The 144,179-nt window shown below is 39.1% G+C and overlaps 2 protein-coding genes across 2 annotated transcripts; one reads left to right on the top strand and one right to left on the bottom strand.

Annotated features, from left to right (window-relative positions):
- The first annotated feature begins 30,481 nt into the window (after positions 1 to 30,481).
- Positions 30,482 to 58,826, top strand: LOC128643188 (ficolin-1-like). The gene is made up of 9 exons (XM_053696162.1): positions 30,482 to 30,607; positions 33,788 to 33,901; positions 34,175 to 34,228; positions 36,897 to 36,932; positions 38,448 to 38,486; positions 42,891 to 43,018; positions 44,553 to 44,682; positions 56,034 to 56,168; positions 57,762 to 58,826. The coding sequence occupies exons 1-9, from the start codon at positions 30,538 to 30,540 to the stop codon at positions 58,010 to 58,012; spliced, it is 957 nt and encodes a 318-aa protein (XP_053552137.1). The 5' UTR covers positions 30,482 to 30,537; the 3' UTR covers positions 58,013 to 58,826.
- A 26,362-nt stretch (positions 58,827 to 85,188) lies between these two features.
- LOC128642982 (ficolin-1) lies at positions 85,189 to 137,351 on the bottom strand. Its single transcript, XM_053695891.1, has 9 exons — positions 137,215 to 137,351; positions 109,537 to 109,650; positions 109,213 to 109,266; positions 105,453 to 105,488; positions 101,796 to 101,834; positions 97,026 to 97,153; positions 95,636 to 95,765; positions 92,809 to 92,943; positions 85,189 to 85,647 (listed from the first exon to the last, which is right to left on the bottom strand). The coding sequence occupies exons 1-9, from the start codon at positions 137,282 to 137,284 to the stop codon at positions 85,397 to 85,399; spliced, it is 957 nt and encodes a 318-aa protein (XP_053551866.1). The 5' UTR covers positions 137,285 to 137,351; the 3' UTR covers positions 85,189 to 85,396.
- Between the last annotated feature and the right edge of the window lie 6,828 nt (positions 137,352 to 144,179).

Raw genomic sequence — 144,179 nt, 5'->3', positions numbered from 1 at the left:
GTTTGTGTTGTGGGGGCATGGCGGTTTAGTGGTTAATACATTTATTGCTAAGTTGCTATGTGGGGGGGATGGCGGATAGAGGGGTTTTGACGTGTCGGGTTAGATTTCAATGGGAAAAAGGTCTCAAAGAGCACCTTTTTCCTGTTTTACACCTAGTTGAGCTGGGTATAATTGTTGTTACTGTATCGGCAGCCTCCGACAGTGTATTAACGGTTTGCGCTGGCATTGGAAACCTGGTATTATTTAAAGATTAGTAAGTTCTGATACTTTGTATGGGACACAAAAATGTTTTCAGCAGCCGGAGTCCGGTTGCCGAAATTGAGTTATAACGGGCTGTTGGAAGCAGTCGGTGAACGATATTGCTTCCGACAGCTTATTTAACGGTTTGCGAGCGCACACAAACCTAATTACGACTCAATGGAAACGAGCCCTCTGACGGCATCAGAATGAGGCTCCTATTGAAGCCTATGGAAGTGCTCTCTCGTGAGCCCAATGCTTCCCAGCAATTGCTGACAACTTGTTATACCAGCGCATATTAGCACGTGCTGTTATTACACAGTGCAGCGCAAATATCTCTTTCAAGAAAGCAATATTTAGTGCTCCACTTGTAATCTGCACCTATATAAATGCTAGATAGAATGATGAATTCAAAGAAAAGATTAGTCTGAGAATAACATGTAGATATATTTTTTAAAAAGGTCACGGAAGAAGGCGAAAGCTGAAAACGCGTCTGACTAGCATCTTTTCTGCATGTAGATTTTTTTTTAATTTCTGTATGTAGGTGTTTACATGTATGGATTCACATAAAGACTTTTAATTTCACCTGTGCTCCGCTTTTCATTTTTTGTTAGTTTCATATATACACATATTAACACATAAATATATATGTGAATATTCATTTAAAAATGCTGCCATCGCTGCGCTATTCACCCCCTTCGCTGTGACGGCATCAGAACGAGGCTTACATTGGAGCCTATAGAAGCTCTCTCTCGTGAGCACAATGCTTCCCAGCAATGCTGTCAACTAACACACATTAGCATGCACTGGTATTACACAGTAGAGCGCGAATATCACTTTCATAAAAGCGATATTTAGCGCTCTACTTGTAATTTGACCCTAAATACATTTATACATTTAGAATTGAGGTTATTTCCCGCCTCTCTCTAGTGTGCCACCATGTTGAAATTGGTCTTTTGCTACATTCCAATGCTGACCGGTTTGCACTCCTTCAGATACCATGTTTTCCTGGACACTTATGAGTTATACATGCTGCAGGGTGTGCAGGTTTGAACCTGAATTTCAACCCTGGACTGCACAAAATAGTGACAATGAGCTGCACTATTCATGTTCCTCACTGCACACCCTGCATCATGTATAACTCATAAGTGTCCAGGAAAACATGGCCGACATGGCAACCCTAAGTGTTTTAAAAGAAGCTAATAAAGACTGAGTTTTTTTACTGAATCTGGGAGTGCTGCCATTCTTCTTCACTTGCTTCTATTTGTCGGCCTGCTCGGCTTTACCCTTGATTGTCCTGCACTATGCTGCCATAGTGTGACGTCCAGTGACGCGTCTCAAGCTGCCTGATTCAATTCTGTGACTGCTTTGGGATTGTTTGTATGCGCAGTAGAACCTGAAGCTGTGCTACCCCTTCTACCCTTTCAACCCTAAGTGTAACCTAGGTTCCATAATGGCAGCACCAATGATTAGAGGGATGTGCATCAAATGTGTTTAGTGTCTCTTTAAAGGGCCATAATACCTAAATGTTCAAACACTTGAAAGTGATGCAGTATAGCTGTAAAAAGCTGACTAGAAAATATCACCTGAACATCTCTATGTAAAAAAGAAAGATATTTTACCTCAAAAGTTCCTCAGTAGCCACATCCCATTGTAAAGGACTTCTAAGCAGCATGTCTATCCCGGGACAGCAGAAGGGGCGAGCTTACATGCACTCTCATCTTATTTCCCTATTCAGCTTAAGGAAGTTTACAATGAAATCTCATGAGAGTTAAGTGAAATCTCATGAGATCACAGTAAAAGTGTTCATGACCTCAGTACTGTTGATGCTGATTGGCTGCTGTTCATTTTTTTTTACCTGCAGCTGAGCAGCAGCCGAGTATAACTTTTTACACAGAACTTACTCTGCTGAGCTGAGAAAATTGTGAGGTAAAATATCTTCCTTTTTTACATAGAGATGCTCAGGTGATATTTTCCTGTCAGCTTTTTACAGTTATACTGCATAACTTTCAAGTGATTTAGCATCTGAGTATTATGTCCCTTTAAGGGAAGTTATGAGTTTACTTGTATTACTATATTTAAATGAAAAGTAATCTGTTGTAAATACTACATGAAAAATATGAAAAACAATATTGACTTTGGATTATTGTTATAACAAATTAATCCAGGAAGAAAAAAATACAAGGACATGCAAATAAGTGTTGTAAGAACTTGCTGGCAAGAATTTGTGTAACACAATCCATTGCAATTACACAAACATTAGGTAAATATTGATGTGAAATCGTTAAATAAAAGACAAATATCCCATGAGAAATATAGTACACGTGATGAATTCAAAATGATTTACAGTTCTTTCTTCTTTGACTCCTTATTTGCTAAAGAGTATCTGCTATGCTAGGGGTTGAAGGGGCAAAAGACAGTAAAGGGACAGTCTACACCTTAGTCATCTTAAAGTTAGATTAAACTGAAGATATCGTCCTGCACCCCTTTCTATATCATGCAGCAGTAACGGTGAAAAACTAATATAAAAATGAATATTGTTTCTGGCCACTTTGAAATGGCAGCCAAGCTCCGCCCACTGATGACATCACGATCTGGGCTGTATAATAGGTTCACTAGTCACAAAAGGCTCACTAGTTGGATTCAACAGACTATTACTGCTATTCAGCAGAGTGCCTAGATGCCGCACAGATCATGATGTCATCAGTGGGCGGAGCTTGGCAGCCATTTCAAAGTTGCTAGAAACAATATTCATTTTAAAATAACTTCTTTACTTTTCCTGCTGCATGATATAGAAAAGGTGCAGGAGGCTATTTGCATCTTAATATATGATAAGACTATAAGATGACTAAGGTGTAGACTGTCCCTTTAAACACCAAACTGAATTGCATTTGTATGTTGAAAATAAGAATTTTTCCATTACACATGCATCAGTAAATCAGAAGACTATTGTGCAATTTCTCATTTCAGTCAGTAATGATAGTATCGGCTCAAGTTAAAGGGACACTCAAGTCATAATTAAACTTTTATGATTCAGATAAAGCATGGTATTTTAAACAACTTTCCAATTTACTTCCATTAACAAAATGTGCACAGTCTTTTTATATTTATACTTTTTGAGCCACCGGCTTTTACTGAGCATGTGCAAGAATACACAGAATAAACGTATGTAAATGCATTTGTGATTGGATGATGGCTGTCACATGATACAGAGTGAGTGGAAATAGACATAATTGAAATTTGTTTTAAAAAAAAAAATCTACTACTCATTTGAAGTTTAGACTAAGTGCTATTTACATTGTTGATTAAGAAAATCTACTGTATGTACTGATTCTTTAAAAGAAATGTAAATAACGTGCATTAGTTTATTCTGTAGCACTAAAGTAGCTTCATTTATAAAAAGTTGATTCAGCAAAAGAAAGTTAGTCAGTGTGTTAAACGAAGACCAATTTTGTGTGCAAGCTCAGATTGTCAGTCTGAAATATGACCCAGATACTTAGGAGGAATAGTAGAAAAAGACGGAGAGCCCCCGGATATAAGACGAGATCTATCAACAGGATGTAGTTGGTAATGGGAAGTCCCAGAGAGTAATCAGCCAAGTCAAGGTCACACACTGTGGTAAGTCCAGAACACGAAACAAGCAACAGGAAAAGACAGAATCAGGGTCAGTTCAGGCAAGGAATCAGGAACCAGTTATTCTCCATCTGCCATGACCAACAATGAATTAGTAGTTAATGACAAATTGTCCAATTATTGCAATACCTCTATAGTGTGTTTGGCATAAGTGGGTAGTGTATATAAATATTCTCTTAGTCTAAAGTCAATGGGGCCTATCTATCAAGCTCTGAAAGGAGCTTGATGGCCCGTATTTCTGGCGAGTCTGGCAGTTATGAAGCAGCGGTCACAAAGACCGCTGCTCCATAACCCTGTCTGCCTGCTCTGAGCAGGCGGACAGGAATCGCAACAATTCAACCGGATCGAGTACGATCGGGTTGATTGACAGCTCCCTGCTGGCGGCCCATTGGCCGCGAGTCTGCAGGGGGTGGTGTTGCACCAGCAGCTCTTGTGAGTTGCTGGTACAATGTTAAATGCGGAGAGAGTATTGCTCTCCGCATTCAGCGATGTCTTGCGGACCTGATCCGCACTCTCGGATCAGGTCCGCAAGACATTTCTTAAATATGCCTCAATGTATTGACTGGCTTTTTCCATTAGGCCATCATTGCCAAACACTATAGGCCTGCCTGGAGGTTTTTGAATATTTTGGGCTGTTGTTGGGATAAGAAAGATTTCTCTGTTTCACTAATGATCCCATCTTTATAGGCATTGGTATTTATTTTGTTGTAAATTTCTAAATAATTTTCTATGGGGTTGCATAGAAGTTTTTCTTATAGCATTTTTCATTGTTAAAAGTACATTAAACCCTATTTTTTTCTTTCATGTTTCAGATAGAGGGGCCGATTTCTCAAGGTCTGAAAGGCTCACTGGAAACAGCAGTTATGAAGCAGCGGTCTTAAGACCTTAACTGGTCCGCTGCCTCTTAGGCTGCGGACATCAATTCGCCAGATCCTATACGATCGGGTTGACACACACCCTGTTAGTGGCATTGCACAAGCAGTTCACAAGAATGCGTATGCTGTCGGCATTCAGCGATGTCTGTCAGACATGATATGCTACAGCGTATCATGTCGGACAGACATTGATAAATGGGCCCCAATGAGTACAATTTTAAACAACATTCCAATTTACTTCTATTATCTAATTTGCTTTATTCTTAAGATTTCCTTTGTTGAAGAAATAGCAATGTGAGCCAATCACACAAGGCATATTATATATGTGCAGCCACCAATCAGCAATTTTAAACAACTTTCTAATTTTCTTCTATTATCTAATTTGCTTAATTTTCTTGATATCCTTTGCTAAAAAGCTTATCTGGATAGGTCCAGATAAGCTTTTCAGCAAAGGATATCAAGAAAATGAGGGAAATTAGATAATAGAAGAAAATTAGAAAGTTGTTTAAAATTGCAGTCTCTTTTTAAATCATGAAAGCAAATATTTGGGTTTCATGTCCTTTTAAGTTGTCTCTTCATTTCTTCCAAATACATGTCTTTATGCCATAGAACAACATTCCCTCCTTTGTCCTATTGCTTGATGATAGTATCATCCAAAATTTGAATTTCCCTTAGGGCATTTCTTTCCTCCTTGTTTAGATTAGAAGCAGACCATTGTTTGGGTATTTTCTTCAATTTGTTGGCATACTATTTGGTTGAAAACAGTTATTTCAGGTGACAAATTATTAGGTGGTGTCAGGACCAGCTCAAGAAATTTTGCTTCCTGAGTCCGAGTATGCAATGACAACCCCCAGTAATAACATTAATGATTACTACATCAACCCTTAATTAAGCCTAGTAAGTTGGTAATCCATATTGGGCATTGAACTAGAGTTATAAGGTTAATAACAGAATATTCTGGTATTTTATTGTGGTATTTTAATGCGATTCATTGTGGGTAAGGTTAATTTTAAAGGTATATATATATATTTTTTTATGATCTTTGAAAGAATATTATAACAGCATATGTGTATGGTTGATTCATAATCTAGTTTCTATAAATATAATTCAATGTGTTTATAAATTTTAACTAATCTAAAGAATTTAGGAATTTATATTAATTTTAATTGTTTTGTATATACATTTTAATTGGGGGGTTATTTAAAAAAAATAATTATTAAATAAATTGTATTATAACCCTGCTATATACTGACAGTTGCAATCAGGTAGGCAGGCAGGCAGGCTTAGTAAGGTCAGCAGCCAGGCTAGTAGGTTGTATGTATTGGGTACTTGTAAAGCACGGCTAATCACCCGTAAGGGTCTCAAGGAGCTGCTCATTTTATCGACCTTGGAAGGATGAAAGGCTGAGTGGACCTCGCCGGGGATCGAGCCTGCAACCCTTGGGTTGCTACAGAGCTTAGCCACAGTGCCTTAGCATGCTGAGCTATCTGTCCGACTTGGTGTCCCTTGCATTCCTATTGGCTGAAAGGTTCCAATCAGCCAATAGGATTAGAGCTGCTAAAATCCTATTGGTTGTTCCAATCAGCCAATAGGATGAGAGCTCAATCCTATTGGCTGATTGGAACAGCCAATAGGATGAGAGCTGATCAAATCCTATTGGCTGATTGGAACAGCCAATAGGATTTTAGCAGCTCTAATCCTATTAGCTGATTGGAACCTTTCAGCAAATAGGAATGCAAGGGACGCCATCTTGGACGACGTCACTTGCATTCAAGTTCCAGTTTACGGCGGCGACCGTATTGAAGAGAAGCTCCGCGCCAGATGTCTTCAGGATGGACCTGCTCCACGCCGGATGGATGAAGATAGAAGATGCTGTCTGGATGAAGACTTCGCCGGCTAGATGAAGATGGAAGAGGCCGTCCGGATGAAGACTTCTTGCCGGCTGGATGGATCCTTCAAGCGGGACTTCAATAACTGTAAGTGGATCGTCGGGGGTTAGTGTTAGGTTTATTTAAGGGTTTTTTGGGTGGGTTTTATTTTTAGAGTAGGGTCTGGGCAGGTAAAAGAGCTAAATTCCCTTTTAAGGGCAATGCCCATACAAATGCCCTTTTAAGGGCAATGGGGAGCTTAGGTTATTTTAGATAGGGTTTTTATTTTGGGGGGGTTGGTTGGTTGGGTGTTGGGTTTTACTGTTGGGGGGTGTTTGTATTTTTTTTTACAGGTAAAAGAGCTGATTTCCTTGGGGCAATGCCCCACAAAATGCCCTTTTAAGGGTCATTGGTAGTTTATTGTAGGCTAGGGTTTTTTAATTCTACAGGTAAGTTTAAATTTATTAGAAGATAGGCATGTTGTAATTTTAATTTAAAGTTAGCGGGTTGTTAGGTTTAGGGGTTAATAGCTTAATTTAGTTTATGGTGATGTAGGGGGCTGGTGGTTTAGGGGTTAATACGTTTATTTAGTGGCGGCGGGGTCCGGGAGCGGCGGGATAGGGGTTCATAACTTTATTTAGTGGTGGTGGGGTCCGGGAGCGGCGAGATAGGGGTTACTAACTTTATTCAGTGGAGGCTGGGTCCGGGAGCGGCAGGATAGGGGTTAATACTTTTATTTAGGTTGCAGCGGGTCGGGGAGCAGTGGAATAGGGGTTAACAAATGTTATTTGGGTTGCAGCGATGTTGGGGCGGCAGATTAGGGGTGTTTAGACTCGGGGCTTATGTTAGGGTGTTAGGTGTAAACGTTACTGGTTTTCTACCATAAAAATCAATGGGATATCTGGCAGCATTGAACATAAGCTGTCGCTGCTTTCAGACTCCCATTGATTCCTATGGCATCCGCGGCCTCTAGGGTGGCGGATTGAAAACCAGGTACGCTGGGCCGGAATAGCCGCGAGTGTATCTGTTAACTATTTGATAACTTTGAAAAAGTGTCAAATAAAGCTGAATGTGTATTTTAGAACATCTGTAATGACGTAAGCATCGATCTGCGTCGGATTGAGACCGGTGGATTGTATGTTACGTCACAGATTTCAACTTTTGCTGGTTTGTAGGCGTTGATAACTAGGTCGGATAAAGCTTGCAACAATTACGCTGCGGAATTCCAGCTTATTTACGGTTGATGGCTTGATAAATATCCCCCTCTGTTTTATGTCCACGTCACCCTGTATCCATAGATACAGGATGGGTACAGGGTGTGAGTGCCCACTTTGGGAGCAAGTGTGACTCTATAAACCAAGTGGGCATAAAGGACTTAAAGGGACACTGAACCCAATTTTTTTCTTTTGTGATTCAGATAGAGCATGCAATTTTAAGCAACTCTAATTTACTCCTATTATCAAATGTTCTTCATTCTCTTGGTATCTTTATTTGAAATGCAAGAATTTAAGTTTAGATGCCGGCCCATTTTTGGTAAACAACCTGGGTTGTTGTTGCTGATTGGTGGATAAATTCACCCACCAATAAACAAGTGCTGTCCCGAGTACTGAACCAAAATCATAACTTAGATGCCTTCTTTTTCAAATAAAGATAGCAAGAGAACGAAGAAAAATTGATAATAGGAGTAAATTAGAAAGTTGCTTAAAAATTGCCTGCTCTATCTGAATCACGAAATAAAAAATTTGGGTTCAGTGTCCCTTTAATAGTTAATAAGAGCTGTCTTTATATTTTTTAATAAGAGGTGTTTTATTTACGCTTCAGATCTGATTGTGTCTCAGGAGTCTGTCAGGTTAAACTGATTGTGTTCCTGTGTGATTATGTTAAAGGGACATAATACTCATATGCTAAATCACTTGAAACTGATGCAGTATAACTGTAAAAAGCTGACAGGAAAATATCACCTGAGCATCTCTATGTAAAAAAGGAAGATATTTTACATCACAATTTCCTCAGCTCAGCAGAGTTAGTTCTGTGTAAAAATTTATACTCAGCTGCTCCCAGCTGCAGGTAAACAAATTTAAAAAAATGAAGAAATGAACAGCAGCCAATCAGCATTAGCAGTGCTGAGGTCACGAACTCTTACTGTGATCTCATGAGATTTGACTTAACTCTCATGAGATTTCATAGTAAGCTTCCTTTACCTGATTGGTGAAATAATATGAGAGTGCACGATGCTAGTCCCTTCAGATGTCCCAGGACAAACACACTAAAAGGCTGCTTAGAAATCCTTTACAATGGGAGGTGGCTACTGAGGAACTTTTGAGGTAAAATATCTTTCTTTTTTACATAGAGATGTTCAGGTGATATTTTCTAATCAGCTTTTTACAGCTATGCTGCATCACTTTCAAGTGTTTAAACATTTGGGTATTATGGCCCTTTAACTAGACTGCTCAGATTGTCTGAGTAAACGTTCCCCCCAGTTAATTAAGTTGATATAGTAATCTGTTTTCACCTGTGAATAGACAATTGTTTATAGGTGTGATGTATTGTTCATATGTTTGTTTTACTGTTTAACCAATTCCCTCTGTATGCTAAAGCTCTGTGACTCTGGAATGCCAGGGTGTATAAATCTGTGTGCTGCTTTTAAATAAAGTGTTCACTTTGTGTTCTGTCACTTTATTTATATCACTACAATTTATAGCATTTGTGATATTTTCCATACACTAAGTTCATATTTTAGATTTTACACGTCTCCACGTTAATTTCAATCACTTTATATCTGGTAACTCCAGTATTACTGTCCTTGGATTTTATGGACATTTTATTTCACTCTATCTGTATGATGATAGAATCATTAAAGGGACATTAAACACTAAATACATGCTAGATAGAATGATGCATTCAAAGAAAAGATTAGTCCATGACTATCATGTAGATGTATTTTTTAAAGTTTCATTAGTTGTTTAAAAAGGGACAAAATAAGTATAAAGTTTTAGTGTCTATAAAACACTGGGAGCTGCCATGTTGTAACTTGTGTTACCTTCTCTGCTGTGGCCAATTAGAGACAGTTATAAATAGGTCACTAGAGTGTGCAGCCAATGGTTGTGCTGGATTTAACAGTGTTCTGCACTTCCATTTCTAACAGGAACTGAAAAGCTCACAATTTCAGAATGGAATTACAGGCAAAGAGGACAAAATAAATAATGAAAGTATATTTGCAGAGTTGTTTTATTATATACAATTTATCATTTTATATTACCATCTCAAAGTGTTTAATGTCCCTTTAATAATCACTTGTATTTCTTATTCATCATTGCACATAAGTATACATTATACTGGAATCATTTATATTATACTCAATTATTGTATATTATATATTGTTTGTCATTCAAAGTAATTTTACCCGGCAGGTATTCATTTATTAAGATTCTTTGGGGCCGATTTATTAATGTCCGCCGCTCATCGATAAATGCTGACAGCATACTCTGGCCTAGTTTCCATTGAGGTGGTAAAGTTTGAAAACTGGTGATAACATAAAGAGCCTCCATAGACTTTAATGGAGATAGATGTTTTTACCACAAGTTTCCAAACTTTACCACCTCAATGGAAACTAGGCCTCTGTCGGCATTTATCATTGCACAAGCTCTCCTTGTGAAATGCTTGTGCAATGCCGCCCCCTGCAGATTCGTGGCCGCTAGCAGGGGGTGTCAATCAACCCGATCGTATCCGATTGGGCTGATTGCTATCCGCCGCCTTAGAGGTGGCGGACGAGTTAAGGAGCAGCGGTCTTAAGAAAGCTGCATCTTAACTCCTGTTTTCGGCGAACCTGAAGGCTCGTGAGGAAACAGGTGCATACGGGGCATGATAAATCGGCCCCTCTGTCCCTTGGTATATCATATAACCTTACACTATTGGTATGGTTATACCTAAGCAACATTAAAGGGACATAATACTCATATGCTAAATCACTTGAAACTGATGCCGTATAACTGTAAAAAGCTGAGAGGAAAATATCACCTGAGCATCTCTATGTAAAAAAGGAAGATATTTTACCTCACAGTTTCCTCAGCTCAGCAGAGTAAGTTCTGTGTAAAAAGTTATACTTCAGCTGCTGCAGGTAAAAATGAAGAAATGAACAGCAGCCAATCAGCATCAGCAGTGCTGAGGTCATGAACTATTTTACTGTGGTCTCAGGAGATTTCACTTAACTCTCATGAGATTTCATAGTAAACTTCCTTAAACTGAATAGGGAAATAACATGAGTGTTCACAAAGCTCACTCCCTTAGCTGTCCCGGGACAGACATACTGATTTGCTGCTTAGAAGTCCTTTACAATGGGATGTGGCTACTGAGGAACTTTTGAGGTAAAATATCTTTCTTTTTTACATAGATGTTCAGGTGATATTTTCTAGTCAGCTTTTTACAGCTATGCTGCATCACTTTCAAGTGCTTCAACTTTTGGGTATTGTGACAGATCCCTGGCTACCCCGACTGGGTAGATCCACCAAAGGGGTCCTTCTGCTGCCTGGAACAAGATGCTATGTAGCACAGGAAAGTGATTCTAGCAGGAGCCCACCTAAATGACTAGACAGACTAGCATTCAGGTGAAATAAGAACTGACTTTATTGGGACAAACACACATCTTTTAAACACACACTCATCTTGATAAAAAACAGGAGACAATGCCACCGTTTTCCCGCTATTCCCGCCCCTCCAGACTGACCGGCGCCTCCATAGCAACCATAGTCCCACAGAATCCCAGGACACAGTGGTGACGGTTTTGGCAGCTCCCCTCCGGTAATTCCCCCACCTCTTGTCCTCCCTAGGGGCTACTAATCCCCAAAAGAGCGCAGCTCTGGGGCACATGTTTGCTGGAGCCTCCAGGGGTAAAGTTAGCGGGTGTCCTGCTGTCCTGTGGCTGACTGGGAGTTTCAGGAGCCTGGCCAGCCTGAGAGGAGTTAGGCGGGTGTCCATTGTGAGGCGGCTGACTGGGAGTTCCAGGAGCCTGGCCAGCCTAGGAGGGTTTTCCTGGTCATACACAAGCTCTTCACAAAACAAGCAAACAAAAGCTTCCAGAGATTGTGGTTGCTCTGAGGAGCCCAAAACCACTGAGAAACAACAGGGGTGAGGTTGTAGGGGGGTGGGGGGGTAGCCTTAGCTGTCTGGTATCCGTGACATCTCCCCCCCTCCAGTTCGGCAGACCCGGCTAGACCCTTAACGGGTCGGCCTGGGGCTGTCCGACGGTGGCCCTCCACTTCTCGGTTGCTGGGAGAGGTTATACCATCTCTCCAGAGCTTGGGGCATCCTGGGTCCTGGAGGGGTTCCTGCTGGCGTTTATACCCTGGGCGCAGGGATAGTCACATAAGGCAAAGTCCCAAACAAGTTTGCTAAGGCCAGCTCCCAAACAATTGCTGTCCCACAAGTTCCATGAACACACTGCCTCTCTCTGTGACACTCTGTTTAGTACCGGCTGACCCACCCACAAACAAAGCTAGTGCCGGTTTCTCAGCTGTATTCCCACCTCAGACCGGAGGGGGAGGTTGCTCCTTGGTGGGGCAGGTAAAGCTCGGATGCCCACACATGTGGAACCAACTGTATAAGCTTTTATCCTCCTTGCCCAATGCAACGCCTGCCCTCTGTGAGAAATACTCTGGGACAAGAAAAGGGTAGAGACCCTGCCAAGCTACTGAGGGGAGAGTCCGTCTGTCTCTTCTCCTGAGAAGGAGATCTACCACTGGGGAGGGAGGTCTGCTACCTCCGCTCCATGGGAAACTGTGCTGCCGCTGGGGAGGGAGACCGGCTTTCTCCTCTCCCAGGAAGGGGTTCTGCTTACGGGGAGGGAGGACGACTACCTCCGCTCCCAGGGGATGGCTCTGCCGCTGGGGAGAGAGACCGACATCCATCTCTCCCTGCAAGGGGTTCTCTGTAAGGGGAGGGAGGACAACTACCTCCTCTCCTTGGTTTCCTGGGGCTGTTACAGGTGCTGGGCAGAGGCCGGCGGCTCTCTGCCCTGTTTCCAGCACTTCTGCTGGGGTGGCTCCTTTGTCCAGGTCTATAAGCTCGGGCCCAGGCTGCTCATCTGTATCTAGCAGCTCGTCGTCGCTTATGCTCTGTTGCCACTCATCTGAGGCCAACCTCCATGATTCCCAGAGTGCTGCACCACAGTTCCGTGCAGACTTCGTGGCATGCTGCAGAACTCAGTCTAGCAGCCTCTTGTATGCCTTTTCCAGTTCCCATTCTTGGACAATAAGCGATACCATGTCGGATACTAGCCAGGGTACCCCCGAGAGATCCAACAGTTGCTCTCGGGAGAGGCCAATGTTTGTTACTCTCAGTTTCGCCCCGCTCCCAAATTCTGGATCTTCTATCAACTTTTCCAATAGTAACCCAGGGCCGTCGAAGCCAAAGCCCTCTGTGGGGGAGCAATCCTCCAGCCATGGCCGTGCTTGCATAGCGAGCCATCGGAGGTCCCGGTAGCCGTCCTCCACCCACATCTCTGCCCGGACCAGTCGATCTAGTTCCGATAGCCATTCCTCCATGGGCTACTCTCCCAGAAAAAGCACTCGCAAGTCCCACTGGACCCAGTACCTCTCATCATCTGTGGGGAGGACCTTTCCATCACAATCTTTTTCTTGTTGAAGCCTCTCCCTCCATAGTTGCCGGCGGACAATGCTCCTCCAGCTCAGTTGGTCCAGTTCAGAACCAGGACCGTCCAGCTGGGTCAGTGACTTCTGTACTCTCCTTAGGTACTCGGCTTCCATGGTTACTAACAGGAATCGTGTGGAAGACGCAGATCTTCAGTTGGTGGTTTGGACGTTCCAGGTAGACGGAAGCATCCCACTGCTGCCAACCAATGTGACGGATACCCCGGCTACCCCGACTGTGTAGCTCCGCCAAACGGGTCTTGCTTCCTCCCTGCCGACTGCAGCTATGTAGCTGGCCAGTGACCACAGCCTGTAGCCACCCCTGATGCCCGATAGCACCAGTGTTGACGGTTTTGGGGTGATCCTGGGGAGCAGTGGCACTTCCAGATGGTCCCCAGATGCCACAGTCCAAAAAGTGGCTTGATTCGTTATTGGGGACCGGAGATACAGCCCGTTGAAGTTATGGGGGTAGGGGTGTTCAAAACCCCCGGTTCCCAAAGCAGCTCCCCTCCGGTAATTCCCCCACCTCTTGTCCTCCCTAGGGGCTACTAATCCCCAAAAGAGCGGAGCTCTGGGGCGCACATGGTTGCTGGAGCGACCAGGGGTAAAGTTAGCGGGTGTCCTGCTGTCCTGTGGCTGACCGGGAGTTCCAGGAGCCCGGCCAGCCTGAGAGGAGTTAGGCGGGTGTCCATTGTGAGGCGGCCAACCGGGAGTTCCAGGAGCCCGGCTAGCCTAGAAGGGTTTTCCTGGTCATACACCAGCTCTTCACAAAACAAGCAAGCAAAAGCTTCTAGAGATTATGTTTGCTCTGAGGAGCCCAAAACCACTGAGCAACATCAGGGGTGAGGTTGTAGGGGGGTGGGGGGTAGCCATAGCTGTCTGGTATCCGTGACAGGTATCATGTCCCTTTAATTGCAGCAAGCTCCAGTTTTCTCAGCAATACAATTCAATCATGAACACCCGATTATTAACTTCTGTATATACAAGAATATCAGAACATAACTTTTTTAAACGATATGTTTACTCTGTCAAACCAACTGAAAATTATACGAGCCATAATTGAACCTTGCTATAAACATGTGAACATTTTAATATTATTTAAATAAGGAGACAGTGATGAGTCATGCCATCCGATCCATCTATGTGATCCGATTAATTAATGTGTATAGAGTTCAAATGTTATAAATTTATAAAAACCGTTTCAATATTGGCAGTTATGGCTATATCAGTCTGTGGACAATGTCACAGGATCTGGTTATAGTGGATTGATATCTCGGGCAGACCAATGCCCACTCTAGCACAACCATCCTATCGGATCCAAGGGGAGGGAGCCCCGCGCACCCCTTTGAGGAAGCGTAAAGTGAAACGCGACTGCATCAGGGGCTTTTTTGTTATTTTAACCTGCTCTCTACTAAATCATACTTACCTTAAAAAACTTGATACTTGCAAATTATTATTGTCACCACATTCCTGGCACAAAGCCAGGGTGGTGGAGAGTATAGTGATGTGTGCTTAAATACTTTAAGTTAAAATAATAGCGATGTACCCAGAGTCACTAATCTGCACGTTTGTAACAATACTGAAACTTAGAATTGTGATATTGAGGTGCCGCCTATGTGTCCTACATTAAGTTTACATTGGCTCATTGTCAGACAAATAAAGCTTTAGAAGGGATATAATTTGTGCAGCTAAACTGATATCCATAGGCATTTGACATATTGGGGCCTAGTTATCAAGCCGTCAACCTCAAATACGCTGGAATTCCGCAGCGTATTTGTGGCGAGGCTGATTCGCCTTAGTTATCAAAGGCTTCAGACCGGCAAAAGTAGAATTTTGTGACGTAAACTTCGATCCGCCGGACTCCGTCCGACACAGATCGATTCTTACGTCACTCCAGATGTTCCGCACACAAGTGCGGCACAATCTCACTACTTTTGCTAGTTATCAAAAAAACTAGCAGGTACGCTCGGCACTTTTCCGGCCCAGCGTACCTGGTTTTCAAACCGCCAGCCTGGAGGCGGCGGATCCCATAGGAATCAATGGGAGTCTGACCATAGCGAAAGTACAAGTTCGCTGCTGCCAGACATCCCATTCATTCCTATGGGAGCTGTCTACACCTAACACCCTAACATGTACCCCGAGTCTAAACACCACTAATCTGCCCCCCCTACAACGACGCAACTAAATAAATGTATTACCCCCTAAACCGCCGCTCCCGGAGCCCACCGCAAGCTACTCTATACATATTAACCCCTAAACCGCCGCTCCCGGAGCCCACCGCCAACTACATTATACCTAGTAACCCCTATCCTGCCCCCCCTATACCGCCGCCCTCTATAATAAATTTATTAACCCCTATCCTGCCGATCCCGCACCTCGCCGCAACTAAATAAATAGTTTAACCCCTAAACCGCCGCTCCCGGACCCCGCAACCTATAATAAATTTATTAACCCCTATCCTGCCCCCCCCACACCGTCGCCACCTATAATAAATTTATTAACCCCTATCCTGCCCCCCACTACACCGCCGCCACTGTAATAAAATTATTAACCCCTAAACCTAAGTCTAACACTAACCCTAACACCCCCCTAACTTAAATATTAATTAAATAAATCTAAATAATATTTCTATTATGAACTAAATTAATCCTATTTAAAACTAAATACTTACCTTTAAAATAAACCCTAATATAGCTACAATATAAATAATAATTATATTGTAGCTATCTTAGGATTTATTTTTATTTTACAGGTACCTTTCAATTTATTTTAACTAGGTACAATAGCTATTAAATAGTTATTAACTATTTAATAGCTTACCTAGCTAAAATAAAGAGAAATTTACCTGTAAAATAAAAACTAAACCCAAGTTACATTTATACACCTAACACTACACTATACTTTAATAAATTATTCCTATTAAAACTAAATACTTACCTGTAAAATAAAACCCTAAGGATAGCTACAATATACTATTAATAATTACATTGTAGCTATCTTAGGATTTATATTTATTTTACAGGCAACTTTGTATTTATATTTAGCTAGTTAGAATAGTTATTAAATAGTTATTAACTATTTAATAACTACCTAGCTAAAAGAAATACAAAATTACCTGTAAAATAAAGTCCTAACCTAATTTACAATTAAACCTAACACTACACTATCATTAAATAAATTAAATAAACTACCTACAAATAACTACAAATAAATACAATTACATAAACTAACTAAAGTACAAAAAATAAAAAAAATAAGTTACAAACATTTAAAAACATATTACAACAATTTTAAGCTACTTACACCTAATCTAAGCCCCCTAATAAAATAACAAACCCCCCCAAAATAAAAAAATGCCCTACCCTATTCTACATTAAAAAAGTTCAAAGCTCTTTTACCTTACCAGCCCTTAAAAGGGCCTTTTGTGGGGGCATGCCCCAAAGTTCAGCTCTTTTGCCTGTAAAAGAAAAATACAACCCCCCCAACATTAAAACCCACCACCCACATACCCCTAATCTAACCCAAACCCCCCTTAAAATAACCTAACACTAATCCCCTGAAGATCATCCTACCTTTAGTTGTCTTCACTCAGCCGAGCCACCGATGGAACTGAAGAGGACATCCGGACCGGCAGAAGTTATCCTCCAAGGGGCGCTGAAGAAATCTTCCATCCGATGAAGTGATCCTACAAGCGGCGCTGAAGAAATCTTCCATCCGGGCGAGGTCATCTTCCAAGAGGCGCTGAAGAAGTCTTCTATCCGGGCGAGGTCATCGGCAAAGCCGGGTCTTGAATCTTCATCCCGCCGACGCGGAACATCCTCCTTTCCCGACGAACTACCGACGAATGAAGGCTCCTTTAAGGGACGTCATCCAAGATGGCGTCCCTTCAATTCCGATTGGCTGATAGGATTCTATCAGCCAATCGGAATTAAGGTAGGAAAAATCTGATTGGCTGATGAAATCAGCCAATCAGATTCACGTTCAATCCGATTGGCTGATCCAATCAGCCAATCAGATTGAGCTCGCATTAATTCCGATTGGCTGATAGAATCCTATCAGCCAATCGGAATTGAAGGGACGCCATCTTGGATGACGTCCCTTAAAGGAGCCTTCATTCGTCGGTAGTTCGTCGGGAAAGGAGGATGTTCCGCGTCGGCGGGATGAAGATTCAAGACCCGGCTTCGACGATGACCTCGCCCGGATAGAAGACTTCTTCAGCGCCTCTTGGAAGATCACCTCGCCCGGATGGAAGATTTCTTCAGCGCCGCTTGGAGGATCACTTCATCGGATGGAAGATTTCTTCAGCGCCCCTTGGAGGATAACTTCTGCCGGTCCGGATGTCCTCTTCAGTTCCATCGGTGGCTCGGCTGAGTGAAGACGACTAAAGGTAGGATGATCTTCAGGGGATTAGTGTTAGGTTATTTTAAGGGGGGTTTGGGTTAGATTAGGGGTATGTGGGTGGTGGGTTTTAATGTTTGGGGGGTTGTATTTTTCTTTTACAGGCAAAAGAGCTGAACTTTGGGGCATTCCCCCACAAAAGGCCCTTTTAAGGGCTGGTAAGGTAAAAGAGCTTTGAACTTTTTTAATGTAGAATAGGGTAGGGCATTTTTTTATTTTGGGGGGGTTTGTTATTTTATTAGGGGGCTTAGATTAGGTGTAAGTAGCTTAAAAATGTTGTAATATGTTTTTAAATGTTTGTAACTTATTTTTTTTATTTTTTGTAACTTAGCTTTTTTATTTTTTGTACTTTAGTTAGTTTATGTAATTGTATTTAATTGTAGTTATTTGTAGGTAGTTTATTTAATTTATTTAATGATAGTGTAGTGTTAGGTTTAATTGTAAATTAGGTTAGGATTTATTTTACAGGTAATTTTGTATTTCTTTTAGCTAGGTAGTTATTAAATAGTTAATAACTATTTAATAACTATTCTAACTAGCTAAAATAAATACAAAGTTACCTGTAAAATAAATATAAATCCTAAGATAGCTACAATGTAATTATTAATTATATTGTAGCTATCTTAGGGTTTATTTTACAGGTAAGTATTTAGTTTTAAATAGGGATAATTTATTAAAGTATAGTGTAGTGTTAGGTGTAATTGTAACTTAGGTTAGTTTTTATTTTACAGGTAAATTTCTCTTTATTTTAGCTAGGTAAGCTATTAAATAGTTAATAACTATTTAATAGCTATTGTACCTAGTTAAAATAAATTGAAAGGTACCTGTAAAATAAAAATAAATCCTAAGATAGCTAAAATATAATTATTATTTATATTGTAGCTATGTTAGGGTTTATTTTACAGGTAAGTATTTCGTTTTAAATAGGATTAACTTAGTTAATAAGAGAAATATTATTTAGATTTATTTAATTAATATTTAAGTTAGGGGGGTGTTAGGGTTAGTGTTAGACTTAGGTTTAGGGGTTAATAATTTTATTACAGTGGCGGCGGTGTAGTGGGGGGCAGGATAGGGGTTAATAAATTTATTATAGGTGGCGACGGTGTAGGGGGGGCAGGATAGGGGTTAATAAATTTAATATAGGTTGCGGCGGGTTCAGGGAGAGGCGGTTTAGGGGTTAAACTATTTATTTATTTGCGGCGAGGTGCGGGATCAGCAGGATAGGGGTTAATAACTTTATTATAGAGGGCAACGGTATAGGGGGGGCAGGATAGGGGTTACTAGGTATAATGTAGGTGGCAGCGGTGTCCGGGAGCGGCGGTTTAGGGGTTAATACATTTATAAGAGTTGCGGCGGGGTCTAGGAGCGGCGGTTTAGGGGTTAATACATTTATAAGAGTTGTGGTGGGGTCTAGGAGCGGCGGTTTAGGGGTTAGTAACTTTATTTAGTTGCGGGGGGCTCCGGGGGCGCCGGTATAGGGGGTAGAACAGTGTAGTTTAGTGTGGGTGCTTAGTGACAGGCTAGCAAGAAAGCTGTCAAACAGCCAAAGAGCAGCGAGATCGGATGAGTGATAACTCTCACAGTCCGCTGCTCATCGCCCCGCGGCTTTTTGACAGCTTTTTTTGATAACTTAGGCGTATTTTTTCAGGTCCGCGGCGGCGAAGGTAGGCGAGCTTAGGCGGGCGTATTGGGCCGGCGAAGGCAGGAAAGTTGACACGATGATAACTACCCCCCATTGTGTGATTTCAAGTACTAGCATAACAGTGCAGCGCTTTAGCTGTGTAACTAGGGAATGGGTAATAAAGGGATTATTTATCTTTTAAAACAATAACAATTCTGGTGTAGACTGTCCCTTTAAATGTATAAAAATACTAGTACACAGTGTGTACTAGGATTTTTTAAAAATTTAAAGGGACAGTCTACACCAGAATAGTTATTGTTTTAAAAGATAGATAATCCCTTTATTACCCATTTCCTAGTTTTGCATAACCAACACAGTTATATTTAGAAATGTGCATGGCGTAAAAATTCGGTTCGGATCGGATCGATTCAGATTTTTTCGAGGTTCGGATCGATTCGAATTCGGAAAAAATTGAATCAATTCGGTTCGGATTCATTCGGATTCAAATAAATTCGGCTGTATTCGGTTCGGAAATTCGGAATTTCGGTAAGTGTTAGGTGGGATTAGACTAGTATTATGTACTGTATATTAGGTGTAACCCATAGCAGAGTGATATAACCTTATATACTGTACAATACTAGTGTAATCCATGGCCATCCGAATCTACCAAATAAATCCGAATAAATCCGAACTTATTCGGATTTATTCAGTAGATTCTGCACTATTTTAATTCGGAAATTCGAATCGATCCGAATCCCGAATTTTACGAATTCGGCCGAATTTCCGAATCGATCCGAAACGAATCGCACATTTCTAGTTATATTAATACACTTTTTACCTCTGTGATTACCTTGTATCTAAGCTTATGCAGACTGCCCCCTTATTTCAGTTCTTTTGACAGACTTGCATTTTTGTCAATCAGTGCTGACTCCTAGGTAACTCCACGTGCGTGAGCACAGTGTTATCTATATGACACACATGAACTAACACCCTCTAGTGGTAGAAAAACTGTCAAAATGCATTCAGATAAGAGGCGCCCTTCAAGGTCTAAGAAATTAGTATATGAACCTTCTAGGTTTAGATTTCAACTAAGAATACCAAGAGAACAAAGCAAAATTGGTGATAAAAGTAAATGGGAAAGTTGTTTAAAATGACATACCCTATCTGAATCATGAAAGTTAATTTTGGACTATCCCTTTAACCACTTTTCTCTAGTCACCTTATTACAGTATATCGCTACTCACGAGCCAGGTTGATTTTTTCAAGTATCTAATAGAATTTATTTACTCTATTATTGTGGAAATATTGAAGTGTTTTTAATGTCAGTAGGGCAGCGAACTTTGTACCTCTTTGTGCTGTTCTTTTTAGTAAGTAGCAACAATAAAAGTTGTTTCAGACTTTGTTGCCTAGTTAAAAGGACCAGTAAATGCAGTAGATTTGCATAATCAACAAATGCATGCTAAAAAGACAATACAATAGCTCTTAGTCTGAACTTTAAATGAGTAGTAGATTTTTTTCTGACTATTTAAAAGTTATGACTACTTTCACTCCCCCTGTACCATGTGACAGGCATCAGCCAATCACAAATGCATATACACTGTGTGCAGAATTATTAGGCAAATGAGTATTTTGACCACATCATCCTCTTTATGCATGTTGTCTTACTCCAAGCTGTATAGGCTCGAAAGCCTACTACCAATTAAGCATATTAGGTGATGTGCATCTCTGTAATGAGAAGGGGTGTGGTCTAATGACATCAACACCCTATATCAGGTGTGCATAATTATTAGGCAACTTCCTTTCCTTTGGCAAAATGGGTCAAAAGAAGGACTTGACAGGCTCAGAAAAGTCAAAAATAGTGAGATATCTTGCAGAGGGATGCAGCACTCTTAAAATTGCAAAGCTTCTGAAGCGTGATCATCGAACAATCAAGCGTTTCATTCAAAATAGTCAACAGGGTCGCAAGAAGCGTGTGGAAAAACCAAGGCGCAAAATAACTGCCCATGAACTGAGAAAAGTCAAGCGTGCAGCTGCCAAGATGCCACTTGCCACCAGTTTGGCCATTTTTCAGAGCTGCAACATCACTGGAGTGCCCAAAAGCACAAGGTGTGCAATACTCAGAGACATGGCCAAGGTAAGAAAGGCTGAAAGACGACCACCACTGAACAAGACACACAAGCTGAAACGTCAAGACTGGGCCAAGAAATATCTCAAGACTGATTTTTCTAAGGTTTTATGGACTGATGAAATGAGAGTGAGTCTTGATGGGCAAGATGGATGGGCCAGTGGCTGGATTGGTAAAGGGCAGAGAGCTCCATTCCGACTCAGACGCCAGCAAGGTGGAGGTGGAGTACTGGTTTGGGCTGGTATCATCAAAGATGAGCTTGTGGGGCCTTTTCGGGTTGAGGATGGAGTCAAGCTCAACTCCCAGTCCTACTGCCAGTTTCTGGAAGACACCTTCTTCAAGCAGTGGTACAGGAAGAAGTCTGCATCCTTCAAGAAAAACATGATTTTCATGCAGGACAATGCTCCATCACACGCGTCCAAGTACTCCACAGCGTGGCTTTTCAAGAAAGGGTATAAAATAAGAAAATCTAATGACATGGCCTCCTTGTTCACCTGATCTGAACCCCATTGAGAACCTGTGGTCCATCATCAAATGTGAGATTTACAAGGAGGGAAAACAGTACACCTCTCTGAACAGTGTCTGGGAGGCTGTGGTTGCTGCTGCACGCAATGTTGATGGTGAACAGATCAAAACACTGACAGAATCCATGGATGGCAGGCTTTTGAGTGTCCTTGCAAAGAAAGGTGGCTATATTGGTCACTGATTTGTTTTTGTTTTGTTTTTGAATGTCAGAAATGTATATTTGTGAATGTTGAGATGTTATATTGGTTTCACTGGTAAAAATAAATAATTGAAATGGGTATATATTTGTTTTTTGTTAAGTTGCCTAATAATTATGCACAGTAATAGTCACCTGCACACACAGATATCCCCCTAAAATAGCTATAACTAAAAACAAACTAAAAACTACTTCCAAAACTATTCAGCTTTGATATTAATGAGTTTTTTGGGTTCATTGAGAACATGGTTGTTGTTCAGTAATAAAATTAATCCTCAAAAATACAACTTGCCTAATAATTCTGCACTCCCTGTACATTTATTCAGTGAATTCTTGCACATGCTCAGTAGGAGCTGGTGACTCAAAAAAATTTAAATATAAAAAGACTGTGCACATTCTGTTAATGGAAGTAAATTGGAAAGTTGTTTAAAATAGAATGCTCTATCTGAATAATGAAAGTTTAATTTTGACTGCAGTGTCCCTTTAAATTCACTTCTGTTTGTGCAAAGAGGCAGTCTTTCTATATTTATGCCTAAGCACAACTACCTGTTATGACCCATGACATAATAATTTATTTAACAAGATCTACAGTTAGTAAATATTAGTTTATATTGCATAATACAATCTCATTGGGGCCGATTTATTAAAGTGCGGACGGACAAAATACGATGTAGCGTATCATGTCCGCCAAACATCAATAAATGCTGACAGCATACGCTGTCGGCATTTATCATTGCACAAGCAGTTCTTGTGAACTGCTTGTGCAATGCCTCCCCCTGCAGATTCGTGGCCAATCGGCCGCTAGCAGGGGGTGTTAATCAACCCAATTGTATAGGATCTGGGCGGATTGATGTCCCCAGCCTCAGAGCAGATGGACAAGTTATGGAGCAGCGTTCTTTAGACCGCTGCTTCATAACTGCTATTTCCGGGGAGCCTGAAGGCTCGCACAGAAACAGGTGCATGAAGCTCCATTCCGAGCTTAATAATTCGGCCCCTTAAACTTTACAACTTAACACTGTCTATTGGCAGCACTTATTCATTATTGGTTTGGTGAAAAATGGACAGTCAATCTTGACCCCTGCTTCTTAAAGGGACACTGAACCCAAAAAATTTTCTTTTGTGATTCAGATAGAGCATGAAATTTTAAGCAACTTTCTAATTTACTCTTATTATCAAATGTTCTTTATTCTCTTGGTATCTTTATTTGAAATGCAAGAATGTAAGTTTAGATGCCAGCCCATTTTTGGTGAACAACCTAGGTTGTCCTTGCTGATTGGTGGATAAATTCATCCACCAATCAAAAACTGCTGTCCAGAGTCTAAACCAAGAAAGAAACTTAGATGCATTCTTTTTCATATAAAGATAGCAAGAGAAAGAAGAAACATTGATAATAGGAGTAAATTAGAAAGTTGCTTAAATGGCATGCTCTATCTGAATCACAAGAGAAAATTTTTGGGTTCAGTGTCCCTTTAAGGGACATAATACTTACTGGCTTAATCACCTGCTAGGGATGCAGCATCACAGAAAAAAAAACTGACAACAAAAACTATCACCTGAACATCTCTATGTAAAAAAGGAAGATCTTTTACCTTAACATTTCTTAAAGTGAAGGTAAACTTTGGTGAATGAAAGCCGTTTTTTAAAAATACTATTAAAAACAGGGGCACTTTTATTCATCAAAGTTTACAAAAAATTGCCTTTTTTTCTTTTCACAGCTACAGCAGCTTCCCCCTTACCCAGAGATCCTCTATTCACACGTCATTAATGACTAATCCAGCTTCCTCCAATCACAGCAGGGCCTCAGGGAATGACTACCCTGGGGGGAAAGCTGTGATTAGAGGAAGCCGGATTAGTCATTCCTGACGTGTGAATAGAGGATCTCTAGGTGGGGGAAGCTGCTGTAGCAGTGAAAAGAAAAAAAGGTATTTTTTTTAACAAAACGGCTGCTTTGTAAACGTTGATGAATGAAAGTGCCCCTGTTTTTAATAGTATTTTTAAAAAATGGGCTTTCATTCACCAAAGTTTACCTTCACTTTAATCTCACAACAGTAAGTGCTCTGTGAAGTTCTACTTCAGCTACTGCATGTAAAATATATAAAAAAACACAGCCAATCAGCTTCATCAGTGCTAATATCACACTTTGCTTTACTGTGATCTCATGAGATTTCACTGAAGATTTGATAGTAAACTTATTTAAACTTTATAGAGAAATAACATGACTGTGCCTGCACATGCCAGATGCACAATCCCTTACAAGTCCTGGGACTAGCATCCTTATTGGCTGCATAAAGTCCCTTTACAATGGGATGTGACTACCAAGGAAACTTTGAGGTCAAATATCTTTTTTTTTTACATAGAGATATTCGTGTGATATTTTCTAGACAGCATCACCTTCAACTGCTTTAACATTTGCTTATCATGTCCCTTTAACTAGGGGCTAGCAGGCTCACATAAATTAGTCTGTATCACAAGTCCTCCAAAGCTGCCTTTGCAGCTTGATAAATGCAGACTATTGTGTTAAAAAATGTTGCTTAGCAACTTTTTTTTTTAAATCCAAGGATGACAATATTTACATTTCCATGATACTGAAGGAAATGTATCTTTAACCTTTTAACGCCGTTATGCCGTTCTATTCCGTCATATTTACACTGGGCTTTAAAGCCGTTATGACGGAATAGAACGTCATATCAAACGGCTGTCCTGAAGCCTTCTGCGCTTCAAGGACTTGATCGCGGTCTGGAGGGCGTTCCTAGGGTTGTAGGGACGCCCCCCAGATGCGATCCAATAATTGAAATCTCGCGATCGTATGCACGATCGCGTAGTTTCAATTTGTCTACATCGGAACAGGTGTTCCGATGTAGACACTTTAACCCTGTCACGAAAGGGTTAAATCAACGAGTATGTTTTCTGCATAAGCTTAATTGACAAGCAAGAGCATATGCAAATAAAATACTAGACTGGCTCCAAAACTAGCAACTCGTGCATTGTAATTATGTCAATCTCTGAGTTAAATAATAATACTAAACCTCTTTTTCAATGCAATATATATTGCAAAGTTTCTTTACAAACTATGCTAGATCTAGGGCTCGATCACATATGCGGCGTCGCTCACAAAAGCCGGTGTTGGCTATTTTTTTGTCGGAAGTTGCGATCACATATACGGCGTTGCATACAAAAACAAGCTTTTAAACCGCAACAAAGTGACAGCACCTTTTTGGAGAGGTTCACACAGCGCATTGGGATACAGCAAACGAAGGGTTTGGTTCCTGATACCTGGTGTGGGTGAGCTGATACACACTATTACTGGCACATAAGGGTGCTTTTACCAAATGTGAGTAGTACCCATTTGACCTATATATCCATTGAGGTTGCAAATGTTTCTGTTGATCTACACATGAGGCGCCCCTCTATTTGCTTATTATTTCTAGGCACGTATATTTTACCCGTCGGCCGCTGTTTTTACTCCCATAAACTAACAGAACTAGCGTCGCAAGTCGGTATCACATATTCAGCGCAAGGACTTACGCAGCGAAAATGGAGAAATGTTACTCCATTTTCACCTCGCCACACATAGGCAGGCGCAGCAAGCCTTGTGCTGAGTATATGAGCACCGTAACTCCCTAGAAGTATTAACAAACACCTAATGCATGCACAATTTGTACATCTCAACCGCTATCCCCCTTCCGCAATAACTAATAAAATGTATTAACCCCTAATCCGTCAACCCCCAAATGGCAAAATATTTAATAAAGTTATTAACCCCTAATCTGCCATGCACCCACAACGCAAAGTATCTAATTACACTATTAAAGGGCCATGATACCCAAATGTTGAAACACTTGAAAGTGATGCAGCATAGCTGTAAAAAGCTGACTAGAAAATATCACCTGAACATCTCTATGTAAAAAAGAAAGATATTTTACCTCACAAATTCCTCAGTAGCCACATCCCATTGTAAAGGACTTCTAAGCAGCAAATCAGTATGTCTGTCCCGGGACAGCTAAGGGAGTGAGCTTCGTGAACACTCATCTTATTTCCCTATTCAGTTTAAGGAAATTTACTATGAAATCTCATGAGAGTTAAGTCAAATCTCATTGATGCTGATTGGCTGCTGTTCATTTCTTCATTATTTTTTTTACCTGCAGCTGGACAGCAGCTGAGTATAACTTTGTAGACAGCACTTACTCTACTGAACTGAGGAAATTGTGAGGTAAAATATCTTCCTTTTTAAAAATAGAGATTCTCAGGTGATATTTTCCTGTCAACTTTTTACAGTTATACTGCATCAGTTTCAAGTGATTTAGCATATGAGTATTATGTCCCTTTAACCCCTAATCTGCCATCCCCACATCGCAAACTACCTATTAACACTATTAACCCCTAAACTGCCAATCCCTCACAACGCAAACAACCTAATTAACCCCTAATTTGCCAACCCCACAATGCAATCTACCTATTAACCCCTAAACCGCCAACCCCCCACATTGCAGACTACTTATTAAAACTATTAACCCCTAAACCACCATCCCCCCACAACGCAAAGTATTAATCTAGTCACTATGCCCCCTAACCTAACACCCCCTAAATTAACCCCAATTAACTACACTTACATAAAATAAAAAAGACTACCTTAAAAAAATTATAAAAAATTAACAAAATTAAAAAATCCTAATCTAAAAATCCTTACATTACATAAAAAAAACAACCTAAGATTAAATTAAAATACAAAAAAAATAATATTACAAAAAAAATAAAAAAATATAAGATTACTGAAAAAAATAACTGAAATTATCCAAAATAAAGAAAAATCAGCTCTTTTACCTAAAAGAATACAAATTAACCCCTAACAGTAAAACACCCAACCCCCCACCTCTAAAAAAATCTAATCTACCCATTGCCCCTAAAGGGGCATTTGTATGGGCATTGCCCTTAAAAGGGCAATCAGCTCATTTGCTGCCCATTAAAAAATAAAAAAGCCCTAAACAAAAAACCCACCCTTCCCAAAAACCCCCCCCAAAAATCTAACACTAACCCCAAAACATTTACCCACCATTCCTGAAGTCTAGACATCCATCTTCTTCCAGGTGGAACAAAGTCTCCATCCAGGCCGCTAAGATCTTCCAGGGCAGTACTATCTTCCATCTTCGCACTGGTTGTTTTTATAGGGGTATTAGATTAGGTTTAAAAAAAATATTTTGGATAATTTCGTTTATTTTCTGTAATCTTAGATATTTTTATTTTTTGTAATATTAGATTTTTTAATTTAATTTAATCGTAGGTATTTTGTTTTTTTATGTAAACCTAGGTTGTTTTTTTTATGTAAAGATAGGTTGTTTTTTTATGTAAAGATAGGATTTTTTTTGTGGTAATTTGTAATAATTTTTAAAGTTAGTCTTTTTTTATTTTATGTATTTGTAGTTAATTGGGGTTAATTTAGTGTTAGATTATAGGGTTTGTGATTAGATTAATACTTTGTGTTGTGGGGGATGGCGGTTTAGGCGTTAATAGTGTTGTAGGTACTTTGCGTTGTGGGGGGATGGCAGATTAGGGGTTAATACATTTATTCGGTAGATTGCGTTATTGGGGGGATGGTGGGTTAGCGGTTAATAGGTTAATTAGGTACTTTGCGTTCTGGTAGGATGGCGGATTAGGGGTTAATACATCTATTAGGTAGTTTGCGATGTGGGGGGATGGTGGATTAGGGGTTAATACATTTATTAGGTAGTTTGTGTTGTGGGGGGATGGCAGATTAGAGGTGTATAGTGTTGATAGGTACTTTGCGTTGTGGGGTATGGCGGATTAGGGGTTAATACATTTATTAGGTAGTTTTTGAGATGGGGGATGGCAGATTAGGGCTTAATACATTTATTAGGTAGTTTACGTTGTCGGGGGGATGACGGATTAGGGTTTAATACATTTATTAGGTAGATTGTTTTGTGGGGGATGACGGTTTGGGAGTTAATAGGTTAATTAGGTACTTTGCATTGTGGGGTGGGATTAGGGGTTAATACATTTATTAGGTAGTTTGTGATGTAGTAGTTTGTGATGTGGGAGTTGGTGAATTAGGGGTTAATAGTTTAGATAGGTAGATTGCGTTGTGGGGGGATGGCGGTTGAGGTTAATACATTTTATTAGTAGTTGCGATGTGGGGGGATGGCGGATATAGGGGTTTTGACATGTCGGTTCATTTTTGGGAGGCGGGTTAGACTTACCAGCGATTAAACCTTTTTTTATTTTTTATGTAGGCGCCGGAAGTCACTGTTAACTCCAGAAATGTGTATTTCCGCACATTTCTGTACCTCGCCAGTTTATCCGACAGTATATGACAGTATATGATCTGCCGGCACCTTATATGTGATTCACCCGATGTGCGTGGTGTACTTATGAGCGGCATGGGTTTCAGCAGTTGCGCTGAAACCTACGCCGTATATGGAATCTCGCCCCTAGAGAGCATAGTTTGCACTAGGATGTCCCTTTAAAGGGACAGTCTACTTGAAAATGTGTTTATTCCTTTATTTCCTATTCCCCAGTTTTGCATAACCAACAGAGTTATATTATATTATAATAGCGCTGTGGAATCTGTTGGCGCTCTACAAATACGTGATAATAATATACAATGGATATAAAAAGTCTACCCACCCCTGTTAAAATGTCAGGTTTCTGTGATGTAAAACAATGAGACAAGATAAATAATTTCAGAACTTTTTCCACCTTTAATGTGACCTATAAACTGTACAACTCAATTGAAAAACAAACTGAAATCTTTTAGGTAAAGGGAAATAAAAATAAAAAAATAAAATAATATGGTTGCATAAGTGTGAACACCCTTTTATAACTGGGGATGTAGCTGTGTTCAGAATTAAGCAATCACATTCAAAAGCATGGTAAATAGGAGTCAGTACACACCCGTCATCATTTAAAGTGCCTCTGATTAACCCCAAATTAAGTTCAGCTGTTCTAGTAGGTCTTTCCTGACATTTTGTTGGTCGCATCCTACAGCAAAAGCCATGGTCCGCAGAGAGCTTCTAAAGCATCAGAGGGATCTCATTGTTAAAAGGTATCAGTCAGGAGAAGGGTACAAAAGAATTTCCAAGGCATTAGATATACCATGGAACACAGTGAAGACAGGCATCATCAAGTGAAGAAAATATGGTGCAACAGTGACATTACCAAGAACTGGATGTCCCTCCAAAATTGATGAAAAGACGAGAAGGCCAAGAGGCCTACATCAACATTAAAGGAGCTGCAGGAATATCTGGCAAGTACTGGCTGTGTTTTACATGTGACAACAATCGCCCGTATTCTTCCTATATCTGGGCTATGGGGTAGAGTGGCAAGACGGAAGCATTCTCTTACAAAAAAAAAACATCCAAGCCCGGCTAAATTTTGCAATAACACATCTGAAGTTTCCCAAAAGCATGTTGCAAAAGGTGTTCTGGTCTGATGAAACCAAAGTTGAACTTTTTGGCCATAATTCCAAAAGATATGTTTGGCGCAAAAACAACACTGCATATCACCAAAAGAACACCATACCCACAGTGAAACATGGTGGTGGCAGCATCATGCTTTGGGGCTGTTTTTCTTCAGCTAGAACTGGGGCCTTAGTCAAGGTAGAGGGAATAATGAACAGTTCCAAATACCAGACAATATTGGCACAAAACCTTCAGGCTTCTGCTAGAAAGCTGAACATGAAGAGGAACTTCATCTTTCAGCATGACAACGACCCAAAGCATACATCCAAATCAACAAAGGAATGGCTTCACCAGAAGAAGATTAAAGTTTTGGGATGGCCCAGCCAGAGCCCAGACCTGAATCCAATTCAAAATCTGTGGGGTGATCTGAAGAGGGCTTTGCACAGGAGATGCCCTCGCATTCTGACAGATTTAGAGTGTTTTTGCAAAGAAGAGTGGGCAAATCTTGCCAAGTCAAGATGTGCCATGCTGAAAAACTCATACCCAAAAAGACTGAGTGCAGTAATAAAATCAAAAGGTGCTTCAATAAAGTATTAGTTTAAGGGTGTTCACACTTATGCAACCATTTTTTTTATTTTTTATTTCCCTTTACCTAAAAGATTTCAGTTTGTTTTTCAATTGAGTTGTACAGTTTATAGGTCACATTAAAGGTGGAAAAAGTTCTGAAATTATTTATCTTTGTCTCATTTTTTTACATCACAGAAACCTGACATTTTAACAGGGGTGTGTAGACTTTTTATATCCACTGTATATATATATATTATAATGTAGTTAACATACATGCTTATGTAACAGAGAGCTCTTTATGTAAATATAGGGATATAATAGTCAGATAAATACAAGGCATGTGGGAGTTACTTGCCTTTCATATAAAAGCTCCTACAAAGTCTCCTCACACCATAAACAAGAGCTGAAGGACAAGAAAGACTGGGCAGATCACATTATGAAGACTTCAGCGCTACCAGTAATCTGCCTGATCGTCACACTCAGTATCGCTGATGATACCTGCCCAGGTAAGTGGCCGACATGCATAGAGTTTATTGTTTCAAGGATTTGCCCCATAAGCTTCTGTGTTATTTCTGTTCAGAATCTTTGAATCATGTCCAGGTACAATGGCAGATTAAGAGGACAAAAGGTTGTCATTTATTTATATTTAGAATAATAGTCTGACAGTTTAAATATACTGAATAAAATAAAATGTGGACACTGTGTTTTACAATCCTGTTGTTTATCTACACTCCCAGATTTTGGAGATGATTCTCCAATGGGATATTTCTTCCTTATGTTTTCACGTATAACATCTCTACAGCTTCAGCCTTTTAGATAACAAAATACTGTGTAAGTTAGTTCACTTATGAATATATTAATATAATTTGATACCATGGGGTAGATTTACCAAAGGTCGAGCGGACATGATTCGCTGTAGCCCGTATGTATCATTGCACACTCCGATGATGCCCGCCCCTTCATTCGCGCCCGCTCTCTGTGATTTCTTTTCGCCACCTCTGAGGGGGTGAAGAGTGTAAGAAGCATGGATCTAATGACCGCTGCTTCTTACATTGCGGGAAGCAGGCTCGCATGTGTGAACCTGCGGCGCAAGGGCTCCAGGGCAGATTGGTATCACGATTTTAACAGGTAGAAATAATTCGCTGTTGTACTAGACCACTTATAGAAATGAATCATTCTCAATCTATTCTGATTTTATTTAAAGGGACAGAAAGGTCAAAAATCAAGTGTGCATGGGGGAATTTCAATTTGAAATAGAAGCATTTTTGCAATATAATTTCATCAACAAAAATGCTTCTAGTAAAAGTTTTTACTGTTTTTCTGCGGCATACGCACATATGCTGTGAGGGTCTGTGCACCAGAATTCAAACACTATGGGGCATATTTATCAATGTGCGAGCGGACATGATACGAAGTAGCGTATCATGTCCGCCGCACATCGATAAATGCTGACAGCATACACGGTCGGCATTTGTCATTGCACCAGCAGTTCTTGTGAACTGCTTGTGCAATGCCGGCCGGCCCCTGCCGCAAGCAGGGGGTGTCAATCAACTCGATCGTGTTAGATCGGGTTGATTTCTGTCTGCGGCCTCAGAGCAGGCGGACAAGTTATGGAGCAACGCTGCTACATAACTTCTGTTTCCGGCGAGCCTGAAGACTCGCTGGAAACAAGGGGCATCAAGCTTCATACAGAGCTGATAAATATGCCCCTATGCCTGCTCAGAGAGTTAGGGCTAGATTTATTAACGCCCTACGGCTGCGAGTTCTCACAAGAACTTGCTCGCCGTCATTTATCAAGCAGCGGTCACCAGACCGCTGCTTCCCTAGCCTCTTCGCCACCTCTAATGTGGCGAAATTCAATCTCTTCGGTCTAGTTACACCGAGGAGATTGACAGCTCCTGCCCACGCGTGATTGGCTATGCGCGGGCAGGGGGCGGGATTGCACGCGAGCGCAAAATTGCGCTCGTGTGCAATGCCGAATACCTGCGGGTATTTTCGCCCCGCCACAGGCGAGCTGAGGCGTACAGGGGAGCGTATACGCGCCCCTGTACACCTCAGCTTTAATAAATCTAGCCCTTAGTGGTGTTGTGTATGGCTTCTGAAGAAATAATGTGTGTCATACAAGCCCCTGCTGACTCTCTGAGAAGGTGTGGTGTAAAATACTGGTGCATATGCCCTCACAGCATATGTGCGTATGCCATGGAAAAGCATACTTTTCTGGCCACTCAAAACAAATATTAAAGGTACATAAAACACATTTTTTTCTTTGAAGATTCACATAGAGCATTCATTTTTAAACAACTTTCCAATTCACTTCTATTATCAATTTAGCTTTAGTCTTTTGGTATCCTTTACTGAATGAGCAGCAATGAACTTCTGGGAGCTAGCTGAACATATTCATAAGCCAATGACAAGAGGCATATATGTGCAGTCACAAATCAGCAGCTAGCTCCCACCTCCTGAGCCTACTAAGAGAAATTAGATCCTAAAAGTAAATTGAACAGTTTAAAATTGTATAATCAATCTGAATCATTAAATAAAATGTTTGGGTTTTAGGTTCCTTTAAGCTAAAATTAGCTTCTATATTTTTTCCACATTATCATTAAATCAAGTAATGTTAAATTATGCAACTGGTGTGTGCTTTGGATATCTTAATCATCATTTCTAAATAACAGTTATATGTTATAATATTGGAAAGTATTACACTGCCCCCATCAGGCGAATTATGGTAATGAATGTAGCTACAGATCTTATAACGGGATATAAACTTGTATGAATCCTGCAAGGAGCATGCACAGGACTAGCGGATATGTAGTAGGTCATTTAAAAATCAAGTTTTGATTAACCTAGTTTAATGTTAACAATCATACTTACATATGATACTAAGGCACTTTGTTGGCCCTATTTAAAATGAGGCAAAAATAGAAATCAGCACAATAGCCGTATGAAATATAGGTATCCGCTATTCGAAAGCACAAGAAACGGCATTAACAACACTCTGTGTAGTCAGATATGAAACACTTCCCCAAATGCGTAAATAGTTACTCCAAACAACGCAGGCCTCCAATTTCTTTCATCAGATGCTGAGAGTCCACAGTTCATCATGTATGGTAATTCCCCTACTGACCACTAGGAGGAAAATTCCCATACATAGTGACTCATGGACTCTCACCATCATGAAATAAATGAAATTATCAGGTAAGGATACATTTTGTGTTTTTTTCACTCATACATGAGTAATGTGTCAGTTATTTGTTGCACTTTTTTATACCTATGACTATGTGTATGGTTTGACTTATATGGATTCACATTTATGTACACACTCTGTAGACCTTTTTGATGCTAGATGTAAGGTTTTTATGAATTGGTCGAACTAGGTAAGACACAGGCTTTCTTTTTTCCATCCATTCAGTAGAGGTTCTAGTAGATGTCATAATCTCCCATTCATTACTCTAGTATCTCCAAACGTCATTGGTAACAGCAGCCTTAAATTTGTATTTTGGTGCCTTTTCAACAGGTCTTGTACTGTACCCAGAGCACGGAGAAAATAAACAAAAAAGAGAGGAGATTGTAAAAGAATAAGGAGAGGAATAGGTAGTGGATGAGGCTTCCACCTGTTCTCCCAAAAACCCTTTTTAGTTAGCTTTGTGGTCAACTTTTTTGTAATCATTGTTTTCTGTTGACAGATGTGAAGATTGTGGGAATTGGCGATTCAGACAGATTGAGCATCCTCAGAGGATGCCCTGGAACCCCCGGGTCTCTTGGGCAGAAGGGAGAACCAGGATCCCCAGGAGTAAAGGGTGAGTTTGGTTGTTAAAAACAATAAGGTTCTATCAGCTCTTGATGGACCAACAAGCAGGTGTATGATTTTATGCACATTCTCCTCCAATATAAGACATCTGAGCAAAGTATAAATATAAGCGACAGGCAAAGTATCCATAATGTCTTTTAGATGCATGAGGCTGGATATGAAACAATACACTGATATGTGTACCTCTAGTAACCCATAAAACTATGTGAAACCACTGGTACTGCTGTTTTCTTATGCCCTTAAGTTGCGTTATATTTTTCAGGGCAAATCGGATTAACCGGTACTCCAGGGAAAGTTGGACCACCAGGAGAGAAAGGTTGGTAACACTTGTATATAGAGTTCATTCATTTATGATACAGAGTGTTGAGGTCACCCTGAGGTAACACAACCCTCAAGACAATAAAGATGCAGAAGTGCTCATAGTATTTTTAGGTACCATAAACTTTCTTAACCATGAAAGCTCTTCAAAGACACATTGGGCTAGATTACAAGTGAGTCGCGAACGGTTGCGCATGCAATATCGTATTTTCGCGATCCGTTTTAATTGCGCTTATATTACAAGTTGAGCGAAAACTCGATTACGCTACAATTCTTATCGCAATCTCAGATTTGTGGGTAACAGTTTTACGAAACTAAAAAGTTGCACAAAACAATTCAAAAATGCATTACAAAGTACAGTTACACTCATAATAACACCATCTAATGAAAATAATATAAAAAAATTAGCTCAAAAAAAGGGCTGAAAGATATGAGATCTGGGGTGTAAGAAAAAAAAAAGCTGCCAAAGTACTTTAGCTAAAGATGTATTTGTATGTATGTGTGTGTATATATATATATATATATATATATATATACATACAGTATATATGTTTAACTATGTATTTAATGTAAATATTTCACATTCCAATGTTCTGCAGATAAGGGAATATGTTCTTTGTATTTATAAATAGATATTCCTATATATATCTGTATATATCTATACGGATATATAATCATATAGATATATAGGTATAAATATATATTTGTTTAAAAAAACATCAGATTTATGTAGAAATATTTAATTATGAATAAATAGAACATATTCCGTTATGTAAAAAACATTGGAAAATGAAATATTCAGATTTTCATGTCGGGTTAGCGCTATTGAGAATATGTGATGGTGTTTGCACACGAGAGTAGGGTTTTTTTTCCACTTTTTTTCTTCATTGACTTCTATGGGAGAATACGTGAACGCTTGCACGATATCAATTTAGGACAATAATAAGTAAATTGTCTCATCTTTAAGATGGACAATCAGGAAGAATCAACTTGGTATAGAGAGCCTGGTATCAATGCAATAGAGTGGAGTTCAGGATTATAATTATTATACAGATCAGGACTTCCACAAGATTATCTTAAATCGATAGCCCATCAATATAAAATGTATTGCTGTGAAATTATGTAAAATGTAGTATCTAAAAAGATATAAACTCCTGCAATATCAACTCACCAACATTGTTTATTTTAGCAACTCTTAAATAATAGCTTAAAGGGACATGAAACCCACATTTTTTCTTTCATGATTCAGATAGAGAATACAATTTTAAACAACTTTCCAATTTACTTCTATTATTTAATTTGCTTCCTTCTCTTGTTATCCTTTGCTGAAAGGTTTATCTAGTTAAGCCCAGGAGCAGCAGAGAACCTAGGTTGCCCCCCCCTCATTACCATACCCCCCATAGTGTAGCTGCCCCCCTCATTACCATACCCCTCCCCCCTAGATCCCTTTCCTAACATGGATCCCACATAGGATCCCCCCCCTTCCCCCTCACTACGGCTGCGGCTCTGCTCGTAAGTTTTTAAATCTATTTTGCTTCCCTGTAGCGTGGCAAAGCGCTCTCGCCCTCCTCCCACCCTTCTCCAGCGATGGGCTGCCCACCCGCCTCTCTCCTAACCCTCCCATGCCACCAACGATCAGCACCATCGCTGGCCGATGCAGAGAGCGACACAGAGTGGCCCTCTCTGCATTGGTGACTGCCTAAAGGGTATTGCACGATGTCTCAATATCGAGAGAATATACCCTGAGAGAGACTGGAAGCAATTGCGATCACTTCCAGCGCTCAATTTGACTGAGGACGTGCAAGGTATGTCCATGGTCATTAACTGCTGTTTTTTGAAGGACGTACCTGGCACGTCCTCGGTCCGTAAGGGGTTAAAATAATAAAAAAAAAAATTCTAAGTGAAGAACATAGGAATATCAGATTTCTATTCAAAATACATTAAAATGTATTAAAATTGTTTAAAAATTATATTGCTCGTTCCAGGGGATTTTGGGAAGGGCTTCAAAGTATATATATATTTTCATATATGTGTATACATACTTGTGTATATATGTGTTTATATGTGATATGAATATATGTGTTTATATGTGATATGTAGGTATGTGTTTATATGTGATATATATGTATGTATGTGTTTATATGTGATATGTATATATGTGTTTATATGTGATATGTATATATGTGTTTATATGTGATATTTATATATGTGTTTATATGTGATATGTATGTATGTGTTTATATATGATATGTATATATGTGTTTATATGTGATATGTATGTATGTGTTTATATGTGATATGTATATATGTGTTTATATGTGATATGTATATATGTGTTTATATGTGATATGTATATATGTGTTTATATGTGATATGTATGTATGTGTTTATATGTGATATGTATATATGTGTTTATATGTGATATGTATGTGTTTATATGTGATATGTATGTGTTTATATGTGATATGTATATATGTGTTTATATGTGATATGTATGTATGTGTTTATATGTGATATGTATATATGTGTTTATATGTGATATGTATGTATGTGTTTATATGTGATATGTATGTATGTGTTTATATGTGTGCTGCGACATTGAAGCATATAGATCTGCAGATTAAAAAACAGATTATTATATTAATTTGATTTCTGATTTTCATTAGGTGAAGCTGGTGCCACAGGAATTCAAGGTCAAAAAGGTGAAGTATTTTTAGATCTAAAGCATAAAATAATTCTGATATCTTACAGATTTAATACAGGGCCGCCCAAACTTTGGCCAGATGGGCACATGCGACTTTCCAAGTTTTTTTTCTCCATTTTCCGCCCCACTGACCAGACAAACAGACATCATTATCGGGATACTAAACAGTATGAGATTGTAATATAAAATGTTTAATTATTTGTAGTTAAAAATCTTTGTAATATACTTACATGATTTATTTTGTCCCCCTTTCCTGTACTTTATCTATGAAAATTGTTGGATAAAGCAGGTAATAAAATAGACTAATACAAACAGCCTTGTTTACATAAACTCTGCTTTATTGCCTGACTTGTACTGTATATCTTTCCCAAACTGAGATAAATAGAAAACTATATGAATCATTGTGGTGTCCATTACTTTACATTTATATCTTCAATATTTAAATTCAACTAATATAATAGTAAAAATACATCTACATATTATTTTAAAGCTATTTTTTGCTTTGAATAGATCATTATATCTAACATGATGTATTTACTGCTTAATGTCCCTTTAATTTGTTATCAAAAAGCAATTCCACACATCTAATTAGGTAATTAAGAATGTGAATATGTATCAATTTTTATCAATTTGAGTAGTTTATATAGATAAATTAAAGGGACACTGAACCCAATTTCTTTCTTTTGCAATTCAGATAGAGCATGCAATTTTAAGCAACTTTCTAATTCACTCCTATTATCAAATTGTCTTCATTCACTTGGTATCTTTATTTGAAATGCAAGAATGTAAGTTTAGATGCCGGCCCATTTTTGGTGAACAAACTGGGCTGTTCACCCACCAATAAACAAGTGCTTTCCATGGTCCTGAACAAAAAAAAATAGCTTAGATGCTATCTTTTTCAAATAAAGAAAACAAGAGAACTAAGAAAAATTGATTATAGGTGTAAATTAGAAAGTTGCTTAAAATTGCATGCTCTATCTGAATCACGGAAGAAAAAATTTGGGTTCAGTGTCCCTTTAATTAATTGCAACAAATTTCATGGTTATTTGAAACTAAAAATGTGACTACAGGTTTAATTTATCTTTAGCATCAGTGTGAGTATATGGTCAGATTGCACTTCATAGTGCTCAGCCTATTGTGAGTATTCGTCATCCTGTGCATTTTTAAAGGTGTCTAGAAATTCTGCATCATTCGGGCGCCCTCTTCATTTTTGTGTTTTTTAGACTCCCCCCATATTCCTGTGGAGTGGTGGATTTTGAAGAGGAAACAGCCATAAAACTCACTATTTAATTTATATCAGTATCTTCAATCTTCTTTTTGGAAGACTGTTTGGCCTATTCTCTTTTTTGGTAACTGGCGCATCTGGCAATGAACTGATTGTTCTATCAATATAACTGTATTTCCTATGTATAATTCTCAATGTTGTCATCTATTTGTTTAAACCACACAATTAAACGTGCACAATCGTTGTCTGATCAGCAGAATTTACTGATAACCATTTTTTTCTCGATAGGCGAGAAAGGTGAATCCGCCAGATCAGATTCAATCTATGGTGAGTGAAAGTTTGAGTAACGATTACTAAGGTCATTACCTGTCTCTTTTACAATAAATATATAATTAATTAATAATGTTGGTTGGTCCTTGCTCATAATATAGCTGCTAAAATATTGGGGACACATAGATACCCTCTTGCAGGTCTCCCTTTCCTAGAAAAGTCCTGATTGCTAAAGTGAAACCAGGAACCAGGAACTGCTGCAACTCTGTCTCCCACAAAACACCTGCAACTGTGATGACAAAACTCCCCCGCTCAGACTTTACCTCCCAGTCCAAATAAGTGCTGGGAAAATGTTTGAAAATATAAAATACTGCTGCAGTATTACCACAATTAAAGGGACATGAAACCCAAAATATTTCTTTCATGATTCAGATAGAGAATACAATTTTAAACAACATTCCAATTTACTTCTATTATCTAATTTGCTTCATTCTTTAGCTATCCCTTGTTGAAGAAATAGCAATGCACATGGGTGAGCCAATAACAAGAGGCATCTATGTGCAGCCACCAATCAGCAGATGAGTATATCTAGATATGCTTTTCAACCAAGTCTATCACGAGAATGAAGCAAATTAGATAACAGAGTAAATTGGAAAACTGTTTAAAATAGCATGCTCTTTCTAAAGCATGAAAGAACATTTTTGGCTAGAATATCCCTTTAATGTAATTTTGGCATATTAAAGGGATATGAAATGCAAACATTTTCTTTTGTGATTCAGACAGAGCATCACATTTTTTTAAAATTTCCAATTTACTTTTATTATCAAAATTGCTTTGTTCCCACGTTATTCTTTGTTGAAGAAATACCTGCTGCCATTTAGTGTTCTTGCAAAACTGCTGCCTTATAGTGCTTCAGACAAGTGCACGCGCCTAAGCTTTTTTTCAACAAAAGATACCAAGAGAACGAAGAAAATTTGATAATAGAAGTCAATTAGAAATTAGTTTAAAATTACATGGTGTATCTGAATCATGAAAGAGAAATGTGGGTTTCATGTCCCCTTAATGTCAGCACTGATTTGCTACAATCATGAAATCATGTCAACCCATTTGGATACCTGTTAAATACAAGCCCTGTAGTTCCCCTAACCCCTAGACAAAGCCTAACATGTCTTGCTGGTGGTATTGTCACTAAGGTCCCAATGATTGAAAGTTCCATGCGGCGCCGAGATACTCAAAGGGGATCCGTCTCCATGTTGAGAAAGCCAGCAAAATATTCCAAGCGGATTCCTTTTAAATCCATCACTTAATCAAGTAAAAGTACAGAAGCCTCCAAGAATAACTCCTAATTTGCCATAACCATTATCGCTATAAACCCCTACACTATTAACCCCTAAACCAACAAAATACCCCACCACAATAACCCCTAAACTACTTAACTCCTAAACCACCACATCCACCACCCCAATAAACTCCCTACTTTACTTAACCACTAAACTGCCAATACCCCCACAGCAATTACCCCCTACTCATCTTAACCCCTACACTGCCATTATCCCCATCACAAACTATCCCCTAACCTATTAACTCCATGACTGGCTCAACCTCCCATCACAAACTACCCTTACACTACTTAACCCACTAATAGCTAACCTCCCAAGACCCCTAACCTAAGTTACATAAAATAAAAAAACACTACCATTCTAAAAATTTTTTTTTACCAAAAATAAAAAACTACCAGTAAAAACACTATCCTAAAACTTAAGTCCCCTTAAAAAAGCCCCCCCAAAAACACTATAATTAAACCTTCTCTAAAAATTGCCCTAATAAGGGCATTTGTCAGGCAGTGCCCTAGTTGAAGTAATCACAGCTGTTTTGCAACAAAAAAAACCTATACTAAAATGAAAGTATCCCACCACCTCCCCAAAAAGCACCCACCTATTTTTAAAAACCCTACTCTAAAAATTTCCCATGAAAAAGGACATTTGTCGGACATTGCCCTGAAGTAATCACAGTTCTTTTGCACTAAAATAAAAAAGGGCATCAGTGATTTAGCTTTTTAACATTTAAAAAAAAAAAAAAAACTATGTTAAAAAAAATGCCCTGAAAAGGGCATAAATGATAAAGCTGTTTTGCTTGTTTTTTTTTTAAAAAAATCTCTGTACTAAAACTACCCCCCCCCCCCCAAAAAAAGCCTATGGCAAAAAGACAAAAGTTTGTACTTACCAACTTGAATCAGGCTCTGAGGGGGGCAGCAGCGGGTCAATGGTGGCACTTCTCTTAGGTCTTCTTCAAAGGCATTTGTCCTATGGAGCTGAGCTCGTCTTTTCTTCCATCCGATGCTTCTTCATGCTGTCACCGCAGAACACTGAAGCTTGAATGAAAGGTCCCCACTTATATAGGGGTGCCCTTGCATTTCTATTGGCTGATATTCCAATCAAAATTCAAATCAGCCAGTAGAATTAAAGCTTTTTCAAGCCTAAACTGTGGTGAAACTGTGGTACATGCCTAGAGTAACTGCTATCCACTAAATTAAATTAACATAGAATTAACATGTTTTGTACTGCTCTAGTGAGAAGCCCAATTCCTTAAACCTTCCTAGAGAAATTAACACAGAGGTCAGAATATATACATAAAGAGAACCAGGAACAAACAAACTTGTATACGGATATAAAAAATAACATTGCAAGAATTCAATAATGTAATGCTAATTCTTTCTGACACAACTTATCAGGTTACAACTAAAGACTATGGGGCTGATTTATTATCCTGCAGACAGACATGATCCGCTGTAGTGGGTCATGTCCGCCGCACATCAATAAATGCCGAAAGCATATGCTGTCTGCATTTATCATTTCAGTTCATCATCATTCATCAGTTCTGGTGAACTGCTTGTGCAATGCCGCCCCCTGCAGATTTGCCGCCAATTTGCGGCCGCTAGAAAGAGGTGTCAATCAACTCCTGTTTCAGATGCATAAAGATGCATTCGGCCGTTAAAAAATCGGCCCCTTTAACTGAAACAAACATATTGTTCACCCTAAAAATATTATATGCCCTTCAGCAATCTAATCATAATATTAACTGATGGTTTATAGTTTATGTTGTTTATCTTATATTGTGTTTATCTTTATCTGTTGTTAATCTTTATATTTTATGTTGTTTAGTTTTATATTTTATGTTGTTTATCTTTATATTTTATGTTGTTTAGTTTTATATTTTATGTTGTTTATCTTTATATTTTATGTTGTTTATCTTTATATTTTATGTTGTTTAGCTTTATATTTTATTGTGTTTATCTTTATATGTTTATCTTTATATGTTGTTTATCTTTTATTGTTTTTATCTTTATATGTTGTTTATCTTTATATTTTATGTTGTTTATCTTTATATTTTATTGTATTTATCTGTATATGTTGTTTATCTTTATATGTTGTTTATCTTTATATTTTATGTTGTTTATCTTTATCTTTTATTGTGTTTATCTTTATATGTTGTTTATCTTTATATTTTATGTTGTTTAGCTTTATATTTTATGTTGTTTATCTTTATATTTTATGTTGTTTAGCTTTATATTTTATGTTGTTTAGCTTTATATTTTATGCTGTTTAGCTTTATATTTTATGTTGTTTATCTTTATATTTTATGTTGTTTAGCTTTATATTTTATGTTGTTTAGCTTTATATTTTATGTTGTTTATCTTTATATTTTATTGTGTTTAGCTTTATATGTTTATCTTTATATGTTGTTTATCTTTATATGTTGTTTATCTTTTATTGTGTTTATCTTTATATGTTGTTTAGCTTTATATTTTATGTTGTTTATCTTTATATGTTGTTTATCTTTATATGTTGTTTATCTTTATATTTTATGCTGTTTATCTTTATCTTTTATTGTGTTTATCTTTATATGTTGTTTATCTTTATATGTTGTTTATCTTTATATTTTATCTTGTTTAGCTTTATATTTTATGTTGTTTATCTTTATATGTTGTTTATCTTTATATTTTATTGTGTTTATCTTTATCTTTTATTGTGTTTATCTTTATATGTTGTTTATCTTTATATGTTGTTTATCTTTATATTTTATGTTGTTTATCTTTATCTTTTATTGTGTTTATCTTTATATGTTGTTTAGCTTTATATTTTATGTTGTTTATCTTTATATGTTGTTTATCTTTATATTCTATGTTGTTTATCTTTATATGTTGTTTATCTTTTATTGTGTTTATCTTTATATGTTGTTTATCTTTATATTTTATTGTGTTTATCTTTATATGTTGTTTATCTTTATATTTTATGTTGTTTATCTTTATATGTTGCTTATCTTTTATATGTTATTGTGTTTATCTTTATATGTTGTTTATCTTTATATTTTATGTTGTTTAGCTTTATATTTTATGTTGTTAAGCTTTATATTTTATGTTGTTTATCTTTATATTTTATGTTGTTTCCCTGTATATTTTAGTTGCAAGGAACTGTAAGGAGCTGCAGGATCAGGGCACAGTTCTAAGTGACTGGTACACAATCTACCCAGATGGAAAACAACCCTTAAAGGTGCTGTGTGATTTGCACACGGATGGAGGAGGCTGGATTGTGAGTGAGCAACAAGCATGCAAGATGCCCTACTTCCCTATAACCAATTGTATATCATAGCAATTTTAATCATTAAAGAGACATAAAGCTGCAATAAAAACTGCACCAATGCTTAGAGCATGTTCTTAGAGGGCCGGCTCAATTCCGAGAATGAAATGATGCCCCTCCCAGTAGTAACATTACTGATTAGCATATTAACCTACTAGCCTGAAGTATAATAAGTTCATTTAACTTTAATGTCCGATTTAAGTAAAAAAACAACAGCAAAAACAAAAAAACAAACATGTGCTGATTTATATTATTGGCCAATAAACCAAAGCCCTTATTAGAATATGGACTAATCTCAACTTATTGTAGGAGGAACTGTATTTCTTTCTTTTTTTTCTTCAATATTTTCTTTTTTTTTGCAATCAATATTACATAGTCCCCATGTGAATCCATAGAGATCTGCATGTCATTGAACAATACAGAAATGGTTGCATACGTTATTATGCTCGCTTTACAATATTGTGTACATAGCAGGAGAGCATCCAGGTTTAGTATGAATCAGGGGCATATTTTGTCCTAGGCAAACAAGGCACTTGCCTAGGGCGGAAGATTGGAGGGGGGCAGCACATTTTTTGAGGCTATATTTGTAAGAAACTCTTGCAGTTATTTTAGAAATATTATACAGGTATATAATGGGGCATTTTGCCCAAGGAGCTTACATTCAAGGGTGGTATAAAAAGAAAGTGCCCAAGGAGCTTACAGTTTACAGGTAACTTTGAACCCTTCATTTATTCAGCTAGCTATTGTCTTTAATTCTGTTGGCTTTCAGCACTCAGTATTGTGTTTGGGTAAGTATTGTTTCAAGAAATCTGTGTTTGGGGGTTTATATATATATACACAGAGAAAGTCCAGCACTTACTTACAAGCTTTCAGCTAAGATTAAAATAAAAAATGGAAGGGACCTGTCTGGGGTTAACTGCCTATGACTCTGGGGACAGCACAGTTTCCTGTGAGTGCCAATGAGTACCCAGGGCTGAGTATGTTGCAGGGTCATAGGATGTGTACCCGGTCCAGTCTGAGAGTGCAGTCCCCTCCCATGTTTTATATATATATTGCAGTGATAGATAGATATGTGTGTGTGCTTTTTCGGGTACCCCCAACAGGCCAGGTTTTCATTATAGCTGAACCAGTACACAGGTGAAATAATCAGCTGATGGGTGACAGCAAGTTAGTAACCAAGGTTACTGATCAGCTGATTACTTCGCCTGTGCACTGGTTCAGCTATAATGAAAACCTGGCCTGAGTACTTGAGGACTGCAGTTGAGTAACACAGGTCTAAATGATTCCCAGAGAAAATGAAGATCATAAAACATATCTAATCTGCCTGACATAATGTAATATGATCTCTCTATCTTCTGGTACCAATCTAAAAGGGACGGTATTTTAGCAGATTTCCACAGAACAGGTATTAACTGCTCTACACAGTTTATCATCACTTTACATAAAGCAATTACAAGAGGAACTGTATTTCTGTACAATTCTGTAGGTTTTCCAGAGACGTTGGGACGGCTCAGTAGATTTCTTCCGTGACTGGGAATCCTACAAGTGGGGATTTGGCAGCCGTCTGAACGAGTTCTGGCTGGGGAACGATAATCTTCACAAGATAACGTCGATAGGTAAATACTCTCACAGACAGTAAAGGTTTGTCTAACAGTGAATGAATTAAAGGGGCAGTAAACACTGTAATTACAAGACATTTCTGTTGCTTTGCTATAAAATAACATAACAGCCAAACCTTAACATTTTTAAAAGAAATTGACACTCTTTTAACTGCAATTAGTCTTGAGTAGCTACTATTTGCCTTATTTGCAGGAGCCAATCTGGGCTTTAGTCCACGGACAACAAGACCATTGTCATAAAGTTAGTATTAAAGGGACATTCAAGTCAACATTAAACTTTCATGATTCAGATAGAGCAGCAATTTTAAACATTTTTTAAATTGACTTCCATTAACAAAATGTGCACAGTATTTTTATATTTGCACTTTTTGAGTCACCAGCTGCTACTGAGCATACAATTTAAAGTATAGTATATTCTAAACCCACCCAACATGACTAATTACAACCAATCAGAAACATTACTCATGATACTGAGCCCTGTCCTTTTTTAGTTACGCCTAGATTTAGAGTTCTGCGTTAGCCGTCAAAACCAGCGTTAAGGGGTCCTAACGCTGGTTTTTACTGCCCGCTGGTATTTAGAGTCAGTCAGGAAAGGGTCTAACGCTCACTTTCCAGCCGCGACTTTTCCATACCGCAGATCCCCTTACGCCAATTGCCTATCCTATCTTTTCAATGGGATCTTTCTAACGCCGGTATTTAGAGTCTTGGCTGAAGTGATCGTTAGAACTCTAACGACAAAACTCCAGCCGCAGAAAAAAGTCAGGAGTTAAGAGCTTTCTGGGCTAACGCCGGTTCATATAGCTCTTAACTACTGTGCTCTAAAGTACACTAACACCCATAAACTACCTATGTACCCCTAAACCGAGGTCCCCCCACATCGCCGCCACTATAATTAAAATTTTTAACCCCTAATCTGCCGACCGCACACCGCCGCAACCTACATTATCCCTATGTACCCCTAATCTGCTGCCCCTAACATCGCCGACACCTACATAATATTTATTAACCCCTAATCTGCCCCCCCCCAACGTCGCCGCTACCTACCTACAAGTATTAACCCCTAATCTGCCGACCGGACCTCACCGCTACTCTAATAAATGTATTAACCTCTAAAGCTAAGTCTAACCCTAACACCCCCCTAAGTTAAATATAATTTAAATCTAACAAAATAAAATAAATCTTATTAAATAAATTAATCCTATTTAAAGCTAAATACTTACCTGTAAAATAAACCCTAATATAGCTACAATATAACGAATAATTATATTGTAGCTATTTTAGGATTTATATTTATTTTATAGGCAACTTTGTATTTATTTTAACCAGGTACAATAGCTATTAAATAGTTATTAACTATTTAATAGCTACCTAGTTAAAATAATTACAAAATTACCTGTAAAATAAATCCTAACCTAAGTTACAATTAAACCTAACACTACACTATCAATAAATTAATTAAATAAACTACCTACAATTATCTACAATTAAATCAACTAAACTAAATTACAAGAAAAAACAAACTCTAAATTACAAAAAATAAAAAAAGATTACAAGAATTTTAAACTAATTACACCTACTCTAAGCCCCCTAAAAAAATAACAAAGCCCCCCAAAATAAATGCCCTACCCTATTCTAAAATAAAAAGTTAACAGCTCTTTTACCTTACCAGCCCTTAAAAGGGCCTTTTGCGGGGCATGCCCCAAAGTAAACAGCTCTTTTGCATTTAAAAAAAACATACAATACCCCCCCAACATTACAACCCACCACCCACATACCCCTAATCTAACCCAAACTACCCTTAAAAAACCTAACACTAAGCCCCTGAAGATCTCCCTACCTTATCTTCACCATGCCGGGGATCACCAATCCGTCCAGAAGAGGGTCCGAAGTCTTCATCCTATCCGGCAAGAAGAGGTCCAGAAGAGGCTCCGAAGTCTTCATCCTATCCGGCAAGAAGAGGACATCCGGACTGGTAGACATCTTCATCCAGGCGGCGTCTTCTATCTTCATCCATCCGGCGTGGAGCGGGACCATCTTGAAGCAGCCGACGCGGATCCATCCTCTTCTTCCGGCGACTCCCGACGAATGAAGGTTCCTTTAAGGGACGTCATCCAAGATGGCGTCCCTTGAATTCCGATTGGCTGATAGGATTCTATCAGCCAATCGGAATTAAGGTAGGAAAAATCTGATTGGCTGATTGAATCAGCCAATCAGATTCAAGTTCAATCCGATTGGCTGATCCAATCAGCCAATCAGATTGAGCTCGCATTCTATTGGCTGTTCCGATCAGCCAATAGAATGCGAGCTCAATCTGATTGGCTGATTGGATCAGCCAATCGGATTGAACTTGAATCTGATTGGCTGATTCAATCAGCCAATCATATTTTTCCTACCTTAATTACGATTGGCTGATAGAATCCTATCAGCCAATCGGAATTCGAGGGACGCCATCTTGGATGACGTCCCTTAAAGGAACCTTCATTCGTCGGGAGTCGCCGGAAGAAGAGGATGGATCCGCGTCGGCTGCTTCAAGATGGTCCCGCTCCGCGCCGGATAAATGAAGATAGAAGACGCCGCCTGGATGAAGATGTCTACCAGTCCGGATGTCCTCTTCTTGCCGAATAGGATGAAGACTTCGGAGCCTCTTCTGGACCTCTTCTTGCCGGATAGGATGAAGACTTTGGAGCCTCTTCTGGACGGATCGGTGATACCCGGCGTGGTGAAGATAAGGTAGGGAGATCTTCAGGGGCTTAGTGTTAGGTTTTTAAGGGGGGTTTGGGTTAGATTAGGGGTATGTGGGTGGTGGGTTGTAATGTTGGGGGGGGGTATTGTATGTTTTTTTTAAATGCAAAAGAGCTGTTTACTTTGGTGCATGCTCCGCAAAAGGCTCTTTTAAGGGCTGGTAAGGTAAAAGAGCTGTTAACTTTTTATTTTAGAATAGGGTAGGGCATTTTTTTATTTTGGGGGGCTTTGTTATTTTTTTAGGGGGCTTAGAGTAGGTGTAATTAGTTTAAAATTCTTGTAATCTTTTTTTATTTTTTGTAATTTAGTTTAGTTGATTTAATTGTAGATAATTGTAGGTAGTTTATTTAATTAATTTATTGATAGTGTAGTGTTAGGTTTAATTGTAACTTAGGTTAGGATTTATTTTACAGGTAATTTTGTAATTATTTTAACTAGGTAGCTATTTAATAGTTAATAACTATTTAATAGCTATTGTACCTGGTTAAATAAATACAAAGTTGCCTGTAAAATAAATATAAATCCTAAAATAGCTACAATATAATTATTCGTTATATTGTAGCTATATTAGGGTTTATTTTACAGGTAAGTATTTAGCTTTAAATAGGATTAATTTATTTAATAAGATTTATTTTATTTCGTTAGATTTAAATTATATTTAATTTAGGGGGGTGTTAGGGTTAGGGTTAGACTTAGCTTTAGGGGTTAATACATTTATTAGAGTAGCGGTGAGGTCCGGTCGGCAGATTAGGGGTTAATACTTGTAGGTAGGTGTCAGCGATGTTAGGGAGGGCAGATTAGGGCTTAATACTATTTATTATAGGGTTTTTGAGGCGGGAGTGAGGCGGTTTAGGGGTTAATACATTTATTATAGTGGCGGCGAGGTCCGGTCGTCAGATTAGGGGTTAATAAGTGTAGGTAGGTAGCGGCGACATTGGGGGGGCAGATTAGGGGTTAATAAATATAATATAGGGGTCGGCGATGGTAGGGGCAGCAGATTAGGGGTACATAGCTATAATGTAGGTTGCGGCGGTGTACGGAGCGGCAGATTAGGGGTTAATTGTGTAATGCAGGGGTCAGCGATAGCGGGGGCAGCAGATTAGGGGTTAATAAGTGTAAATTTAGGGGTGTTTAGACTCGGGGTACATGTTAGGGTGTTAGGTGCAGACATAGGAAGTGTTTCCCCATAGGAAACAATGGGGCTGCGTTAGGAGCTGAACGCTGCTTTTTTGCAGGTGTTAGGTTTTTTTCCAGCTCAAACTGCCCCATTGTTTCCTATGGGGGAATCGTGCACGAGCACGTTTTTGAAGCTGGCCGCGTCCGTAAGCAACGCTGGTATTTAGAGTTGAAGTGGCGGTAAATTATGCTCTACGCTCCCTTTTTGGAGCCTAACGCAGCCCTTCAGAGAACTTTCAATACCAGCGTTATTTAAAAGGTGCGGGGGGGAAAAAAACACGCGTAGCTAACGCACCCCTTCTAATGCAAAACTCTAAATCTAGCCGCAAGATTGATGGTGATGTTTTTTTTTTTATTCATCATAATTATCATACAATTATAATTATATTCAAGGCAGGTACTTATCCCTTCTAGTAGCTAGTCTAGATTTATCTCTGTTACTCTATTAACCAATTCTCAACCTCCAATTAGATTGTATATGCTATATTTAGTCCCTTTATATATAATTTGTTGAGTTTCCTCATTCATTGTTTTAATATATTGTGCCCATTTATTCACAAAGTGCTGTGTTCTCCCTATAGGGTCGCATTGTGTATCATAATTCTCTATTATTAATTGTTGTCATATTGCTTTCTTAAGTATTGCAATAGATGTAGTTTTTTTTCAAGTCCATAATTTTGTGATAGTCCTTCTTGCTATTAAAATAAATAATTTGTTTTGAGTTTTTTTTTATCTTTGGTATTTGTAATAAAAAGATTGCTTGTTTATTCACCTGGCAATTATCTCTGATTATATTAGATAGCCAAAATGAAATCTGAGCCCAGTATTGGCAGATTTTTGGGCAATCCCAAAAATAGTGAGATAGATTTGGTAGTGTAAAATAACATTTTGGACAAATAAAAGAAGAATCCTTTCTCCATTTACTCCTCTTTATTGTTGTTATATAGTCATTATGTAATAATCTATACTGTGATTCCCTCAACTCACTTGCCATAGTAGTCTGTCTTACTGTTCTTATGCTATAACATAGTTGTTCCTTTGTGATATGTGTTCCTAGTGTCTGTTGCCATTTATTCGTAATCTTCGCAAGGTTTCCCTCTGTTGACCTAGCAATGATTTTATTATATATATTGGTAATCTTAAAATTACCTTTTTCATAACTTTCACACATTTCTACTATTATATTTCTACTACAGATGTTTGGGGACTCTCTAAGCACCTTGTTTTAGATATGATTCAATCTGGTTATGGTAAAAGTAATTTTTTATTTTTACCTTATATTTATTAAAAATCTCTTGAGAAGAATATATACCTTTATTATGTTCTTGATATAGATATCCTATTTTATTTATCCCATATCTATTCCAATTCCGAAAAGGACAATTATTTCCCATTGGAAATTTACAATTCGCCACTATAGGGATATACCGTGAATATTTATGATTTATCTCAAAGAATTTATTCATAAACTTCCATATTAATAGGCAGTGACGAAATACTATATGCGTTTAAATATTTTTTGGGATCTCTGCTGTATCAGCATGAGGTAAATAAGCTATCGATATAGGCATAGTCATTTTTTGTTCCAATTTCATATTGGTATATTGTTCCCTTCCTGTTATCCATTCAAGATTATATCTTGCTAGTGCCGCCCAGTTATAGTATTTTATACTTGGCATACTCCATCCTATTTTATTTGTTGGCATTTGTAATTTAGAGATACTGATCCTTGATTTATTCTGTTTCCAAATAAAATTTCTTATCGCTATGCTCAATAATTTGAGATCTTTATTGGGAATTCTTAGTGGTAACATATGTATGGGGTACAATAGTCTAGGTAAAATAGACATTTTGATGACATGGTCTCTACCAGTCAAATTTAAATTTAAGTTCTGCCATATTTTAAGATCTTTCACTATATTCTTAATTCGCGGTGGGAAGTTAAGATCATATATATTATTAGGGTTATTAGATATTTTTATTCCCAAGTATATCATATACTCTTTTACTTCTTCAAATATATAATTTTTACTCTTTACCTTCTTATATAACCATAGTATTTGAGAGTTTTTCATATTCATCTTATATCATGAGGTATCTAAAATTTTATAAAACTGTTTCTATATATATCTCAGGTTCTGATACAAAAAGGAGTAGATCATCTGCATATAGCGCCATCTGTATATATGTTTTCTCTATCATAATTCCTGGTGAACATTTTTATTAAAGATGTATTAATGGCTCTAATGCTAAGTTGAAGAGAAGCGGAGAGAGGGGACATCCCTGTCGAGTACCTCTATACAATTTAATTGGTGGTGATGTGCACCCAAACCTCTGGTATTTTGTATTATAACCCTGGTGAGTATTAATGTTATGGTGGAAGGTTAAGATGGTAGAGATATATTACTGATGTCTATCAGACAGCACTATGTAAATGTAACCCCTGGTATAAAAAGCATTGTGGGTATTTCTTATTCGTTAGAAAGTGTATTAAAGTGATGATAAACTCTCCCCTTTTTAAAATCAGATCCAGAATGTTAGTGATATTTTAGATGGTGTTCATCAAATTCATCAAATGTAAAAAAGTTGCGCTATAACTTATTATTTTATTTTATTTTTTTAAATCATATTTTTATTAAGGAAAATACTTATACAACATTTGAAGTATTAACAGCTTATTACACAAATCCTTACTTTACAAATTATTACAAAATAGCATTTGGTCTGTGGTAGCAATATTAGCTAGGGGCAGCTCTACACATCAGCCGTCTCCGCTAGAGGAAAATGTTCCAACATAAATTTACATCTGAGGGTTAACATCACAATCAAATAATGGTACCAAAATTGAAAACTGGGCATTTAGGTAGAACAGGTAGAGAATGTAGTTGGGATAAATTGGGCATTTAGGTAGAACAGGTAAAGAATGTAGTTGGGATAAATTGGGCATTTAGGTAGAACAGGTAGAGAATGTAGTTGGGATAAATTGGGCATTTAGGTAGAACAGGTAGAGAATGTAGTTGGGATAAATTGGGCATTTAGGTAGAACAGGTAGAGAATGTAGTTGGGATAAATTGAGCATTTAGGTAGAACAGGTAGAGAATGTAGTTGGGATAAATTGGGCATTTAGGTAGAACAGGTAGAGAATGTAGTTGGGATAAATTGGGCATTTAGATAGAACAGGTAGAGAATGTAGTTGGGATAAATTGGGCATTTAGGTAGAACAGGTAGAGAATGTAGTTGGGATAAATTGGGCATTTAGGTAGAACAGGTAGAGAATGTAGTTGGGATAAATTGAGCATTTAGGTAGAACAGGTAGAGAATGTAGTTGGGATAAATTGGGCATTTAGGTAGAACAGGTAGAGAATGTAGTTGTTATAAATAAATAAATACAGGACCTTGGGTAGAATAGACATTTTAAGAATGGCAATGTGATTATTATGTGTTATTTTTTAATATAGATATGAAATTTAAATACCCAGCGCCCTCCGCCCACCGCCCTCTTCAAAAGTAAATTTTTCTGTGAGCTAAAGGTTTGAACTGTTCTCCAATGAGCTCTCTAGTTTCAACAAACGTGCCATATGGGGAGAACACTGATTGGACAACAATTCAAACTATTAGCTCACAGAAAAATTTACTTTTGAAGCGGGAGGCGAAGAAAAGGTTATTTTAATTTTATATCTGTATTAAAAAGTAAGGTATAGAGCATTTTCATTACAACTGATGAATGAAAATCCATCTAAAATATCACTAACATTCCGGATTTGTTTTTAAAAAGGGAAGAGTTCACCTGTACAGTTTCCATATTCAGTAAAAGTTAATTGAGAAGAAAGTCATTGAAAATATAAAAGGGATTAGAACATATGTTGCTTTTTACCACTTCTAGTTGGAATCTAGAAGCATAAGACAATCTATCACGTATATATGGGTACACTGGTACCGCTTTTATATAGCCACCAGTTTTTACTTACACTATGGTGAGCGTTAATGCCAGTACCCCCTCACAGCTGACTTCAGCCTAATGTTTGAACAGAACATGAGTTGTAGGCATATTTCATATGAAAGAGGTGACCATGTTCATGCTAACAACTCAATGGCTCGTAAAAGTGACATTTTGTTTCATCAATGTACTTAGGTAATTATTTGCATGTACTTTGTGATAATTGCCAAAAAACCTTATAAAAGTAATCACTTAAAAGGGACAGTCTACTCCAGAATTGTTATTGTTTAAAAATATAGATAATCCCTTTATTGCCCATTATCCAGTTTTGCATAACCAACAAAGTTATATTAATATACCTTTTACCTCTGTGATTACCTTGTATCTAAGCCTTTGCAAACTGCCCCTTTATCTAAGTTCTTTTGACAGACTTGCATTTTAGCCAATCAGTGTTGACTTCTAAATAACTCCACGGGATTGAGCACAATGTTATCTATATGACACACATGAACTAGCGCTCTCTATCTGTAAAAAAACGGTCAAAATGCACTGAGATAAGAGGCGGCTTTCAAGGGCTTAGAAATTTGCAAATGAGCCTACCTAGGTTTAGCTTTCGTCAAATAATACCACGAGAGCAAAGCAAATTTGATGATAAAGTAAATTGGAAAGGTGTTTAATTTGCATGTCCTATCTGAATCATAAAACTTTAATGTTGACCAGACTCTTCCTTTAAGTGGATTGTAGTCTGACATTACCTTAAAAAACATTCGCCTAGATTTAGAGTTCTGCGTTAGCCGTCAAAACCAGCGTTAGGGGGTCCTAACGCTGGTTTTTGCCTACCGCTGGTATTTAGAGTCTTGTAGGTAAGGATCTAACGCTCACTTTCCAGCCGTGACTTTTCCATACCGCAGATCCCCTTACGTCAATTGTGTATCCTATCTTTTCAATGGGATCTTTCTAACGCCGGTATTTAGAGTCTTGGCTGAAGTGAGCGTTAGAAATCTAACGACAAGACTCCAGCCGCAGAAAAAAGCCAGGAGTTAAGAGCTTTCTGGGCTAATGCCGGTTCATAAAGCTCTTAACTACTGTGCTCTAAAGTACACTAACACCCATAAACTACCTATGCACCCCTAAACCGAGGCCCCCCCACATCGCCGCCACTCTATTAAATTTTTTTAACCCCTAATCTGCCGACCGCACACCGCCGCAACCAACATTATCCCTATGTACCCCTAATCTGCTGCCCCTAACATCGCCGACCCCTACATAATATTTATTACCCCCTAATCTGCCCCCCCCCCACGTCACCGCTACCTACCTACACTTTTTAACCCCTAATCTGCCGACCGGACCTCGCCGCTACTATAATAAATGTATTAACCCCTAAACCGCCTCACTCCCGCCTCAAAAACCCTATAATAAATTTGATTAACCCCTAATCTGCCCTCCCTAACATCGCTGACACCTAACTTCAAGTATTAACCCCTAATCTGCCGACCGGACCTCGCCACTACTCTAATAAATGTATTAACCCCTAAAGCTAAGTCTAACCCTAACCCTAACACCCCCCTAAGTTAAATATAATTTTTATCTAACGAAATAAAATAAATCTTATTAAATAAATGAATCCTATTTAAAACTAAATACTTACCTGTAAAATAAACCCTAATATAGCTACAATATAACTAATAATTATATTGTAGCTATTTTAGGATTTATATTTATTTTACAGGCAACTTTGTATTTATTTTAACTAGGTACAATAGCTATTAAATAGTTAATAACTATTTAATAGCTACCAAGTTAAAATAATTACAAAATTACCTGTAAAATAAATCCTAACCTAAGTTACAATTAAACCTAATACTACACTATGAATAAATTAATTAAATAAACTATCTACAATTAAATCAACTAAACTAAATTACAAAAAAAACACACTAAATTACAAAAAAATAAAAAAAGATTACATGAATTTTAAACTAATTACACCTACTCTAAGCCCCCTAAAAAAATAACAAAGCCCCCCAAAATAAAAAAATGCCCTACCCTATTCTAAAATAAAAATTTAACAGCTCTTTTACCTTACCAGCCCTTAAAAGGGCCTTTTGCGGGGCATGCCCCAAAGAAAACAGCTCTTTTGCATTTAAATAAACATACAATACCCCCCCAACATTACAACCCACCACCCACATACTCCTAATCTAACCCAAACCCCCCTTAAAAAACCTAACACTAAGCCCCTGAAGATCTTCCTACCTTATCTTCACCACGCCGGGTATCACCGATCCGTCCAGAAGAGGGTCCGAAGTCTTCATCCTATCCGGCAAGAAGAGGTCCAGAAGAGGGTCCGAAGTCTTCATCCTATCCGGCAAGAAGAGGGCATCCGGACCGGTAGACATCTTCATCCAGGCAGCATCTTCTATCTTCTTCCATCCGGCGCGGAGCGGGACCATCTTGAAGCAGCCGACGCGGATCCATCCTCTTCTTCCGGCGACTCCCGACGAATGAAGGTTCCTTTAAGTGACGTCATCCAAGATGGCGTCCCTCGAATTCCGATTGGCTGATAGGATTCTATCAGCCAATCGAAATTAAAGTAGGAAAAATCTGATTGGCTGATTCAATCGGATTGGCTTAGGGGGGTGTTAGTGTTAGGGTTAGACTTAGCTTTAGGGGTTAATACATTTATTAGAGTAGCGGTGAGGTCCGGTCGGCAGATTAGGGGTTAATAATTGTAGGTAGGTGGCGGCGACGTTGTGGGCGGCAGATTAGGGGTTAATAAATATAATATAGGGGTCAGCGGTGTTAGGGGCAGCAGATTAGGGGTACATAGGGATAACGTAGGTTGCGGCGGTGTACGAAGCAGCAGATTAGGTGTTAAAAATAATATGCAGGGGTCAGCGATAGCGGGGGCGGCAGATTAGGGGTTAATAAGTGTAAGGTTAGGGGTGTTTAGACTCGGGGTATATGTTAGGGTGTTAGGTGCAGACTTCCCCATAGGAAACAATGGGGCTGCGTTAGGAGCTGAACGCTGCTTTTTTGCAGGTGTTAGGTTTTTTTCAAGCTCAAACTGCCCCATTGTTTCCTATGGGGGAATCGTGCACGAGCACGTTTTTGAAGCTGGCCGCGTCCGTAAGCAACGCTGGTATTGAGAGTTGCAGTGGCGGTAAATATGCCTGTACGCTCCCTTTTTGGAGCCTAACGCATCCCTTCTGAGAACTCTAAATACCAGCGTTGTTTAAAAGGTGCGGGGGGAAAAAACCATGCGTAGCTAACGCACCCCGTCTAACGCAAAACTCTAAATCTAGGCGAGTATTTTTACAACAAAACCTATATCGTCATTGACTTCCTTAATGTAGCCCTGAGTGATCCAGTTTCAGCCCTGGATAAGATTGATTTAGCACTGTGATATCCTTACGCAATCCTGATGTATAATGATTCAGTTATAAATTCTCTGATTCTCCATAAATAAACGTAATTTCTGCCCTTGCAGGATCCTGGGAACTGCGTGTTGATCTTCAGGATTTCAGCAACACAAAACATTTTGCCAAATACGCATCCTTTCAAGTTCTGGGAGAAGATGAGAAGTACAAACTGTTGCTTGGAGACTTCAGGGGTGGTACAGCAGGTAAGAGATATGGTTCACTCAAGCTTTGTGAATAACGTACTGTAGAAAGTGATGTGAATATTATATGAAAAGCCACTCACTGCTGCACTTGTCACAAATAATAAATGGCGTGAAACAAAACCTACTTTTGCTCAAATATTACAGAAACAGTAGAAATTCTATAAATGTTTAATTAGATTGTTAAACAAGTTATTTGTCCTGGACAGCCACTCAATGTTTTACAAAGTTAAAGGGTCATAAAACAATTTTTTTTCTCTACTGATTTAGACAGAGCATGTAATTTTAAACAGCTTTCCAATTTACTTTGGTTATCACATTGGCTTTGTTCTCTTGGTTTCCTTTGTTAGAAAGAATACGTAGGTAGGCACAGGAGCAGCAATGCAATGCTGGGAAGCCTATGATTATTGGCTCACCCAGTGTGCTCAGGCTCAGCTAGCTCTCAGTAATTTACTGCTGCTCCTTCAACAAAGGATACCAAGAGAATAAAACAAATTTTAAATAGAAGTAAATTAGAAGTTGTTCTATCTGAGTCATGAACTACAAATTTGGGGTTTTATGTGCCTTTTGTATTTAATAGCTGAGATAGAGGACAACCTTGTCAAATATCTTTACTTACAAAAAGGCTTTTCCCCATGTTCCTTATTCATATTTTGAGAGCTGTATAGCTATATTTTGCTCCTTTGAGTGAGCCAGGAGGCCAATTGTGTAAGAAAAGCCCCCAAAATAGGTCTATATAGTGTTATATCGGTGTGGTATATTCCAGCCAATCACATGTTCTGTGTGAAGTGTTTTTCCTGGGAGATCTATGAAACATTTGCAAAAATACCATCTGGAGCAACATAAATCCTGTGTAACTTTTATCACACATGTATAAGTTCATCTATTCATAAGCAAACACATGATGATGACAAAAAATATATATGTAAACCCCAATGTTTAGTGATTCAAACAGCAAATCCTCTAATGGTTCCTAATGACAAGGGGTAAGTCATAACACTGAAGTGGGAATATTTCATTTGTTGTTACTTATATAAAATTGTATCACTTATTAGAGATTTCTGTGCACGGCGAAGAATACGGTTCGGACGAATCTTTCAGGCCGAATATTCCGAAATATTCGTTTTCCGAATATTTGGCTGCTGTGCTATTCGTTTAGTTTTAAACTAAATAAATACTTAACATTTGTGGAACATTTACATTTATTTTAGCTAAATGAATGTAAATGCTACTTTGCTACAGGTGAAGAATTTCACCTATAGCATTATATAATTACCTATAGAACGCTGGAGATCCGCGGTTATCCTGACCCTTCTTCACAGGGTTCTGTGAAGAAGTGTCGGAATTAGCGAGGCTCTCCAGAGCACTATAGTATTTTGATAATAGAAGTAATTTAATCAGTATTTATTTGTTTTCTTTAAATGTTGTGGTGCATTCGTTCGGATATTCGTTTTTGCTGATATTTGTTAATCATTTCATTTCAAGTAAACAAGGCTATTTTCAAAATATTTATATCATTCAATGATGATCTCCAAGCCTACTTATTTTTATATTTATTAAGTTAGACAAAGTTTATCATTTGTTGATCTATTTCAGGGGATTCCATGGCGATACACAACAACATGAAGTTTACCACCAAAGACCAGGACAACGATAATTTGGACACTAACTGTGCAGATTTGTACAAGGGGGGATGGTGGTATTATAGATGCCACCATTCAAATTTGAATGGACTCTATATGCTAGGTCAACATACCGCTTATGCCATTGGCATCAACTGGAGCACTGGTAACGGATGGTACAATTCCTACAAATATTCTGAAATGAAGATTAGACCAGTGATCTAATGGGAAACTGGTGGATAGTTAAGCAAAGTCAGAGTTCTCCTAAGCAAAATATACACAGATAAATATTGTAATTTGAGCACTATTTTTTTTGCAGAATTACTAAAATAAATATTTACTGATATTTTATTGTATAAAAGAAGCTGTGAATGTATTTTTAAATCTTGATTGCTGGACTTCCTTAAAGGGACAGTCAAGTCCAAAATAAACTTTCATAAAAAGGGACACGTGAAAAATACATATGTCAGGGTTTTTTCAGGGCTGTTTAAAGAAATATTTTGTATAAGAACCCTGACATATGTATTTTTCATATGTGTCCCTTTTTAAAGAGGCAATATGGTCACCCTATTCATATAGGGCATGTCATTTTAAACAACTTTCCAATTTACTTTTATCACCAAATTTGCTTTGATCACTTGGTATTCTTAGTTGAAAGCTAAACCTAGGTAGGTTCATATGCTAATTTCTTAGACCTTGAAGGCCGCGTCTTATCTGAATGCATTTTGGAAGTTTTTCACCACTAGAGGGCATTAGTTCATGTGTGTCATATAGATAACATTGAGCTCACACACATGAAGTTACCTAGAAGTCAGCACTGATTGGCTAAAATGCAAGTCTGTCAAAAGAACTGAAATAAGGGGGCAGTTTGCAGATGCTTAGATACAAGTTAATTACAGAGGTAAAAAGTGTATTTATATAACTGTGTTGGTTATGCAAAACTGGGGAATTGGTAATAAAGGGATTATCTATCTTTTTAAACAACAAAAATGCTGGTGTTGACTGTCCCTTGAATGGCATTAAAATCTGCTGAAAATTATGTTATTCCCTAGAAATGTGCATTGTTTTATTATTTGTTGTGAAAATTTATAACTAAGGACTCAATCACAATCTGGGGTTGAACACAATCTATTGGCTCCCAATAACATGTTTGTTTTGTACTGGCTGAACTGGGAGTTGAGTTTCTTGTTCAATCAAAATACTATATTGTAATGGTTGCTAAAAACATGACACCGCAAACACATTTTCAACAGAAAAGCTCCCAAAAAGGACTTTTTCGTGTGTTAACTCTTTATTTTTGAAATACAAACTGGGAGGTCTCCTGAACCTGAAACATACAAATAATGCAATAGCCTATTCACAATACAATACAATACAACAATACAATAGCCTATTCATACCTCTTGATGTTATAGCAATGCTCTATTCAAGGAACCCCTTTGTTCAATTTGCGAGAACAAAACTCATTTACATGTGTGACATTTACCAATTGTCATTGTTATGTCCATATTTTCATATGTACATCTTTATGTGTTATTTTAGTTGTTGCTTTCCCTCTAGTGTTCTATTTAATTATTGTATTCATTTTTATGTTTATTCTCTGTCCCACCCCTGATCCTTTGCGGTCACATCCTGCCTAGGGATTGGCGAATGTTTTGAAACATTCAAAAAAATGAAACAAATTTTAACATATTTGTTAGTTCATTTCGAATTTTCGAATGTTTGTACAACTTTCTAGCCTACATTTAATGTAATATTCGATTAAAAAAATTCTAATAATTTGATTTGAATTATGCAATATTCAAATTCGAAAAATTTAAATGAATACATTTGTAATAGTATTTCTAATGCTTTCTTTAAATGTAATATTTGAATTATGCAATATTCAAAATAGAAACATTCTAATTGATATATTTGTATCTATTATGTATCAATTTACTACATTCCCTACCATATGAACTACTGAACTTCTGAATAGTATTTGTTTAAAGGTAAGGTAAGGTTCACAACACTTGTTAACGCCATATTACAGTTTGTTTAAAAATAGCCCCAGTTTAATTAATCGTTTTTTACATATTGCATTCCATAAATCAGTTTATTACCTTATTAAATGCCGAAGATAACAATCTTTCCTCCGCCCCGCTATTTTTTCTAATTGATTGACAGTATAGTTAGATTTTATCATCCAATGATCTTTTCCCCCCAGGGGGTTCAGCCCATCAAATTGCAACGTCATGGGAGTCATAAGCGCATGCTTTAAAGAACTATCATCCTACTTTCTGCACCATGCTCGTCCATGTCTCGGGCAGTCTAGTACTCAATGAATATTTCACTTCATTGAATACTTTGTATCAAAGGAAAATTGTGCATGCGCAGTTCAAATTCTCATCGTTAATGCGCTTTCAACTGACGTAGAGAGCGGGTGGGACCGCCCAAGAAGAGAAACAAGGAAGTAGCTGCTGGGAGGAGTCGGCTAGGAAACGGTAATAAATTTAAAATAGATATATCACCATAAATGTTGCCTGAACATTAAAATAAAGTTAGCGACTGCATTTACATACTATTGATAAGTGCTTAGGGATATTCACAACCGCTTAACTGTACCTTTACTTTAATCGAATGTTACATTTGAAAAATATCAAATCTAGACATTCTAAATCGAAAAGTGAACATTCGAAAAATGTAAATAGCATTCAATTATAGATTTTCTAAGAATATTCGTTCTTATCAACATTCAATTATTTAAATCAAATTTCTATAATCACATTCGTTCTAAAATTCAAATTAGAATATAAACACATTCGCCCATCCCTAATCCTGCCAACATTTTAGTTTTACTGTGTGTGTAAAGTTTGCTAGAACTTTCTGCTATTAGCTTTGTAAAGGCAAATTCTTTTTCACCTGGCATTTACCACTTCTAGAACCTTACGGCTAGATTTGGAGTTTTGTCGGTAAGGACCCGCGTAGCTAACGCCGGCTTTTTTCTGGCCGCACCTTTAAAATAACTCTGGTATTGAGAGTCCACAGAATCGCTGCGTTAGGCTCCAAAAAAGGAGCGTAGAGCATTTTTAACGCAACTGCAACTCTCGATACCAGAGTTGCTTACGGACGCGGCCAGCCTCAAAAACGTGCTCGTGCACGATTCCCCCATAGAAAACAATGGGGCTGTTTGAGCTGAAAAAAACCTAACACCTGCAAAAAAGCCGCGTTCAGCTCTTAACGCAGCCCCATTGTTTGCTATGCGGAAACACTTCCTACGTCTGCACCTAACACCCTAACATGTACCCCGAGTCTAAACACCCCTAGCCTTACACTTATTAACCCCTAATCTGCCGCCCCCGCTATCGCTGACCCCTGCATATTATTATTAACCCCTAATCTGCCGCTCCGTAAACCGCTGCTACTTACATTATCCCTATGTACCCCTAATCTGCTGCCCCTAACACCGCCGACCCCTATATTATATTTATTAACCCCTAATCTGCCCCCCACAACGTCGCCTCCACCTGCCTACACTTATTAACCCCTAATCTGCTGAGCGGACCGCACCGCTACTATAATAAAGTTATTAGCCCCTAATCCGCCTCACTAACCCTATAATAAATAGTATTAACCCCTAATCTGCCCTCCCTAACATCGCCGACACCTAACTTCAATTATTAACCCCTAATCTGCCGACCGGAGCTCACTGCTATTCTAATAAATGTATTAACCCCTAAAGCTAAGTCTAACCCTAACCCTAACACCCCCCTAAATTAAATATAATTTTAATCTAACGAAATTAATTAACTCTTATTAAATAAATTATTCCTATTTAAAGCTAAATACTTACCTGTAAAATAAACCCTTATATAGCTACAATATAAATTATAATTACATTGTAGCTATTTTAGGATTAATATTTATTTTACAGGCAACTTTGTAATTATTTTAACCAGGTACAATAGCTATTAAATAGTTAAGAACTATTTAATAGTTACCTAGTTAAAATAATTACAAAATTACCTGTAAAATAAATCCTAACCTAAGTTACAATTAAACCTAACACTAGACTATCATTAAATTAATTAAATAAAATACCTACAATTACCTACAATTAAACCTAACACTACACTATCAATAAATTAATTAAATACAATTCCTACAAATAACTACAATGAAATAAACTAACTAAAGTACAAAAAATAAAAAAGAACTAAGTTACAAAAAATAAAAAAATATTTACAAACATAAGAAAAATCTTACAACAATTTTAAAGTAATTACACCTACTCTAAGCCCCCTAATAAAATAACAAAGCCCCCCAAAATAAAAAAATGCCCTACCCTATTCTAAATGACTAAAGTTCAAAGCTCTTTTACCTTACCAGCCCTGAACAGGGCCCTTTGCGGGGCATGCCCCAAGAAGTTCAGCTCTTTTGCCTGTAAAAAAAAACATACAATACCCCCCCCCAACATTACAACCCACCACCCACATACCCCTAATCTAACCCAAACCCCCCTTAAATAAACCTAACACTAAGCCCCTGAAGATCTTCCTACCTTGTCTTCACCCTGCCAGGTTCACCGATCGGTCCAGAAGAGCTCCTCCGATGTCCTGATCCAAGCCCAAGCGGGGGGCTGAAGATGTCCATGATCCGGTCGAAGTCTTCATCCAAGCGGGGCAGAAGAGGTCTTCCATCCGATTGAAGTCTTCATCCAGGCGGCATCTTCTATCGTCATCCATCCGGAGCGAAGCAGCAGCATCCTGAAGACCTCCGACGCGGAACATCCATCCTGCCCGACGACTGAACGACGAATGACGGTTCCTTTAAATGACGTCATCCAAGATGGCGTCCCTCGAATACCGATTGGCTGATAGGATTCTATCAGCCAATCGGAATTAAGGTAGGAATATTCTGATTGGCTGATGGAATCAGCCAATCAGAATCAAGTTCAATCCGATTGGCTGATCCAATCAGCCAATGAGATTGAGCTCGCATTCTATTGGCTGATCGGAACAGCCAATAGAATGCGAGCTCAATCTGATTGGCTGATTGGATCAGCCAATTGGATTGAACTTGATTCTGATTGGCTGATTCCATCAGCCAATCAGAATATTCCTACCTTAATTCCGATTGGCTGATAGAATCCTATCAGCCAATCGGAATTCGAGGGACGCCATCTTGGATGACGTCATTTAAAGGAACCGTCATTCGTCGTTCAGTCGTCGGGCAGGATGGATGTTCCGCGTCGGAGGTCTTCAGGATGCTGCCGCTTCGCTCCGGATGGATGACGATAGAAGATGCCGCCTGGATGAAGACTTCAATCGGATGGAAGACCTCTTCTGCCCCGCTTGGATGAAGACTTCGACCGGATCATGGACATCTTCAGCCCCCCGCTTGGGCTTGGATCAGGACATCGGAGGAGCTCTTCTGGACCGATCGGTGAACCTGGCAGGGTGAAGACAAGGTAGGAAGATCTTCAGGGGCTTAGTGTTAGGTTTATTTAAGGGGGGTTTGGGTTAGATTAGGGGTATGTGGGTGGTGGGTTGTAATGTTGGGGGGGGTATTGTATGTTTTTTTTTACAGGCAAAAGAGCTGAACTTCTTGGGGCATGCCCCGCAAAGGGCCCTGTTCAGGGCTGGTAAGGTAAAAGAGCTTTGAACTTTAGTAATTTAAAATAGGGTAGGGCATTTTTTTATTTTGGGGGGCTTTGTTATTTTATTAGGGGGCTTAGAGTAGGTGTAATTAGTTTAAAATTGTTGTAAGATTTTTCTTATGTTTGTAAATATTTTTTTATTTTTTGTAACTTAGTTCTTTTTTATTTTTTGTACTTTAGTTAGTTTATTTCATTGTAGTTATTTGTAGGAATTGTATTTAATAAATTTATTGATAGTGTAGTGTTAGGTTTAATTGTAGGTAATTGTAGGTATTTTATTTAATTAATTTAATGATAGTCTAGTGTTAGGTTTAATTGTAACTTAGGTTAGGATTTATTTTACAGGTAATTTTGTAATTATTTTAACTAGGTAACTATTAAATAGTTCTTAACTATTTAATAGCTATTGTACCTGGTTAAATTACAAAGTTGCCTGTAAAATAAATATTAATCCTAAAATAGCTACAATGTAATTATAATTTATATTGTAGCTATATTAGGATTTATTTTACAGGTAAGTATTTAGCTTTAAATAGGAATAATTTATTTAATAAGAGTTAATTAATTTCGTTAGATTAAAATTATATTTAATTTAGGGGGGTGTTAGTGTTAGGGTTAGACTTAGCTTTAGGGGTTAATACATTTATTAGAATAGCGGTGAGCTCAAAACGGCAGATTAGGGGTTAATAATTGAAGTTAGGTGTCGGCGATGTTAGGGAGGGCAGATTAGGGGTTAATACTATTTATTATAGGGTTAGTGAGGCGGATTAGGGGTTAATAACTTTATTATAATAGCGGTGCGGTCCGCTCGGCAGATTAGGGGTTAATAAGTGTAGGTAGGTAGCGGCGACGTTGTGGGGGGCAGATTAGGGGTTAATAAATATAATATAGGGGTCGGTGGTGTTAGGGGCAGCAGATTAGGGGTACATAAGGATAACTTAAGTAGCGGCGCTTTGCGGTCGGCTGTTTAGGGGTTAATTATTGTAAGTAGTTGGCGGCGACGTTGTGGGGGGCAGATTAGGGGTTAATAAATATAATACAGGGGTCGGCGGTGTTAGGGGCAGCAGATTAGGGGTACATAAGTATAACGTAGGTGGCGGTCGGCAGATTAGGGGTTAAAAAAATTTAATCGAGTGGCGGCGATGTGGGGGGACCTCAGTTTAGGGGTACATAGGTAGTTTATGGGTGTTAGTGTACTTTAGAGTACAGTAGTTAAGAGCTTTATGAACTGGCGTTAGCCCAAAAACCTCTTAACTACTGACTTTTTTCTGCGGCTGGAGTTTTGTCGTTAGATTTCTAACGCTCACTTCAGACACGACTCTAAATACCGGAGTAAGAAAGATCCCATTGAAAAGATAGGATACGCAATTGACGTAAGGGGATCTGCGGTATGGAAAAGTCGTGGCTGAAAAGTGAGCGTTAGACCCTTTTTTGAGTGACTCCAAATACCGGAGTTAGCCTAAAACCAGCGTTAGGAGCCTCTAACGCTGGTTTTCACGGCTACCGCCAAACTCCAAATCTAGGCCTTAGAATTTAGTCATCTGTAACAATAAAGCATGAAGGATTCCCAAATCTCTGCTGTGGTACTTGTCTGAGTTAAAGGGACACTCAATTCAAAATACACTTTTATGATTCATATAGAGCAGCAGTTTTAAGACACTTTCCAATTTACATCCATTATCAAATTTTGCATAGTCTTTTTATATTCACACTTTCTGGGGAACAAGATCCTACTGAGCATATGCACAAGCTCACAGGGTATACATGTACTAGTCTGTGATTGGCTGATGTCTGTCACATGATACAGGGGGCCGGTAAATAGGAGAAAAAATAAATTTGATTAAAAAAAACAACTGCTTATTTTAAGTTAAGAGTAAGTGCTATTGCATTGTCTTTTTATTATGTGGTCCTTTAAGCTACTGCCAGATTCTTCTAACTGTAAGTAAGATTGTCCTTTACACTACACATCAGAAGGCAGTGATCTTCCAACAGTAGATGAAATCAGAATAGTAAAAAGAAAACCTTCAGAGTTATTTATCTTCAATAGAAAAGACTGTTATGTTTGTGAAGCTGTGTTTTATACAAATGAGCTTGAATAAATGCTTGCTGTAAACAACTTAGTAAATATATATACATTGAACAAGTCTCAATTAAAGGGATACTAAAATCCATTTTTTCTGTCATGATTCAGATAGAACATGTAATTTTAAGCAACTTTCTAATTTACTCTTATTACAATTTTTTATTAGTTTTCTTGCTATCTTTATTTGAAAAGCAGGAATTTAAGAAATAGGATCCGGCACATTTTGGGTTCAGAACCTGGGTAGCGCTTGCCAATTGGTGGCTAAATGTAGCCACCAATCAGCAAGCACTACCCAGTGTTCTGAACCAAAAATGGTCCGCCTCCTAAGCTTAGATTCCTGCTGTTTCAAATAAAGATAGCAAAAGAACAAACGCCTAGATTACGAGTCTTGCGTTAGCCTTAAAAAGCAGCGTTGAGAGGTCCCAACGCTGCTTTTTAACGCCCGCTGGTATTACGAGTCTGGCAGGCACAGGTGCACCTCTCACTTTTTTTCCGCGACTCGAGCATACCGCAAATCCACTTACGTCAATTGCGCATCCTATCTTTTCAATGGGACTTGCCTAACGCCGGTATTACGAGTCTTGGAAAAAGTGAGCTGTACAGCCTCTGCTGTCAAGACTCCTACCGCATTTAAAAGTCAGTAGCTAAGAGTTTTATGGGCTAACGCCGTAACATAAAACTCTTAACTAAAGTACTAAAAAGTACACTAACACCCATAAACTACCTACATCGCCGCCACTTTAATAAATATATTAACCCCTAAACCGCCGCACTCCCGCCTTGCAAACACTAGTTAAATTTTATTAACCCCTAATCTGCCGTCCCTAACATCGCCGACACCTACCTACAATTATTAACCCCTAATCTGCCGCCCCCAACGTCGCCGCCACTATAATAAAGTTATTAACCCCTAAATCTAAGTCTAACCCTAACCCTAACACCCCCCTAACTTAAATATAATTTAAATAAATCTAAATAAAATTACTACAATTAAATTATTCCTATTTAAAACTAAATACTTACCTGTAAAATAAACCATAAGCTAGTTACAATATAACTAATAGTTACATTGTAGGTAGCTTAGGGTTTATTTTTTATTTTACAGGCAACTTTGTATTTATTTTAACTAGGTACAATAGTTATTAAATAGTTATTAACTATTTAATAACTTCCTAGTTAAAATAAATACAAATATACCTGTAAAATAAAACCTAAGTTACAATTACACCTAACACTACACTATAATTAAATACATTAACTAAATTAACTACAATTAATTACAATTAAATAAAATAAACTAAAGTACAACCCCCCCCACTAAATTACAGAAAATAATAAAATAATTACAATTTTTTAAAACTAATTACACCTAATCTAATCCCCCTAATAAAATAAAAAAGGCCCCCAAATTAAAAAAAATCCCTACCCTATACTAAATTACAAATAGCCCTTAAAAGGGCTTTTTGCTGGGCATTGCCCCAAAGTAAGCAGCTCTTTTACCTGTAAAAAAAAGTACAATACCCCCCCAACATTACAACCCACCACCCACACACCCAACCCTACTCTAAAACCCACCCAATCCCCCCTTAATAAAACCTAACACTACCCCCTTGAAGATCACCCTACCTTGAGACATCTTCACCCAACCGGGCAGAAGTGGACCTCCAGACGGGCAGAAGTCTTCACCCAACTGGGCAGAAGTGGACCTCCAGACAGCCAGAAGTCTTCATCCAGGTGGCATCTTCTATCTTCATCCATCCAGAGCGGAGCGGGTCCATCTTCAAGACATCCAATGCGGAGCATCCTCTTCGTTCGACGGCGTCTGGAACAATGATGGGTCCTTTAAATGACGTCATCCAAGATGGCATTCTTTCAATTCCGATTGGCTGATAGAATTCTATCAGCCAATCAGAATTAAGGTAGAAAAAATCCTATTGGCTGATTAGAACAGCCAATAGGATTGAGCTTGCATACTATTGGCTGATTGGAACAGCCAATAGAATGCGAGCTCAATCCTATTGGCTGATTGCTTCAGCCAATAGGATTTTTTCTACCTTAATTCCGATTGGCTGATAGAATTCTATCAGCCAATCGGAATTGAAGGGATGCCATCTTGGATGATGTCATTTAAAGGACCTGTCATTGTTCCAGTCACCGTCGAACGAAGAGGATGCTCCGCGTCGGATGTCTTAAAGATGGACCCGCTCCGCTCCGGATGGATGAAGATAGAAGATGCTGCCTGGATGAAGACTTCTGGCTGTCTGGAGGTCCACTTCTGCCCAGTTGGGTGAAGACTTCTGCCCGTCCGGAGGTCCACTTCTGCCCGGTTGGGTGAAGACTTCTGCCCGTCTGGAGGTCCACTTCTGCCCGGTTGGGTGAAATCGTCTCAAGGTAGGGTGATCTTCAAGGGGGTAGTGTCAGGTTTTATTAAGGGTGGATTGGGTGGGTTTTAGAGTAGGGTTCGGTGTGTGGGTGGTGGGTTGTAATGTTTGGGGGGTATTGTACTTTTTTTTTACAGGTAAAAGAGCTGATTACTTTGGGGCAATGCCCCACAAAAAGCCCTTTTAAGGGCTATTTGTAATTTAGTATAGGGTAGGGATTTTTTTTTATTTTGGGATTTAAGGGCTATTTGTAATTTAGTATAGGGTAGGGATTTTTTTATTTTGGGGGGCTTTTTTATTTTATTAGGGGGATTAGATTAGGTGTAATTAGTTTTCAATTTTTTTTAATTATTTTATTATTTTCTGTAATTTAGTGTTTTCTTTTTTCCGTACTTTAGTTTATTTAATTTAATTTTAATTAATTGTAGTTAATTTAGTTAATTTATTTAATTATAGTGTAGTGTTAGGTGTAATTGTAACTTAGGTTAGGTTTTATTTTCAGGTATATTTGTATTTATTTTAACGAGGAAGTTATTAAATAGTTAATAACTATTTAATAACTATTGTACCTAGTTAAAATAAACACAAAGTTGCCTGTAAAATAAAAATAAACCCTAAGCTAGCTACAATGTAACTATTAGTTATATTGTAGCTATCTTATGGTTTATTTTACAGGTAAGTATTTAGTTTTAAATAGGAATAATTTAGTTAATTGTAGTAATTTTATTTAGATTTATTTAAATTATATTTAAGTTAGGGGGGTGTTAGGGTTAGACTTAGATTTAGGGGTTAATAACTTTATTATAGTGGCGGCGACGTTGGGGGCGGCAGATTAGGGGTTAATAATTGTAGGTAGGTGTCGGCGACATTGGGGGTGCAGATTAGGGGTTAATAAATATAATGTAGGGTTCGGTGATGTTGGGGCAGCAGATTAGGGGTTCATAAGTATAATGTAGGTGGCGGCGGTGTCCGGAGCGGCAGATTAGGGATTAATAATATAAAGCAAGTGCTGGCGATGTCGGGGCGGCAGATTAGGGGTTAATAAGGGTAAGATTAGGGGTGTTTAGACTCGGGGGTTCATGTTAGGGTGTTAGGTGTAGGAACAAAACTGGAGAGGAACCGCTGTATTGTAAAAAGTAAATATTTATTTAAAAAATAGTTTAAAATTGGGAGGCATCCCAAACATGTGGACGAAAAAGAAGCTGCTAACATGTTTCGGTCATGGTGGCCGTAGTCATAGCATACAGAAAAGTTACAAAGGTGTTGGTTAAAACAGGTGAGAATCCACCTGATTGGTTACACATAAAACAAAGTCACGCCCAAATGTAACAAGCTAGTACCATTAACTCCTTATTGCCCAAATACCCTTGTAAAGCAACCATAAACTAAGCAAGCAAATGAAAGGGCTTTAGAAAACAAAGGGCAAATTGTTGTTTACAGTAAATAAGAATACATATGACACAGTACAAGGTGCAATAAAGAGGTAAAGGGGATAGAGGAAACCCTTGCAAATAAACACATGACATAAAGGTGTCTACGTAATAAATAAATAAATCAAAAGTATATAATTGTTACAATATTAAACGCTGTAAGAGCAGAACAATATACAAGATTACTCTATTTAATATGAACTAGGTTTTGCTTATTGTATACTTATCTTGTCACAACATGACATATTCAAAGTAATGAAAGTAAATGAATAAATCTAACAATATCCTTATATCATCACATGCCACATAATCATTGTTGACCTTCCTAGTTGAAACAGTATAAAAATATATGCCAAATGCACAAACATCTGTGTCTAGTTATATTAGATAAACAGGAAAAATCCTGATATAAACCTGAATACTAAAACATAAGTAGAACATATGAATGAATGTGAAAGTGTATATGAACTACTTATAATCATGAAAGTATGCTCAAACTATATCATAATTAAACAAATGAATGTGATACAGGGTAGAGATCATTCCCAAAAGTTAATGAGATCGTATCTTGAGTTGAGACCGTGAGGTGCTCTGGTCTTCAAATGGAATATCCAGAACACCTCACGCTTGGCCAGAATACTATCAATATCCCCTCCTCTTTTAGGAGCAACCACCTTCTCAATGGCAACCCACCTAAAGGTGTCCAATTTGCCTTTGTGAACAGTTGCAAAATGTTGTACAAGTAAGGAGGTGGATTTCCCTCTTTCCAGAGAGGAAATATGCTCCCTGATGCGTGTGTTAATATCCCTGGTCGTGAGTCCAGTATATTGAATATTGCACTTGATACAAGTTATTAAATAAATAACACCAGTATGAGTGCAATTCAAGCAGGCCTTAATGTCAAAGGATTTACCTGTGACAGCTGAGGTAAAGGTGTTAGTTAATTGAACATAGTCACAAGGTCGGCATTTACGATGCCCACACTTATACATCCCTTTATGGGATAACCAAGAACTCTCGGGCCTGTCAACTTGTTTGAGTTGGGTAGGAGACAAGATATTGCCTAGGGTACGACCCTTCTTATAGCTACATCTAATCCCCTTCTGTACAGCATCCTTAAGCTGATCATCAGCCGCTAGCAACGGAAAATGTTTCTTGATGATACTGCATATGCTAGAATATTGATCACTGTATGTGGTCACAAAATTAGCACCCTGAAAATGAGACAGTACACCTTGAGTACCCTTGTCCTCTAAAAGTGTATCCCTAGGTATAATCTCGACCTTTTTTCTGGCTTCCTTGATGTGGCTACTACTGTATTTGCGTTCTTTGAGCCTTTGAGCTAGGACCTCAGCTTCCTTATGATAGTCAGCCTCCCTACTACAATTCCTTTTAAGTCGAGAAAATTGGCCTTTGGCCACAGCATATGATATACTTTTAGGGTGGCAACTGTTTGCATGCAGTAGTGAATTGCCCGAAATGGGCTTCCGATATACTTTGGTATGTATACGACCACCTGCATCCCCCTCAAGGGTCAAATCAAGGAACGTGATGACATGTGGATCATATTCAAATGTAAATTTTAGATCACAATCATTATCATTGAGATAATCAACAAATTCCTTGATAAGTTCCACAGGTCCTGTCCATATGATCAGCAGATCATCAATGAACCACTTGAAAAAGCGTATATGTCTCCTGAAGGGATTGCCATCTCCAAAGATGTGGCACAGCTCCCACCAGCCAAGATAGAGATTGGCGTAGGAGGGGGCAAATTTAGCCCCCATAGCTGTGCCGCACCTTTGGAGATAGCAAATACCCTCAAAGGAGAAAAAAATGTGTCTTAGAAGAAATTCAAGGACCCGGAGGATGTAGGCCTGAAAATCAAGAGTATATTCAGTTGAATGTGTCAAATGAAACTTAACTGCCTCAATCCCCTTGGAGTGCGGGATGGACGAATATAAAGAGACAGCATCAATGGTTAACCAACAATAAGTTGTGTCCCATTCCACACTACCAAGGAGATTGAGGATGTGTTTTGAATCCCTCGTATAAGAAAGCAGATTTGTCACTATGGGCTGCAACAGGGCATCCAGCCATTGGGATAGGCGTTCCAATAAAGAATCCACCCCACTGACTATGGGGCGTCCCTTGACGTTAAGTAGCGATTTGTGGACCTTTGGAAGGTGGTGAAACATGGGCATCTTGGGGAAAGAAACTTCCAGATACTGTGCCGTATCGGTATCAATATGCCCATGTTCCAAACCATCATCCAAAATGTCCTTTACTTCCCTCTTGAATTTGTGAGTGGGATTATAAAATAACTCCTCATAATCATGTGGGTTCTTTAGCTGATGCAGGGCCTCTGAGACATAATCCGTGCGATTCATCACTACCACCGTACCGCCCTTATCTGCGGGGCGTATTACAATAGAATCATTTTGTTGTAAAGCTTTCACAGCATCAATCTGTGATTTAGTGAGATTATGTCTTATAGGTCCCACGTTGTTATGAAGGGTAAGTAAATCCTTCTCCACTCTGTCATAGAATGTTTCTATGATAGTACCTCTATGATGTATGGGATAGAATTTAGATTTCTCGCGAAACCTGTTACCACTATTGATAGTACCCGTAGTGGAGGAACTGGCAGACTCCTGGGAACTAGACCAAGGGAAACATCTACTTACAATGAAGGAAACACTGTTTCCAAGTATGTCCCTAGTTTTGTGGGTCAAAGGAATGTACCCAGTGATCAGACATTGCAGGAACAGGTTTTTCCCTTGGTTCAGGGCCCACCAGAGGGGGGAGGGAGCAATACATCTCGGCAAGTACAGGAGAGATATCAATTAAGGGGGAACCGTACAAACACGAAGTACAAATAAATAATGTTATCAATATTTCCTCCTTTTCCCTGACTGAAGCCCAGACTGAAGTTTTAGGCTACGGACTGGGGTTTGCACCGGCCACAAACTTTAACCTGTTCCAGACGATGATAGACCTCAATAAACTAGTGAGGAATATCACCTTAAAGAAATATTTTTCTAATAAGGGTGAGCAAGAAAACACTATATACACCAAGGGGTCCACTGGCCGTAAAGAATTTCATTCATTTGAGGAGAACTGTGATCTACTCTGCCTACAGGCATTAGAGTCTGCCAGTTCCTCCACTACGGGTACTATCAATAGTGGTAACAGGTTTCGTGAGAAATCTAAATTCTATCCCATACATCATAGAGGTACTATCATAGAAACATTCTATGACAGAGTGGAGAAGGATTTACTTACCCTTCATAACAACGTGGGACCTATAAGACATAATCTCACTAAATCACAGAATGATGCTGTGAAAGCTTTACAACAAAACGATTCTATTGTAATACGCCCCGCAGATAAGGGCGGTACAGTGGTAGTGATGAATCGCACGGATTATGTCTCAGAGGCCCTGCGTCAGCTAAAGAACCCACATGATTATGAGGAGTTATCTTATAATCCCACTCACAAATTCAAGAGGGAAGTAAAGGACATTTTGGATGATGGTTTGGAACATGGGCATATTGATACCGATACGGCACAGTATCTGGAAGTTTCTTTCCCCAAGATGCCCATGTTCCACCACCTTCCAAAGGTCCACAAATCACTACTTAACGTCAAGGGACGCCCCATAGTCAGTGGGGTGGATTCTTTATTGGAACGCCTATCCCAATGGCTGGATGCCCTGTTGCAGCCCATAGTGACAAATCTGCTTTCTTATACGAGGGATTCAAAACACATCCTCAATCTCCTTGGTAGTGTGGAATGGGACACAACTTATTGTTGGTTAACCATTGATGCTGTCTCTTTATATTCGTCCATCCCGCACTCCAAGGGGATTGAGGCAGTCAAGTTTCATTTGACACATTCAACGGAATATACTCTTGATTTTCAGGCCTACATCCTCCGGGTCCTTGAATTTCTTCTAACACACAATTTTTTCTCCTTTGAGGGTATTTGCTATCTCCAAAGGTGCGGCACAGCTATGGGGGCTAAATTTGCCCCCTCCTACGCCAATCTCTATCTCGGCTGGTGGGAGCTGTGCCGCATCTTTGGAGATGGCAATCCCTTCAGGAGACATATACGCTTTTTCAAGCGGTTCATTGATGATCTGCTGATCATATGGACAGGACCTGTGGAACTTATCAAGGAATTTGTTGATTATCTCAATGATAATGATTGTGATCTAAAATTTACATTTGAATATGATCCACATGTCATCACGTTCCTTGATTTGACCCTTGAGGGGGATGCAGGTGGTCGTATACATACCAAAGTATATCGGAAGCCCATTTCGGGCAATTCACTACTGCATGCAAACAGTTGCCACCCTAAAAGTATATCATATGCTGTGGCCAAAGGCCAATTTTCTCGACTTAAAAGGAATTGTAGTAGGGAGGCTGACTATCATAAGGAGGCTGAGGTCCTAGCTCAAAGGCTCAAAGAACGCAAATACAGTAGTAGCCACATCAAGGAAGCCAGAAAAAAGGTCGAGATTATACCTAGGGATACACTTTTAGAGGACAAGGGTACTCAAGGTGTACTGTCTCATTTTCAGGGTGCTAATTTTGTGACCACATACAGTGATCAATATTCTAGCATATGCAGTATCATCAAGAAACATTTTCCGTTGCTAGCGGCTGATGATCAGCTTAAGGATGCTGTACAGAAGGGGATTAGATGTAGCTATAAGAAGGGTCGTACCCTAGGCAATATCTTGTCTCCTACCCACTCAAACAAGTTGACAGGCCCGAGAGTTCTTGGTTATCCCATAAAGGGATGTATAAGTGTGGGCATCGTAAATGCCGACCTTGTGACTATGTTCAATTAACTTACACCTTTACCTCAGCTGTCACTGTTAAATCCTTTGACATTAAGGCCTGCTTGAATTGCACTCATACTGGTGTTATTTATTTAATAACTTGTATCAAGTGCAATATTCAATATACTGGACTCACGACCAGGGATATTAACACACGCATCAGGGAGCATATTTCCTCTCTGGAAAGAGGGAAATCCACCTCCTTACTTGTACAACATTTTGCAACTGTTCACAAAGGCAAATTGGACACCTTTAGGTGGGTTGCCATTAAGAAGGTGGTTGCTCCTAAAAGAGGAGGGGATATTGATAGTATTCTGGCCAAGCGTGAGGTGTTCTGGATATTCCATTTGAAGACCAGAGCACCTCACGGTCTCAACTCAAGATACGATCTCATTAACTTTTGGGAATGATCTCTACCCTGTATCACATTCATTTGTTTAATTATGATATAGTTTGAGCATACTTTCATGATTATAAGTAGTTCATATACACTTTCACATTCATTCATATGTTCTACTTATGTTTTAGTATTCAGGTTTATATCAGGATTTTTCCTGTTTATCTAATATAACTAGACACAGATGTTTGTGCATTTGGCATATATTTTTATACTGTCTCAACTAGGAAGGTCAACAATGATTATGTGGCATGTGATGATATAAGGATATTGTTAGATTTATTCATTTACTTTCATTACTTTGAATATGTCATGTTGTGACAAGATAAGTATACAATAAGCAAAACCTAGTTCATATTAAATAGAGTAATCTTGTATATTGTTCTGCTCTTACAGCGTTTAATATTGTAACAATTATATACTTTTGATTTATTTATTTATTACGTAGACACCTTTATGTCATGTGTTTATTATCCCCTTTACCTCTTTATTGCACTTTATTGCACCTTGTACTGTGTCATATGTATTCTTATTTACTGTAAACAACAATTTGCCCTTTGTTTTCTAAAGCCCTTTCATTTGCTTGCTTCCTTTATGGTTGCTTTACAAGGGTATTTGGGCAATAAGGAGTTAATGGTACTAGCTTGTTACATTTGGGCGTGACTTTGTTTTATGTGTAACCAATCAGGTGGATTCTCACCTGTTTTAACCAACACCTTTGTAACTTTTCTGTATGCTATGACTACGGCCACCATGGCCGAAACATGTTAGCAGCTTCTTTTTTGTCCACATGTTTGGGATGCCTCCCAATTTTAAACTATTTTTGAAATAAATATTTACTTTTTACAATACAGCGGTTCCTCTCCAGTTTTGTTCCTGCTTTGTACCAGCTCCGGAACCGCTGTGCCCGCCTGGTCGGGTTATCTGTCAGCCCAGGATTTCGTTTTGTCTCTCTCCCCCCCGCCGCAAGTACGTCATTGGAGTCGTCAGTGGAGCCTCGTTGTCAATCACAGCAAGCGTGTACTACGTGAATGCTGGGTGATCAGCTGTGGGAATTGCCGTATTGAATCTCGGATCCCTATACAGCGCCGGAAAGGATCTATCCCAGGGTGTTGGAGCACGCAAGTTTTTCTTCAAGGTATTCTGTGTGTATCGGAGGTGGGGGGGGGGGGAGTTGAGCCGCATTATTGCATTGTTGCTTACATTGTGATTTGAGCTAACGGACTCTGGGATATAAGAAGATTTTGATGTATTGGGGCTACAGCCTCTCAGCATTGTGCTTATTTTCTTCACTTACTAGGGTGTTAGGTGTAGACATAAATGTATTTTCCCCATAGGAATCAATGGGGCTGCGTTAGGAGCTGAACGTTGCTTTTTTGCAGGTGTTAGTTTTTTTTTTCAGCTGGCTCTCCCCCATTGATTCCTATGGGGAAATCATGCACAAGCACGTTTTGCAGCTTACCGCTACCGTAAGCAGCGCTGGTATTGAGGTGAGATGTGGAGCTAAATTCTGCTCTACGCTCACTTTTTTGCGGCTAACGACGGGTTTCTGAAGACCCGCAATACCAGCATTACTGTAGGTGAGCGGTAAGGAAAAACTGTGCGTTAGCACAGCACACCATTACCGACAAAAACTCGTAACCTAGCCGAAAGAAAATTGATAATAGGAGTAAATTAGAAAGTTGCTTAAAATTGCATGCTCTATATGAATCATGACAGAAAAAAATTGGGTTTAGTATCCCTTTAAAGGGACATAATACTCATATGCTAAATCACTTGAAACTGATGCAGTATAACTGTAAAAAGCTGAAAATATCACCTGAGCATCTCTATGTAAAAAAAGGAAGATATTTTACCTCACAATTTCCTTAGCTCAGCAGAGTAAGTTCTTTGTAAAATGCTATACTCAGCTGCTGCCCAGTTGCAGGTAAAAAATAAATAAATGAAGAAATGAACAGCAGCCAATCAGCATCAACAGTGCTGAGGTCATGAACTCTTTTACTGTGATCTCATGAGATTTCACTTAACTCTCATGAGATTTCATAGTAAACTTCCTTAAACTTAATAGGGAAATAAGATGAGAGTGCACGAAAGCTCGCTCCTTCATACTGATTTGCTGCTTAGAAGTCCTTTACAATGGGATGTGGCTACTGAGGAATTTTTGAGGTAAAATATCTTTCTTTTTTACATAGAGATGTTCAGGTGATATTTTCTAGTCAGCTTTTTACAGCTATGCTGCATCACTTTCAAGTGTTTCAAAATTTGGGTATTATGGCCCTTTAAGTATCTGCACTGTCACACACAAAATATTCTGCAGCAGAGGTGTACACTGAACTTTTAAATTCTGTCAGTTTTCCTCAGAGAAATTCACTATTGCAGTTAAAGATAGCTCTAAACTAGTGACTCAAAATGTCTGAAAAACTACACTGTCACAGGAGAAAGAGCAGAACATTAGACCACAGCGTACAATAAAACCCACTGAGAAAGTCAAAGTTATCAAAGTGAGAAAGATGAATTAGTGGAAGCATTGGATGAAATGTGGAAAAAGGTTAGAAAATGTTTGTCTTTAGTTAATAAAACTCCTAATGACAGGTAAACAATATTGCTGACAGACTTAAAGGAACAGCCTAGTCAAAATTAAACTTTCATTATTTGAAAGGGCATGCAATTTTAAATAACTTTCCAATTTATTTTTATCATCAAATTTGCTTTGATCCCTTAGTGGTAGTTTTGAAAAGCTAAACCTAGGTAGGCACAAACTGATTTCTAAACCGTTGAAAACCGCCTCTTAGCTCAGAGCATTTTGAAAGTTTTTCACAGTTAGACAGTACTAGTTCATGTGTGTCATATAGATAACATTGTGCTCACTCGCGTGGAGTTATTTAGGAGTCTGCGCTGATTGGCTAAACTGCATGTCTGTCAAAAGCACTGAGCTAAGGGGGCAGTCTGCAGAGGCTTAGATACAAGGTAATCACAGAGGTAAAAAGTGTTTTAATATAACTGTGTTGGTTATGCAAAACTGGGGAATGGGTAATAGAGGGATTATCTATCTTTTTAAACAATAACAATTCTGGTGTAGACTGTCCCTCTAATGCTGGTTATTAAAGCTATGAAAGGTTGTCATGCAAATATTTTACTCTGCTTTCAAAAAGGAATGTTGAGGAAACTGCAAATTCAAACCCAGTTTAATGAAACTAATCTACAGCGCAAGAAGTTAGTGCAAAGCTCATTAGCAACGGTTGAAGGCAGGATTGTAGACTTGCTTGAATCCAGATCACTAATGCTGCTTCAACAATTCGCTCTGCTAACCCTACTGTACGGCCTCTTCGTCTATAAACTCACCCATTACCAAAGCATGTGCAGAAGCTGCAATGGTGCACGCCTCTTTAAGCAAAAAAGAAGCAACACTGAAAATAGAGGCAGCAAAACAGGAGAAGGAAAATTAATTAGAAGCAGCAAAATATAAATACTGCAAAATGAAAATGACGTAACTGTCGCCATGGCTAGATTAAAGGTACTTGAGACAATACTGAAGAACCCTAGAACATCCTGTCAGTCTGATGGCATCAGAGGACCCAGATGTGATTATGTTCTTAATCAGAGTGGCAAACACTACAACCCCTTTGAAGAGGAAGAAGGAGGCAATGCTCATAAAGACAGAGGTTAGCATGGCGTGTACCCTACTACATTTACGTTTCAATAGTGATCCAGTTGCTCCAGCCAGAACGTATGCACTTCAGTGGATTAGCAGCTCAGGTGTCAAAGCACAAAACACACAACCTCTTGTAAATGAGCAATTATGGGGTCCATCACAGTCACTTCCAATAAGATCAGTGGAAGAAAAGGCTTCAGCTGGATTAAATGTATCATCATATCCATACCACCCTCCAGCATTCAATTCCTATTACCCAAGTGATCTTTAGGCACCTCCAGTAACAAAGACTGAGAAGTTAGAGATGTCTAAGTTTGCAAGGTATATGATTTGATGTGAGCTTACCAATACAAGTCTTACACAATTTGATGACCTGCCAGAGGATTACAGATCTTGGTATTCTAGTTTCAAGACTATTGTTGAAGATTTAGGTATATCTGCTAGAAAAGAGCTTGATCTGCTAGTAAAGTGGTTAGGTGCTGACTCTGCTAAACGTGTCAAAAGGCTCAGAGCTGTCCATGTAGACAATCCAGTTGTAGGTTTAAAATGGTTTGGGGCAGGGGGCGGAGCTAGCGATGATCTGGAGCAGTCATTTTACAGAGGCGCTCGCATAATGGTTTACAAAATTACTGATCTTGAAGCATCTTATCTACTTATAAAAGCTCAGACAATATAATCACTGCAACATCAAAGGTGGTTGAGGTTATATACCGATTGCGAACAGGTTGAAAATAAGTTAATGATCCTGCAAACTGGAACATCCATGTGCGGCCTTTGCCATTACCAGAACAGCTTATAGACCGGAACTTATTGAGCCATCAGAGCATCCAGCATAAGGACATTGACACCGGCTTCACCACTTTACTTAAAAAAATGTATAATGTAGTTCGAAAGATGAGTGTCAGCAGCGTCATAGAGGAGTTAGATTGCATACTGGCGAAACACCATGCTGCCTTCGATGAGACCATACGCATGACGCTTAACACGAGCGGCTTCTGTGCAACCCAGCTATCTACTCAGCTGAAACCTAAACAAATAGAATGTGTGGAGGGTAGCGTTTTGGGGCCCCAGCGCTTATCAACCGCCATGAGTCATATTAAACAGGAAATAGGTGAGATCCAAGTGCCAACTACGATTGCCTATACAGCTGGGAACTTTCTACAATCAGAAATCATAGACAACAATCTAGTCGCAAGACAAGAAGAAGCATGGCCGCAAACAGCTCATACTTCTACATCCTGTTTACCTCCCAGAGCGTGTCACTATATGGAGTTACTGCCATTTGGCTGGGACACTGGGGATCCATGTGCCATACATCTTAACAAGTTGAAGAGTCAAGAGGAAGCAAGGCCACAAACAGCACATTTCTACATCTTGTTTACTCCCCAGCAATTGCCACTACATAAAGACCCTGCAGCCTGGCTGGGACACTGATGATTTGTGTGCCGTAGATTTTAACAAGCTGGAGAGACAAGAGGAGACACAGCTTCAAAGTAAATATCTTCTAGAGACCTCTCAGCCATCAAGTCCGCTCCGCTACAGGGACTCACTTTTATCCTGCTGGGACTTTGGAGACTCATTAGCCATAACAGGGAGCTGCTACCCTTTTCTAAAGATTGGTGTGGGGTAACTACTCAATATACCACATAGAGCTCCTATGGGCTCTTAATCTCTGCCTAAATATGCCGTTACGCTACTTTGGTTGGTAGAATGTGCTTCTGCCTGTTCAGTTTAGGGCTCAATATCATAAGTACCTTATGTGTTTTCTTATTGCACTTATACTCCTTTTATTGTCACCATAAGGTTATTGAACTCAATCTATATCCTAGTTATGATAGTTGGGCAAATTATGTTATAGTTTAATTGTGTATTGGTTTTACCCAGGGGGATACATTTGTGTTGAGTTATAGCGTTAAATATGTTTACAACAGCGACCCAGGTAATGGCAAACCCCTTTTTCTTACTGCTCATTTAGAACATTCTAAACTAAATATACCTTGTCCTTTTTCAGTAAGTTCATCTAAAATATTGCAAAGACAAGAAATTATCAAAGCTTCTCTGTAACCAAATTAAATCAGTTGGCAGTGACTTCTCAATAACATGAAAAAGAAACTTCAAGGCTCAAGAATTCAAAGAAATCAGTGTTTGCCCAAAAGACAGATGTTGTACCTTCCAGTCAGGGAATGCAAAGGGAGACGTTAAAGAATGTAATTCAACAATGCCCATTACACAAGAAGCCTCCCCCTCTCAAGAAATGCCATAGCTTTAGAGAAAAGCATTTGCAAGAACCTATGGAGCGTCTTAAGAAATATGGACTATGCTTCAGGTGCTGTGCTTTAACAGATCATCTTTCTAGAAATTGTGAAGCCAATATTAAAGGGATAGTAAACCCAATTATTTTCTTTCATGATTCAGATAGAGCATGCAATTTTAAGCAACTTTCTAATTTACTCCTATTATCAATTTCTTCGTTCTCTTGGAATCTTTATTTGAAAAAGTAGGAATATAAGCTAAGGAGCCGGCCCAATTTTGTTTTCAGCACCCTGGCTATTGCTTGTGATTGATGGCTACATTTAGCAAACCAATAAGCAAGTGTAACCCAGGTTCTCAACCAAATATGGTCCGGCTCTTAACCTTAGATTCCTGCTTTTCAAATAAACATACAAAGAGAATGAAGAAATGTGATAATAGGAGTAAATTAGAAAGTTGCTTAAAATTGAAAGCTCTATCGGAATCATGAAATAAAAATATTGGGTTTACTATCCCTTAAAGTGTTCAGAATGCAATAGTGACAGACATGTGTTTACTCTCCACCCAGAGTCTTCAAGTTCTCCTCCACTTGAAGTATTGCCCCTGCTGAAAAGTATGGCAGGGAGAAAGCAGAAGAGACAACAAGCAGAATGTCTCTTGATTCTTAATGTACTGAAATATGCAGAGAAGGCCTTAGTGGAAGATACTGCTCTAAAATATGTCTTGTCAAAGTGTATCCTAAGGGAGACCTGGAGAAAGCAGAAAGAATGTATGCAATTCTGGATGATCAAAGCAATTGATCGCTGGCTAGAACCGAATTCTTGAACATGTTCAACACAAAAGGGAATCCTTCACCTTGGTACATGTGCAGGTCAGTTTGAAACAAAAGGAAGAAGAGCTAGTGATTTCACAATCAAATACCAAATAACAGGGATGAGATTCCTACGCCAGAAATAGCATATTATCATCTTCACATGAAACACATAGCTAGTTGCATACCTGCTCTAGACAAGAATGCTCAGATATTGCTTTTACTTGGTAGAGAAATTCTTAGAATACACAAGGTACGCCAGCAATGTAATGGACCTCATAATTCTCCATATGCTCAGAGACTTTACCTTGGCTGGGTAATAGTTGAAAATGTATGTTTAGGAAAGATCTACAGGACACAAAATGAAAATTCCATCAAAACTAATGTGTTAAGTAATAAACGTCTATCTTACTTCGAGTCATGTCCAAATCACTACCATGTAAAGGAGAAACCTGGAATCTATGAACATTCATACTATGGCAGTCAAGATGATATGGTTACTTCCCTGCCATATGATGATAATATTGGAACTACAGTGTACAATACACTAGCTCCTTCTATCAAAGATAAAGAATTTCTCAAGTTAATGGACAAGGAATTTTACAGGGATGACTCAAACAGTTGGGTAGCCCCTCTGCCATTTCGCAACCCATGACAAAGGTAACCTAACAACAGAGTTCAAAGAAACACTCTCTAGACTTTCTTCTTTACAACATACTCTAGAGAAAAATCCGAAGATAAAGGAACACTTTGTAGCATTCATGCAGAAAATATTTGAAAATAAGCATGCAGAGTCAGCTCCTCCACTAAAAGAAGGTGAGCATTGTTGGTATCTTTCTTCATTTTACGTCTATCATCCACACAAACCAGGTTAAATAAGAGTTGTGTTTGATTCCAGTGCAGAGTATGAAGGCATGTCACTCAATAGTGTTTTTCTTACTCGACCAAACCTTACTAACAGTCTTTTAGGATTATTGATCAGGTTCAGGAAAGAACCTGTAGCATTCATGGCGGACATACAACAGATGTTCTATTGTTTCATTGTTAAAAAGACAATAGGAATTACCTCAGGTTTCTGTGGCATTGCAATAATGATACTAGTGCGGACATAATAGATTATCGCATGAAAGTGCATGTCTTCGGCAAGAGTACATCACCTGCAGTGGCAATATATGGACTAAGAAGAACAGCTCAAGAAGGTGAAAGGGAATATGGAAGAGATGCAGACAATATGTAGCAAGAGACTTCTATGTGGATGATGGAATCAAGTCTGTACCTACAGATGAAGAAACCATTTATCTGCTTAAAAGAACACAAAGGATGCTATTTGTAGCAAACCTAAGGCTTCATAAAATAGTCTCAAACAGCAGCAAGGTGTTGAAAGCCTTTCCTCCTGCAGACCATCTATGCTACAGACCTCAAGGACTTAGATGTAGGTACAGATACACCACCTGTACAAAGATGTAGTGGTCTGCATTGGAACATATCAACTGATGTATTCACATTCAAAGTTTCTACTGATGATGAGCCATACACTAGTGACTATACAAGAAAAGTCTTTGCTTAGGCAGCTTTCATCAGAGTCAAAGGCCTGGGAAACTTAACTGCCTATAGAGAAACGCCAGATGTGGGAATCGTGGAATGACTCTATGAAGGCTCTTGAACAGCTCTGTATTCCACGGTGTTATGCTTCTATATCTCTATCAACAGCCACAGAAACAGAGATCTACATCTTCTCAGATGCATCTGCAGAGGCTATTTCAGCAGTGGCCTACCTAAAGGTGCCAGACATTAAGGGAAAACCACATGTAGGATTTATCCTAGGCAACACTAAGATGGCACCTAGATCTGAACACACAATTCCTAGACTTGAATTATGTGCAGCTGTTTTAGCAGTTGAAATAGCTGATCTTATACTAAGTGAAATAGACATCAAACCTGATGCTGTTAAATTCTACGCAGACAGCAAAGCATGTATATGTCCGCAAAAGAGTAGATCTACAAAACCAGAGCAATGGCATTATGTCCCTACTGACCAAAATCCTGCAGCTCTTGCAACCATGTCATTAACTTCAGCACAACTTCTGAAAGTTATATGGCTGACAGGAGCAGCATTCTTGTTACACTCTACAGATACAACGTCAACATGCACTACATTTAAGTTTGTGGGACTTGATAAAGAGAACCATCTTCAAGCTATTACTTAAGTCTACCTGATCTTGGATTACAGAACTTGTACTTCTATCTCACATGGTCTGTGATAACACTCATAGACAATTTATCGGAATTACAGAATCAAGAGATGACAACAGGGGACAGTGCCAGCTCTGTTATTCTTCAAGAATACTCATGTAAAAATTTGTAACTGCATTTTGTATGTTTCTCTCTCTCTCTTACTTAGTCTTGCAGGTCTCGTGTTTAAAGAGGCTTCAATCAACATTCATAAGAGCCTACTACAACAGTGCAACTCTCGGCAGGGCCCTCTACCCACTTGACCCCTGTAAATGTTATTTTGTATACCACCTATGTCTTAGCGCTGCTGAATCTGTTGGCACTCTACAAATAACCGATAATAGTAATAATATGTTTATTGTTTATTGGTTGATTTATATAGTGGTACCTACAGATACCAGACGGGGAGTGTTGTGTCCATATTTTCGTATGTACGTCTTTAAGGGTTATTATAGTTGTTTTGCTCCCTCTAAGCATTCTGTTTTATTATTGTATTAATTTTTATGTCTATTCTCTGTTCCACCCCAGACCTTTTGAGGTCACATTCTGCCACAATTTTAGATTTACTATGTGTGTAAAGTTTGCTAGAACTTTCTGCTAATAGATTTGTAAAGGCAAATTCTTTTTACCTGGCATTACCACTTCTGGAACCTCAGAATTCTGTCATCTGCAACAATAAAGCATGAAGGATTCACAAATCTCTGCTATGGTACTTGTCTGAGTTAAGCTACTGCTGGATTCTTCTAACTGTAAGTAGGATTATACATCTAAACTACACATCAGAAACAAAACAGTAGATGAAGTCAGAATTATAATGATCCCAAGCACACTGCTAATGCAGTAAATACATTTTTGTAGAGAAAAACAGCTGATAAAACACTGACAGTCATGGACATGGCTCCACAGAGTCCAGACCTGAATAATATATCCTGGACAGAGAAAGAAATAAAAGAAGAAGAACTCTGGGAAGTGATGAACAAAGCCTGGTATAATATTTTAGAAGATTACTTCAGAAAACTTCAGGACAATCTCCCCAAAAGGTTTCAAAATGTGCTTAGTGCCAAGGCAGGTCACACTAAATACTGACTTTTGCCTGAAGAAGCCATTTTGTTTTGAAAATTGTGTTTTATTATATATATATATATATATATATATATATATATATATATATATATATATATATATATATATATATATATTCTGTAATTTTCCATTTGTATCTTAATAAATGGATTGAAAAATAAATATGGATAGTCATTAAAAGATGCTAAAACAACAAATCTAATAACGGCTAATAAAGACTTTTGTACGGTACTGTATATCTGTATATATCTATACCTATATATTATCATGTATATATATATATATATATATATAGATATATATTGCACCAAATAAATATAAGATATATGTAGAAATATGTATTTAATGAATACATTGGAAGAACATTGGAATGTGAAATATTAATATTTTATATATATAAATCTCTACCAATTTGGATGCCATAGGATGGAGTCACTACTAATGATGACATTTTCATACAATCTAAATAAAATTTACTGTAAGCACAAAAAACAAAAAAACAACTTGTGATCAACCCCAGATTGTGATTGAGGCCTTAGTTATACATTTCCACAACACATTTCAAAATAATACACATTTCTAGTGAATAACATAATTTTCAGCAGATTTTAATGCCATTTCGGAAGTCCAGCAATCAAGATTTAAAAATACACCACAGCTTATTTTATACAATAAAATACTAGTAAATAATTATTTTATTAATTCTGCAAAAAAATTGTGGAGCTCAAAACAAGTATATAACAAGTATATTTTGCCTAGGAGTACCCTATCTTTTCTTCACTAACCACCATTTTTTCCCATTAGATCACTGGTCTAATCTTCATTTCAGAATATTTGTAGGAATAGTGCCATCCCTTGCCAGAGTTCCAGTTGATGCCAATGGCATAAGTGGTATGTTGACCTAGCATATAAAGTCCATTCAAATTTGAATGGTGGCAGCTATGATACCACCATGCCCCCTTGTACAAATCTGCACAGTTAGTGGGGAAATTATCATTGTCCTGGTCTTTGGTGGTAAACTTCATGTTGTTGTGTGTCGTCATGGAATCCCCTGTAACAGATGAACAAATAAGAAACTTTGTCTAACTTAATAAATATAAAAAGGAGATAAGGTCATTTAATTCATGGTTAAAAACAAGGTGTAAAAATGAGGGGTTTGACTTTTTAGAGCACTGGGCTGACTTTTCACTTGGGTACAATTTGTACAGTAAGTATGGATTGCACCTGAATGACATGGGTGCAGGTGTGTTGGGGAAAGGATGGTAGCAGGCTTAGAGAGTCTTTTAAACTAGGCAAAGGGGGTGGAGGGTCAGTCCAAGCATAAAAGAACAGACAGATCAGTCTGTGAATATGTCACAACTTTTTTTTACTAGGAACATGCTTACAAGCCCCCCAACATTAGTGACATGGAGGAAACTCAATTACTAATGTAAAATGGAAAGGCTGCTAATAATAACAATGCTGTAATTATGGGACATTTAAACTACCCCGACATAAACTGGGCAAATGAAACTAGTAATTCAGCTAAGGGAGATAGATTTTTAAATGCTCTCAGGGATAACTTCTTGTCACAATTAATAGAGGAGCCAACTGGGAATAAAGCTATATTGGATTTAGTGCTATCAAAGAATAGATATAATATCAAACATAGAAGTCAAAGAACATTTGGGTAACAGTGATCATAACATGGTCAAATTTGAAATCACTTTCCATAAGCAGTGTCTTAAGGGTTCAACTAAGACTTTTAATTTTAAGAAAGCAAAATTAAACAATTTAAGGAAATCTTTAAATAACATAAATTGGGACAAAGTATTCTTTAATAAAAATGCAGAGGATAAATTGATAACATTTTAAACTTTGTTAAATAAATATACACATCAACACATACCACATGGTAATAAAAATAAAAATAAAAAATCCAAATCAATGTGTCTAAATAAAAATGTGTTAAGATAAATTAGGAAAAAACGAAGGGCATTTAAATTAGTCAAAGAAAATAGTAAAGACTCAACATACCAAATATATAAGGAATGTAATAAAGCATGCAAAAAAAAACAATCAAATTAGCCAAAATTGAAAATGAAAGATTAATTGCAAAGTCAAACCCTTAAAGGGACAGTAAACCTTAAAAATAATGTTATATAATTCTGCACATAGTGCAGAATTATATAACATTATATTAGCCAAACTTTGTAAATCATAATATTCCCTTTTTATTTTGTAAAAATACTGCTGTTTTACAGACCCGCTCTCGGTACTCTGCTGAGCGGGTCTGTTGTTTTTACTGAGCGCATCGGGCCAGCTGTATAGTCACAGCCCGGCCCAACCGCGCCATTAGACACAGTGCAGCTCGCTCCCGCTCTGTCTGACAGCAGGAGCGAGCTGCACTGTGCCTAATGGCACGGTCGGGCTGGGCTGTGACTATACAGCTGGACCGATGTGCTCAGTAAAAACAACAGACCCGCTCAGCAGAGTACAGACAGCGGGTCTGTAAAACAGCGGTATTTTTACAAAATAAAAAGGGAATATTATGATTTACAAAGTTTGGCTAATATAATGTTATATAATTCTGCACTATGTGCAGAATTATATAACATTATTTTTAAGGTGTACTGGCCCTTTAAGGTTTTTTAAGTACATAAATGGCAAAAATTCTAAGGAGGAAAATACAGGTACATTAAAATATGTGAAGTGTAGCATTATTTACATTGACAGGGAGAAGGCTGAGGTACTAAACCAATTCTTTTCTCCAGTATAAACAAGAGAGGAACCAATGGGGGATACTTTGAAACAAACTAGAATATACAAGCCCATACCATTAACTGGATTATCTGTAGAGGATATCAGGAAAAAAAACTGGATAATATTAAGGTAAATAAAACTCCAGGCCTAGATGGAATATACCCAAGGGTTTTAAAGGAATTTAGCAATGTTATAGACACGCCTCTACTTTTAATTTTTCAATACTTATTATCCTAAGGCATAGTACCAGAGGACTGGCGTAAAGCTAATGTGGTGCCACTCTTTAGAAAGGGAAGCAGGGCTGATCCAGGAAGCTATAGACCAGTTAGTCTGACATCAATAGTGGGGAATATACTTGAAGGGATTATAAGAGATTATATTGATGAGTATTTGCGTGTAAACAAGATTAATAGATCATGTCAACTAATCTAATTAGATTCTACAAGAAAGTAAGTAAAAATATAGACAAAGGGGAATCAGATGATGTGATATACTTGGATTTTGCAAAGGCATTTGATACAGTGCCACATGAGAGATTAATGTAAAAAATCAAGGGACTGGAAATAGCTGAAAATGTTACCTCATGGATAAATAACTGGATAAAAGATAGGGAGCAACCAGTAGTTGTACATTGAATATAAGTCTTTTGTTGGTGAATTATGTCACAGAAGTAATATCAATTGAAGAGTTACTGCTTACCAGCTGTTACCTCAATCTTATGAGGTAAGATAAGAGCTCTGTATTAAAGATGATCCGCTGTAGGGAAACTCCTGTATCCTGTTGTTATCCTTAAAGAACTGTGGGGCAAGGATGGCCCTTCCGTTCTGGGAATGAAGATCCTGGACTCTCTTTGGATAGGAGAAAGTAGACTGTAATCTGTCTTTCTGTATCTTTCTTGGATGGTGGTAGGAATACTTGATTCTTGTTGGTAATATCTCTTAGGTAGAAGAGCCTTTAGGTGGTGAGAATCCCCTTTTCCCTCAGTGTGCAGTCAGGACGTTGTTCATGAAAGGGAAGAAACAAAAGCACATAGCATAATATTGTTTTTACACAAAATGAAAATTTATTGAGTGTTAATATGCGCTTACATTAAAATCCCTCAATCAGTATGAGGTAAGTTATAAACATAAATACTCCTCACAAAGAGCTGTATCCTTGGGAGTGGTAGAGATGGTGATAATCACTCTCTACCTCTGAAGAAGAAGTCACGATAGACTTCGAAACGCGCACCTTATCACCTGTAAGGTCTAGCATTCACTTGGGACTATTGAGCGCACAGGACTTTTACATTGTATAGCACCTATCCCAGTTGCTCTAGTATCACATTGCATACTCGATATCTGCAGTGATCATACAGGGCACTTCTCGCCCCCCTCCCTCCCTCCCTTTTTTTTAGACCTATAATATTGATACTGAGGTCTGACACACAGCCCTGTATCGCTGACAGCAAAAATAATATAGCGGTAAAGATTATTATCGCCATCATTACACCTGTATTATTTGTGGGCAGATCTTTTAGCCCCACACTGCTATAGATTTTATGTAAATCATTGGCTGTGACAACACACAGCATATCTATCAAAATCTAGGACTGGCTTATAATTATCAAGCACCAGAATCCTGTGATTATCACCATCTCTACCACACCCAAGGATACAGCTCTTTGTGAGGAGTATTTATGTTTATAACTTACCTCATACTGATTGAGGGATTTTAATGTAAGCGCATATTAACACTCAATAAATTTTCATTTTGTGTAAAAACAATATTATGCTATGTGCTTTTGTTTCTTCCCTTTCATGAACAACGTCCTGACTGCACACTGAGGGAAAAGGGGATTCTCACCACCTAAAGGCTCTTCTACCTAAGAGATATTACCAACAAGAATCAAGTATTCCTACCACCATCCAAGAAAGATACAGAAAGACAGATTACAGTCTACTTTCTCCTATCCAAAGAGAGTCCAGGATCTTCATTCCCAGAACGGAAGGGCCATCCTTGCCCCACAGTTCTTTAAGGATAACAACAGGATACAGGAGTTTCCCTACAGCGGATCATCTTTAATCCAGAGCTCTTATGTTACCTCATAAGATTGAGGTAACAGCTGGTAAGCAGTAACTCTTCAATTGATATTACTTCTGTGACATAATTCACCAACAAAAGACTTATATTCAATGTACAATTTATATTGTTAAGCTGAGCGCCACCACCATTATATTGTTTGTTCTCTTTCCATACATTTTTCACAGAGTCAGGGGTACTCTGTTTCAATATAGAGGCAGCACGCTGGATACACACTGGGCGGTTCTAACCCACTAAACACCCAGAGACACACATCCTAGACTTTAGCGCAGGTGACCTCTTTCTCGTTCACTAGCAACCAGTAGTTGTAAACAAATCATACTCAGATTGGACAAAGGTAATCAGTGGAGTCACCAAGGAAGGTTCTACATTTTGGAAGTAAAAATAAGCAGGCAATGTATTATTTGAATGGGACAAGACTTAGCCAAACAGAGGAGGAAAGGGATTTGGGAGTAGTAATAGATAACAAGCTACAGATGGGTGCACAATGCAGGGCAGCGGCTTCTAAGGCTAAAAGAGGCATTGATGCAAGGGAGGAAGGCATAAATCTGTCACTATTTAAAACCCTGGTAAGACCTCACCTTGAGTATGGACTGCAGTTCTGGGGACCGATCGCAAAAAAGCCAATGCAGAAAAAGTTCAGAAAAGGGCCACAAAGCTAGACTTGTGCACAACTAAAACATTTGTTTCGTTTTGTTTTCAATTAGTTCAAAAATTAATTTCGTTTCGGCAAATTAGTTTAGTTAAGTTTGAAAAAAAAATGATTGTTTCGGCAAATTAGTTCCGTTCCGTTAAATCGGTTTCGGATCCATTAGTTTTTTCTGATCCATTCGTTTTTTCGGATCCATTCTTTTTTTATAAGCATTATTTTATTCTGAAGTTATAGAATTATGCATATGAAAGAATGGATCCGAAAAACCGAAAAATTTAACGAAACTAATGTTCTGGCGATTGCCAAAACAAAATGATGTAAAACCGCCGCCACCCACCCCGCCACTAAATAAAGCTATTAACCCCCAAACCGCTGTCCCCCCACATCACTAACACTACCTAAACCTATTAACCCCTAAACTGTCACCCCCACACATCGCCGACACTGACTAAATGACTAAATAAAGTTATTAACCCCTAAACTGCCATCCCCCGACATCGCCGACACTAGCGAAACCTATTAACCGCTAAACCGCACCCCCCACATCGCCAACATTACCTAAACCTATTAACCCCTAAACCGCCATTCCTAAACATCGCAAACACTAACTAAATCGCTAAAGTATTAACCCCTAAACCGCCGTTCCCAAACATTGCCAACACTAACTAAACCTATTAACCCCTAAACCGCCGGCCCCCACATCGCAACAACCTAAATTAAACTATATTGACCCCTAACCCTAAACCTCTAACTTTAACGTAATTAAAATAGACCTAAATTAAATTTAAAATAATTAACTAAATAAATACCTATTTAAAACTAAATACAAACTTACCTGTGAAATAAAAATAAAACCTAAGCTAGCTACAATATAACTAATAGTTATATTGTAACTATCTTAGGTTTTATTTTTATTTCACAGGTAAGTTTGTATTTATTTTAATTAGGTAGACTAGTTAGTAAATAGTTATTAACTATTTACTAACTACCTAGTTAAAATAAAGACAAACTTACCTGTGAAATAAAAGTAAAACCTAAGCTGCCTTACACTAAAACTTAACATTAGAAAAATAAAAACCCTACCATTACAAAAAATAATAAACACTAAAATGACAAAAAATAACAAACAAAATTATCCAAAATAATAAAAATTATTCCTATTCTAATACCCTGTTTAAAAAAAACCCAAATCTATTATAAACTACCAAGGGCCCTTAAAGGGGAATTTTGTAGGCCTTAAAAAGGCCTTTTGTAGGGCATTGCCCTAAAGAAATCAGCTCTTTTGCTAAAAAATAAAAACAAACACTCCCTAACATTACAAACCCCCACCCCCAAACCCACAAAATAAAAAAAACACTATAAAAAATCTAATCTACCCATTGCCCTGAAAAGGGCATTTGTATGGGCATTGCCCTTAAAAGGGCATTCAGCTCTTTTAAGATTGCCCAGTAGCCCTAATCTAAAAAAAAAAAACACCACAAAAAAACCTAAAAAACCCATAACACTAACCCCTCTTTAGGTACTCACAGTTGCTGAAGTCTGGCTTGAACCATCTTCATCCCAGTGGCTCCATCTTCATCCAGGCGGCTCCATCTTCATCCGTGGGACAGGCATCTTCTTTATCCCTGTGGAGGTAGAACGGTCAATGCACGGAGGCGGAGGTCCATCGATCTGACGTGGAGGTCCTCTTCATGCGATCGTCCACCTCAGACTGAGGATTGAAATGCAAGGAACCCCTTTTATACTGGAGTCCTAATGGCTGAAAATTTTGAATCAGCCAATAGGAATGAGAGCTGCTTAAATCCTATTGGCTGTTTAAATCAGCCATTAGGATTTAAGCAGCTCTCATTCATAAATGAGAGCTGCTTAAATCCTATACATAAACAGCCCACACCCTCTAACATTAAAGGGACACTGAACCCAATTTTTTTTCTTTCGTGATTTAGATAGCGCATGCAATTTTAAGCAACTTTCTAATGTACTCCTATTACCAAATTCTCTTCATTCTCTTGGTGTCTTTATTTGAAATGCAAGAATGTAAGTTTAGATGTCGGCCCATTTTGAGTGAACACACTGGGTTGTTCTTGCTGATTGGTGGATAAATTCACCCACCAATAAACAAGTGCTTTCCATGGTTCTGAACCCAAAAAATAGCTTAGATGCCTTCTTTTTCAAATAAAGAAAGCAAGAGAACGAAGAAAAATTGATAATAGGAGTAAATTAGAAAGTTGCTTAAATTTGCATGCTCTATCTGAATCACAAAAGAAAAAAATTGGGTTCAGTGTCGCTTTAAGGCCAAAAAACTGCTTTGTACAGTTATTTTTCATAAAATTAAAGATACTACATTGTATTATTTTAATATCGACACACTATACACAATTTTGGGGGACATTTATAAAATTAGCCAGAGGTCTGATCTTTGGTTAATGTTATGAGCTCGCAGTAGCAATAACCAGCCCCTTGTAATGGCTGGTTATTTATCAGGCGCCCGTAAACAGGTGAATTTGCCCGTTTGCAGGAGCGTGATAATTAAGCGCTCCACTTGTAATCTATTCTAGTCCTAAACCTTTATAGATTTAATTTCTACTGTTTCTGTAATATTTGAGCAAAAGTAGGTTTTGTTTCACGCCATTTATTATTTGTGACAAGTGCAGCAGTGAGGGGCTTTTCATATAATGTTCACATCACTTTCTACAGTACGTTATTCACAAAGCTTGAGTGAACCATATCTGTTACCTGCTGTACCACCCCTGAAGTCTCCAAGCAACAGTTTGTACTTCTCATCCTCTCCCAGAACTTGAAAGGATGCGTATTTGGCAAAATGTTTTGTGTTGTTGAAATCTTGAAGATCAACACGCAGTTCCCAGGATCCTGCAAGGGCAGAAATTAAGTTTATTTATGGAGAATCAGAGAATTTATAACTGAATCATTATACATCAGGATTGCGTAAGGATATCACAGTGCTAAATTAATCTTATTCAGGGCTGAAACTGGATCACTCAGGGCTAAATTAGGGAAATCTCAGTACTGAATCAGACACCGAAGACTGAGTCAATGACGATAAAGGTTTTGTCGTAAAAATGAAGTGATTTCAGACTACAATACACTTAAAAGGACATTCTAGTCAACATTAACATTTCATGATTCAGATTGGGCATGCAATTTTAAAAACTTTCCAATTTGCTTTGTTATCTTGGTATTCTTTGTTGAAAGCTAAACCTAGGTAGGCTCATATGCTAATTTCTAAACCCTTGAAGGCTGCCTCTTATCTCAATGCATTTTTACAGTTTTTTACAGATAGACAGCGCTAGTTCATGTGTGCCGTACAGATAACATTGTGCTCACTCCCGTGGAGATACCTAGGAGTCAGCACTGATTGGCTAAAATAAAAGTCTGTCAAACAAACTGAAAAAAGGGGGCAGTCTGCAGATGCTTAGATACAAAGTAATCACAGAGGTAACAAGTATATTAATATAACCATGTTGGTTATTCAAAACTGGGAAATGAGTAATAAAGGGATTATCTATCTTTTTAAACAATAACAATACTGGAGTAGACTGTCCCTTTAAGTGATTATTTTTATCAGGTCTTTTTGACAATTATCTCCAGTGTCTGGAAAATTATTATCTCTTTGGCATTCACACAGTACATGCAAATAATTACCTAAATACATTGATGAAACAAAATGTCACTTTTATGAGCCATTGAGCTGTTAACAGGAAGATGCGCTATAACTTACTTTTTAATATAGATATAAAATTCAAACACCCAGTGATCCGCCACCCATTTCAAATGTCAATTTTTCTGTGAGCTAATGGTTTGAATTGTTGTCCAATCAGTGCTCTCCCCATATGACACTTTTGTTGTAGCTAGAGCGCTGATTGGAGAACAATTCAAACATTTAGCTCATAGAAAAATTGACTTTTGAAGCGCTGGGAATTTGAATTTCATATCTATATTAAAAAGTAAGATATAGCACATCTTCATTACAACTTATGAATTAAACTCCATCTAACATTCCGGATCTTATTTTAAAAAGGGGAGAGTTTACCATCACTTTAATACACTTTCTAACTAATAAGAAATACCCTCAATGCTTTTTATACCATGGGTTACATTTATATAGTGCTGTCTGATAGACATCAGTAATATATCTCTAACATCTTAACCTTCCACCATAACATTAATACTCACCAGGGTTATAATACAAAATACTAGAGGTTAAAATTTCAATGCCAGCGACTTTTATTTAGACACTATCATCATGAACCCCAAACATCAAAACAGCTATACCAACAAAAACAACCACTCCCTCTTTACATCTCAAAAAAACCCATGACCATCAATCTAAATAAAGGACAAGGCTCAATATCATGAGTATTGTTTCTGATTGGTTGTAATTAGTCATGTTGGGTGGGTGCAGAATATACTATACTTTATATTATACTTGAGAAACAATGGCTCTAAAGATATTTTCAATGCAGATATTTAAAGACACCAGCATATGAATTAACCCACTAGTTACCTTGATTGTTAGGTTGTTATTAATGAGGTAGAGTAACAGTTAATATAGGGTTAATTGTGTTCAGATAATAATGAGAAACAACCCCCAAGTGTGGTGTTGAACTATAACCTGTAAGCAGCCTGAGATGTTTTTATAAAATGTTTATGTATAATGAAACAACTTTGCTTTATACTTTATTATTTATTTTGTACCCTTTCATGTAATTTAGCTCTGAAAATTGAGAAACTTCTAATTCTCAAAACTTGAGATGCACCTGCTAACTTCTCAAGGCTATATGTGCTATATATCTGTCCCTAAGCGGCTTTATCAGATAACAACAGCAAAACAATTCATTTCATGGACCAATTAATATGGTAGATTTGCATAATCAAGAAATGAATGATAACAAGACAATGCAATAGCACTTAGGGGCCGATTTACCATTATGTGGACGGACATCGATAAATGCATACGCTGTCGGAATTTATCATTGCACAAGCATTCCTTGTGTAATGTTTGTGCAATGCCGCTAGCAGGGGGTGTCAATCAACCCGATCGTATTCGATCGGGCTGATTGCTGTCCGCCGCCCGGCCTCAGAGGTGGCGAACGAGTTAAGGAGCAGTGGTCTTAAGACATGTATCATGTGACAGAATTCTTGCACATGCTCAGTAGCAGCTGGTGACTCAAAATGTGTAAATATAAAAATACTGTGCACATTTTGTTAATGGAAGTAAACTTCAAAGTTGTTTAAAATTGCTGCTCTATCTGAATCATGAAAGTTTAATTTTGACTTGAGTGTCCCTTTAATACTAACTTTATGACAATGTCCTTGTGGTCAGTGGGCTAAAGCCCAGATTGGCTCCTGCAAATAAGGCAAATAGTAGCTACTGAAGACTAATTGCAGTAAAAAGGGTGTTAATTTCTTTTAAAAATGTTAAGGCTTGGCTGTTATGTTATTTTATAGCAAAACAACAGAAATGTCTTGTAATTACAGTGTTTACTGCCCCTTTAATTCATTCACTGTTAGACAAACCTTTACTGTCTGTGAGAGTATTTACCTATCGACGTTATCTTGTGAAGATTATCGTTCCCCAGCCAGAACTCGTTCAGACGGCTGCCAAATCCCCACTTGTAGGATTCCCAGTCACGGAAGAAATCTACTGAGCCGTCCCAACGTCTCTGGAAAACCTACAGAATTGTACAGAAATACAGTTCCTCTTGTAATTGCTTTATGTAAAGTGATGATAAACTGTGTAGAGCACTTAATACCTGTTCTCTGGAAATCTGCTAAAATACCGTCCCTTTTAGATTGGTACCAGAAGATAGAGAGATCATATTACATTATGTAAGGCAGATTAGATATGTTTTATGATCTTCATTTTCTCTGAACTTTTTAATATAGATATGAAATTCAAATTCCCCGCGCTTCAAAAGTCAATTTTTCTATGAGCTAAATGTTTGAATTGTTCTCCAATCAGCGCTCTAGCTACAACAAAAGTGTCATATGGGGAGAGCACTGATTGGGAATCATTTAGACCCGTGTTACTCAACTGCAGTCCTCAAGTACTCAGGCCAGGTTTTCATTATAGCTGAACCAGTGCACTGGTGAAGTAATCAGCTGATCAGTAACCATGGTAACTAACTTGCTGTCATCCATCAGCTGATTATTTCACCTGTGCAATGGTTTAGCTATAATGAAAACCTGGCCTGTTGGGGGTATCTGAGGATTGCGGTTGAGAAACAATGATTTAGAATACCTGAAAAAAGCACATCGAAGTTAAAGGGGGATCCATTAGAAGTATTTTGAATCGAACTCTGACATATACATTTATACTAAAAGGAAATATAAAGTTATCTTGAATATTGCGCAACGTATGTTTCTTATGTTTAGTTAAAGGGATATGAAACCCAAATATCTTCTTTTATCATTTAGACAGAACATACCATTTTAAAAAAAGTTTCCAATTTACTTCTATTATAAAATTTGCTTTGTTCCCATAATATTCTGTGTTGAAGAGATACCTAGGTAGGCATCTAGGAAATAGTGCTGCCATCTAGTGCTCTTGCAAATTAATAACATTCTTGCAAAACTGCTGCCATATAGCGCTCCATAAATGGGCTTGCTCCTAAGCATACATCCCTGCTTTGTTGGGGGGTGACTTTGCCTCTTCCTGGTGGCCAGGTGAAGTATTTCCCATAGGTAATGAATGAATTTGTGGACTCTCACTGCCAAGAAAGAAAATAATTTATCTGGTAACATAAATTATGTTGTTACTACTGGGAGGGGCATAATTTCATTCTCAGACTTGAGCCGGCCCTCTAAGAACATGCTCTAAGCATTGGTGCAGTTTTTATTGCAGCTTTATCTCCCTTTAATCATTAAAATTGCTATGATATACAATTGGATATAGGGAAGTTGTGCATCTTGCATGCTTGCTGTTCACTCACAATCCAGCCTCCTCCATCCGTGTGCAAATCACACAGCACCTTTAAGGGTTGTTCTCCATCTGGGTAGATTGTGTACCAGTCACTTAGAACTGTGCCCTGATCCAGCAGCTCCTTACAGTTCCTTGCAGCTAAAATATAAAGATAAACAACATATAAAGATAAACACAATAAAATATAAAGCTAAACAACATAAAATATAAAGCTAAACAACATATAAAGCTAAACAACATAAAATATAAAGCTAAACAGCATAAAATATAAAGATAAACAACATATAAAGATAAACACAATAAAATATAAAGATAAACAACATAAAATATAAAGATAAACAACATATAAAGATAAACACAATAAAATATAAAGATAAACAACATATAAAGATAAACAACATAAAATATAAAGATAAACAACATAAAATATAAAGCTAAACAACATAAAATATAAAGATAAACAACATATAAAGATAAACAACATAAAATATAAAGATAAACAACATAAAATATAAAGATAAACAACATATAAAGATAAACAACATAAAATATAAAGATAAATAACATAAAATATAAAGATAAACAACATATAAAGATAAACAACATAAAATATAAAGATAAACAACATAAAATATAAAGATAAACAACATATAAAGATAAACAACATAAAATATAAAGATAAACAACATAAAATATAAAGCTAAACAACATAAAATATAAAGATAAACAACATAAAATATAAAGCTAAACAGCATAAAATATAAAGATAAACAACATAAAATATAAAGATAAATAACATATAAAGATAAACAACATAAAATATAAAGCTAAACAATATAAAATATAAAGCTAAACAACATATAAAGATCAACAACAAAAAATATAAAGCTAAACAACATAAAATATAAAGATAAATAACATATAAAGATAAACAACATAAAATATAAAGATAAACAACATAAAATATAAAGATAAACAACATATAAAGATAAACAACATAAAATATAAAGATAAATAACATAAAATATAAAGATAAACAACATATAAAGATAAACAACATAAAATATAAAGATAAACAACATATAAAGATAAACAACATATAAAGATAAACAACATAAAATATAAAGATAAACACCATAAAATATAAAGCTAAACAACATAAAATATAAAGATAAACAACATAAAATATAAAGCTAAACAGCATAAAATATAAAGATAAACAACATAAAATATAAAGATAAATAACATATAAAGATAAACAACATAACATATAAAGCTAAACAATATAAAATATAAAGCTAAACAACATATAAAGATCAACAACAAAAAATCTAAAGCTAAACAACATAAAATATAAAGATAAATAACATATAAAGATAAACAACATAAAATATAAAGCTAAACAACATAAAATATAAAGCTAAACAACATATAAAGATCAACAACAAAAAATATAAAGCTAAACAACATAAAATATAAAGATAAACAACAAAAAATATAAAGCTAAACAACATAAAATATAAACAACATAAAATATAAAGCTAAACAACATAAAATATAAAGATAAACAACATAAAATATAAAGATAAACAACATATAAAGCTAAACAACATAAAATATAAAGCTAAACAACATAAAATATAAACCATAGGTTAATATTATGATTAGATTGCTGAAGGGAATGTAATATTTTTAGGGTGAACAATGTGTTTAATGGTTCAAGTGAAAGTCTTTAGTTTTAACCTGATAAGTGCCATCAAGACTTTTTTACTGTTGTGTTAGATAGAATTAGGATTAAAGGGACAGTCTACACCTTAGTCATCTTAAAGTTTTACCTTAGGTTAAGCTGCAAATAGCCTCCTGAACCCTTTCTATGTCATGCAGCAGGAACAATAAAAAAAGTTATTTTAAAATGAATATTGTTTCTGGCAACTTTAAAATGGATGTCAAGCTCCGCCCATGGCGTTGCTGTAGGCAATGATTCCCCCGGGGTGGGGAAGCCGTGATTGGAGGATGCTGGAATCGTCATTGCTAACGTATGAAGAGGCTTGCGACGGGCTGCAGAAGAGTTGGAGCGGCTTTCAAGATGAAAAGGTAAGTGTTTTAACAAAACCAGTGAAATGTAAAGTTTAATGAATTAAAGTGCCCCTGTTTTTAATAGGATTTTTAAAAACGTATGCCCTTTTGTAATGGAATTTTTTAGCTTTTCTTTTTTTTTTAAAGATATACATTTTTAATTTTAGTGCAAAAGAGGCAATGCCCAACAAATGCCATGGCAATTTTTAGAGTTGTTTTTATTAAAAATAGTTGTTTTTTTTGCGTTTTGCGGGGGGGGGGGGGGGGTTTCTTTGGTTTTAGTATAGGGTTTTTTTGTTGCAAAAGAGCTGTGATTAGTTCAACTAAGGCACGGTCTGACAAAGGCCATTTTCAGGACAATTGTTAGCGTAGCTTTTAGTTTTAGTATAGTGCTTTTTAGGGGGTCTTTTTTTAAGAGGACTTAAGTTTTAGGATAGGACTTTTACCGGTAATTTTTATTTTTGGTAATTTCTTGTTATGGTTGTGTTTTTTTATTTTATGTAACTTAGTGGGTCTTAGGTTAGGGGTCTTAGGGAGGTTAGCTGTTAGGGGGTTAAATAATGTAGGGTAGTTTTCAATGGGAGGTTGAGCCGGTTAGGGGATCATTTACGGTTTAGTGGTTAAGGGGAAATTAAAACCAAAAAAATTATTTCATGATTTAGGCAGAACATACAATTTTAAACAACTTTTCAGTTTACTTTTATTATCAAATTTGCTTCATTCTCTTGGTATCATTTTTTGAAGGAGCAGCAATGCACTACTGGTTTCTAGCTAAACATATGGGTATATATTATGCAGCCACCAATTAGTAGCTAGAACCTAGGTTCATTGCTGCTCCTGAGCTTTCCTATATAAACCTTTCAGTAAAAAATAACAAGAGAAGGAAGCAAATTAAATAATAGAAGTAAATTTGAAAGTTGTTTAAAATCACACGCTCTTTCTTAATCATGAATTTGGGTTTAATGTCCCTTTAAGTACAGTAGGCAGTTTATTGCGGTGGATTAGTAGGCGGTTTAGGGGTTATAAGTAGTTTAAGGGTTATTGTGGTGGGGGTTATGTCAGTTTAGGGGTTAATTGTATAGGGGTGAATAGCGATGGGGGTTATGGCAGATACGGAGTTATTCTTGTAGGCTTCAGTACTTTTGGTTGAGTGATATATTTTAAAGGGATCCTTTACTTTACATTGTCAATGAAGGTGGCGATGCTGCTTGGAATACATCGCCATCGTCGCCACCGATTGAGATGTATAGTAAAATGGCTCTCAGCGATTCTGCCTTTAAGCACTGATGTCAGCCTCTTGGAATATTTTGCTGGCTTTCTCAAAATGGCGACGGATCCCTTTTGAATATCTCGCTGCCGCATGAAACTTTCGATCATTGGGGCCGTAGTGACAATACCACCAGCAAGACATGTTAGGCTTTGTCTAGGGGTTAGGGGAACTACAGGGCTTGTATTTAAAAGAGATATCCAAATGGGTTGACACAATTTCATGATTGTAGCAAATGAGTGCTGGCATAAAAGGGACACGAAACCCACATCTTTTCTTTCATGATTCAGACAGAGGGGCCTATGTATCAAAGGTCTTGCGGACCTGATCCGACAGTGCGGATCAGGTCCGCAAGACCTCGCTGAATGCGGAGAGCAATACGCTCTCTGTATTCAGCATTGCACCAGCAGCTCACAAGAGCTGCTGCTGCAACGCCGCCCCCCCCAGACTCGCGGCCAATGGGCCGCCAGCAGGGAGATGTCAATCAACCTGATCGCACTCGATCGGGTTGAATTGTGGTGATTCCTGTCCGCCTGCTCAGAGCAGGCAGACAGGGTTATGGAGCAGCGTTCTTTAGAAACACGGGCCCACAAGGTCCATATGGAGCTTGATAAATGGGCCTCAGAACATGCAATTATAAACAAATTTCTGATTGACTTCTATTATCACATTTTATTCGCTCTCTTGGTATCTTTTGTTGAAAAAAGCTCAGGAGTGTGCACATCTCAGAAGCACTATATGGCAGCTGTTTTGCAAGAATGTTATCCACTTGGAAGAGCACTAGAGGGCAGCACTATTTCCTACCATGTAGTGCTCCAGATGCCAACCTAGGTATTTCTTCAAGAAAGAATAATGTGGGAACAAAGCAAATTTGATAATAAAAGTCAATTGTAAACTTTTTAAAAACTTGATGTTTTGGGGCCTATTTATGAAATGTCTGTCCGACATAATCCGATCAGCGGATCAGGTCCGACAGACATCGCTGAATGCGGAGAGCAATACGCTCGCCGCATTGCACCAGCTGCTCTTGTGAACTGCTGCTGCAACGTTGCCCCCTGCAGATTCGCGGCCAATCAGCCGCTAGCAGGTGGTGTCAATCAACCCGATCGTATTGTGGTAATACTGCAGCAGTATTTTATACTTTCAAACATTTTCCCAGCACTTTCTTGGACTGGGAGGTAAAGTCTGAGCGGGGGAGTTTTGTCATCACAGTTGCAGGTGTTTTGTGGGAGACAGAGTTGCAGCAGTTCCTGGTTTCACTTTAGCAATCAGGACTTTTCTAGGAAAGGGAGACCTGCAAGAGGGTATCTATGTGTCCCCAATATTTTAGCAGCTACATTATGAGCAAGGACCAACCAACATTATTAATTAATTATATATTTATTGTAAAAGATACAGGGAATGACCTTAGTAATCATTACTCAAACTTTCACTCACCATAGATTGAATCTGATCTGGCGGATTCGCCTTTCTCGCCTATCGAGAAAAAAAAAATGGTTATCAGTAAGTTCTGCTGATCAGACAACGATTGTGCACGTTTAATTTTATGGTGTCGACACATAGATGACAACATTGAGAATAATACATATGAAATATAGTTAGATAGATATATATCAGTTCATAGCTGGATGCGCCAGTTACCAAAAAAAGAGAATAGGCCAACAATACTGATGTAAAATAGTGAATTTTCTGGCTGCTTCCTCTTCAAAAATCATCACTCCACAGAAATATGGGGGAAGAGTCTAAAAAAACACAAAAATGATGAGGGCGCCCCGATGGTAGAGAACTTCTAGACACCTGTAAAAATGCACAGGATTCAGAATACTCACAATAGGCTGCGCACTATGAATTGCAATCTGCAATAAAAGCATTGTGAGTGTTTTAAAGCTTTTATTAAATGAACATTATTTTTATGCTACTCTCCAGACTTTTTACTAGAGGTTTTGGCCTCAATTATTAACACAGTTTAGATCTAGAGCCTTTGAATGGTTGCCCAGAGGCTTATGATTTGTGTGGCTAGTGTTTGCTATAACCCTCTATAAGGTCACATCCAGAGGGTCTGAACTAATATACAGGGGGGCACAAGATCTGAAGATCTCACTTCAATAACAGAGAATGGAAGATAAACGGACTGTGAACTTGTTGGACGATTCCTAAAGGTCCAGATTGCACTTTATAGAGCTCCACCTATTGTGAGTATTCTTCATTCTGTGTATTTTTACACATCTAGAAATACTGTACCATTAGGGAACCCTCTTCTTGTTTTGTGTTTTTTAATATGAAATTTAGTGATGTTTTTACTTTTAGCACTGTATCAAATGACTACATTCCCCAGAATTCCAGTGGAAAAAAAAAATGTGTTTCCGGCTAATTCAATTTCGCTTTTTCTTCTAAGCTATCACAACCTATAAGAAGAACTGTAGTTTGAATGACTAAAATTGTTCAAATTATTAAATTACCTAACAGAAAAACAAGCTAGAACAGATAAAATAAATTAAATAAATTAATTTTAGGCTTTTTTTTTTACAATTTACTGGCTCAGTCTTAAATTGGTATTAATAATGTTAATACTCAAATATATTTCTAAGTATAATTTCTTAATTATATTTAGCAATTTATTGCAAACAGGTTACACAGTAATTAGGGCCACCCAAATAGTTTGTATATTATTATTATTATTATTATTTATTTATAAAGCGCCAACAGATTCTGCAGCGCTGTTCATAGGTAACAAAGATAAAAGGACAGTACAATATGAGACACCAGACAAAATTTAACAAACAAATATAGGAGGAATTGGGAGCCCTGTTCCCGTGGAAACTTACAATCTAAATGGGTAGGAGGGTGAGAAACAGGAGGTGGGGACTGCAAAGGTGGGAATGATGTTAGTGTGAAGTTAGATGAGGGCAACTATTAGGCAAGTGGAATTCATTAGTTACTGATTTGGTTATAGGCTTCCCTGAACAAGAAGGTCTTTAGGAAGGGTTTAAAGGAGGAGAGGTTGGGGGAAAGTCTGACAGCACGAGGAAGTGCGTTCCAGAGGATTGGTGCCGCACGAGAGAAGTCCTGTAGTCTAGCATGAGAGGAGGTGATGGTAGAAGAGGCAAGGAGTAGATCGTTGTTGGATCTTAGGGGACGGGCTGGAGTATATTTGTTGATGAGTGAGGACAGGTATGGGGGGGCTGCATTGGTAAGGGCTTTGTAGGTCAAAGTAGAATTTTGAATTTATTTCTGCTGTGAATGGGGAGCCAGTGAAGGGACACACAGAGGGGTGCGGCAGATACAGAGCGTCGGGAGAGGTGGATTAGCCTAGCAGAGGCATTTAGGATGGATTGAAGGGGGGAGAGGTGGGAGAGAGGAAGGCCAGTTAGTAGGTTGTTACAGTAGTCAAGCCGGGAAATTACTAGGGAATGGATTAGCTGTTTAGTAGTTTCAGCACTCAGAAAAGGACGAATTTTGGAGATATTGCGTAGGTGGTTGCGACAGGATGAAGAGAGCGATTGGATGTGGGGTATGAAGGACAGATTGGAGTCGAGTGTAACTCCAAGGCAGCGGACTTGGGGTGATGGGGAGATAGTGGTGTCACCGACAGTGATATTAAAGTTAGAAACTGGAGTAGAATTAGTTGGGGGGATTAGAAGAAGCTCAGTCTTGGACATGTTGATTTTTAGGTGGTGAGAGGCCATCCAGGAAGAAATGCCAGATAAGCAGCCGCTGATGTGGGAAAGGACAGACGGAGAGAGTGCAGGGGTGGATAGGTAGATCTGAGTATCATCAGCATAGAGGTGATAGTTGAAGCCATAGCTACTAATAAGTTTACCCAGTGAGGAAGTATAAATAGAGAAGAGTAGAGGGCCTAGAACAGAGCCTTGAGGTACTCCAACAGACAGAGGCAGTGGAGAGGATGAGTCACCAGCAAATGAGACAGAAAAGGACCTATTAGAGAGATAAGAGTGGATCCAGGAGAGTGCAATGTCACAGAGCCCAAGGGAGCTGAGAGTCCGTAAGAGGAGGAGATGGTCAACAGTGTCAAAGGCAGCAGACAGGTCAAGTAAGATAAGTATAGAATAGTGGCCATTGTTTTTAGCAGAAAGAAGATCGTTAGTAACCTTGGTGAGGGCAGTCTCAGTTGAGTGTTGGGGACGGAAGCCAGATTGCAGGGGGTCAAGCAGTGAGTTGGAGGATAGGAAGTGTGTTAGGCGATCGAAAACTAGATTTTCCAGGACTTTAGAAGCTAGCGGAAGTAGTGATATGGGGCGGTAGTTTGCAGGAGAATTGGGGTTGAGGGAGGGTTTTTTGAGGATGGGGGTGACCTTTGCATGTTTGAAGGATGATGGAAATGAACCAATATATGAAGGCCTGGTCACAAATGTTGGAATTTGCCAATTGACCTTATACTCACACTGATGCTAAAGATAAATTAAACCTGTAGTCACATTTTTAGTTTCAAATAACGTAGGAAATTTGTTGCCATTTATTAATTTATCTATATAAACTACTCAAATTTACAAAAATGTATACATAATAACATTCTTAATTACCTAATTAGATGGGACACTAAAACCAAATTTTTTTCATGATTTAGACAGAGCATGCAATTTTAAGCAACTTTCTAATTTACTCCTATTATCATTTTTGTCTTCATTCTTTTGCTATCTTTATTTAAAAAGCAAGAATGTAAAGCTTAGGAGCCAACCCATTTTTAGTTCAGAACCTGGGTTACACTTGCTTATTGGTGGCTAAATGTAGCCACCAATAAGCAAGCACTATCCAGGGTGCTGAACCTAAAATGGTCTGGCTCCTAAGCTTTACATCCCTGCTTTTTTAAATAAAGATAGCAAAAGAACCAAAAAAATTGATATTAGGAATAAATTAGAAAGTTGCTTAAAATTGCATGCTCTGTCTGAATCCCGAAAAAAAAAAAATGGGTTTAGTGTCCCTTTAAATATTTTACATTACAATATCTGTTTAATATCCCTTTAATTATGTCTGTTTTTTGGTCAATGGGATCGAAGGGGAAAAAAAACCTTGGAAGGCCAGATGTGGCCAAAGAGATCAGAATTATTTTATGTTGTAGATCTAAAGCTACTTCACCTTTTTGACCTTGAATTCCTGTGGCACCAGCTTCACCTAGTGAAAATCAGAAATCAAATTACAATATTAATATGTTTTTTAATCTGTAGATCTATATGTTTCAAATGAATCAATAGCATGTAAGAAACAAATATTTTCAATATAAATATTTAAAATTTCTATGTTCATTTTAAAATACTAAATATATATATATTAAAAAAAATAAAAAAATAAAATATATATATATATATATATATATATCCTATTATATAAAAGGCCAAGTGTGTTTGTCCGAAGCTGTCATGCACAGTAGAGACAGCATGAGGACAAACACACCTGGCCTTTGAGTCCTGCTCCAGTCCCTAGCTGATCTGCGGCAGAAGTGGGCATGGCTGGGCGTGAGCGGGGGGCGTGACCGGGCGTGACCGGGCGTGATGGGGGCATGGCCGACATGAAGGGGAAGTGGCCGGGCAGGAATGGCAGTGAAGGGGGCGTGGTCGAGCGTGAAGGGGCGTGGTCGGGAGATAGAGAGGGGAGGGAGATAGAGAGGGGGGAGAGATAGAGAGAGAGGAGGGGAGAGAAAGGAGAGGGGGGAGAGAGAGAGGAGAGGGGGGAGAGAGAGGAGAGGGGGGAGAGAGGGAAGAGGGGAGAGAGGGGACAGGGGAGAGAGACAGGAGAGGGGAGAGAGAGAGGAGAGGGGGGAGAGAGAGAGAGGATGGGGGGGGAGAGAGAGAGGAGGGGAGAGAGAGAGGAGAGGGGGGGAGATAGAGAGGACAGGGGGCGAGAGAGGAGAGGGGGGAGAGGGAGAGGAGAGGGGGGGGGAGAGGGAGAGGAGAGGGGGAGAGAGAGAGAGGAGAGGAGGGGGGGAGAGAGGAGGTGGGGGAGAGAGGAGGGTGGGGGAGAGAGAGGAGGGGGGAGAGAGAGGAGGGGGGGGAGAGAGAGGAGGGGGGAGAGAGAGGAGAGGGGGGGAAAGAGAGGAGAGGGGGGGAGAGCGAGGAGAGGGGGGGAGAGAGAGAGGAGAGGGGGGGAGAGAGAGGAGAGAGAGGAGAGGGGGGGAGAGAGAGGAGAGGGGGGGAGAGAGAGAAGAGGGGGAGAGAGAGGAGAGGGGGAGAGAGAGGAGAGGGGGGAGAGAGGAGGGGGGGGAGAGAGGAGGGGGGGGAGAGAGGAGGGGGGGAGAGAGAGAGGGGGGAGAGAGAGGGAGGGGAGAGAGAGAGGAGGAGGGAGAGAGAGAGGGGAGGGAGAGAGAGAGGAGGGGGGAGAGAGAGAGGGGAGGGAGAGAGAGAGGAGGGGGGAGAGAGAGAGGGGAGGGAGAGAGAGAGGGGAGGGAGAGAGAGAGGGGGGGAGAGAGAGAGGGGGGAGAGAGAGAGCTCAAAAGAGAGGGGGATAGAGAGCGCAAAAGAGATGGGGGAGAGAGAGCTCAAAAGAGAGGGGGAGAGAGAGCGCAAAAGAGATGGGGGAGAGAGAGAGCAAAAGAGAGGGGGGAGAGAGCGCGAAGAGAGGGGGGAGAGAGCGCAAAAGAGAGGGGGAGAGAGAACAAGGGGTGGGACCGCTGTACTGCAAAAAAATGTCCTGTGTGAACGGGCTTTAGGACTAGTATATATATATATATATATATATATATATATATATCTGTATATTTTCGTTTGGATATATATTTTATAAAAAAAATCATCTATATTTAGAAGAAAAATCTTATATGTGAAGAACATAAGAATGTAAAGTATTCCTAACGCACCTTTGTCTTTTCTTGGTTTGGCATTTCGGTCTTTCTCTCGTGTGCTACCTTTTTACTTTCAACTTGTAATATGCACACTAATGTGGTCCCCCTCATTTTTTAGTTTGAGCGCAGATTGCGCACAACTTGTAATCTGGCCAATTATCTTTCTTGAATTTATCCTATTGGCATGAAACCATAAAGATGTACTATATGATTTTATTACTAATCATATTTATTTTTATAATCATTACTGCTACTGAAAGAGGAATGATTGTCTACCAATATAGCTGTAGGATTCTTCCTTATCAGCCAATGAGCTTCTATCTCATGCGCTAATTCCTGTATATAAGTAAAAATAAAATATTTACCTTAACATTTTTCCTGCAAACATTAACATACTGTATATACATCTATATTTTAACATATGTAAATAATGCTTTTTAAATGCATGCTGAATGTCCCTTTAAGCTATTATTTATGTGTTGCTAACATAAACAATGTGTTGGTGAGTTGATATTGCAGAAGTTTATAATCTTTAGTTAACTTAAATACTACATTTTACATAATTTCACAGCAATACATTTTATATTGATAGGATAATGATTTAAGATAATCTTGTGGAAGTCCTGATCTGATTAATAATTACTGGTATAATCTTCAAGTCCACTCTATTGCATTGATACCAGGCTCTCTATGACAAGTTGATTCTTCCTGATTGTACATTTTAACCCTTTGAGTGCTAAGCTGGATTTGAGCATTTAAAAAAAAAAAAAAATATTTTTTACTTTTTTTTCTCAGATCCCTAAGACTTATACCGTTAGAATCCTGAAATACGGAATCTAAGCAGCATGCCCCCATTTTCCTATACTGTGCATTGTAACTTTTAAATAAAGTTGTGCGGTGACGTCATCACGTCATTGCGCGTGACGTCACCGCACGAAACGTGAACCCCCGGCGATCCCTGTCACTATACAGGCCAGATCGCCAGGGTGGGAGTCATTGGGAGCCCCCAGATTGCCCTCAAGGCTCTAAGCCGTCGTCAGCACCTGACTGGGACAATTTGCGACGGCTCAGAGCCATCGTTAGCACTCAAGGAGTGGAGGACCAGTACATGCAGTGGATTTGCTAAATCAATAACTGCATGATAAAAAGACAATGCAATAGCACTTAGGGGCCGATTTATCATATGTCTGTCTGACATGATCCGCTCAGCGGATCATGTCCGACAGACATCGCTGAATGCCGATGCATTTAGCATTGCACAAGCAGTTCTGGTGAACTGCTTGTGCAATGCCGCCCCCTGCAGATTTGCGGCCAATTAGCTGATAGCAGAGGGTGGCAATCAACCTGATCGTTTTTGATCGGGTTGATTGCTGTCCGACACTCTGAGGCGGCGGTCTAGTTAAGGAGCAGTGGTCTTAAGACCGCTGCTTCTTAACTGCTGTTTCTGGCGAGCCTGAAGGCTCACGTGGAAACAGATGTATTAGGCACCCTTAGTCTGAACTTCAAATGAGAATTAGATTTTTTTTCTGACAAATTTCAAAGTTATGTCTATTTCCACTCCCCCTGTATCATGTGACAGCCATCAGCCAATCACAAATGCATGTACTTATATTCTGTGAATTCTTGCACATGCTCAGTAGGAGCTGGTGACTCAAAAAAGTGTAAATATAAAAGACTGTGCACATTTAGTTAATGGGAATAAATTGGAAAGTTGTTTAAAATTACTGCTCTATCTGAATCCTGAAAGTTTAATTTTGACTTGAGTGTCCCTTTAAAGATGAGAAAATGTACTTCTTATTGTCGTAAACTAATGACTTGCATTTTTTGTGTTTGAATAGGCCTGATCTATATGTTCATATGACACCCCTGATTTATTTTTATGCACCTGGGTAATGCCTTGAGCTGAAGAACCCCCCCCCCCAGCTATGAAGTATTTAGTAAAACCATTCGTAGTACAAAATGTGTCTTTGAAGAGCTTCCATGGTTAAGAGAGTTTACGGTACCTTATGGTCTTGAGGGTTGTGTTACCTCAGGGTGATTCTATATACAAGTGTTACCAACCTTTCTCTCCTGGTGGTCCAGCTTTTCCTGGAGTACCTGTGGATCCGATTTGCCCTGGAAAAAATATAAAGCAACTTAAGGACATAATCAACCATCAGTACCAGTGATTTTACATAGCTTTATGGGTTACTAGAGGTGTATATCAGTGTATTTATTCATATCCAGCATCATGTATCTAAAAGACATTATAGATACTTTGCCTCTCCCATATATATATATATATACTTTCTTTGCTTAGATGACTTATATTGGAGGATGTGCATAGATTCATATATCTGCTTTTTGGTCCATCAAGAGCTTATTGTTTTTAGCAACCAAACTCACCCTTTACTCCTAAGGATCCTGGTTCTCCCTTCTGCCCAAGAGACCCCGGGGTTCCAGGGCATCCTCTGAGGATGGTCAATCTGTCTGAATCGCCAACTCCCACAATCTTCACATCTGTCAACAAAGAAGAATGATTAAAATAATGTTGACCACAAAGCTAACTAACAAGGTTTCAGGGAGAACAGTACTTATTCCTGTCTTTATGCTTTTACAATCTCCTCTCTTTTTTTTCTATTTTCTCCTTAATCTGGGTATAGTACAAGACCTGTTGAAAAGACACCAAAATACAAATTTAAAGGGATACTAAACCCCTTCTTTCATGATTCAGATAGAGCAGGCAATTTTTTTTTTTTTAAATATAATTTTTATTGATTTTTTCGACAACATCAAGGTCCAAACAGATACAACAATAAACCATAATCTGGTACACAAACAATAAGTAACTCAATGCATATTATAATACTTCATAGTAAAATTATCTGCTGTATATGCTAAGTGAGTCTATTCTAAAGCAACTAAATTGGTTACAACAAAAAAAAATAAAAAAAATTCTTGTCGTGTATTCTAGTGTATAAGGTGCTTAAAGGGTTTCACAGCACCTTTAATTTCCGACAAATGAAAGTAAGCATATAAAAACAACAAAACAAAACTAAGAGAGAGAAAAAAAAAAAAAAAAAAAAGGGAGGCACCACCCCCACATTGCTTAGCCTATTCCTCCCCTCCCCCTCCGCGCCAGGCCCACACTACCAAATACCCAAAAGAACTATTTCCGAGTTTTGAAATGGGCTTATCATAACCTCTATTTCAGTTGGCGAGAAGCTTTTAATGAATTTTGACCATTTACTAAAAAATGCTACAATCTCGCCCTCTGAATTTAGATCTGTGGCCAATTGTTCTACCCTATATTGCTTTTTGAGGTAGTTTTTGACTTCGTTCACTGTGGGTATAAATCTAGTTTTCCATTTTTTAAAAATCAGATTCCTTGCGGCAAGGACTACTAGGTTTAATATCTTGGCGTCTCTGAAATCCTCCTTGTTATTGGACAGAAAAATTATATTTAACGGAGTGAGTTTGAGAGGTTTAATTTTTACCACTTTCACTAGCCAAAACTCTAGTTTGTGCCAGAATTGTTCTATTTTCGGGCAAAACCACACCATATGCAATAAGTCAGCTGCTAGTAGACTACATTTTGGACATTTCTTAAAATCAGCGTTATTCCACCTAAATGCTTTATCTGGCGTGTAATAGATCTGATATATGAGCTTTGTATGGGACTCTCTCCATGTTTCAGATATTGTAGTGTTACGTAGTAGCGTGAAGGATCTCACAATATGTATATCCTTATCTATGTTCATAGACAGATAGTCTGACCACTTTTGGGCTAGTTTTTCAACATTACCGTTACCCCTCTGTGAATTCAGAAGGGTATACCATGGAGAGATGGAGCCGCGGCCAGCCTTGATCAGGGCTGGCCACGGCTCCAGCCTCCCCCACGTCCATTTCCAATCATATTGAGCAAGCAGCTGAGAGGTGTAATGCCTGGCTTGAAGATAGGCAAAGAAATCTTGATTACTAAGATTAAATTCCCCTTTCAATTCTTGGAAAGATTTAATGATTCCTGACTCTGCATGGTGGAGCTGTGCAACCTGGCTGAGCCCCTGCTCCTGCCACTTTTAAAGGTGCAGGGCTTGGGATCCCTCTTGGAATTCTATATTACCTATAAAGGTTTGGTACCTGGGAATATTGGTATTTATTCCCAGTATTGTGCCTATCTTCTTCCAGGCCTGAATTATTGCATGTATAGTTTTAAAATTTCTCACTAACTTAGGTATTAAGTGGGACGGTGTATGTAAGAGCGACACCGGCTTTAAGGGGAAGGTTAAACTATTCTCTAACTCGTTATCCGTAAAATAGTCAGCTTCTGCTACCCAATCTGCCGCAGTGTGACCCAGGAAAACTAAATTATAGAGATACAAATTTGGGAGAGCCAACCCAGCAAATTGCTTTGCCAGATATAATCTTTGCAGAGCAACTCTAGGTTTCCTTGACTGCCATATAAATTTCCGAAGTGCCATGTTGAATTTCTTAATATCTTGCGTTTTTATAAAAAGCGGGAGGTTCTGGAGAGTATATGATATCTTTGGCAAGATTACCATTTTGTATAAAGCAACACGCCCCGAGAGGGAGAGAGGTAAATTCTGCCAGTCTCTCATAAGTGAAATGGCACGTGCAAAGATTGGGGTGAATCCCCAAATATCGGAGCCATTTCAGAACCATCTTAAATGGATTATTTAAATATGACGTATCGGTCTTCCTTAACCACAGTAGCTCAGTTTTTTGTTTGTTCATTTTATACCCTGCGAATTGGCCAAATTGTTCGATTATGTTAAGAATTATTGGGATATTCCAGGAGGTGTTGGAGACGTAGACCAGCAGATCGTCCGCGTATAGAGACACTTTCAGCTCGTGTTTATTAATCCTAATGCCTTCAATGTGGTTTCTGATTTTTATAGCTAGGGGTTCAATCGCCAGATCAAATAGCAAGGGAGAAAGCGGGCAGCCCTGTCTTGTACCCTGCTCTAAACATATGATCTGTGACTCCTGCCCATGCATGACTAGTTTTGATGTTGCCTGCCTACATAAGTTGTTTACTAGGTTCAGAAATTTATCTTGGAATCCAAATTGTTTCAAAGTAGTTAGAATGTGATCGTGGCTGACTCGATCGAACGCCTTCTCAGCGTCGATCGCTATAATCGCCGCATCAGATAAGCTTTCCGCTAACTTCCTTTCACTGTTCTTAAAATAATCGATGGATAAAAGAAGTTGTCTGATTTTAGATGAGGAGCTCCTTTTTACAAGAAACCCCACCTGATCTTTATGAATTACTTCCCCTAAGCCTTTTTGCATTCTCTTTGCCATAATTGAAGTAAATATTTTGTAGTCCGTGTTCAATAATGCAATAGGTCTATACGACTCTCTGCACTGTGGATCTTTATCAGCTTTAGGTATTAATATGGTATGAGATGCTAAGAAGCTGGGAGGTATTTGATTGTTCTGTTGAAAGAGATAATTGAAAAGAATCGTCAGATGCGGAGTAATTGCTTTACCTAAACTTTTATAAAATTCATTTGGCAACGAATCAGGACCCGGCGCTTTGTCTTTTTTCAAACTTTGAATTGCTTGACTTACTTCCAGCTCTGTTATTGGAGCATTCAACCCCAGGTTGAATTCAGAGGATATTTTCGTGGGGGTAATGTCTTTCCAGAAACTCTCCCTTATAGCTATATTTACTGGGTTCGCCGCATAAATTGCTTTATAGTATAAAAAAAAAGATTCAGATATTTCCTCAGGTGAGGTGAGCAGAGTATTATTAATTCGTATGGCTTCCACTGTTTTAGAAGATCTCGAATTCTTTACCAGTTTAGCCAATAATTTGCCTGATTTGTTACCGAATTTATAGAAATTAGATTGGTATCTTAAATCTGCTTGTGTTGCGTTAAGAAGTAAAAAAGTATCTCTTTCTTCTTTGGCTTTAATGTATTTTCTCCAATTCTCATTGGACGGTATGTTTATATACCTATTATAAGCATTAATTACTGTGTCAATTACTTGTCTTTCCCTCCGGCGGGTTTCTTTTTTGATATTTACCATATATGCGATTATGTCCCCCCTCAATACCGCTTTCGCTGTTTCCCACAGAATCAAAGGACTAGCCACTGAGTCTTTGTTGTTTCGAAAATAATCCTCCCACCTTTCCCCTAGCCACTCTCTAAATTTTGCACTCTTATCCAGATACTTAGGATAATAAAACGCCTGTCTTTTGATGCCAATCTTTGAGGCTGGGATGTTTAAAGTAATTGGTGCATGGTCATAGTAAGATTTCGGATATATGTGCTTTGGCCCCCATGTGATAGAGGCTATCATTAATTAGCATAAGATCAATTCTCGATAGAGATTTAGTTGTTTTAGAACAACATGTGTATTTTCTACTGTCGGGATTCTGAACCCTCCAAATGTCTCTAACTGCTAGGTTTCGCGTAATAGATTTGAATAGTTTATTTTCCAATTTGTCCTTTTTATTTATTTTTTGCTTTACACCATGTCTTAATCTATCTATTGGAGCTTGTGGGGTCATGTTGAAGTCCCCTGCTATAACTATGTGACCTTCCGCTATTTGCAGAATTTTCGCCTGAAGAGAGTCCCAAAACCCATACTCAATTACATTTGGTGCATACAAATTGCATATGGTGAATATTGAGTTTGCAATTTTCAACTTTAAGATTATGAATCTACTGTCTGGGTCAATCAGTGTGTCTAATTTTTCATAGCTTAGTTTCTTCCCAATCAGGATTGCAGCTCCCTTACTCCTATTAGCTGAAGGTGCAAAAATACATTCCGCCACCCAGGATGATTTCAATTTTAGCGATTCCTCTGCGTTAAGGTGTGTTTCCTGGAGTAGTGCTATGAGGGACTTAGTTTTCTGCAAATGTGTCAAAATTGTTTTTCGTTGATAGGAGATGCAATCCCGCCTATATTCCATGAAGTGATTTTAATATCTTTATTCCTAAAATTGTTCATATATCTCTAAAGGGAAAATAGTTATATAAAAGTAACTCCTGCACCCTCTGGAGTCCGTGGCGGGGGGGTAGGGAGGGACGGAAGAGCGGAAGGAAAGAAGAAAGATATAGGGGGAAAGAGAAAAAACAAACAAAAAAAAAACTAAAAACAACCCTTTATCATCAAAAATACAACTGATGCAGTCCCTGTTTTTTACATTAATTTTAACAGTTAGCCCCATATTCCGCTATCTTTTTTTCGGCATCCGCTGCTGAATAAAAAAAAAACGTTTGACCTTCATGTGTAAGTCTAAGTTTGGCTGGGAAGATGACCGTAGCCTGCCAGCCCATCTTCAGCATCCTACCGCAAACTGAGGAGAGCTCCCTCCTCTTTGTGGAGGTTTCTATGGAAAAATCTTGAAATAACAAAATTTTATTCCCATTGTAAAAAATGGGTTGATATTTTCGGTAAGATTGAAGGAACATCAATTTGTCCTGATAATTCAGGAATTTTGCGATAATTGGTCTGGGTCTGGCAAGGTTAGTTGAAGATTCGGGAGCCCTCCCCAGTCTGTGAACTCTTTCAATAGCGATGAGTGTTTGTGCTGGGGGGATTTTTAACAGTTGTGGTAAAGTGTGCGTCATAACCTGCATGAGCTCATCCTGCTTAACTGATTCTGGGAAGCCAATAATTCTGAGGTTGTTCCTCCTTGATCTATTTTCTAAGTCTTCTACCTTAGCTTTTAATTTCAGGATCTCAGAATGGTGATCTTCAATCTTAGAAAAATAACCATTTGACGTATCCTCTAAGTCTGAGATTCTCTGTTCTGCTTCTTGGATTCTTTTCGAGAATTGTCTGACCTCTAAGGTCAGTAGGGAGATATCCTGTCTAATTTCATTTTTTAGTAAGTCGAATTTTGGGGTAAAGGCTTCTAGTATATTTGCAACAAGATTTGTTGATTCATTTGGAGTCAATAGATTTTGGGACTTCGAGGGCGTTGATTCTATAAGTATATCTGCCGGCGTCCCTGGCGAGATTTTGTTCCTGCAGTCCTTGCTTTTGGCTGCCATACCCGGAATATTTTTTCCCGTGAGTGCTGGTGAAGTGATATATTTATCCATAAACGACAAAGGAAGTGTGATAAGAGTTACGTGCAGTAGGAACTGAGTGATTTAAATGATTTGGGACGTGCCCTACTGTGAGGGAAGTGCTTAGTGAGAGAAGGGGAGAAAGAGGGGAAAAAAAAAGGAAGTGCTTAGCAAGTGAAGTGCAAGGGGGAAGTGCCTAGCGAGTAAGGTGCCACGAAGGTGATAAATAGGAGAAGAGAACAAAAAACCAACAAGCCTCTTCAAAAATACAATTAGAGTGAAATATAGTGAAGTGATAACAGTTAAGGACCTTTAACTTTTGAGACCGGGATATATCAGCGTGCAAAATGTGTTCTAGTGCCAGAAAACAAGGACACAGGGCTACTAGCACTTATAACCTTGATCTAGACTAAATGTTTTCCTGCGATACACTTGCTGATAAACTAACAACAGAAAGTGAGTTCAAAGAGAAATGATAACTCCTAATAAACAGAAAGATTATTGCGAAAGCAGTATAGTAGGGGCGATTCTTAGATACCTTGGAATTGCTATGGGTTACTTCAATACTTTTACTAAGTCCTGAGCCTTAACCCTTGGATAAGTGTTTCAGTTCTGTGCGAATAATACTGGGTTGATTAATACCTAGCTCTATTTCGTCTCACAAATCTCCGTCTAGAGCATGTGACCCACAGATTAAAATACTTAATACTCTCAAGAGATAACCATAGAAAAATAAAACTGACTTAGCTCTTACTTGCCTCCTAGAACAGTATATTATTCCTGTACCTGTGCGAGATCATATGCCTTAGGATCTATATCTGCCTATCCACAGTTGCACAATTCAATAGCTTATTAGTAGAAAGAACCAACTACTTCTTTCCTCTTTTTCTCACGTCATTTAGGCAGGAACAAACAATTTTAACCCTTCAATTTGCCCAACAATGTTATTACCAGAATTTTGTAGCTTCAATAATACTTATTGATACCAACGGTTACTATACAGTAATGAAAGCTATTCCCGGTCCCGTGTGTTTCACGGGAAGCATATTTACTTAAGTACATAAGCTGAATCTTAAATCTCAACCCATACACAGAATACGTCTATTGTGTACAATAAATGATAGGTTAACATCTGAGCCAGCTTCTATTCGATTCACCAGCTAGCTCCTAAGCCTCTGACCCTGCTGGTGCTTGTCAGTGTCTTTAACAGCAAGCGAAAAAAACCAAAGTAAATGTTCATGGAGTAGATGGGGTCTGCTAATATCGATAATTTGCTGAGAAATAATAAAGCAAGGTTATATCTCTTGTGCTACAAGGGGATAAAGCAATTTCAGAGTATTTAGCAAGTTTAAACCTTGAGTTCTTATCTTTATTGTCTCTTTCCCCACTCCTTCCCTTTTCAGGGCTCAATCAACCGAAGCTTAAGCCAAAGTTCTCATGCCCGGTTTGGTACAAAGTTCCAGCCCTCGGGTTGAACTATCGGCTGATCCCCTCTTCCCTTCTCGGCAGCTAGCGTGTGTGAGCACAGTGGCAGCCGTCCCACACTTACCCGTCTTTGCCGTACGGCTCTGTATCTGTATCTGATCCTGGTTAGCAACCGGCGTGTTTCCTGCAGCCGGGATCTACTTTTTGCTCGTTGCTAGGTACTGTTCCCAGGCATAACTTTGTTCACCTCGGTTCCCGAGGGTTTTGCAGCTCTTTTACCCCTTAAATCAGTGCCTTGTCTTGCAGGAGCTACCTCGCAACATCGGTGGGGTAGACCCGCCGTCGCTGATAGGGGTGAAATCTCTTTGAAGTTGCCTCTCGCGGGAGCCAGGGTGGTCCGGGACTTGCGCTGCTCAATCCCCACTCGCAGCACCGGTGGGTGGGAGAACAGCTGATCCTGCAGAGCCTCGTCTTGGTTGCCAGCACCGCTCCGGCCGGACACCCTCAAGTCAGGAAAACCTCTGTGGCGTTTACAGTTCCGATGGCTGGGTTGGGTAAGTTGCGGGTGGTCGCCACTGCGTTGGGGCTGTAATTATGTGTAGTGTCTCTGGGCTGCTTACCCCACTCGGATGACAGAGTTGTGAGTGGGAGGCCCGCCTTCGAATTTTCATGTTTCTTCCACCAGGAGGGGAGCTTACATGGGTAGTCTGCCGCACAGAGTAAGCTCTTGGTGGGTCAGATCTTGTTTAGCGCAGATGGAGTCTTGCGCTGCCGGGGTAGCACAGGTAGGATGTTCTTTTTCTTGTGCTGTAGCAAAGCTTTCCCGTGTCTAGGGGAGAGCCAGGCGCGAAAAAACCGCCTAGAAACAAGCTACAGGGAGTGGTAGCCTGGAGCACACTCTCTTTCTCCAGACTCCTCCTCTTCCCCCAACCCCAGAGCAGGCAATTTTAAGCAACCTTCTAATTTACTCCTATTATCATTTTTTCTTCATTCTCTTGCTATCTTTATTTCAAAAGCAGGAATGTAAAGCTGAGGAACCGGACCATTTTTGGTTCAGAACCCTGGATAGCGCTTGCTTATTGGTGGCTACATTTATTAATTGATAATAGGAGTAAATTACAAGGTTGCTTAAAATTGTATGCTCTATCGCAGTGTTTCCCAAACGCAGTCCTCACCTACCCCCAACAGTCCTGGTTTTCATTATAGCTGAACTAGTGCACAGGTGAAGTAATCAGCTGATCAGTAACCATGGTTACTAACCTGCTCTCACCCATCAGTTGATTATTTCACCTGTGCACTGGTTCAGCTATAATGAAAACCAGGCCTGTTGGGGGTACTTGAGAACCGCATTGGGGAAACACTGCTCTATCTGAATCATTAAAGAAAAAATTTGAATTTAGTATCCCTTTACTGCTACTGTCACCAATGACGTTTGAGCAGGCTAAAGTAATGAATGGAAGATTATAGCATCCCCTAAAACCTCTAGTGAATGGATGGAAAAAATAAAAGTCTAGCGGCGAGATTACGAGTTTTGCGTTAGGAGCTATGCGGTGCTAACAAGCAGTTTATTCTCACCGCTCACTTACCTGCAGCGCTGGTATTACAGGTTTTCAGAAACCTGGCGTTAAAAGGCAAGAAGTGAGCGTAGAGCAAAATTTAGCTCCATATCTCACTCCAATACCAGCGCTGCTTAAGTCAGTGGTGAGCTGGTCGTACGTGCTCGTGCACGATTTCCCCATAGACATCAATGGGGAGAGCCGGCTGAGAAAAAGTCTAACACCTGCAAAAAGCAGCATAAATCTCAGTAAAGCAGCCCCATTGATTCCTATGGGGAAACACATTTTATGTTTACACCTAACACCCTAACATGAACCCCGAGTCTAAACACCCCTAATGTTACATTTATTAACCCCTAATATGCAGCCCCTGACATCGCCGACACCTGCATTATACTTATTAACCCCTAATCTGCTGCTCCGGACATTGCCACCACCTACTTTATACTTATTAACCACTAATCTGCTGCCCCCAACATCGCCGACACCTACATTATTTTTATTAACCCCTAATCTGCCGCCCCAATGTCGCCGCAACCTACCTACACTTATTAACCCCTAATCTGCCGCCCCAACGTCGCCACCACTATATTAAATTTATTAACCCCTAAACCTAACCCTAACACCCCCTAACTTAAATATAATTGAAATAAATCTAAATAAAATTACTATCATTAACTAAATTATTCCTATTTAAAACTAAATACTTACCTATAAAATAAACCCTAAGCTAGCTACAATATAACTAATAGTTACATTGTAGCTAGCTTATGGTTTATTTTTATTTTACAGGCAAGTTTGTATTTATTTTAACTAGGTAGAATAGTTACTAAATAGTTATTAACTATTTAATAACTACCTAGCTAAAATAAATACAAATTTACCTGTAAAATAAAACCTAACCTAAGTTACAATAACACCTAACCTTACACTATAATTAAATTCCCTACATTAAATACAATTAAATAAGTTAAATACAATTAGCTAAATCACAAAAAAACCACACTAAATTACAGAAAATAAAAAACAAATTACAGATCTTTAAACTAATTAAACCTAATCTAATAGCCCTATCAAAATAAAAAAGCCCCCCCAAAATTAAAAAAAAACCATAGCCTAAACTAAACTACCAATAGCCCTTAAAGGGGCCTTTTGCGGGGCATTGCCCCAAAGAAATCAGCTCTTTTACCTGTAAAAAATAATACAAACACCCCCAACAGTAAAACCCACCACCCACACAACCAACCCCCCAAATAAAAGCCTAACTAAAAAAACTAAGCTCCCCATTACCCTGAAAAGGGCATTTGGATTGGGCATTGCCCTTAAAAGGGCATTTAGCTCTATTGCGGCCCAAAGTCCCTAATCTAAAAAATAAACCCACCCAATACACCCTTAAAAAAATCCTAACACTAACCCCCGAAGATTCACCAGGAGAAGTCTTCATCCAAGCGGCAAGATGTCCTCAATGAAGCCAGCAGAAGTGGTACTCCAGATGGGCAGAAGTGGTCCTCCAGACGGGCAGAAGTCTTCATCCAGACGGCATCTTCTATCTTCATCCTTCCGGCGCAGACCGGGTCCATCTTCAAGACATCCAACGAGGAGCATCCTCTTCTTCTGACGGCTTCTTCGTAATGAATATCACTTTAAGTGACATCATCCAAGATGGCGTCCCTTAGATTCCGATTGGCTGATAGAATTCTATCAGCCAATCGGAATTAAGGTAGAAAAATTCCTATTGGCTGATGCAATCAGCCAATAGGATTAAGCTGGCATTCTATTGGCTGTTCCAATCAGCCAATAGAATGCAAGCTCAATCCTATTGGCTGATTGGATCAGCCAATAGGATTGAAGTTCAATCCTATTGGCTGATTGCATCAGCCAATAGGATTTTTTCTACCTTAATCTAAGGGACGCCATCTTGGATGACATCACTTAAAGTGATATTCATTACGAAGAAGCCGTCGGAAGAAGAGGATGCTCCCCGTCGGATGTCTTGAAGATAGAAGATGCCGTCTGGATGAAGACTTCTGCCCGTCTGGAGGACCACTTCTGCCTGTCTGGAGGACCACTTCTGCCGGTTTCATTGAGGACATCTTGGATGAAGACTTCTCCCGGTAAGTGAATCTTCGGGGGTTAGTGTTAGGATTTTTTTAAGCGTGCATTGGGTGTGTTTATTTTTTAGATTAGGGACTTTGGGCCGCAATAGAGCTAAATGCCCTTTTAAGGGCAATGCCCATCCAAATGCCCTTTTCAGGGCAATGGGGAGCTTAGGTTTATTTAGTTAGGCTTTTATTTGGGGGGTTGGTTGTGTGGGTGGTGGGTTTTACTGTTGGGGGGGTGTTTGTATTTTTTTTTTACAGGAAAAAGAGCAGATTTCTTTGGGTCAATGCCCCGCAAAAGGCCCTTTTAAGGGCTATTGGTAGTTTAGTTTAGGCTAGGGTTTTTTTATTTTGGGGAGGCTTTTTTATTTTGATAGGGCTATTAGATTAGGTGTAATTAGTTTAAAGATATGTAATTTGTTTTTTATTTTCTGTAATTTAGTGTTTAGTTTTTTGTGATTTAGCTAATTTAATTTAATTTATTTAATTGTATTTAATGTAGGAAATGTATTTAATTATAGTGTAAGGTTAGGTGTTATTGTAACTTAGGTTAGGTTTTATTTTACAGGTAAATTTGTATTTATTTTAGCTAGGTAGTTATTAAATAGTTAATAACTATTTAGTAACTATTCTACTTAGTTAAAATAAATACAAACTTGCCTGTAAAATAAAAATAAACCCTAAGCTAGATACAATGTAAATATTAGTTATATTGTAGCTAGCTTAGGGTTTATTTTATAGGTATTTAGTTTTAAATAGGAATAATTTAGTTAATGATAGGAATTTTATTTAGATTTATTTAAATTATATTTAAGTTAGCGGGTGTTAGGGTTAGACTTAGGTTTAGGGGTTAATAAATTTAATATAGTGGCGGCGACGTTGGGGACGGCAGATTAGGGGTTAATAAATGTAGGTAGGTGGCGGCGACATTGGGGGCAGCAGATTAGGGGTTAATAAATATAATGTAGGTTGCGGTGATGTCCGGAGCGGAAGATTAGGGGTTAATAAGTATAATGTAGGGGGCGGCAGATTAGGGTTAATAATATTTAACTAGTGTTTGCGAGGCGGGAGTGCGGCGGTATAGCAGTGGTAGTGAAAAAGCAGCGTTAGGACCTGTTAACGCTGCTTTTTCAGTTTACCGCAAAACTTGTAATCTAGCCGTGTGTTTGTAAATCTACAATGACCTCAATTTGTAGAACAATGCAGTACATAAACAAAAGAAAAGCTTAGCGAGCTCAACCAATTAAAAAAAAGCTTACATCTAGCGTCACAAAGGTCTGCAGAGTGTGTACATGAATGTGAATCCATATAGGTCAAGCCATACACATAGTCATAGGTATAAAAAAGTGCAACAAATAACTGACACATGACTCATGGATGAGTGAAGAAAAAAACCAAAATGTACCCTTACCTGATAATTTCATTTATTTCATGATGGTGAGAGTCCACGAGTCACCACGTATGGGAATTCTCCTCCTAGTGGTCAGTAGGGGAATTACCATACATGATGAATTGTGGACTCTCAGCATCTGATGAAGGAAATTGGAGGCCTGCGTTGTTTGGTGTAACAATTTGCGCATTTGGGGAAGTGTTTCATATCTGACTACACAGACTGTTTGTTTATGCCGTTTCTCGTGCTTTCGAATAGCGGGTACCTATATTTCATACGGCTATTGTGCTTATTTCCATTTTTGCCTCATTTTAAATAGGGCCAGCAAAGTGCCTTAGTATCATATGTAAGTATGATTGTTAACATTAAACTAGGTTAATCAAAACTTGATTTTTAAATGACCTACTACATATCCGCTAGTCCTGTGCATGCTCCTTGCAGGATTCATACAAGTTTATATCCCGGTATAAGATCTGTAGCTACATTCATTACCATAAGTTGCCTGATGGGTGCAGTGTAATACTTTCCAAAATTATAACATATAACTGTTATTTAGAAATGCTGATTAAGCTATCCAAAGCACAGTTGCATAACTTAACATAAATTGAATTAATGATAATGTGGAAAAAAATATAGAAAAAATATATATTAGCTAATTTTAGTTTAAACGTTTTATTTAATGATTCAGATTGATTATACAATTTTAAACAACTGTCCAATTAACTTTTAGGATCTAATTTCTCTTGGAATCCTTTGTTGAAAGTAGGGTCTGGAGGTGGGAGCTAGCTGTCGATTTGTGACTGCACGTATATATGCCTCTTGTCATTGGCTTACCAATGTGTTCATCTAGCTCTAAGTAGTTAATTTCTGCTCATTCAGTAAAGGATACCAACGGCTAGATTTAGAGTTGGGCGGTAGCCGTCAAAACCAGCGTTAGAGGCTCCTAACGCTGGTTTTGGGCTACCGCCGGTATTTGGAGTCAGTCAGGAAAGGGTCTAACGCTCACTTTCCAGCCGCGACTTTTCCATACCGCAGATCCCCCTACGCCATTTGCGTATCCTATCTTTTCAATGGGATCTTTCTAACGCCGGTATTTAGAGTCGTGGCTGAAGTGAGCGTTAGAAATCTAACGACAAAACTCCAGCCGCAGAAAAAAGTCAGTAGTTAAGAGCTTTCTGGGCTAACGCCGGTTTATAAAGCTCTTAACTACTGTGCTCTAAAGTACACTAACACCCATAAACTACCTATGTACCCCTAAACCGAGGTCCCCCCACATCGCTGCCACTATAATTAAAATTTTTAACCCCTAATCTGCCGTCCGCATGCCGCCGCAAGCTCTGTTATACTTATGTACCCCTAATCTGCTGCCCCTAACACCGCCGACCCCTATATTATATTTATTAACCCCTAATCTGCCCCCCTCAACGTCGCCTCCACCTGCCTACACTTATTAACCCCTAATCTGCCGACCGGACCGCGCCGCTATTATAATAAAGTTATTAACCCCTAATCCGCCTCACTCCCGCCTCAATAACCCTATAAGAAATAGTATTAACCCCTAATCTGCCCTCCCTAACATCGCCGACACCTAACTTCAATTATTAACCCCTAATCTGCCGACCGGCGCTCACCGCTACTCTAATAAATGTATTAACCCTTAAAGCTAAGTCTAACCCTAACACTAACACCCCCCTAAATTAAATATAATTTAAATCTAACGAAATAAATTAATAACCTTCCGATCAGCCAATAGAATGCGAGCTCAATCTGATTGGCTGATCCAATCAGCCAATCGGATTGAACTTGAATCTGATTGGCTGATTCCATCAGCCAATCAGAATTTTCCTACCTTAATTCCGATTGGTTGATAGAATCCTATCAGCCAATCGGAATTCGAGGGACGCCATCTTGGATGACGTCCCTTAAAGGAACCTTCATTCTTCATTTGGACGTCGGAAGAAGAGGATGGATACGCGTCGGAGGTCTTCAAGATGGAGCCGTTCGTCATCGGATGAAGATAGAAGATGCCGCTTGGATCAAGATGGTTGCCGGTCCGGATCTACTCTTCTTCCCGGATAGGATGAAGACTTTGGAGCCTCTTCTGGACCTCTTCAGCCGCCGCTTGATAGAAGACTTCAGCCGGATTATGGATCGCTAGCCCCCGCTTGGGCTTGGATGAAGACTTCAGAGGACGGATCGGTGAACCTGGTATGGTGAAGATAAGGTAGGATGATCTTCAGGGGCTTAGTGTTAGGTTTATTTAAGGGGGGTTTGGGTTAGATTAGGGGTATGTGGGTGGTGGGTTGTAATGTTGGGGGGGGGGTATTGTATGTTTTTTTTTACAGGCAAAAGAGCTGAATTATTTGGGGCATGCCCCGCAAATGGCCCTTTTCAGGGCTGGTAAGGTAAAAGAGCTTTGAACTTTTTTAATTTAGAATAGGGTAGGGCATTTTTTTATTTTGGGGGTCTTTGTTATTTTATTAGGGGGCTTAGAGTAGGTGTAATTAGTTTAAAATTGTTGTAATATTTTTCTAATGTTTGTAAATATTTTTTTATTTTTTGTAACTTAGTTCTTTTTTATTTTTTGTACTTTAGTTAGTTTATTTAATTGTAGTTATTTGTAGGTATTGTATTTAATTAGTTTATTGATAGTGTAGTGTTAGGTTTAATTGTAACTTAGGTTAGGATTTATTTTACAGGTAATTTTGTAATTATTTTAACTATTTTAGCTATTAAATAGTTCTTAACTATTTAATAGCTATTGTACCTAGTTAAAATAAATACAAAGTTGCCTGTAAAATAAATATTAATCCTAAAATAGCTACAATATAATTATTTGTTATATTGTAGCTATATTAGGGTTTATTTTACAGGTAAGTATTTAGCTTTAAATAGGAATAATTTATTTAATAAGATTTAATTTATTTCGTTAGATTTAAATTATATTTAACTTAGGGGGGTGTTAGGGTTAGGGTTAGACTTAGCTTTAGGGGTTAATCCATTTATTATAGTAGCGGCGAGATCCGGTCGGCAGATTAGGGGTTAATAATTGAAGTTAGGTGTCGGCGATGTTAGGGAGGGCAGATTAGGGGTTAATACTATTTCTTATAGGGTTAGTGAGGCGGGAGTGAGGCGGATTAGGGAGGCGGGAGTGAGGCGGATTAGGGGTTAATAACTTTATTATAGTAGCGGTGAGGTGCGGTCGGCAGATTAGGGGTTAATTATTGTAGGTAGCTGGCGGCGACGTTGTGGGGGGCAGATTAGGGGTTAATAAATATAATATAGGGGTCGGCGGTGTTAGGGGCAGCAGATTAGGGGTTCATAGGGATAACGTAGGTGGCGGCGGTGTACGGAGCGGCAGATTAGGGGTTAAAAAAATATGCAGGGGTCAGCGATAGTGGGGGCGGCAGATTAGGGGGTTAATAAGTGTAAGGTTAGGGGTGTTTAGACTCGGGGTACATGTTAGGGTGTTAGGTGCAGACATAGGAAGTGTTTCCCCATAGGAAACAATGGGGCCGCGTTAGGAGCTGAACGCTGCTTTTTTGCAGGTGTTAGGTTTTTTTTCAGCTCAATCTGCCCCATTGTTTCCTATGGGGGAATCGTGCATGAGCACGTTTTTGAAGCTGGCAGCGTCCGTAAGCACCGCTGGTATCGAGAGTTGCAGTTGTGGTAAATATTCTATACGCTCCTTTTTTGGAGCCTAACGCAGCCCTTCTGTGAACTCTAAATACCAGCGGTATTTAAAAGGTGCGGCCAGAAAAAGCACGCGTAGCTAACGCACCCCTTTGGCCGCAAAACTCTAAATCTAGGCCCAAGAGACTAAAGCTAAATTGATAATATAAGTGAATTGGAAAGTTGTTTAAAAATGTATGTTCTATGTGAATCTATGTGAATCCCTTTAATATTGGTTTTGAGTGGCCAGTAAAATCAGTTGGGTGGTGCGCCCATTAAATAGGTCCTGGGTAGAACACTTAAAGTCAATAGGCTCCATTTAACAAGCAGCGGTTATAAGACCTGTCCGTCAACTTTTAGGATGATTGACAGCCCCTGCTCGCAGCCGATTGGCCGCCATTGAGCAGGGGGCGGCATTGCACCAGCATTTTACCAGAAATGCTTGTGCAATGTTAAATACCAACAGCGCATGCTGTCCGCATTTAGCGATGTCAAGCGGACATGATTCGCTATATTCTCCGCTTATTTTGTCTGGATTATTTTAGAATACATGATAGTTATTCAGGGTTAACCAAGAGGTGCTGAGGAAAGTAAATGGGGTTATATACTAAATATTAATGCTCAATTTAAAGGGACATGAAACCCAATAAAAATTCTTTCATGATTCAGATAGAGAATACAATTTTAAACAACTTTCTAATTTACTTCTATTATCTAATTTGTTTAATTCTCTTGTTATAATTTGTTGAAGGAGCAGCAATTGCACTACTGGTTTCTAACTGAACACATGGGTGAGCCAATCACAATCAGTATAAATATGCAGCCACCAATCAGCAGCTAGAGCCTAGGTACTCTGCTGCTCCTGAGCTTGCCTAGATAAACCTTTCAGCAAAGGATAACAAGAGAAGGAAGCAAATTAAATAACAGAAGTAAATTGGAAAGTTGTTTAAAATTGTATTCTCTATCTGAATCATGAAAGACAAATTTTGGGTTTCATGTCCCTTTAAGTATTAATTAGGGCTAGAAAGGTAAAAAAAAAAATGTGCATGTGTGCATTTCAAATTAAAATAGATGCATTTTTGCAATATACTTTCATTAGCAAAAATGCTTGTAATTAAAGTTATTTCTGTTTTTCAGTGGCATATGCACATATGCTGTGTGTGCCTGTGCACCAGCATTTAACACCACACCTTCTCAGAGAGTCAGCAGTGGTTTGTATAGCACAATTTTTTTTTCTCAGAAGCCATACTCTCTGAGCAGGAATAGTGTTTGAATTCTGGTACACAGGCCCTCACAGCATATGTGAGTATGCCGCAGAAAAACAGTGATAAATTTATCTAGAAGCATTTTTGTTGATGAAAGTATATTGCAAAAGTGCTTCCATTTCAAACTGAAATTCACCCATGCAGTTTTTATTTTCGACCTTTCTATCCCTTTAAATAAAATCAGAATCAATTGAGAATGATTCATTTCTATAAGTGGTCTAGTATAAAAGCAAATTATTTCTACCTGTTTGTGCCAAAAAAACCCTCCTGAAATTGGCAACTTTCAAATCAACACTTCCAAACTACTTACAGGTGCGCCCAAGGCTTACGGGCCTATCTATCAAGCTCCGAAAGGAGCTTGACGGCCCGTGTTTCTGGCGAGTCTTCAGACTCGCCAGAAACAGCAGTTATGAAGCAGCGGTCACAAAGACCGCTGCTTCATAACCCTGTCCGCCTGCTCTGAGCAGGCGGACAGACATCGCCGGAAATCAACCCGATCGAGTACGATCGGGTTGATTGACACCCCCCCTGCTGGCGGCCCATTGGCCGCAAGTCTGCAGGGGGCGGCGTTGCACCAGCAGCTCTTGTGAGTTGCTGGTGCAATGCTGAATACGGAGAGCATATTGCTCTCCGTATTCAGCGAGGTCTGGCGGACCTGATCCGCACTGTCGGATCAGGTCCGCCAGACTTTGATTAATAGAGGCCTAAGTATCAAATTTTATTAAATGGACAGTAAATTCAAAATTAAACTTTCATGATTTATATAAGCATGTCATTTTAATCAACTTTCCAATTTGTTATCAAATTGGCTTTGTTCTCTTGGTAACGTTTATAGAAGAGTAATTCTAGGCAAGCTTTTTAGAGCTCAGGAGTGTGCACGTGTCTTTAGTACTCTATGGCAGCAGTGTTTTGCAACATTGTATAACAAAGCTACAAATACTGTTGCAAGCACTGCTACTCCTGAGATCTTATGAGCCTACCTAGTTTTACTCTTCAATAAATGATACCAAGAGAATGAACCAAATTTGATAACAGAAGTAAATTGGGAAGCTGATTAATATTGCATGCTCTATCTGAATCATGAAAGTTTAATGTTGACTTTAATGTTCCTTAAAGGGACAGAAAACTCCAAAATTTTCTTTAATGATTTGAATAGAGCATTGCATTTTAAACGACTTTCCATTTTACTTCCATGATCAAATTTGCTTTGTTCTCTTGTTATCCTTTGTTGAAGGAACAGCTTTGCACTACTGGCAGCTAGCTGAACACATCTAGTTAGCCAATCACAAAAGACAAACGGCTAGATAACGAGTTTTGCGTTATGAGTGAAAAAGCCTCATACGCTGCTTTTTTACTACCGCTGCTATTACGAGTCTTGCAGGTACAGCTGTACCACACACTTTTTTTACTGTAACGCAACGTAACTACCACACCTTTCAAAAAGTCCTTTTTCAATGAGACTTCCATAGCGCCGGTATTACGAGTTTTGCCTGGGAGGCCAAAAAGTGAGCGGTACAGCCTATACCGTCAAGATTCGTACCGCCATCTAAAGTCAGTAGTCATAGGCGTAACTAGAAACCACAGGGCCCAGGTGCAAGAATCTATGAAGGCCCCCACCCAAAAAAAGTGAATTTGATACATATCTTTTTTTTTTTTTTTTTTTTTACATTTAACACAGAAAAAAAATGGGAATCAGATTACATGTCTGCAAAAGGAGGTACCCTGTGCCCACAGTCTGTGAGATGGTCTGACCCCCTATTACTGTATATAGTGACACTGATTAACCCACCAGTACTGTATATAGTGAGTTAGTGACACAGGCCTAGATTTGGAGTTCGGCGGTAAAAGGGCTGTTAACGCTCCGCAGGCTTTTTTCTGGCCGCACCATAAATTTAACTCTGGTATCGAGAGTTAAAACAAATGCTGCGTTAGGCTCCAAAAAAGGAGCGTAGAGCATTTTTACCGCAAATGCAACTCTCGATACCAGAGTTGCTTACGGACGCGGCCGGCCTCAAAAACGTGCTCGTGCACGATTCCCCCATAGGAAACAATGGGGCTGTTTGAGCTGAAAAAAAACCTAACACCTGCAAAAAAGCAGCGTTCAGCTCCTAACGCAGCCCCATTGTTTCCTATGGGGAAACACTTCCTACGTCTGCACCTAACACTCTAACATGTACCCCGAGTCTAAACACCCCTAACCTTACACTTATTAACCCCTATTCTGCCGCCCCCGCTATCGCTGACTCCTGTATATTATTTTTAACCCCTAATCTGCCGCTCCGTAAACCGCCGCAACCTACGTTATCCCTATGTACCCCTAATCTGCTGCCCTAACATCGCCGACCCCTATGTTATATTTATTAACCCCTAATCTGCCCCCCACAACGTCGCCGACACCTACCTACACTTATTAACCCCTAATCTGCCGAGCGGACCTGAGCGCTACTATAATAAAGTTATTAACCCCTAATCCGCCTCACTAACCCTATCATAAATAGTATTAACCCCTAATCTGCCCTCCCTAACATCGCCGACACCTACCTTCAATTATTAACCCCTAAACTTCCGATCGGAGCTCACCGCTATTCTAATAAATGTATTAACCCCTAAAGCTAAGTCTAACCCTAACACTAACACCCCCCTAAGTTAAATATAATTTAAATCTAACGAAATAAATTAACTCTTATTAAATAAATTATTCCTATTTAAAGCTAAATACTTACCTGTAAAATAAATCCTAATATAGCTACAATATAAATTATAATTATATTATAGCTATTTTAGGATTAATATTTATTTTACAGGCAACTTTGTAATTATTTTAACCAGGTACAATAGCTATTAAATAGTTAAGAACTATTTAATAGTTACCTAGTTAAAATAATAACAAATTTACCTGTAAAATAAATCCTAACCTAAGATATAATTAAACCTAACACTACCCTATCAATAAAATAATTAAATAAACTACCTACAATTACCTACAATTAACCTAACACTACACTATCAATAAATTAATTAAACACAATTCCTACAAATAAATACAATTAAATAAACTAGCTAAAGTACAAAAAATAAAAAAGAACTAAGTTACAGAAAATAAAAAAATATTTACAAACATAATAAAAATATTACAACAATTTTAAACTAATTACACCTACTCTAAGCCCCCTAATAAAATAACAAAGCCCCCCAAAATAAAAAATTCCCTACCCTATTCTAAATTAAAAAAGTTACAAGCTCTTTTACCTTACCAGCCCTGAACAGGGCCCTTTGCGGGGCATGCCCCAAGAATTTCAGCTCTTTTGCCTGTAAAAAAAAACATACAATACCCCCCCCCAACATTACAACCCACCACCCACATACCCCTAATCTAACCCAAACCCCCCTTAAATAAACCTAACACTAATCCCCTGAAGATCTTCCTACCTTGTCTTCACCATCCAGGTATCACCGATCCGTCCTGGCTCCAAGATCTTCATCCAACCCAAGCGGGGGTTGGCGATCCATAATCCGGTGCTCCAAAGTCTTCCTCCTATCCGGCAAGAAGAGGACATCCGGACCGGCAAACATCTTCTCCAAGCGGCATCTTCGATCTTCTTCCATCCGGTGCGGAGCGGGTCCATCTTGAAGCAGGCGACGCGGATCCATCCTCTTCTTCCGATGTCTCCCGACTAATGACGGTTCCTTTAAGGGACGTCATCCAAGATCGGAACAGCCAATAGAATGCGAGCTCAATCTGATTGGCTGATGGGATCGGCCAATCGGATTGAACTTGATTCTGATTGGCTGATTCCATCAGCCAATCAGAAAATTCCTACCTTAATTCCGATTGGCTGATAGAATCCTATCAGCCAATCGGAATTCGAGGGACGCCATCTTGGATGACGTCCCTTAAAGGAACCGTCATTAGTCGGGAGACATCGGAAGAAGAGGATGGATCCGCGTCGCCTGCTTCAAGATGGACCCGCTCCGCACCGGATGGAAGAAGATCGAAGATGCCGCTTGGAGAAGATGTTTGCCGGTCCGGATGTCCTCTTCTTGCCGGATAGGAGGAAGACTTTGGAGCACCGGATTATGGATCGCCAACCCCCGCTTGGGTTGGATGAAGATCTTGGAGCCAGGACGGATCGGTGATACCTGGATGGTGAAGACAAGGTAGGAAGATCTTCAGGGGATTAGTGTTAGGTTTATTTAAGGGGGGTTTGGGTTAGATTAGGGGTATGTGGGTGGTGGGTTGTAATGTTGGGGGGGGGGTATTGTATGTTTTTTTTTACAGGCAAAAGAGCTGAAATTCTTGGGGCATGCCCCGCAAAGGGCCCTGTTCAGGGCTGGTAAGGTAAAAGAGCTTGTAACTTTTTTAATTTAGAATAGGGTAGGGAATTTTTTATTTTGGGGGGCTTTGTTATTTTATTAGGGGGCTTAGAGTAGGTGTAATTAGTTTAAAATTGTTGTAATATTTTTATTATGTTTGTAAATATTTTTTTATTTTCTGTAACTTAGTTCTTTTTTATTTTTTGTACTTTAGCTAGTTTATTTAATTGTATTTATTTGTAGGAATTGTGTTTAATTAATTTATTGATAGTGTAGTGTTAGGTTAATTGTAGGTAATTGTAGGTAGTTTATTTAATTATTTTATTGATAGGGTAGTGTTAGGTTTAATTATATCTTAGGTTAGGATTTATTTTACAGGTAAATTTGTTATTATTTTAACTAGGTAACTATTAAATAGTTCTTAACTATTTAATAGCTATTGTACCTGGTTAAAATAATTACAAAGTTGCCTGTAAAATAAATATTAATCCTAAAATAGCTATAATATAATTATAATTTATATTGTAGCTATATTAGGATTTATTTTACAGGTAAGTATTTAGCTTTAAATAGGAATAATTTATTTAATAAGAGTTAATTTATTTCGTTAGATTTAAATTATATTTAACTTAGGGGGGTGTTAGTGTTAGGGTTAGACTTAGCTTTAGGGGTTAATACATTTATTAGAATAGCGGTGAGCTCCGGTCGGCAGATTAGGGGTTAATAATTGAAGTTAGGTGTCGGCGACGTTGAGGGGGGCAGATTAGGGGTTAATAAAGATAATATAGGGGTCGGCGATGTTAGGGGTATCAGATTAGGGGTACATAGGGATAACGTAGGTGGCGGCGATTTGCGGTCGGAAGATTAGGGGTTAATTATTTTAAGTAGCTTGCGGCGACGTTGTGTGGGGCAAGTTAGGGGTTAATAAATATAATATAGGGGTCGGCGGGGTTAGGGGCAGCAGATTAGGGGTACATAAGGATAACGTAGGTGGCGGTCGGCAGATTAGGGGTTAAAAATTTTAATCGAGTGGCGGCGATGTGGGGGGACCTCGGTTTAGGGGTACATAGGTAGTTTATGGGTGTTAGTGTACTTTAGGGTACAGTAGTTAAGAGCTTTATAAACCGGCGTTAGCCAGAAAGCTCTTAACTCCTGCTATTTTCAGGCGGCTGGAATTTTGTCGTTAGAGCTCTAACGCTCACTGCAGAAACGACTCTAAATACCAGCGTTAGGAAGATCCCATTGAAAAGATAGGCTACGCAAATGGCGTAGGGGGATCTGCGGTATGGAAAAGTCGCGGCTGAAAAGTGAGCGTTAGACCCTTTCCTGACTGACTCCAAATACCAGCGGGCGGCCAAAACCAGCGTTAGGAGCCTCTAACGCTGGTTTTGACGGCTACCGCCGAACTCTAAATCTAGGCCACAGTCTGTAATCTGCCGGTGAGATGGCTGGCCTGACCCTACCCGCCCCAGTACTTTATAGAGTGACCACAGTAGTCTGTGACATGGTCCAGCCCCCCGTACTGTATATAGTGGTACTGTATAGTGACACTGTTTACCCCCCCCGCCCCCCATGCTGTAGTAACAAGGTCTGTAATTTGCTGGTTCCAGAAACATACACACACACACATATACATGCATAAATACACACACAGTCACATGCATGCACACACACACACACACACACACACACACAGTCACATACACACATACATGCACACACACATACATGCATAAATACACACACAGTCACATGCATACACACACACAGTCACATACACACATACATGCACACACACATACATGCATAAATACACACACAGTCACATGCATACACACACAATCACATGCACACACACATACATGCATAAATACACACACAGTCACATGCACACACACACACACACACACACACACACACAGTCACATACACACATACATGCACACACACATACATGCATAAATACACACACAGTCACATGCATACACACGCACACATATACATGCATAAATACACACACAGTCACATACATGCACACACACACACACACACAGTCACATACATGCACACACACATACATGCATAAATACACACACAGTCAGATGCATACACACGCACACATATACATGCATAAATACACACACAGTCACAAACATACACACACACATATACATGCATAAATACACACACAGTCACATGCATACACACACACACACACACAGTCACATACACACATACATGCACACACATATACATGCATAAATACACACACAGTCACATACATACACACACACACACAGTCACATACATGCATACATGCACACACACATACATGCATAAATACACACACAGTCACATACATACACACGCACACATATACATGCATAAATACACACACAGTCACATACATACACACGCACACATATACATGCATAAATACACACACAGTCACATACATACACACACACACACACACACACAGTCACATACACACATACATGCACACACACATACATGCATAAATACACACACAGTCACATACATACACACAGTCACATACATACACACACACATACATGCATAAATACACACACAGTCACATACACACACACACACACAGTCACATACATACACACACACACATACATGCATAAATACACACACAGTCACATACATACACACACACAGTCACATACATACACACACACATACATGCATAAATACACACACAGTCACATACATACACACGCACATATATACATGCATAAATACACACACAGTCACATACATACACACGCACACATATACATGCATAAATACACACACAGTCACATACATACACACACACACACACACACAGTCACATACACACATACATGCACACACACATACATGCATAAATACACACACAGTCACATGCATACACACACACAGTCACATACACACATACATGCACACACACATACATGCATAAATACACACACAGTCACATACATACACACACACACAGTCACATACATACACACACACATACATGCATAAATACACACACAGTCACATACATACACATGCACATATATACATGCATAAATACACACACAGTCACATACATACACACGCACACATATACATGCATAAATACACACACAGTCACATACATACACACACACACACACACACACACACAGTCACATACACACATACATGCACACACACATACATGCATAAATACACACACAGTCACATGCATACACACACACAGTCACATACACACATACATGCACACACACATACATGCATAAATACACACACAGTCACATACATACATACATACACACACCATACACACACATAAACACCAATGGGTAAAACAGAAAGACTAACCCCTGTAGTCAGAGACACTAGTGAAGCATCACGTCACACTCACATGATATCAGTGTAAGCAGTGGCAGGTCAACGTTTTTTATTTTAAAAAAAAGTAATAATTTTTTTTGAAGCTGGGCCCCCACCCTTGGGGGCCCAGTTGCAATTGCGACCTCTGTACCCCCTGCAGTTTCGACCCTGTCAGTAGTTATGGGTTTTACGTTACAAATCTGTAGCATAAAACTCATAACTTAAGTGTTACAAAGTACACTAACACCCATAAACTACCTATTAACCCCTAAACCGAGGCCCTCCCGCATCGCAAACACTAAAATAAAATTATTAACCCCTAATCTGCCACTCCAGAAATCGCTGCCACTTCAATTTTTATTAACCTCTAATCTGCCGCTCCGGACATCACCGCCACTATAATAAACATTTTAACCCCTAAACCGCCGCACTCCTGCATCTCAAACACTAATAAAATATTATTAACCCCTAAACTGCCGCCCCCAACATCACCGCCGCCACTATACCAAAGTTATTAACCCCTAAACCGAACGCTAAGTCTAACCCTAACACCCCTAACTTTAATATAATTAAAATAAATCTAAATAAAAATTACTATCATTAACTAAATAATTCCTATTTAAAACTAAATACTTACCTGTAAAATAAACCCTAAGCTAGCTACAATATAACTAATAGTTACATTGTAGCTATCTTAGGTTTTATTTTTATTTCACAGGCAAGTTTGTATTTATTTTAACTAGGTAGACTAGTTACTAAATAGTTATTAACTATTTACTAGCTACCTAGTTAAAATAAATACAAATTTACCTGTAAAATAAAACCTAACCTGTCTTACACTAACACCTAACATTACACTACAATTAAATAAATTATATTAATTAAACACAATTAACTAAATTACAAAAAATAAAAAACACTAAATTACACAAAATAAAAAATAAATTATCAAATATTTAAAGTAATTACACCTAATCTAATAGCCCTATCAATAAAAAAGCCCCCCAAAATAAAAAAAAACTCTAGCCTAAACTAAATTGCCAATAGCCCTTAAAAGGGCCTTTTGCTGGGCATTGCCCCAAAGAAATCAGCTCTTTTACCTGTAAATAAAAATACAAACAACCCCCCAACAGTAAAATCCAACACCCACACAACCAAACCCCCCAAATAAAATCCTATCTAAACAACCTAAGCTCCCCATTGCCCTGAAAAGGGCATTTGGATGGGCATTGCCCTTAAAAGGGCATTTAGCTCTTTTTCAGCCCAAACCCTAAGCTAAAAATAAAACCCACCCAATAAACTCAACACTAACCCCCGAAGATCCACTTACAGTTTTTGAAGACCGGGCATCCATCCTCATCAAGCCGGGAGATTTCTTCATCCAAGAGGGCAGAAGTCCTCAACGAAGCCGGGAGAAGTCTTCATCCAAGCGGGCAGAAGTCCTCAACGAAGCCGGGAGAAGTCTTCATCCAAGCGGCAAGAAGTGGTCCTCCGGGCGGGCAGAAGTCTTCATCCAGACGGCATCTTCTATCTTCATCCTTCCGATGCGGAGCGGCTCCATCTTCAAGACATCCGGCGCAGAGCATCCTCTTCTGTTGACGGCTACTGAAGAATGAAGGTTCCTTTAAGGGATGTTATCCAAGATGGCGTCCCATGAATTCCGATTGGCTGATAGAATTCTATCAGCCAATCGGAATTAAAGTTGAAAAAATCCTATTGGCTGATGCAATCATGATGCAATGTAGGTAGCGACGACATTGGGGACGGCAGATTAGGGGTTAATAAGTGTAGGTAGGTGGCGACGATGTCGGGGGCAGCAGATTAGGGGTGTATAACTGTAATGTAGGTGGCGGCGATGTCGGGGCGGCAGATTAGGGGTTAATAAGGGTAGGTAGGTGTCGGCGATGTTGGGGCGGCAGATTAGGGGTTAATAAGTGTAATGTAGGTGTTGTGATGTCGGGGGCGGCAGATTAGGGGTTAATAAGTGTAATGTAGGTTGCGGCTATGTCAGGGGCAGCAGATTAGGGGTGTTTAGACTTGGGGTTTATGTTAGGGTGTTAGGTGTAAACATACATTTTCTTTCCCCATAGGAGTCAATGGGACTGCGTTATGGAGCTTTATGCTCCTTTATTGCAGGTGTTAGTTTTTTTTAGCCTGCTCTCCCCATTGATGTCTATGGGGAAATCGTGCACGAGCACGTAAAACCAGCACAAAGCAGTGCTGGTATTTGTGTGCGGTATGGAGTTCAACGCTGCCATGTTGCCTTCTAATGCCGCATTTTTGCAAACCTGTAATAGCAGCGCTATAGGGAGAAGAGCGGTGGCAATAACTTGCAAGTTAGCACCGAGCCGTTCATAACGCAAAACTTGTAATCTGGCCGAAAGTGTGTGCAGGCACCAATCAGCAGCTAGCTCCCACTAGTGTATAATATGTGCGTATGCTTTTTCAACTAGGGATAACAAGAGAATGAAGCACATTTGAAAATAGAGGTGAATTTAACAGTGTCTTAAAATGACCTCCTCTATCTGAATCATGCAAGTTTAATTTTGACTTTCCTATTCCTTTAATATAATTATAAGTGAACTAACTTACACAGTAAGTATTTTATTATCTAAAAGGCTGAAGCTGTAGAGACGTTATACATGAAAACATAAGGGAAATATCCCATTGTAGAATCATCTCCAAAATCTGGGAGTGTAGATAAACAACAGGATTGTAAAACACAGTGTCCACATTTTATTTTATTCAGTATATTTAAACTGTCAGACTATTATTCTAAATATAAATAAATGACAACCTTTTGTCCTCTTAATCTGCCATTGTACCTGGACATGATTCAAAGATTCTAAACAGAAATAACACAGAAGCTTATGGGGCAAATCCTTGAAACAATAAACTCTATGCATGTCGGCCACTTACCTGGGCAGGTATCATCAGCGATACTGAGTGTGACGATCAGGCAGATTACTGGTAGCGCTGAAGTCTTCATAATGTGATCTGCCCCCAGTCTTTCTTGTCCTTCAGCTCTTGTTTATGGTGTGAGGAGACTTTGTAGGAGCTTTTATATGAAAGGCAAGTAACTCCCACATGCCTTGTATTTATCTGACAATTATATCCCTATATTTACATAAAGAGCTCTCTGTCACTGTCACACTATAAGTTTAATTAGCGCTTCCTTTTAATGATGTGTGACTCTCCGAGCAAATACATGATTTAAAGGGACAGTCAAGTCAAATGAATTTTTCATGTTTCAGCATGGGCATGCAATTTTAAACAAATTTCCAATTTACTTTTATCAGCAAATTTGCTTTGTTATCTTGGTATTCTTTGTTGAAAGCTAAAGCTAGGTAGGCTCATATGCTAAGCCGTAGAAAGCCACCTCTTATCTCAGTGCACTTTGACAGTTTGGTCACAACTGGACAGTGCTAGTTCATGTGTGCCATATAGATAAAATTGTGCTCACTCCTGTGGAGTGTTTTATGAGTCAGTATTGACTGGCTAAAATGCAACAACTGAGATAAGGGGGCAGTCTGCAGAGGCTTAGATACAAGGTAATCACAGAGGTAAAAAATATATTGATATAACTGTGTTGCTTATGCAAAACTGGGGAATGGTAAATAAAGGGATTATCTATCTTTTTAAATCATACAGTAGACTGTGCCTTTAAAGGGACGTTCTAGATATAAAGCATAGTTTGTAAAGAAGCATTGCAATATATATTACATTAAAAAATGGTTTAGTACTTTTATTTAACCCAGAGATTGGCATAATTAGAATGCACGATTTTGGAGCCAGGTTAGTATTTTATTTGTATACGCTCTTTCTTGTCAATTAAGCTTATGCTGCATAAAGGCAGTGTAGGGCACAATTGGGCCTGGAGCAAGCTAAGGTTTAAGGCCATCGGGAGAGATAGGAGAAGAGGCCTGGCTAGGGAGGTTAGTGGCAACAATGTTGCATGCAGGGGAGGGGCCCACTACTCACCTTAAAAGTGGGTATCTTCAGCTTCCTGGCCCTCTTCTTCCTGAAATCCGGTGCAGACGAGTTCTTTCTGTTATTGTTCAGGGTAATTCTCAATTTCTGTGAACAATGCAGCGATCCAGACGATCAAAGCTCCCTCCACAGCGCTTCCACGAGTTGGTGTTCAGGAAGCCTGGATCTGAAAGACAGAATAAACAGATAAGTGCACTAGATAATATTGAGGACCTAGATGATATTATACCACCTACACAGTACACTCAAAAGGCAAGGCCTAGTGCTACCAAAAAACAGATCAGTCACACAGTTAGTAGGGCTGATATACATGCAACTAGTGATGGAGATCATTCGGCCTATGCATCAGTTGCAATGGCTAGGCCTGATGAAACATCGACCTGTCTCCAATCTCAAGGCCAACTGCCTTTAGAGCAAATAGATGGCCATGAGGGTAATTTAAGGGTAGAAGTAGTTACTCCTCAAGCCTTAGGCCCCCACTTGGGCGGGCCACATGCTCATGAAAATCCACAGGTTTCGGCCTACTCGGAGGGCCTGGCCTCTCCAATTTCTAGGCCTACCTCAGATAGGGCACCAGCTATAGGCAGTGTAATCAATGCCTTGGCCCAGGTTAATAATGCTCAGGCACGCACTGATAGTCAGGCTGCGGCCTCAAACCCGGCCCACGTGGCAACCCCAGGCCCTTCCACTCAATCTCTGGCCCAATTAGCTAGCTCTCCGGCTTTTCCAGTAGGCCATAATTTGCCCCCAGGCCCTGATGCCCCTATTGATCGCTCACCTTTGGCCTTGCCTGTGGCCCACAATTTGACCCCACGGCCTGAAATACAAGCTTCACCTAGCGACGCCTTGGCCTCCCCCCCAGGCCGCATGGCGCACTTAGGGCCCGGTTTAGGCCTCATGGTGCAATCAGGGCCCATTGTGGGCCTACCCTCCAGTCAAGGCCTGGGCGGTATCCAGCATCCGGGTGTTTTGCATTGCTCCCTGCAGCTGTTTTGCCCCCTATGCAGCCCCCAGCCACCCGGTAGTCTTACCTGAAGCGGCGGTCTCCTCTCTGCTATCCGCGATTCCACAGTCGGCTGTCTCATCGATCCTGGCGTCCATCGTGTCGGCGATGTCCTCGTCGGGTCCTCCGGCTCCTATCCAGGCGGCGTCAGCGGCAGGTCCTCCAAGCCAGGCTGTAAGTGTGCAACCGGAAGTTCCGGTCACGCATCCATCCACTTCCGGTTACGCGTCCGTCGTCCATAGCAGCGTCGGGAGTGGCAGGGAGGGGTTGCATCCTCTTCAGCTCGGAGCAGGTGAGCACCAAAAGAGGATGTCGGCCAGGGGAGGGATAGTAGGCCGCAAGGGAGCTCAAGTGCGGCAGCAGAAAGCAGCTTCAAAGGGTACCGGTAGGTCAGCGGCAGCAGGCAGGGGGTCTCTTGATGATGACAGATGCCTTAGGCTTAATGCAGGGTCCGCCATTTCATTCTCTAGAGGACTTAAGAGAAGGAGAGGAGTTACCGCTCGGGGCAATAGATTAACCCCTTTGGGTAGAGGACTGTTATTAGGTGCTAATGCGCAGGGGCGAGGCATAAGCAGGCAAACAAGCGGGCAAATAAGTGCTATGGCATCTCACCAACAAGGGCAACTAGGCCCGATGCATATGCATGCCCAGGCTCCAGGACACTCTTATGTCACTCTGGAGCAAGTCCAAAGGCATACGCAGATAGACAATAGCGCAGCTACTAACGCATTGAGCACAGCATTGCAGAAATCCAGAAACTGCGCCACTAGTCACAGTATGAATGCGCCATCTGTTTAAAATGCGGGTGTTTCAGGCATGAATGTGGCACCAGGTTTATATGGTAATGAGTTAGGGGCCAATATATCTGCACCATTACAATTGCAAGCTAGTTCGGTGAATGCTGTGCATGAAAGAGTGGTTGGTGATTCACTTAGGGCTACTAACAACCAGAACTCAGCAAGGGGAGCTGGTATGTTTGGGGGGGTTTCAAATGTTTCGAGTGCCAGCGGGAGTGCTCAGAATGTGTCAGGCTTGGGGGCCACTAATTCTCCCTTTACCGGTGTCCGTAGTGCTCGCGATCTCTTCTCTTTGTTACAGAACGCAGCGCAGATGGAGCCGCAGCAGCTTGACATGCCTGGAACTTCGGCTGCTTCGGCAGCCACTCATGAGCAGGCGGGATCATCATTGCAGCGAGATGTGCCTACCATTTCCAACCAACAGGAAGATGGTCCTATGCCTGGTCCGCCGGCTTCAGATCCGGAGTTACAAGACAATGTAGTGGCTATTGCCGGTAAGTCCTCCACATTTACACACGACAGACATGACCTAGTTGAATCATCCCTTTCAGGCTCTGAATGTGACAGCGACACCTCATTGGGGCTGAGGGGTAAGGGTCAGAAGCGCATGTTTGCAATGGTTAAGAAAATGTGGCAGGTAATACAGTCAGGTTCAGTCAGGAACATAGCTCAGACGCAGCTGGCAATAGCTCCACCTGATCCCATGCAAGATAGCACTTCCTCAGCGGACCAGCGCCCGCCAGTTAATCTAGTTTCAGAAAGGAAAGTTGCTCTGCATGGTTATTCATTACCATCGTACACTCCCTCTTTGCACGGCCATTTAAAACCAAAAACTATTAGAAAGATACAGCAGGGCAAATATGTTAACATATTTGAACTATCGGCTGAAGCATGTAGACAGAGGGAGAAAAGTGCAGATGGCACCGGACCAAAAAGGTTCAAACGTCCGGAAACATTTGAAGAGTGGTTAATATGTTTTAGGGTTTTTTCTTCTTGCTATTTAGAAAAATATCCTAGCCAGTGTCATGCCATTCTTAAATACACTGATAACATACACTGGATCCAGAGGAAGTTTGGCGAAGGGGCATGGAGAGAGTATGACGCAGAATTCAAGCAGAAGATGGCTGGTAATCCAGTTCTCACCTTCGATACCACTGATACGCATCTTTGGCAACGCCTTGGCTCTCATGTGTCTCCCTCCTCCGCCAACACCTCTGGTAACCAGTCCTTTCGCGCTTCCAAAGCGAAGCGAAGGGGAGGTACCTGCTGGGCATTTCAAGACAATAAATGCGACAGAGGTAACTCATGCGCATTTAGACACGTGTGCAGATACTGTGGTGGGTCCCATGCGGGGAGTGAATGTGCCAGAAAATGGGACTTTGCGTCCGGTAGAGCACAAAACAAGCTCACTCATGTTCCTAAGAGCACCAACGCCAGTGAAGGTGCATGCTCTTGAGCCTTGGCTCAGAGTGTACCCAGATTCGCAAGCAGCATCTATTCTTTTCAACGGCTTTACTGCTGGTTTTCATATACCAGTAACAAAGGCTATTGAGGGCTCTAGATGCTACCGTAATCTTAAATCAGCGTACCAATACCCAGAGGTTGTCAGGGAAAAGTTGAATAAGGAAATAACATTGGGCCGTGTCATAGGTCCTTTTCCTTCCCCCCCCTTGTCGAATCTGGTAATATCCCCTTTAGGTGTAGTACCTAAGAAGGAATTTGGCAAACTCCGTCTAATACAGCACCTCTCACACCCTAGAGGCTATTCGGTCAATGATGCCATTGACCCAGAGCTTAGCTCGGTGCACTATCAATCTTTTGATATCGCAGTGGAATTAGTACGTAGGGTGGGACCAGGTGTCTTGTTGGCGAAATTGGATATAGAATCCGCTTTTCGTTTGTTGCCCTTGCATCCTTCATCATTTTATTTGATGGGTTGCAAGTTTGAAGGGGGTTTCTATGTGGACAGGTGCTTGCCCATGGGCTGCGCAATCTCTTGTGCATTATTTGAAACCTTCAGTACATTCTTGCACTGGGTATTAGCCCAGCAGGCAGCCACTGACCTCATAGCACACTACCTCAATGATTTCCTCTTAGTAGGGAGTCCGGGAACTGACGAATGCCAGCAACTAATGGAGTCTATGAGGATCCTGATGTTGCAATTCGGGGTCCCTTTAGCGGAGGACAAGACCGAAGGCCCAGGTACTTGCATCACGTTTTTGGGTATCGAAATCGATACCGTAGACAAGCTCTGTAGGCTGCCCTCTGGGAAAGTCCAGGATATGCTTGAGGCGGTTAAAGCGGCCGTTTCTAAGGTGACTATTACACTTAGACAGTTACAGTCACTGCTGGGCCTCCTTAATTTTGCGGGTAGAGTTATCCCCATGGGGAGAGTCTTTAATCGTAGATTAGAGGCTAAGCTAAAGGGCAAACTTAGACCATCAGAAAAAATATGGGTTACTGAAGGTATGAAAGCTGATCTGCAGATCTGGAAACATTTTCTCCAGCATTTCAATGGGATTCGATTATGGCGATCTGAACCCATTTCTAGTCAGTTGTTGCACTTATTTACTGATGCATCAGGATCAAAGGGGTATGGAGCATATTTCAAGGGTCAGTGGAGTGCGGGGCCTTGGGCCAGTAGACTGGACAACTAGGGGCCTAACCCGAAATCTTACCCTGTTGGAGCTCTTCCCTATCGTTTTGGCTATCGAGCTTTAGGGCGAGCAATTTGCGAACAGGACGGTTAACTTCTGGACAGATAATCTCAGTGTCATCCACGCGGTCAACGGTCTTTCGGCCACATCCGCGGCTGTAGTTTGTTTGTTGCGGCATCTGGTATTACGCTGTCTAGAACTTAATATCCAGTTTCAGACGCGACATGTCCCTAGGGTCAATAATGTCTTAGCAGACGCGCTATCAAGGTTTGATTGGGTGACGTTCAGACGTTTGGCTCCTCAGGCTGCAGCAGAAGGCTTACCCTGTCCTGGTTTCCTTGCTCCCTTTAGTGCAGGCGTCATTAGCCCCTAACACATGGCGCTCCTAATGTCAGACTTTGGCATGAATGGGAAGAGTTTTGCCGGCGTCAGAACGTGGAGGCTGCTGAGTCGTCACAAGTCACACTTTGTGACTGGCTGCTGAGTCTTTGGCATGCGGGCGCCCGCCAGGGAGCTGTCCATTCTCACTTAGCGGCCTTATCATTCTTTTACCGCACGCTCGCTTTGCCGGATCTAGCTAACTCAAAATTTGTGCGTCAAGTTGTTAAAGATTGGGGCAAGCTGTAACCACAACGAAAGGACTCTAGAGAGCCCATCCCGCACGACCAGCTTGAGCGGCTGGTGGAAGCGTTGCCGCATATCTGCTCTACTCATTATGAGTTTTTATTATTCAGGGCTGCGTTTGCATTAGCCTATTCGGCTGCACTCTGGATAAGTGAGCTTGTGGTGCCATCCAAGTCTAGCACGGACAAAGGCTTGCAATTTGGCCACGTTAGGGCCGCACCGGATTCGCTTTTAGTTTATTTGCGGAGATCTAAGACAGATCAAGATGGCAAAGGTGCTTGGATCCCTATATCAAAGTCGGATGGGCAATGCTGCCCCGTAATGGCGGTGAACCAGTTTCTAGAGCATAGACCACTAGAACAGGGCCCCCTTTTAATTCACGTCAATGGAACTTCACTCTCCTTGTTCCAGTTTCGTAGAATCCTAGCCAGGGCGGGCTTAGATGTGTCTAAGATAGCCCCCCATTCATTTCGCATAGGGGCCGCTACTAATGCCGCTTTGCGGTGTTCTTCCGCTGAAGCCATCTGCTGGCTGGGCAGATGGCGTTCTAATAAGTTTAAGTGTTATATTCGACCTGTTGTTGAGTAATGTTGTTTCAGTTGCTAACCCCATGTGTCTTTGCAGGACCTTCCAGCAGCGCCAAGAGGATCTGGATCGTGGGGCACTCCTACGTGCATTGGGCCTCCATTCGTAGTTCAGCCCTTCCGGGGGGGCAGAATTTGGGCTTTCCTTCCACCCTAGTATCGGTCAGATGGTTAGGGGAGAGAGGGATGTGTTGGCCCGCTCTTCCATCACGCATTTCGGAGGCCCTAG

Source organism: Bombina bombina, chromosome 12, assembly GCF_027579735.1.
Source record: "Bombina bombina isolate aBomBom1 chromosome 12, aBomBom1.pri, whole genome shotgun sequence".
NCBI lineage: Eukaryota > Metazoa > Chordata > Amphibia > Anura > Bombinatoridae > Bombina > Bombina bombina.
Note: the sequence above shows the minus strand (reverse complement) of the source record. Positions and strands in the feature narration are given on the sequence as shown.

Coding starts and splice junctions, on each gene's coding strand:
- LOC128643188 (XM_053696162.1), top strand. CDS start 30,538: ATGAAGACTTCAGCGCTACCAGTAATCTGCCTGATCGTCACACTCAGT. Junction 33,902..34,174: donor AGGATCCCCAGGAGTAAAGG/GTGAGTTTGGTT, acceptor TATATTTTTCAG/GGCAAATCGGATTAACCGGT. Junction 34,229..36,896: donor TGGACCACCAGGAGAGAAAG/GTTGGTAACACT, acceptor GATTTTCATTAG/GTGAAGCTGGTGCCACAGGA.
- LOC128642982 (XM_053695891.1), bottom strand. CDS start 137,284: ATGAAGACTTCAGCGCTACCAGTAATCTGCCTGATCGTCACACTCAGT. Junction 109,651..137,214: donor CGCTGATGATACCTGCCCAG/GTAAGTGGCCGA, acceptor CTTTGTTGACAG/ATGTGAAGATTGTGGGAGTT. Junction 95,766..97,025: donor CGGATGGAGGAGGCTGGATT/GTGAGTGAACAG, acceptor ACAATTCTGTAG/GTTTTCCAGAGACGTTGGGA.